This window comes from Engystomops pustulosus, chromosome 3, assembly GCF_040894005.1.
Source record: "Engystomops pustulosus chromosome 3, aEngPut4.maternal, whole genome shotgun sequence".
Classification (NCBI taxonomy): Eukaryota; Metazoa; Chordata; class Amphibia; order Anura; family Leptodactylidae; genus Engystomops; species Engystomops pustulosus.
Genome location: NC_092413.1, coordinates 87109546 through 87253724, shown reverse-complemented (window position 1 = coordinate 87253724; position 144179 = coordinate 87109546). Strand labels below are relative to the sequence as shown.

General features: G+C 41.7%; 3 protein-coding genes across 5 annotated transcripts; 1 reads left to right on the top strand and 2 right to left on the bottom strand.

The window, feature by feature from the left end:
- Positions 1-74335: 74335 nt before the first annotated feature.
- On the bottom strand, positions 74336-76144 carry LOC140122857 (tigger transposable element-derived protein 1-like). Its single transcript, XM_072144102.1, has one exon. The coding sequence runs from the start codon at positions 76142-76144 to the stop codon at positions 74336-74338; it is 1809 nt and encodes a 602-aa protein (XP_072000203.1).
- An 8146-nt stretch (positions 76145-84290) lies between these two features.
- PPIL4 (peptidylprolyl isomerase like 4) lies at positions 84291-96561 on the bottom strand. Of its 2 annotated transcripts, none has more exons than XM_072141322.1 (13): positions 96401-96561; positions 94859-94926; positions 93148-93212; positions 92945-93062; positions 92251-92393; positions 90710-90806; positions 90503-90619; positions 88789-88913; positions 88599-88665; positions 88388-88499; positions 87110-87206; positions 85906-86038; positions 84291-84573 (listed from the first exon to the last, which is right to left on the bottom strand). In XM_072141322.1, the coding sequence occupies exons 1-13, from the start codon at positions 96468-96470 to the stop codon at positions 84361-84363; spliced, it is 1425 nt and encodes a 474-aa protein (XP_071997423.1). In that variant the 5' UTR covers positions 96471-96561; the 3' UTR covers positions 84291-84360. The 2 variants fall into 2 exon arrangements, with proteins under 2 accessions (XP_071997423.1, XP_071997422.1); XM_072141321.1 differs by having other exon boundaries at positions 85906-86041; positions 96401-96556.
- Positions 96562-96573: 12 nt separating this feature from the next.
- GINM1 (glycosylated integral membrane protein 1) lies at positions 96574-132761 on the top strand. Of its 2 annotated transcripts, none has more exons than XM_072141324.1 (8): positions 96574-96752; positions 101256-101312; positions 102540-102636; positions 103999-104144; positions 114326-114485; positions 116097-116227; positions 117514-117677; positions 128567-132761. In XM_072141324.1, exons 1-8 carry the CDS (start codon positions 96624-96626, stop codon positions 128673-128675), a joined length of 993 nt encoding a protein of 330 aa, XP_071997425.1. In that variant the 5' UTR covers positions 96574-96623; the 3' UTR covers positions 128676-132761. The 2 variants fall into 2 exon arrangements, with proteins under 2 accessions (XP_071997425.1, XP_071997424.1); XM_072141323.1 differs by having other exon boundaries at positions 96576-96752; positions 116094-116227.
- Positions 132762-144179: the final 11418 nt, after the last annotated feature.

The window sequence follows — 144179 nt, the reverse complement described above, 5'->3', positions numbered from 1 at the left end:
ACCCGCTGGACTCCGGTCCTGAAAGGGTAGCTACGGATTGGGCCGTGCTGATAACTCAGTCACGATAATGTGACTGATGTCTGTGCATGGCACTCTGTGGACCCATTGAGACCCGGCACCCGTTTTTGAGACAATAATCTCGTATTTATTATACACTGCATGGTTCTCCCTTTCACAAGATGGCGTCACGTGATTGTGTCAGAGGCGGTGCTCCATGGGGGCACGCCACGATTCCACATCCTGCCAGCTACTGATCCTTAGGTAGGCGCTAGATCTTCATTTTATTATGCACATGACTGCACTAGGTCTCTAACTTAATGTTTATATGTAATTGTAAAGTCCTTTTTGTATTCAAATATGTGATTTAAACTTGGTATTGCTGTGATCACATGACCTGTAAGATGATGTCACTTCCTGTGTATTTTATATAAATTTTTCACTGTGTTACATGCACCTTTGCTTGAGAAAGGCTCCAGATGCAAGGAGCCGAAACGTAGCCTTGACACATGTGTGAATAAATGAGTATGTTTTTCTGATTTTCACAAATCTCGGAGTGCTGCCTTTTTTTGCTGTTCTATGGTTTGATGGACCTTGGTTCAGGTCCTGGGAATTGCACCCGAGTTCATAACTTTTCCCGAGTGCTGCCTCACCTCTTTGTATCTATATATATATATATATATATATATATATATATATATATATATATATATATATATATATCTATGTTGTGTATATTGGATGTGTGTGTATATATATTTTGTATATAGGTGTGTATGTTGTGTATATACTGGATGCGTGTGTATATATGCCGTATATCAGTGTGTATGTTGTGTATATATTGGATGTGTGTATATATGCTGTATATCAGTGTGTATGTTGTATATATACTGGATGTGTGTATATCTGATGTGTATCAGTGTGTATGTTGGGTATATACTGGATGCGTGTATATGCTGTATGTCAGTGTGTATGTTGTATATATACTGGATGTGTGTGTATATATGCTGTATATCAGTGTGTATGTTGTATATATGCTATATATCGGTGTGTATGAGTGTATAAATGATTGTTATGTGTAAACGTGTTTGTGTACAAATATGTATGTATTTTTAAGGTGAAGGGGGCCCCATTCAAAGGCCAGCTATGGGGCCCAGCCTCTGCCAGTTACGCCCCTGGTCACATGAGTCACAGGGACACAGGTGACACAGAGATACATACACACACACACACAAACACTCAGCTTTATATATTAGTTTTTCTCTGATTTCTGTCCTAGAGTAAATATCCTGAAAAGCAAAATGGAAAGCTAAAATTAACTATTGAGTGCATAACTATAGTGTCTTCTATTTAAAAAGAAATTCTATATTTACTTCTAGCAGATTGTACAAGGTTTTAATAGTGAAGGCCAGCTGACCTGATTTCTGTGGCTGAGAGGACTGCATCTATTTAAAACTTTGGGTTACATCAGATCAAATGACAAAGTTTATCTCTACCAAACACAAGATGCTTGTGGTGTTTTATTTTAAACCTGGACATCATGAATCAGCATTTCTGCTTTCTGCACATTGGTTTATTCAAAGCAGAATGATATAAGATGTGAGTTTCAGTACATTGACAGTAAACTATGAATGTTAAGAGTGATGTATGTGTGTCAGTGCCTTTCTGAAGAAATATGACACACTCAGGATCTGTTTCCAGGAATAATAAAGAACCAGCCTTCATAATTAGTAGCAGAGAGCCAGTTTACAATCTTGCCAGTATATTCTTTTTTTCAAATATTCAGCAAGGATAATAATTTTCAAAATGAAGCCACTCTATGCGCTATTTCTTAAATCTAAATCTAAATATGTGCACAATGTTAACTCTCGGTATCACCGTGGAAAAAACTAGCATTAAAGCAAAGAAATTCAAAATCATTGCGTTTTCAGGAAGATAGATTTACCACCTAAATAAATTGCTGAATATCATTTCCCATATGTCTACTTTATATTTTCATCATTTTTGAAATGTCTGGATAATTTATTTTGATGTCATGCGGATTACAAATAGAATATTGATTTTCCATATTTTCAGAATTTACTATTTTGGGGATAAATACTGTTTTGAATGAAATTTTAAATATTTAGCATTAAAACCCCTATATAACCAACCCATTTTCAAATCTGCCCCCCTGAAACTATCAGAAACAGCTTTTAGGAAGATTGTTAACCCCTTGAGATCTTCATAGTAATTGAATCAAAATGGAGGTGAAATTTAGAATGGTCAAATTTTGTTGGTTATACGTTCATTTAGCCCCAAAATTTACACATTTCCAAAAGATAAAAAGAGTAAACCCACCATATAATTTGTATGCAATTTCTCCCAAGTACAAAGACCCACGACATGTGGACGTTACTTGTTTTATGGGGGCACAGCAAGAAGGGAAGGAGGGACCTGCAGCTGCCAGGATCTTAGTTTTCTCATTGGCCCATTTTGCAGGCTATAAAATTTTAGCTTCGTTATTGGGGCCATGTGATGGCATTTTTTTTGCAGGACAAGATGCTTTTTCCAGTGTTACCATTTTGGGGTTGGTATACCCTATTGTTGAAAGTTTAGAAACTAGAAAAGCATTAATTCTGTACTGGATTTTTTAATTTTTTGTTTTTCGTGTTCACTGTATAGCCTAATAATCATGTTATCTTTATTCTATGGGTCAGTACGATAACGGGGATACCAGACTTGAATATTTTTTCTTATGTTTTTCTAAATTTGCCAAATAAAACCCTTATGTGGGGAAAAATCTATCATTTTTGCATCGCCGTTTCCAGCTACGGAGCTGGTTGATGGCTTGTTTTTTGCAGTATATGTTGTAGTTTGAAACAGTATCATTCTGGAATACATATGTTTTGTTGATCACTTTTTATTGCATATTTTGAGGGATTCAATGGGTAAAAATCATAATTTTTTGGTGGATTTTTAAAGGTTTTTTTTACGGCGTTCATTGTATGGGTTCAATAATTATTTAATTATATTCTACGGATTGTTATGGACGCGGTGATACTATATATGTGGGGTTTGTGTTATGCAGGGTATTAGCAGTGTCAGCCTAAATGCATGCATAGGCTGACATTGTGCCTTTAAGATGACGTCATAGACGCCATCTTTCAGGCAGTGCCAGCAGGCAGCTCTGGGGTCCTGATCAGTTAAACACTGCAGGACCCAGCGCAGTACAGCTACGGCGCGGATCGCTAAGGGGTTAAAAATCAATAAGTAAATAACATTCAGTGTGCTGATCCGATCCATAAAACAAATACTTGTTTTGACAGTCATTCATATATATGCAAGGGCCCTTTTAAAAAATCATCAGCTAGCATCATACACAAAGCCCTTGTGTATATATGAACTATTGTTAATACACATATCTGTTATAGGTCGGAACACCAGATGTTATTTACTTATTCATTTTAACCCCTTAAGGACTAAGCTCATTTTCACCCTTAGGACATAGCCCTATTTTTTAAATCTGTCACGATAAACAGTTATAACTTTATAATGCTTTATCTTGCCGAGTTTATTTTTTAGACTGTTTTTTCTTGACATGTTGTACTTCACATTAATGGTATATTTTAGTTGAAATATATTAATCCTTAATACTGAAAAACTAAGGAAATGATAATCGACCTACGAAGGTATAAAACAGCTCTGAGATCAATCACCATCAAAGACCAAGCCATTGAACGAGTTACAAATTACAAGTACCTAGGTGTCATAATCTATGACAAACTAGATTGGTCTGAAAACTGCAGCATAGCAACTAAAAAAGCAGCATCAAGATCTTATTTTCTCTTTCAATGAATGCAACAAGATTCTGAGAATGTTTTACGATTCTTCGATCACGAGTGTGCTATTTTTTGCTATCACCTGTTGGGGAGGGGGGGCACTGTCAAAAGAAGAGAGGAAAATAATAATAAAAAAATTATGAAGAGGGCACTGTTGGCCTTCAACTGGGTCAGTTTGAAGAGGTCCGGCAGGAAAGATGCATCAACAAATGTACCAATACATAGCAGATCAGCTTAGAACATTTAGTGAGTGCTACCGCCAAATTAATTGCCGTACCGAGAGGTTTCATAACGCTTTCATACCAAAATATACAACAAAACTACCAGCTCCCAAAGGACTATTGTTGCCACAAACAACCAATAACCCTCCTGCTCAACCTCCTACCATCCACATTAATGATTCTGTGTGTCTGAATTTTTTGTGTGTTTTCATGTATTTGTCTATATGTATTCCTGGCTTGAATGATGTGTGTACAAAGCAATTTCTCAAAAGGGATTAATTGAGTTGCATTGTATTGTATATTTCCCTTATTGGAAAAAAAAAAATGGAAATTGGTGAAAATTTTGCAAAAATGTCCTATGTCCAAAAATGTTATACTCATCACACCGTTAGTCTTACTGCCCAAATTGGTTCCTAACTAACATTAACCATATGTCTGTTCAATGCTCACATAATATTTTTATATGTTAATTTATTTTATTAGGACATTAGGAGGCTTACAGTTCAAACGGTGATTTTCCAATTTTGTAAGTAAATTTCAGATTCAATATTTTAGACAATTCATCTTCATAAGGGTTTTCAAAGTTTTATTTATGCGAAACTCCCCACAAATCACCCACATTTTTCAAACTGCATCCCTCAAACTATTCAGAAGAGCCTTTGTTAAGCTTGTTAACCCTTCAAGCATCTCCCAAGAATAAAAAGAAAATGGAGATTCTATTTGGAATTGGAATGAAATTTTGACAATAAAATGATTATTTAGTCCTAAAACTTACACATTCATGCAGGATAAAATGAGAAAACACATATCAGATTTTGTGTCAATGTAAACTACTTTAGGGGCCACAGCAGAGCAAAAGGAGGCATTGAGCTTTTAGAGGGCACATTTCGATGATGTTGTTTTCAGGTGCCATTATATATTTGAAAAGTTCATGAGCTAAGAGAACAGTGAAACCCCCCTTATAGAAAGTATTTTCATTGGCTCATGCAAGTGGAAAATCTTTTTACAAAAAACCTTCTTTGGCCTCTAAATGTTTATTTTTAGAAGGTGTTAAAGAAGTAAATGTACCCCATAGTTTGTTACCTAGTTTCTTCTGAATGCAGTAATATCCCACGCATGGTCTCAAAGTGTTGTATGGGTGCATTGCGGGGCTTGGAAGGGAAGGAGCATCTATTGGAGGATTTTGCTGGAACAGATTTTAGGTGCTTTGTCCCATTGGGTGAGCCCCTACTATACCTCCAAAGAGTGGACCTATTTTAAAAACTAGACCCCTGAAGGATTGCAGTAACACTATATTTGGGGCCTTTACTTCGAACTGTTACTGACTACTTGCCTTGCCTGACCCCTTACCAGTGTCTCTGTGCCCGCTGGGCCATCTGCTATCTATACTGGGACCACCACAAGAGGCAGCGTTCTTGCAATCTCTCTGCAGCAAAGTCCAGATCCCTGTATAGGGGTAAAAGTGTGAATATCGGAGAGGTCCAGGGATAAGGCCCTTAGTGTATGGCCCAAAGTCAAACCAATTAGATAGCAGAGTGGGTTTATGACCCGCAGCTTGTCACACCTTTGCTGTTGTTCTGGTCCTATATACATTTAGTAAGCTTGGTTCTGGTTCCTAAAGATGGCAATGCTGAAACCTGCATTGGGGTCAGCACTCATACGGTATAGTATAATACCTTTTTGATTTGGTTTATAGACCTTAAAGGGGTATTCCAGGAATCAGCATAATTCATATACAAATGGGTCCTTAAAATAGAAGCAAACATGTAATTAGTTGTTATTTAAAATTTTGCTCCCGTTAGCAGAAAAATGCTGATGACATAGACTGTAATGAAGAATTAAAATGCTACTGGCCCTTTAATCAGTCCGTTAACTTCCTCCGTGCGGTCGATTGCAGAGCATGCACAGGACAGAAGATGGCTGCTGGTCACATGTCCACATCGCATGTCCTGCACCTGCCTGGGCAGGTCATGTGATCACCACTATGTTTGGCTGTAGTCGGTTAGTTAAGTGCAGCCAGTATGGCCAGTGTTTTGGTGATGGCAGTTACACATCATTACTATGGTAACAGAGCAAGAAAACCTGTTAGATCATCACTGGGAGCAGAGCATAAGAGGTAGGAGGAGTTACTGAGAACTAAAGGATCTTGGGACTTGTAGTTTCCAGTGGCAGCCATCTTGGTGATAACTTTAGAGAGGCCATAAAATTTTGTGAATCATAAAATCAAACTATTTAAGCTCCCTTTTGTGACTAATGACATGAACCCCTTCCCGCCGCAGCCCTTTTTCGTTTTTGCGTTTTCATTTTTCACTCCCCACATTCAAAAATCTGTAACTTTTTTATTTTTCCATGTACAGAGCTGTGTGATGGCTTATTTTCTGCGTAAAAAATGATATTTCAAAATGGTGGGATTTAATATTCCATGCAGTGTACTGGGAAGCGGGAAAAAAATTCCAAATGCAGTGAAATTGATAAAAAAATGTGTTTATGCCATATTCTTGTCGGCTTGGATTTTACGGATTTCACTGTGCGCCCAAATTGACATGTCTTCTTTATTGTTTGGGTCGGTACGATTAACAAATTTATATAGGATTTTTGGGGATTTTGCCATCTTCTGGGGCTAATAACTTTTTTATACTTTGGTGTATGGAGCTGTGGGTGGTGCCCCCAGGGTACTTGAACCCTTGACTCATACTGGTCATCACAAGTGGATAATTGTTCTTGATGGTTATCTTTTATTTTTTTTACCATACATTTTTCTTCTATTGAAAAGATGACACTGAGCAGAAGGATACAAAACGATATGTATCACTGAGAACAAGGCTTCGTCTAATAGCCTAATGACAGTTATTAAAAGAAGCTAAGCAAAAATGGACTCTTGACTTCTTAATCCCAGTGGTCTTGGGCTTTCTTCACCTAATTTACTATTACTGGGCTATACATCTCTACAGATTCCCTGTTACATCTATTCTCCATGCTTACACCAAATGGATGCAAATAGAAAAGCTATGCCAAGCAACAGCTCATTGTGGGTTTTTGCTATTGTATGTTCTTTATCCCCTCCCTCTTATGACCTCCTCTGCTCTATGGACAAAACTAAATGAATATGGCCTGGCCTGCAATGACCACCTTTATGTTTCACAATAACTGACCGTGAACTTGAAAACAGCTGGTTCTGTCTTCTGGTACTATGCAGGGTTGTTTCTTATTGAAGATCTAATGGCACCACTGTCAAAAACTCTGCAGCCTTTCTCTGAACTCCAGAGTACCATAACCTGGTTTCCTATTGCTATTTTCAATACTTGCAATTAAAACATATCTATCCTCCTTCAAACTACAAAGCATCTACCCACCCTTCTTTTGAACTATTTTAGACTTTCTGGCTTTAGTTCCTCCATTTATAATATGCTTCTTGATCCTGACCTGGCACATCTTCCCAAACATCCATATATGACCAAATCTTAGGTGAATCTGGGTTAACCCCTCCTGATTTGGCAGCTACCAGCTATATCTCCATCATGCATAATCAACAGAACAAAACCAATATAAGATACTTATGCACTGGTACCACACATCCATTCTCTTACACTCTTTCAAACCTCCTTTCCTGGACATATGCTGGAGGTGTGAGGCATGTAATACATTGGTTTTTCATATATTTTGGGATAGGTCCATGCAACATTGTGGCGCACAGGATCTGATGTCAGACTTTTTTTACGTGTTGGACATACTGGGCTGGATATATACTGGGGAAGGCTGACTGCCTATAAACTGGGGCATGTGGCTTGCTATATACTGGGGGCAGGCTGGCTGGCTATATTCTGGGGCAGGGGGCTGGATATGTACTGAGGAAAGGCTGGCTGGCTATATACTGGGGGAAGGCTGGCTGGCTATATACTGGGGGCAGGCTGGCTGGTTATATACTGGGGCAGGGAGCTGGCTATCTTCTGGGGGAAGGCGACCTCCACCTGACCTCAAATTGGAGTTACATATGTTACAGATCTAGCTTGACTGAAATGTTGCAACTATTTCCATTGTAATCTGTTTTCTTCATATCGAAATATATTCACTCAATGGTGGAGATGTATTTTTTATATAATGATGCATTTTTATATAAAAACTTGAATTAAAAGAAAAGCAAAAGACTACAACGGATGAGTGCTATGTTTTTTCTTTCCTGATATTTGGGCTGAGAACCTGACAAGAGCACCATCCCATATTTGGAGTGTGGTACCCCTGTTTACCAAAGACTAAATACTGGGGGCTGGCAGGCTATATAATGGGGACAGCAGGCGATATAATGGGGGGCAGGCTGGCCGGGATCACGGGTGATCCCGCTACCCATATCACGGGTCGTGGACTCACCCGTGCGTCTGCCCCCTCGCTGGTACGACTCCCGTGCTACTTACGGTCCTGGCCCAACTTCCTGTGGCCGTGCGCGCGCATTCTCACTTCCTAGGCCGCATGTGCGTTGGCTTTTAAGGGATTTAAAGGGCCAGCTCCGCTCTTCCTGCAAGCCCTGTCGGATCTTTGTGCTTACACCATTGAGAAAGCTTCCTTGCAACTATTCCTGAGTATTCCTGCGTTCCATTGTGTTCCTGCTCCTGAGTCCTATGTTGCCATGTTCCTGTGTTACCAGAGTCCCTCCGTGTTCCTTTGTCACCAGAGTCCCTCCGTGTTGCTGTGTCACCAGAGTTCCTCCATGTTGCTGTGTCACCAGAGTCCCTCAGTGTTGCTGTGTTCCTGCGTTCCTGTCTCCCATGTGCCTGAGTTCCCGTTCCCATCTGCCTGGACCTCCCATTGCTGACCCCGGATTGGGCTTGACCTTGCATCTGTGCCGCCTGCCCCGATCCTGTGCCTGGACCCTACCACGAGATTGTCTTCCGTTAAGGTACCTCGACCTCGGCTGCCACTGTGGGCTAGTCGCACCGGTGGAACGACCTGCCTGGTGGTACCCTGCCGCAGCAAGACCATCCCGCTTTGCGGCGGGCTCTGGTAAAGACGAGGTGCCACTTAGACTCTGGTCCCGGGTGACGGCTAGTACCACCTCCCGCGGTGGTCCAGAGGATCCACTGTTTCCGAAACCTTGACACTGGCTATATAAATAAATGATAGGGTTATGTTAATGCCTGTATAACAAATAACATTGGTGTTATATTTTAAAGCTTCACTAATGTTGTATTTGAGATTATTGCATGCATTCTTTGATATTTTTTCACCCTCTTCACTAACATATCTTTAACTTTATTATTTTCATCACTGTGGTCTGCAGACATATAATTTACAGTTTTTCTGCTTAGTGGAAACACTTGAGATTTCATAGGAACGGAAAATATATGATGAAAAGCAAAATGGAAACATTTTATGTCTTTTACGTGAACAAGAAACTTTATATTATTTGGTTTTGCAACATTCCTTTTACCCCAATCTCTGGACATTTTTGGATAATGGTAAAATCATAACAGTCAATTCTGCAAAAACACAGACATATTGATAGTACGTGGAACATTTGAAATTTGATTTATCAATACCAAGGGCCTGATTTATCTATTCCAGATGAAGTTATAGTTGGAAATATTTGACATGTTCATGGCCCTGGCTCATCTTTTTACTTCCACCCTGATACTATCCCCATGGCATACTTTACTTTGTTGAGAATTAATACTTATACAGAGCCAGGAACAAGATCTATTGCCATGCCATACAAATTCTGTATATCTGATCCTGTCTGCGTACATTCCCTCTGTCCCTTGTCTGCCTACCCAATGTAGGTTTCACACAGACTTTTTTACAGTCAAAAGAGTTCTGAATTACTGTAAGTTCCTGTATAAAATGGGGGGATTCCGACCTGTCCTTACAACTCTTTGGCACGGATGTATGCCACTTTATGCTTATACAGTGGGATACTTCTCCCAGGGAACCCCCTCCCCCTGAATGCAGGGAGAGGAGTGCACAATGGCAACAGCCTCCAATTGGCTGCTGCCAATGTACAGGGTGTTTCACCAGTGATGTCACTGTCCTTATTTGACAGTGACATCTCCGGTTTTCCCCTCCTCTGAGCAACATATCCGCTCAATGAGCCTGGAGGAAGCAGTAAGGAGAGAAACTGCATTCGCTCCCCATAGGCTACTGTTGCCTGTGCTAAGCCCATATGTCGCTCAGTAGGAAGGAGCAAGATGGAAAATTATGTTTTCGTCTGCCAGTGCATGTCATTGTATACGCTCCGCATATACGTCAGGAGGTATGTCACAAGGTGTGAACCCAGCCTTAGAAACTAAATAGGCTCTGTAAGTTTGTTCTTAAAGGAAACTTGTCAGGCACATTTAGACACACCTAACCAAAGGTCCTACCTCAGTAAGTTGCTCTGTTTCATGATACTAAAATGGGTCTGTGGCCCCGGTAAATTATAAAATGACACCCCCCCCTGCATTTTAATCCTGTAAATTGAGTCAGCTGGGTGTTCCTGAGCTGAGCTGAGCCAGGCTGCATCACACCTTCCCTCCTATGTCCTCTTTTAAACATGCGCTTGATGTTGTGGCCTGACTCAGCTCAGCTCAGGAACACCCGGTTGACTCAATTCGCAGGATTACAATGCAGAGTGGTGGTGGTACAGTATCATCATGCTTAGCAACTCACTACAGTAAATGAGTAAGGACCTTCAGTTTTGGGGGGGCTAGATGTGCCCGATCAGTTCTCTCTAAGTTGAATTTGTATGTAAGCCATTGTGGAGTGAATTCCTCAAACAGGTATTTAAATGGAAGACTGCATGGAAAGAAATAAGAGGAGCCACACGGAGCATTAGTGATGGAAGGTGAGTATGTAATTTTTTATTTTTTTTTTAACTCGTGTATAAGCCAAGGAGAGATTTTTCAGCACATTTTTTGTGCTAAAAAACTCAGCTTATACACGTGTATATACAGATCATTTATGAACAACATAAAAGAGTAATAAAATAATCATCCATTAGAAAAGTATGAATCAGGCCCTGCTTACCGAAGCTTACAATAGATTTAAGGAGTTTGTGGCGCTGTCTATTGTTACAGAATTCAAGATGTATAGTGTTTTCTGAGATACAAACCATGAAAATGCTACAATTGCTTGCACACAGATGGATAGCCAAGCTTGGGAGAGCCCATGCAAAGAGCCGGCTCCCCCCTAGTTATGGCAATAGAGTCGAAATCTCTGCAGTTTGCCTGTGAAGTGTTAAAGGTGTTCCAGATTTATGAATTGTGGTGCATGTTCTTCATGAATCTTGTGCCCCATGCACTGCTCTGGAATTGTGCACAATTTTTTTGTGCACTTTGTTCATGCTGTAGAATCATCTGGTGCTTGTTCATGATAATACCCTGTAATACTGATGTATTGCAGGGTATTAGCTCAGTCAGACTATGCACAGATGGGATCTTACAGGCACTCACTGCAAACAGCCTTGGGGTCCTGATCGGATATTAGGGCTACCATAGAAATAATCAGTTCCCCTCCGAAGACAGCATAGTGGTGATCGCAGGGGAAAGACCCCCAGGAGGCACGTTAAATGCTGCGGTTAATTAACAGGTTAAACACTCATGAACGGAGCTCACTCCAACCGGGGGTGTTACACTCGAGTGTGAGCTGTTACAGCGGACAACCCTGTGTTTTTTATTTAATCATTTTATTCAAGCAGGTTTTTCGAAATAGTATACAACAGTAACAAGAAAAAATAAAGCTAAGGGGGATAACACAGAGAAGATAACATGAGCTTGTGTAGTCATTTCAATTGGAACATGTGGAGGAGTGTCCGTGTCCATCCCAGATGATAAGGAGGAGGCAATGGGATCATTCGGCAGTCCGCTAGGTTTATGACAGGTCGTATCAAACACAGATCAAAACTTATATAAACACAAAGCCTTACCACTAGTAGTACTTCTAACTCTAAGCCCCAACTGGAGTATAGATCTTGTCCTCAAGATATGGGGAATTTCAGAAACATGCAAGTTAGTTACTGTCAATTTGGGATGGAAGGTCTGAGACAGTTTTTATTCACGAGCAAGGGAGGAGAGAGTAGGAATATCATTCATACCAATAAAAGTGGAGATGCTAAGAAAGAGGGATGAGGAAGGAAAAAGGTGGGAAAATAGAAGGGGAAATGGGGCACAAAAGACACAGATTAATGGGGGTAGGTTGGGGGTGAGGAGTTGCATAAGATCCAGTGCAGAAAGGCAGGAACTCTGTACTATCTAGAAAGGATTTTGTAATTTTGTTCTTGAGAAGAGCATGCTATTGAGAGTTTGTGAGTAAACAAAAATGACTTATCCCAATCCTCTGGAGAAATAGAGACTCCCAGGTCCTTTTCCCAGCCAGCCAGGTAGGGCTAGGTTGAGGTGTCAGATTCTTTTACCAGGAGGCCATAGAGATGCAGTGTTCTGGAGGAGATGATGAGCGGAAGAGATTCTCGAAGGACCTAAGACGAGTATTGTAAACTGTGGCTGATCCTGGTTGTTTGAGGAACCCAGTTGAGCACCTTGTAGCCAGGAAAGATTGGCCAATGCAGAAAGATCCGCCAATTCATTAAGGGTCGGAATCGGGGCTGCGTCCACTATATCGTGTATGCGTAGATCTTCGTGAGCTGAGTGTGCTGGGAAGGTAATTCTGGAGAAATCCGGTAGGAAATCCAGGTGTGAGAGAGCTCAACGGCCTGGATAAGATCAAGCATTGAATAAGAGATCGCCAAAGTTTCAAGGTTTGAGCCAGGAATAAGGTCTGTGGTTTGATCTCAACGTTTTGGGGGGAAACCCATGGGAGTAGTTTAATGGGGATCGTGGAGTTGTATTGCTCCAAGCAGACCCACTGTTTAAAGGGCAGATGATAGTGCCAGTCCAGCAGGCGAGCTAGGATGGATGCCTGATGATACAGTTTAAAGTCAGGCAATCCCGCACCTCCTGAAGACTTAGGACGTATCAAGTACTTTCCCCTGAACCAAGGGCGAGTTGAGCCCCAGACAAAGCGCAACATCGCAGCCCTGATGGATTTAAAAAATGAGGATGGGGGATTAATGGGACTCCCTCAAACGTGTAAAGGAAGTGGGGCAATATATCCATCTTGATGACATTGATCCGGCTGAACTATGAGAGGCGCTTCTAGCCATACAAGTCTTTCATGGTACCTTCCAGCAGCGACATGTAGTTGAGGCTATTCAATTGATTAGATCAAGGGGAACCTGGATCCCCAAACATTTAATTGATGTTGGGCCCCAGGGAAAGGGAAAGTGTTCTTTAATAAATTGGACCTCCCCCGTAGGAAGAGAAACATTCAAAGCCTCGGATTTGTTAAAGTTAATTTTAAAGTTGCTCAGGTGACTGTAGGTGTCGAACTCCTTGAGAAGGGAGATTCTGGGCTGAGAGATATAGAGCAGCAAATCGTCTGCAAACAGAGCCTTTCTTGTAATGTCTTTGGCCTATCTGAATGCCATGTATTTTGGGGTTGTTTCTGATCGCGATTGCTAAGTGTTCGATTACAACCACATGTGGAAGGGGTGAAAGAGGGCACCCCTGACGCATTTCATTATTTATGTGAATGGGATTAGAGAAGAACCCATTAGCCCTGACTAGCCATCGGGTGATCATAAAGGGCCATGACCCTCCCGAGGAATTTAGGGCCAATCCCAAGATGAGTTAGAGCTGCTGACATAAAACCCCAATGGACCCTATCAAAGGCCTTCTCAGCATCAATTGACAGAAGGCTCAACGGACTAGACCTTTTCCGAGCATGAGCCATTAAGAGGAAGGTTTTGGTCAGGTTATCCTTAGCCTCCCTACCCCTGATGAAGCCCACTTGATCTGTATGGATTACTTTTGGGAGGTGAGGGGCTAAACAATCTGCTAGGATTTTGGAATATAACTTCAGATCAACATTTAATAGGGAGATAGGTCTGTAGCTCGCTGGTAGCAAAGGATCTTCATCTGGCTTTAAAAGATCGCTGATGTTTGCCTCCAAGGATTGGGGGTGAAAGGCTGGGAAACGGAATTGAACACTCTCGTCAGGAATAGGGATAAGGTATCTGGAAATGATTTCTAAAAGCAGGTGAGAAGCCATCGTGGCCCCTGCCTCGTTAACCTCGACTTCGCTGAAGTTGGAGTCCAGGGCCCCGACTACCTCCCTGTCAAATTGGAATAGGGCCATGTCGTTGACATAATTCTCGATTCGGCTTGTCAAGGATGTTGAGTCTAAGTCTGCAAACTGGCCCCTAATGTTGTAGAACTGTGAGTACTATAAGCCAAACTCTGCGCTAATATTGATTGGGTTAATTGTGACGTTGCCTTCGTGGATTTGATGCGCAGGATATGTGCCCGATCTGGGTTGTGCACGATCTGGGATGTAGGAGGCTTGCCAACGGGCATCCACATTTATTTGAGTGTTCGTATAAGCGACTTTTAAAATGCGTGCATTGATATGTCCATTTCTGGTCTCTCATCTCTGACCAGCAACAAATCCACCAAAACCTCAGGGGTCTGGGCCGATGTGTGGCGGGATTCAAGGCTATAGAGTTGCCGTAGCAAAGAATTGAGTTTGGCTGCATTCTCTTTCTTCAACCTAACCCCATGGTTGGAAAAAACAACTATGGAGCTCGCGCTTCCCATTTCAGAGGTAAAACCTTGGGGGTAAGGTTGGAGGAGCATAGAAAGGAGTCTAAGGTATGTTTAATTTTTTGTACACAAAGTCCAAGGCCTTTTAGAGATTATGGGGATGGTCAAACGTAGGTATATCGGGGCATGATCTGAAAGCATGATGTTGCCGATAGTAGCTACCGGTTCCCAGGTCAGAGCCCTATGTTGGATAAGGAAATAGTTAATGCGGCTGTAGGAGTTGTGTGCTGGGGAGTAGTATGTGTAATCCCTATCAGTGGGATTGAGTATCCTTCAGACATTAGCTAACTGAAAGCCATGTAGCTAATCTGCCTGTTGGGGAAGTGGCTCTTGCCTGAGGAAGTATCTTTTATAACATCTAGAGGAAAGTTAAAATCTCCACCTAGGATCAGCATCCCCTCCGCGAACCCCGACAGCTCAGATAGAACCTTCCGACAAATGGAGATAGGAGAGCGGTTGGGTAAGTATAAATTAGCAAAGGTAAACATTGGGTCAAAAATCAGCATTTTAACAAATACATACCTACTGTCTCCATCCATCTGCTCGCCCAGGACAATGTGTGGTAGAGATTTGTGAACTGCAATTGAGACGCCATTTGAGCGTGAAGCCAGATTAGAGCTATGGAACCAAGTCCCTGATCACCGGGAGGTGGCCTTTTTTAAAGTGAGTTTCTTGAAAAAAGAGAATCTTAACTCCCTGTCTGTGAATACCATAGAGAATGTGAGACCGTTTCTGGGGTGTTTAGGCCTGTAGCATTCAGTGAACCCAATTTCAAAGATTCCATAGTGAGTCTACAATCAAAATTTAACTCGGAGAGCTGGTCTGAGAGCGCTAGAGACAGTACAAAGACAGAACAAGAGGGAAAAATATGAGGAAGGGAAAGACAAGGACCTGGAGAAAGGGACTAGGGGAACCCACTCACACTGTCAGTAGAAAGAGCTAGGTGAGCAGAATGAAGAGAAAAAGAAAAATGGGAAAGAGAAGAGGAGAGAAGGGGGAATAGAAAGAAAATAACAAGGACGGATCAGGGGTCAAGCCCCACCACCAATGGTATTGTAGTAAATATGTACACAGGCTAGCTGTATACACGGTCCTAGGTGGAAAGTAGCCTTAACCAAGGAGGGGACCCTTACCTAAGGCCCCCACAAATACATAGCAACAACAGGTGAAACCCAGCACAGTGAAAAAGTTACATTGTGATGTGATTGTAAGCAACAGAAAAGAAAATAGTCCACACATGGAAAAGGATAGTCAATCTTCACAAATGGTTAACAGAGAACAGATGTAGCCTTGAACTCCATGATGAAGTATGTGTTGCCAGCTTGAAGGATTTGAAGACGGAAGAGGAATCCCCAGGTGTAGGGTATGTTTCGTTGGTAGAGCAAGTCCACGAAAGGGCGGAGGGGTTTCCGCTTAAAGTGTAACCATCATTCTGAACAAAAAAAAACTACAATACATAATTCTGCTCCAGGTGTCCCAGGGAATCATTCCTCAAAATATTTTGCCTCTCGGTCCTCATTTAGTATCTTTTTTGGCCCATAGCAACCAGGGTTTCCAGCTCTCCAAAAAACTACAATCAGCAAGATGGAGGAGCGGGACCTGCCTCCTTTCACCTCATCACAGGCGGCACTGCTGACCAATTACACCAGAGCTATCTATGTAATATCTATCTATTCCATATCTATCTAGTCATATCAATCTATCTATCTGTATATCTATCTATCTCTCATATCTATCTATCTAATATCTATCATCTATCTCTCATATATCTATCTATCTCATATATATCTTCTATTTATCTCTATCTATCTATCTATCTATCTATCTATGTACCTACCTATATATGTAATACTCCAGCACAGCACATGAGGGCACAGCTTGCAGACTTGTAGAGCCTCTCCTGCCACTTCCTTGTGGGAGGTGATGGGGGAGGGAGGGCTGCAGTTTTTGTCTGTGGGAATTATTTGTTTATACACAAGTGTAGGGGAAGCTGAGGGTGAGATAAGAGTTTAGGTGTTTGGTTACTACATTAGTTTAGGCTTCTCTCTGCACATGACTGCTGCAGCACTGAGCCATGAGGTGATCAGCTGTGAGCAGTGAGACATGAGGTAATCAGCTGTGAGCAGAGAGGGGGATGGGGGCGTGTCACTCCCTCCGTAGTCTCAGCTTCTTTCTGAAGACGGAATGTCTATAGTAACAGACATATGTGAGATTACTGACATCTAGGGGAAGTCTGCAGAATACAAGAGGAAGGAGCAAGATTCGAGTAACTAATCCAATTGCAAAACTGAACTCGACGTATGACGTCTCGAGGAGATCCATTTGCTTCAGGGCGGGCCAGAAGGGCTCTGTGTGCTTTATCTAGTTCCATCAGGGAATCTAGAGGGACTTCCAGAATGGGTTAAAGATTGTCTGAGGGACAACATGGCAGACTCGACAGATTTGGGGAGACCATGGATTCGGATATTATTTCTTCTGCCCTTATTTTCTGCATCGTTGAGTTGATCAGTTAGGTATTGGAGCTGAAAGGAATGAGTAGAAAGCATGGCAGAGTGGAAGTCCAGTTGATTTCGCACTATAATTTAGCAGTTATTTTGGCACTATAGGATTGGTCTAGATGTGATAGGTAACACTCCATGTCTTCCTTGGTGGGGATGGACCTCAGGTGAAATTTGAAGTTGCGTAGTTCAGCCAAGCTGTCAGGCTTGCAGGTGTGGATCCTCTGGACCACTGCAGACGATGACATAAGCCACTACCTGGGACCGGAGTCTAAGTGGTACCCGGTTTTCACCAGAACCCGCCACAAGGCGGGTTAGACAAGCTGCGGCGTGGTACCACCAGGTCGTTCCTCGGGCGTGACTTGTCTGCAGTGGCGGCCAAGGTAGAAGTACAGAGACGGCAGACAATCTCATGGTCGAAGCCCAGGCACAAGGTCAGGGCAGGCGGCAGAGGTGCAACGTCAGAGTCCGGTCCAGAATCAGCAACAGGAGGTCCAAGCAGAAGGGTACAGGAACACAGCACACAGGACAGCAGCACGGAGGAACACTGGTACACGGGAACACGGAGGAGCTCAGGTAACACAGGAACACAGAGGAGGTCAGGTAACACTGGAACACGGAGGAGGTCAGGTAACACTGGAACACGGAGGAGGTCAGGTACACAAGAGACACAGGAACGCAGAAGACACAGGAACGCAGGAATCGCAGGCAAATCACAGAATAGCTTTCTCTCAGGTTGTGAGGCACAAAGATCCGGCAAGAGATACAGGAAGAGGCAGGTCTAAATAGTTTTAGTGAAAATGGCCAGCGCCAATAAGTACCGCGCTGGCCCTTTAAATTTGCCGAAGGTGCCGTGCTCCCGGAGTCGGCGTGGGAATGGGATGGGGTAAGTAAGAAGCCGGGGGACCACGGCAGCCATGAAGCGCGGCATGGGTGCACCTGCGACCCGAGAGGGAGGTCGCAGAGGCACCCGTGACGGTACCCCCCCTTCAGCCTCCCCCTCTTCTTGGACTGAAGGAACCTGTGGAGAAGAGCACGATCCAGGATGTTCTCTTCGGGTTCCCATGATCTCTCAGATCGGGCTTGATAAAGGTCGATTTAGACCGAAACGTCGCTAAGGACAATTTATGATCTGTTGTTTCTCTATATGATTTTTTGCAAACTTTTTGGTGGAGCTGTAAATATTGACATTATGAATTAAAAGATGAAAACATAAAAATTAACATAGGATGTGTGCTACGTTCTTCTCCACTGTATATTGGGGCTGAGTACCCGACGCAAGCACCGTCCAAACTCTACTGGGAGTGCGGTACCCCTGTTTACAGGGAAGTCTTACAGTCCTACTCTACTGACAGAAAGGAGGGCCGGTTCTAGACAAAGTGGGGCAAAGTGGGGCAAATCGGGCGGCGTGACCGAACGAAAACCCGACGTATTCGGAAAAACCGCCGCATTTAATAACCGAAAATGTGTCGCTTGGGAAGCGCTTACCTTCACCTGGTCCAGCTCGGTGTATTCCGGTGCGTTCAGATGATTTTCAGCGCAGCAGCGCCACCTGGTGGACGGCGGAGGAACTACCTTCATAAATCCCATCCGGACCCGAATCCTGTTCAGAGAACGCGCCGCTGGATCGCGAATGGGCCGGGTAAGTAAATCTGCCCCAGTGTGAGCAGATTTATATATACCACAATACACAACATCAAGAATTTACACTGCCAAAAATGCTAAAACAAAAACCATGACATATTTGGTTGCTATCCTTCAAGCAACTTTGCAGCAAACAGTAATAAAATGCAAAAATTGTATGAAATCAAATCATGAATGTACAAATCGCCAGGATTTAAAAGGCTGGTGCACTGCTAATTGGTGCTGGAATTCCAGGAATTTAATAAAATCAGGCCTCTCCCAGCATTCCCCGCCGGATCTTTGTGCTATATGCCTCTGAAAAAGCTTGTTTTGTTGCCTAGTGCCTGCTGATTTCCTGTTGTGACCCCGGTTCTGTTCCGGACTTTGACTCCGTGCTGCCTGTCCTGACCTTCTGCTTTCTTCCTGACGTTGATCCCGGCTGCCTGTCTCAACCTCCTGCCCCGACCATGATTCTGCCTCACGACTTTGTACACCCACAAATAAAAATATGAAGCACCCGGACACACCCGGACCATCTCCTTGTCCGAATTGTAGTTAGAGTATCTATTCTGAGGCTCAACATCAGGAATTAAAACAAGAAAAAGCTATTTAAGGATAACTACATTGCAAATATACCACAAGATTGGTGAAAATGATTTTCAGATATTCATCTTGGAAGAGGATCAGACAGCACAGACTAGTCTACCACCATATTTCTTTCCCTCCCAATGTTGTTATATAGGAGATATATTTCAAATTCACAGTATAGAATGTAATAAGAAGTAATTTCTTTTCCATATACCGCATATACTGGAGGTCAAAATTAGAAAACCATTTATGATCACTTGATGATTTTTTCAGAAATAATGTAATCTATATTGATAAACATTTCAAGGATATTTTGTAAGGGGTACATCATGCCACTAGAACAGTGTTTTACAAAATAACCAAAGTATATCAAACTAACACATTTATTTGGCAAAAAAAAAACTGACAGCAATGACTGAAGAGAAAGATTATAACTAATTTTCTGAAGGTCACAACAGTCACGAATCAGTAGGAAGTCCACAGACCTTTGCTTTGAATAACTTCAGTACGTTTGTGACCACAGGACATCATTAGTCTCTCACAATGCACTGATGGGATTTTGGTCCATTCTTCTTCCAGTCTCTTCCACAGTTTTGTGAGGGGTTTTTGTCACGAAGAACTAAGTCACCAAGGATTTTCCAGAGTTTTTCTACTGGGTTTATATCATGATTTTGGGTTAGCTACTTCATTGGCTACTTCATTGTTTCAATGTTTTGAAAATTGCTTGCTCATTGAGTGAGCACAATGAAAGAACCACGTGTTGTTGAAGAAGATTCTGATGCACACTTGCATTCACTCTGCCATGTGTGTGACTTGTCTACATCTAGGTTATATGGAAATGAGAACGCTACAATGAGCACCACCCCACCACCCACTAGAATTCTGTAACTCTGTTTGCAAAATAGAATCCAACATAGTTGATGTCCCAGTACATACTTCCGGTTGAGAGGGACAGTGGGACAGAGATGGAAATCGAGAAATGTCTCGCTGGATCCAGGGGGGCACCAATAAGAAGCCAAGCTCCTCACGAAATGCAGCATTGGGGTATCTATTACACTCAGACAACAGTGCAATCTAATTTCCAGTTCAGGCAGGTGCAACACACCTCTGTGCCAGCAATTTCTGTCACAGCTGTCTGCACAGACGTGACTATACTCACATAGATAGGATAGTGTAGGTAACGTATCCAGGCTACTCCGCTCGCACAACTGACTGTGTCCTCGCCTGTACAATTGCACTTTGTGAGGTGAGGTGAGGTACATCTAGAGGAGGCCACCCCTTTGGTCCATCCATCGGCTTCTATACCCTCTATTGCCTGCCACTTTCACTGGTACTGTGTCCACAGACGAGCAGCTACCGTAGTGGAGATAGTGGAGAGTGCACAACTACAATTCTCAGCTTGATATCCTCAACATTGTAGCACATCCACCGCTGGTGACGAAGATTGTTCGGTGACTAACACTGTAAAACTGTGGAAAAGCATGATTACTGCATATTCCATCCAGAGGTCCAGAGGTTCCCCAATACAGATCCCTTTATATAAAAGAGTGAATATTTGTAGCTGGACACTGCATTCACTTAGAGCTGAATTATAAGTTAAGTTCCATCCTGCAGGACTCTCACAGTCAGGAGTTTATCAATAGATAGGTGTAGGGGACATGTTCCTGTTTAATGCCCACAACCTCTGAATTAGAGGTGGTCTGAGCCGACAGTAATTGTGCAGACAGCACTCGTGAATGTTACACAGTACCTACTCTAAACAAACTACTGATACTTATTTTTAATAGAAATTTTAAATTTATTTTTAAACTTTCTCCTTGATCCACTCCCCCTTTCCCATCATACGCAGGAACACCCTAATTACAGAAAACTCCCAGTTACAGACGCACCTCTGGATGTTGGACTGAACTTTACCCTCAGGCTGCAATGATCAACTGTAAGATTTATCAAAGATGTCTGCAATAACTTAGATTTTCTGGCATGCAGACTGAATCTTCTGGCGCAAGGGCTTTTCTGCCATAACCATGCCCTTTTTTGCAGTGGACATCCCCCTTTTCGTGTTTTCAAATATATGAAAACACAAATCAATTGGCTTAGCGACACCCCCCTGCTCCTCTACAGCCAATCCAGAGTGAGGGGAGTTATTCATATATTTGAAAAGGACACATGGAGGAGCAGTTTCCCAAGGGTGGGGGGGAAACTGCTACTTTCCAGCCACTCCCAGGGGACGAGTGCCTAGTCATACAGCAGATGCTAATGAAAGTTACAATATAACATATCTTTTTTTCTGTAAAACCTATTTTTTATACAAAAACACTTTGGCAGTGTATGAACTATGCTCTGTGGGGACTGGTGGAGTGCTAAAAATGGGTCTCCTGGTGACAGGTTCCCTTTAAGGCACCGTGATGTACTAGTATTTCACATGTCGTTCAAGTGTGTAGGCCTGAAATGAAAGATCCCAATGTGGCTATTTGAAGCACAAAGCTACTATAAACATGTGCTATAAAATTAGCAACATTTTAACAATGAATGCACTAAACCAGGAGAAAGTAAAAAGCTTCTGCTAGGCTTCTGTTCCACAGAAGCTCAAATAAAAACTTGTGGCCAAAAGCAAAACATCAGTAGTAGAAACAGAAGCTGATTCCAGTGTTCTCGGCTGTGCATTAAACAAGAGCTAAGACCACATCACCTCTGCTGCACAGCCGTGTTATATGAGAAGACACAGCATTCTTTCTTTTATTTATGGGGACACTCATTCCTGTTTATTATTCTCAAGTTACCATGATCAGTGCCAAGTAAAAGGCCTCCGCTTTATTGCCGCTGGATTTAAAAGAAAAAAAAGCCTGGGGAAAAATTGGCAACTCCAACACAGAAATAAAATCATGGCAAGCTGGGAATTGTTGAGAATAAGAGATCCAGGTCTTGTGTTTAAAGAGATTAGTCAGGTATAAAACAAAATGAAATTCCAGTGGCAAGGAACATTTCAGAGTAAGAATTTAGAACAGAGTATTCCATATTATGATCTTCACTAAACAACTTGGGTACACAATAACTGTTAGAACTCCTAAAAACTAAATTAGCTAAATGATGGTTTGACACCTTCAAGGCAATACAGGCAAAACTGCCTTCAGGAGCCCGATCGCAGCATCGGACCTTATTGTCTTAGTTCTGTATTAGTGCTGTTGTGGCCAGAACAGGCTGCTTGAATACTAATGTGCTGTTGCACCTATTTATATATTATTAAATTATGATGAATTATTTATATGTAATAATTTATTTCTGGTAATACATATAATAATTCATAATATATCATTAAATATTATAATGCCTCAAGTATTTTTGAAGTGTAAAGAAAATTATTTTCAACAGGAAATATAGTACAGGCAGTCCCCGGGTTACATACAAGATAGGTTCTGTAGGTTTGTTCTTAAGTTAAGTTTGTATGTAAGTCGGAACTGTATACTTTATAATTGTAACCCCAGACAAATTTTTTTTGGTCTCTGTGACAATTGGATTTTAAAAATGTTGGATTGTCATAAGAACCAGGATTAACATTAAATCTTAATTACAGGCACCATTGATAACTGTTAAAGCTGTTTATTGTAGCCTACGACTTAAGTACAGTAAATTACCAAAATCCAGTGGTCCGTTTGTATCTAGGGGTCGTATGTAAGTCAGGTGTTCTTAAGTAGGGGACCGCCTGTACATTTGTATGTCATTTATTCTCAGTATAATTGAAGCTATTTTGTGCAGGCTTCAGAGGTTTCATAAAGGGAACCTACCACCAAGATTCTACCTATAAAGGTAGATCAGGTGATAAATAGGCTACTTGGCATGGAGTTGCCGGTCATGAGGCAATACGTCGCGACTGCTCCACACTGCAGTAGCCTCTTTGTTCCTTCTACCTGACATATCCTTGTCCAAGAAGCCGGAGTTGTGCGCATGCACAGTAGCTCCTGCTTCGGCATGCGCAGAACGCTGGCTTCTTGGATGTCTCCTATTCCCCCTTTTATTCACATTGGTTGAACACCTAGATATGATACTCTGTTCAGATTTGATCAATAAAGGGATTAAGGACTCTGACCTCCTAATGTTTATGTCCTCTATACATGTCGCTCTATCAAAGGCCATTTCCCTTCCTCCTTTTTCTGATCCCTAGACTGTTTTTCTATGGGGTACATTGAGGTCTAAGTTACAGCTAGTGAAGGTCTAACAACCCAAGGAGCAGCCTAGATTGGCCATCCCAGACTGTATTCTATACTATTTGCATCAGTACTTGTGTGCATGGCTGAGGCCCTGTATGCCAGGGTACCCTAAAAATTGCATGGATTCTCACTTGGGTCTATACTGTGATGGGTTTGTGAGGGCTCTGGTCTCTATGGAGGCAGGAAGCTGCTTATTCACCAGACGGCTCAGAAGTTAAGCCCTCAACTACTGCAAAAGGAACCATTTTTAAGACCCCCATATGGCACTAAAAACCCTCCCTCACAGTTCTTACAGGTCAATCTTTGGGGTATGAGTACTGGGGTATCTATATGAAACTCTCCTACCCTTTAATTAACATCACAAGAAATATGACATTTCAATTCACCAGTTTGCTTTATATGTACTTCAACTCCAACATGTTTTCTCTGTGCAGTTCTCTGCCTCCCACCTTGCCATCTCATAATACCGTTGATAGGGGTTATCTGCTCACAAGGCTGGGGTAGTCTAATTTCTAATTTCTCTGATTCACCTCATCTCACCTCATTCATTCTAAGGCATTTTCTGCACCTCTACTGGCAGTGGAGAGATGGAAAGCATTGATCTGGATCAGTTGGTGTGACTCTCCCTATTTACCAGCCCCAAACACCTGAAGCCCTATATCTGAGATGTGTGAAATGATGCTCACATTATTCATACTTGGGTTCCGACTATTGCCTTGTTGTAGCCCATTCTTACTCTGTTTTCAACAGTTGCAGACTGTTTATCATTTGATGTTCTATATCAGTGATGGCGAACATTTTAGAGGTCAAGTGCCCAAACTGCAACCAAAAAACCTGCATATATTTTGCAAAGTGCCAACACAGCAATTCAAGCAGTTACTTATTACAATCTTCTTGCTCTGTGCTGTACCACAGCTTTCAATGGGCCTGAGGGCACCAATATCTTTGTCAGAAGGAGAGAAAATTTGGATTGTGATTAGAACCTCCCTTGATAGCACCCTGAACAGGAAGATTCAGTCGTCGCAAAGAAGGAGCTCCAATGATAACCTGACCCTGTCCACACCCCCTCTCTCTTCCTGCAGTCTCAGGCAGACCAGGATGCTTGACGTTAAAATAATGCTAAGCATGACAAGTCCTGAGTCTGAAGGAGATTCCCTGTCTTGCAAACTCTGCCATGGGGTCACAGCCTGAGTGCCCACTAAGAGGGCTCTGAGTGCCACCTTTGGCACCCGTGCCATAGGTTTGCCACCACTGTTCTATATGTTTTATTATTTGTCCTGCTTCTAGCACATGTAGCATGAATACAAGAACAAAAAGATACTGAAGCAGCACTCTGTAAATGTGATTTATTCCACCTTCATGATGCGACGTTTCGTCCATTCAATCAAGACATTTTCAAGCATAGTGAGGCATCCGCCTGCCGCCTTAAATAGTCGGGTGATTGCGAGCACATGTGTAAAGAGTTAACAACGTGAATACATAACATTATAATATAACATGTTCATAATGACAAGTAAATAAAGTGCACAGAATGTTCAACATCCTAGTTTAAAGTGAAAAAAAGTTAAAAGGTAACTCACGTGTCCCAGTGGTTGCCATAGTTACCAATGAAGCTTAATGCATGTTCTCAGACTAATCGTCTGAATATGTGAAAAGTGCTCGAGTGCAGTAAAGTGCAAATATGGAAATACGGGGTATACAAAGAATCTATGTATCTATTCCGCTATTCGGACATTACAAGTTGAAGCAGGTATCATACTCCGTGTCAATCCCCAATCAGGGGAGAAAGTCCGTGCATGCGTGAAGCGAACTAGTATGCCAGTAATGGCCATCTTGTGTGCTGGAAAAAGCTCCAATGTAAAGACCCGTGCAGATCGGACAGCTAGATGACCAGGGACGACCAGGACGGAAGATCGAGGGACGTCACGGGAAGGTGCTCGGTGGTCTAATGGTGAGCGAACATCCACAGGGTATGGACACCAACATGATGCCTGACAGCCAGAAGAAATCCTGCCTGCCATAGGACCCATCCGGGTACACTGCTCCCTTGTATGGTTCCATCTGTCCCAATATATCCCAATCGTCACATCGTCGCCATCCAGCATGGAAGTCCACAAGGGCCCAATGTTGTGTCCGTTAAATGCTACGGGATGGAAAGAAAAAAGAGGAGTATTAGCACATGCGTCTCCATTATGTATATAAAGTATGGAATATAGATTCATACAGCGTATCCCCAAATGTAGATATACCTTAGTAAGAAAATTAATTTGTTATCGAATGAAAAGGTAATCATACACTAAGAGGTTAGACAGATCCTGGTGCAGATTGTGGAGGCACGAGGTAATTTATAGAAATACATTTAAGGGGAAATCCTTATTAAGCCCATGGGGGCTAAGTGACCCCAATTTGTGGATCCATTGTACTTCCCTACATTTTAGTAGTAATTCCCTGTTGCCACCTCAGGTAGGTGGGGGAATTGTGTCAACAATCATAAACCTGAGTTCATCAAGTGAATGACCAGCTTCAAAGAAATGACATGGGACTGGTAAATCAAGCTTGTTGGTACGTATGCTAGACTTGTGATTGTTTAAACGTAGTCTGCACTCCGTTGTCGTTTCACCGACATATAACATATTACACGGGCACTGAAGAATGTATATCACATAATCACTTCTGCAGGTAAGTGCAAAATTTATCTTGAATCTTTTACCAGTAATTGGGTGGCAAAATGTGTCGCCTTTCAGTAGTAAAGAGCAATTATCACAGGCCATGCATGGGAAGCATCCCTTTCGGGATGTTTTGTCTTTTTTAGTGGCTACATCAGTCTTAACCAACATATCTCTTAAGTTTTTACTTCGTTTATAGGAGATTAGTGGGGGTGACTGGAAGTGTGGTGAATTTTTATAGAACGTTTTTAGAATACACCAGTTATTACGAATAATAGAGGCAATTTGTTGACTATGTTGGGTATAGGTAGTAATCAACGGTATACGGGTGTTCGTCTTAATTTCCCATTTATTTAAGAATAAAGACTGGCGGTCTAATTCCTGGACTTTTTTTTATGTGTTTACTCACAAGTGATTTAGGGTATCCCCTATCCAAAAAATTTTTACCCATCTTGAATAATTCAGATTGCTGTGTGTCAGCATCATCTACAATCCTTTTAACCCTCAACAACTGACTGTAAGGTAAGGAGCGTACCATGCTCCGAGGGTGCTGGCTCTCATACCCGAGGAGCGTATTACAATCTGTTTTCTTTACATAAAGGTTAGTTCTTAGGCGGTTGTCCACTATATAAACTTTAGTGTCAAGAAATTGTAAATTAGAATCGGACATAACCATGGTGAATTTTATGTGTGGGTCTACATTATTGAGAAATTCAAGAAATGTATTCAAGGAGGGGCGGTCTGCCACCCAAATGGAGAAGACGTCGTCGATGTATCGCCACCACAACAGTACTTGTCTGAAGTGGTGGGACACATAGACGCACGTCTCCTCTAGGTCGGCCATCTCTTCACTTCTAGTGTCCCACCAACTTAAGAGATATGTTGGTTAAGACTGATGTAGCCACTAAAAAAGACAAAACATCCCGAAAGGGATGCTTCCCATGCATGGCCTGTGATAATTGCTCTTTACTACTGAAAGGCGACACATTTTGCCACCCAATTACTGGTAAAAGATTCAAGATAAATTTTGCACTTACCTGCAGAAGTGATTAGGTGATATACATTCTTCAGTGCCCGTGTAATATGTTATATGTCGGTGAAACGACAACGGAGTGCAGACTACGGTTAAACAATCACAAGTCTAGCATACGTACCAACAAGCTTGATTTACAAGTCCCATGTCATTTCTTTGAAGCTAGTCGCTCACTTGATGAACTCAGGTTTATGATTGTTGACACAATTCCCCCACCTACCTGAGGTGGCAACAGGGAATTACTACTAAAACGTAGGGAAGTACAATGGATCCACAAATTGGGGTCACTTAGCCCCCGTGGCCTTAATAAGGATTTCCCCTTAAATGTATTTCTATAAATTACCTCGTGCCTCCACAATCTGCACCAGGATCTGTCTAACCTCTTAGTGGGACCTTGTGGACTTCCATGCTGGATGGCGACGATGTGACGATTGGGATATATTGGGGCAGGTGGAACCATACTAGGGAGCAGTGTACCCGGATGGGTCCTATGGCAGACAGGAAATCTTCTGGCCGTCAGGCATCATGTTGGTGTCCATGCCCTGTGGATGTTCGCTCACCATTGGACCACTGAGCTCCTTCCCGTGACGTCCATCGATTTTCCGTCCTGGTCGTCCCTGGTTACCTAGCTGTCCGATCTGCACAGGTCTTTACATTGGAGCTTTTTCCAGCACACAAGATGGCCATTACTGGCATACTATTTCGCTTCATGCATGCGCGGACTTTCTCCCCTGATTGGGGATTGACACGGAGTATGATACCTGCTTCAACTCGTAATGTCCGAATAGCGGAAGAGATACATAGATTCTTTGTAGACCCCGTATTTCCATATTTGCACTTTACTGCACTCGAGCACTTTTCACATATTCAGACGATTAGTCTGAGAACACGCATTAAGCTTCATTGGTAACTATGGCAACCACTGGGGAACGTGAGTTACCTTTTACCTTTTTTTCACTTTAAACTAGGATGTTGAACATCCTGTGCACTTTATTTACTTGTCATTATGAACATGTTATATTATAATGTTATGTATTCACGTTGTTAACTCTTTACACTCGTGCTGGCAATCACCTGACCGCTGTTTAAGGCGGCAGGCGGATGCCTCACTATGCTTGAAAATGTCTTGATTGAATGGACGAAACGTCGCATCATGAAGGTGGAATAAATCACATTTACAGAGTGCTGCTTCCGTATCTTTTTGTTCTTGGATGTATGGGCCATCACTGGACCCTATTGTGAAGACCTGCACCTGAGTTTTTCTCCTTTAAACGCGGTGCTGCTCCTTAATCTCCCTCTGACCCTGTAGCATGAATACAATGCTCAATTCTTGTACGGCAATGTATCTTGTAGTGTTGCTTGAATAGTGTTCTATTCTGTAATAAACTGAGTTAAAAAAAAACTATGAATGAGCTTGCACAATGCACAAATAACATATTGGCCAATTCAGGAGGGAGAGGAGAAAAAAAAAAAAGTTCAAAGGCCGGCACTGCTCACACCAAAATTAATAAACACCTTCTGTAGACCAAAGGCAGGAGACTGGGCATTAGGGAAAACAAAGCAGTCCAGGGTGCACGTCCAATATATGCAGACAGATGAGGCAAAGCAAAAGAGTGAAATGCGGCACTCACCGGAATGATGTGAAAAAGCTTCCTTTATTATTGTAGAGGTACAGAGCAGAATGAGGAGCTGCCTCGCCAAGGCGACGGGCCGTTTTGCGTGCAAGCACGCTTTCTCAAGCCATATTGGCCCATATTTACTAAGGTACGTGACAGTGCGACAGAAGTGTGTCGCATGCACCATGTTAAAGGTGCACCAAAAAAAAGTGGTGCACTCTGTTGGAGCAGTGCAGGTTGCACCAAATACATGAAGAACGTGAGGCAAAAAATTTTAATCTGTCACCACTGCACACTACACAGGCAAACTGCACGTTTTTAGTAAAATGTGGGCCACTGACTATTTTTCCTGCCAATATTGTGTCAATTGTTTTTAATTTAAAATCTTTTCATCTCATCACATGCCAGTATGGAAGAGGTATGGTATAGAACAACATGGTCATTAATAGAAATATACCGCATGAATTATAGCATGTCATAAATATGTTTTTCAAACATAAGACACTGTGTACTGAACATATTAATATGATTGCTCCGGTAACAGAGACATCTGTACATGATAATTAGAACGTGGAAATTTTTGTGTGACAAATTGTTCAAGCTAACAAGGCATGTAAATCAATCAATCAATGAAATATGATATTTCCGAAATGGGATACTTTTTGGTTTTTCAAAAGTTAAGGATTTTATTTCTACATTCCTAGCTCAGTAACATTGGATTTTAATGAATTTTGGTCTGATTGATTTCTACAGCTACTGAAATGAAGCAGAACATTATGTATCCAAATGCAGCTGTCTATATCAGCACTAAAGATTGCAAGGGCAATTCCAAGGAAAGAATGCAGTGGTTACGTTTACCACCCTGAGTGTTGGCAACATGAAGTATGGGCACACTGTCATTATCTGAAATTGAGATGGCAATAAAAGCAAGAATAAAATACAATCTTCAGCACCTCCCAACATAAGACCTTCATTAGTATTATCCATAAAATGAAAAACCAAATCCCTCCAAAAATAACCATTCTGATACGTTGCCAGTATTATAAACTTTTGATTCATCCAAACTCCTAATGGTACAGTGCATAAACTGTATTCCAGCAAAAACATATTCAACAGGGTAATATTACTTGTATTCATACATAAACAGGTTTCTTCAGAGCAAAGGAAAAAGCAATACAAACATATATTTTGACTTGTAATCATGGGGTAAAAGGTATAAAGAAAAAAGAAAACACTTTTGTTTTTGCATCAGCTGAGTAATGGCAGATCTTCATATAGATCCAACTGGCGGGTGACTGGGGCCTTTGGCTTCTGCCCCATACCTGGACCCTATATGAAGATCCGCCATCAGTCTTAAAAAAAAAATCTATACTCTCCTCCCGCTTCATCTCCCCGGCCACGCGGCTGCAACTTCTCCTTCCTGAGCACATACACTATGATGCGTCGGTGCTACAGCCGTGAAGCCGTGTGGCATCATAGTGTGCCGTGTAGGCAGGAAAAGGAGAAAACAGAGCTGTGAGGGGAAGAAGCCAAACATCAGTATAAATGTTTTTTTTTTTCAAGATTGCCCTGCTGTGGACATTTATGTAAAGATAGCATCTGCTGTGGAAATTTTATCAAAGGGGCATCAGCAGTAGACATTACATTATAGGGGCATCTGCTGTGGTCATTTCATTAAAGGGGGGCTCTGTATGGACATTTCTGTAAAGGGGCATTTGATATGGACATTTCATTAATGAGATGCAGATTCTGAGTACATTTTATGACAGTAGCAGCTGCATGTCCTATCCTAGGATTTATACTGAAGTCAATAACTTTTGCCAGCTTGTATGTGAGTATTTACCCTGTGAGGGGGAGTCCAGCTGCAGAGAGCACAGAGGCATGGCCAGGGGAAGCATCCGCAGCTCTTACGCTGTCTGGGAGATCTGGTCTGGACGGTAGTTGGGGTGGATGGTTTCATTCAGTTAGGGAATGTTTGACTTTCCTATTTAGATGGGTTATAAGAGCACAATTGAAGTTCATCATTAAATGTCTGGGGTATAATACCAATGTAGCATTGTTTTGATTGCAGCTTCCACTGTACATGAGAGCAACTGTTTATGGACGTATGAATAAGTGATATAGCTTGTAGCCATTCCTTCTAAGATATAGTGCTGTCCAGCATTCTCTCCCACAACCTCAAGGAGTGTGAACAGTTAAATGTCATATTATTAGTTATTAGGGAATATATAGAAGGTACTCCTTTTGTAGGGGAGAGAAGTAAATCTAGCATCTTTCTATTAAACCTTGGTCAATGTTGACTTAGAGATGCAAGATAAGCTTCCACTTTGGAATATTTGTGTGTGTCTAGGGATGGTATAGAATATTTAGAGGCTAGACGTTGAAAGGACAGTAATCTATCTTGTTCGTAAAAGTCAGCTAAGGATATTATACCTCTGAATATCCAATCACCTATTGGTAGGGTGGGTTGGACAAACATGATTAATGAGGTTGAAAGCTCCTCTAAGCAAAGACTATCAAGTCGATTGCTATTAAATAGATGATTGGTTGGACAACCAAAACACTTTTGCTTTTAGACACTTTTGATAAATCTCCCACTTAATTAAAAGTGGCTGCAGTATTTGATTAAAAATAGCTAAGTAAAGGAAAGCAACTTAATTGTAAGTGTAGTTATTTCTTAAGAAGTTGCTGAAAGATTATTGTATGCAGTTATAGAGGGAAGGTAATTAAATTAGATCTATGTGTATGTAGTTATATGCCCCTAAATCGTAATCTAGGCAATATCTATAAAAGGTACCTCAATTAGAACTATATGCAGGTAAAAAAAACATATAAAAAGAAAATCTACCATCAAAATCAAGCATGATAAATCAGGGACAATTACTCATAGATAAAGGCATATTTGTTTTACATGCCCTCCTTCCTTCAAAAATGTACTTTATGCTAATACGTCTGTGTGTGATTAGGCTGTGTCATCTAGCAGCAGCAAGTGCAAGGGGGGGGGGTATGCTCATTTTAATAGCCAGTGAAGCTACAGCACTGAGGGGCTCTGTAAACACAACACAAAGCCTTTCAGGGATGATTTTAGAAGGAAGAAATCCATGGATAATAAATATATGAATATCACCACAGTCAAGGTGCCTGGATCTATGAGTAAGTCCCAGGTTTATCGTGCTTAATTTTGATGGTATATGTCCCTTAAGTCAATAAGTTATAAGTTGTGTCAGCATCCAAGTAAAGTTTAAAGTAACTTAATTGTAAATGTTGTTATTTCATAAGATAAAGTAAAGAGAAGATAAAGTAAAGCAAGAGTAAAAAGTGAGCGCAATTACTATATGCAGGTAAATCAATTAGCTCTCTATTTAGGTAATTAATAAGTTACCTTAAAGGAGTTGTCCACTTTCTGAAAATAATTGATATGGTTTGTGTTCTGAACAGCTATACAATTTCACAGCTTCTTACAGAAATGAAGAAAAACAGATTCAAACCAGCGAAAAACATGGAAAACATCAGTGCGTTTTAAAACGCATGTGTTTACAGTGCATTTAAAAACGCACCAAGAACGGACTGTATGACCATACCCTAAGTTACATAGATCTAAGTGTAGCCATCTGATAAGATAATGTTAGTTGCTGAGTGATAAGTTTATCCAGTTATTAGATAAATGTAAGTTAATTAGATCTATGTGTATGTAGATGTAAGGTACACTTAGTTATATTCATAGATATTCACTAATAAACAGTAAGTCGGTTAGATTTATGGGGGATGTATCATACTCTGGCGCCCCTGCAGCTTAGGCCTCTGGATGTATCTGGTGGGTTGTTCAGCCGGCAAGCAATACTATGCCAAGTCGCTGGTTTTGCAAAAAAACGCATGCAACAGGGTGCGATGGGAACTAACATTCAGCCCCAACAAATAGACCTAACCAGCCTACAGAATGCACCTAACCTACAGAATGTATGTTCTACTTACACCTAGTTTTTATACACCTAGTAACACATTTTGCATAGGAGCTAGAGAGCCTCATTATCATAATTTTATAGTTGTTTTTTTCAGCAAAAACACTCGGGATAAAAACAAGATATGTTTCTGCATCAGTGTAGCTACAGCATTCTTAAGGTATGTTTGGTTCACAGTGCATAAAAACAAATGGTAGATTTTCTTTAAAAGTTTATTTATGGTTAAAATAACATCTGCTTAGACATCTCACCATATTTTATGACATTATTTTGTATCTTTTTTTCTGCCTTGTTCTTCTTTTGTTAATTTTGTTCTCCAATTTGATGCAGTTTTTTGGACTAAAGCCAAGAGTTAAGAAAATCTTCTCTTAACTATAACTTAAAAAAACCTAAGCAAATCATTCACAAAAAAACAACGAAAGCTTGATAAGGGAGATTTATCAGAAGTGTCTAAGAGCAGAACTGTTATAGGTAACCAATCAGAGCTCAACTTTAATTATAAAAACAGCTGTGATAAAATGAAAGCTGAAAGATGAGTAACTAGACCACTTCAGATCTCAGAAACTTCATCCATGTGTGTCTTATTAAGTACTTGCATCATACATCCATATAATGCAAGGAATCCTATCACTGGCAGTGTGATCAGCCCCTGACACAGGACTCTGCATGGTCTCGGATCGCGGGCTGATAACGGATAATGGGAAAGCAGTTAATGGGGTACATTTGCTTACAGGGTCACTGGAGTTAACAGAAAGTGCATTGTCCTACTATAATTCACCGTGCTGCAATTCACTAAGATTGTGCGCCTGAAGTCATGAATGTGTTGCTTTCCCACTCAGGTCCGACAGAGTTCACCAACTTTTTAGTGGTGCATGTTAGGGCATGGGACACAATTTGAAAGTTAAATCCCGCACTCAGTTCGAATAAGTTGGACTGTCCGACGGCACGCCCCCCCAATTGGTGGCGCATGGAAGCTAACGCAGCTGCTCCACATTCCCGGCACACACACTTATTAAATACCTGTGCAAGCTGTTTTATTGCTGAAAACTGGCACAGTCTGACTAAAGTGTGCGCGACCCTTACTAAATGAGCTCCAGTGTGTCACCTAAACATTGTTCAGGAAGTATTAATAAGAAGATAACAAACCTTTTGTGGAAAAAGGAAGGCATAAAATGCAACACCACCGCCTATTGGTATCCACTTTTGAAAGAGGAAATAAGTAATAAGCCGTTAACTATACACAACAGATACAGTTAATGCCCACTCAGTGGTGTAGTTATGTTACATAACGTAATTAGAAATATACTTCTACATTACCTCTTACAAATAAAATTTTCTTGCTAAGCTCCACAGTCGACCTAACATAACATAAATCACGCTAATGGTTTTGTAACAGTAAAACCTATGGATCCAAACCAAGTTCAGAGATCAGTATCATGATTTAATTTGAGTTTCAGTACCAGGCAAATGACACGAGCTGGAATCATTTCAACATGTGCATAATATTTCCCTCTGTATTTTCACAAAGCATGGTACAAAGAATCCTAGATATATATTTAGTAATTGAGAAGCCACCATAAAAGTTGACACATATGGAAATCTCATTGAAGTGTTTTTCAGTTTCCCTGTAGGAGTTGTGCAAAGTATTCGCTTGCTTTGTGCATTATTTTTTGAATGGCGTTGAAAGAAACACCTGTTAGTATTTGGTTGCTGCAGAAACTTAAATTTTCTGCCAGAATCACTGCTACACCTCTAAAGTGATACTAGATGCTAAAAAGCTAATTGGCTTGTAACATAACATTATTGGCTCATTATATTATTCAGGTTCAAGGTTGAACAACAACTGAAATTTTATTCAGAATGAGTTAATACTGTTCAGCTCTATAAATGGCAGTAATGACCGCACTCTTATATTTACAGGGCTTAGAACCATTTGTGACTCTACGGGGGATATTTATCATATGCTCATGCCCCGGCGTATGATAACCCCACCGCTGCATTTTCGCATGGCTTCAGCCTCTTGATGTATAGGGCAGGTTGCTGCGCAGCTTTTATTTGCAGCCAGTGACTTATCAGATGTGAAAAGTCGCCGACAGCAGCGATTCCGCAGGTGTGGGGACAGTAACGCTCCACGCTGGCCCACTCCCGGCCGACCGTGCCTTCCCACTGGGAAGAAGGTGGCTGATTGGGGCAAATAATCGCAAGTGCTGGCAGAGGCACTGATAAATATGCCCCTATGACCCTGTTTTTAATGTGTTTAACCCCTTAACGCTCTGCTCCGTAGCTCTACGGCGCAGAGGTATAAGGAGTGTATGAAGAGGGCTCACGACCGCGGCTATTAACCCTGTCATTGCCGCCGGAAAAGTCGCTGGCGGCGTTTAAAAGACGGGGGCGCGCGAGCGGCACCATCTTTTTTACGATCGCCGCGCCCGCAAACGTCATCGGGGGGCGGCGATCGGTTGCCATGGTAGCCTCGGGTCTTCTTTTGACACGAGGCTACATGGCTTCTGGAGATTCGTTATAATGAGCCAGTGGCTCATTGTAATGAATAGAAATTATGGAACTCCAGTCACACTGTTAAATAGCAATTTTGTGAATTTATTTTTACACAAACTCCAATTGTGACGTTTCGGTCTGTATTAGACCTTCATCAGACTCTGTGGGTACAATAAGTGCATATTATAATGTGTACAAAGTTTCGAAATATACAAAATATATACATATATACAAATTGTTCGGAAAACATTCTGATATTCACAGCACATATGTGTAATCATAATATTTATACTGTGGAGTATAACATCATCATAACAGTATCATGACAGAAAATACAGGATCACCAAAAAATTAAACACGGTTGTACGGTCGTGCGGAAGGTAGATAGGTCCCAGCTTGCCATGGGAGGGACTACTTTGTGAGAGGGGATCTCCAGTCACAGGGTACATATATGTACTAAATCTGGTCAGGATGACATAATCTGAAAAGAAAAGAAGGCAGCTTACCAGTTTGTATTATTGAGATGGGGATCAAGGTGGTAGCATATAGCCCTGGAGCACCGAGGAGCAGGAATGGCGGTCGTAGCCGCTCTAGGAAAGAGGTGCTGTCTGTCTCATGGTGCCGGCGTCTCTAAAAAGCCTCCGTGGAGGAGGTGGGAGGGAACTTCCGGTTTCGGGCCGGAGTACTTCCGGTTGCCGACCGGAAGTTGTGGTATATGCGTTCCATTGTTGGAACGCATGTGCGCGCATGCGCACAAGAAGTTCGAGCCGTGATGGGCGAGGACCGGGAGGAGGAGACATCGCGGTAGCGATTTGAAGAATGGGTAAGTATCTAGGGATGTAGGTACAGTATATGTTTTTTTGATGCAGGAAAGGGGCTGGTATATTAAAATACAGAGGAGGACAATATGATAACTGAGAGACTAATGACAGAGGGTTGTTGGCTGTCGGGGCAGACCAATATTAGGTAATTAGAGAGAAATAGAGTCAGATATATAGACAGAACATGGGGGTGAATGCAATGGGGGGAAGAAGAGGGGGGGGGGGGAATCAGGCAAGGGGAAAAAAAGAGGAAAGTAGCACACGGGGAGTAGGGTTGTTACCCATCCTCGGACGTGCTGCGCAGGTAGTCCCATCTTCCTTGTTTTATCGTCTCTGTGGGAAATAAGTTGGTACGATGTTATATCAATAGCATATGCATTCAACAATAACTCTGTATGTTATAGTCCCGGTTGAGTCCATCTGGTTGCAGAGTTTGTAGTGTATGAATCCAATAGGATTCACGCTTTTTTAAGAGGGCAACTCGATCCCCTCCTCTCCTTGGTGTCTCAATCTGTTCCATGATCTGAAATGTGAGTTGGTTAATTGAGTGTCTGGCTTCTGAGAAATGGGCTGGAATGGGGAGCAATATATTGTTCAAGCGGATAGTGGATTTGTGTTTGGACACCCTGTCGCGTATCTTTTGTGTTGTCTCTCCTATGTAGCCAAGGCCGCATGGGCACTTGATGAGGTAGATACAGTAGTCTGTGTCACAAGTATAATATCCTCTAATCGGGTATCGTTTGCCGGACAGTGGGTGTGTGAATGAATCACCTCTGTGTACGTTGGTACACTGGGCGCAATGTCGGCATGGAAAAGTGCCTTTTTTGGGGGTTTGTAGAAAAGTTTGTCGGGGTACTTTAGCTATTGTACCTAGGTCAGCTTTAACAAGTTTGTCTCTTAGATTGTGGGGTCTCTTAAAACATGGTAAGAATGGGTGTTGGAATTCAACTACGGATGGATGCCCCTTGTTGAGGATGGACCAGTGTTTTCTGATGGATTGGTGGATTTTATATGCAAAAGGGTGGTATGAATGCACAAAGGGAATACGTGGTGGTTTATTTTGTTGCGGGCGTGGTTGTCGGGTTCTATGAATGTCTAGGGTGTTTGTGGGATAGCCTCTGTTGGTAAACCTGGTTTCCATCTCTTTGAGGCGTGTATCAACTAGTTCTGGTTTGCTGACTATGCGTTCAACTCTACTGAATTGGGAAAAGGGTAATGAGGTTTTGGTGGATTTTGGGTGATAGCTGGTAAAATGCAGCAGGTTATTGCGATCAGTGGGTTTGGTGTATATGTCAGTCCAGATTGTGCCATCGCTGTTTTTATTGACCAATGTGTCCAGGAATTGTATTTTATTGGGATCGTGATGGATGGTGAATTGTAGTTCGGGTCGGATGGAGTTGAGGTAGTGAAGGAACTCTAGGAGTGAAATTTCAGTGCCCTCCCATACGCAGAATATGTCGTCTATATAACGTTTCCAAATGTGGCAATGTTCTGAAAATATGTGGTTGGGATAGATGTAGGATTCCTCGAAGTCTGACATATATGTGTTGGCGTAGGGGGGGGCTACGTTTGAGCCCATAGCGGTACCCTGTTTTTGTATATAAAAGGTGTCTTTAAACATAAAATAATTTTCGGTGAGTACTAATTGTAAAAGGTCCATGATGAAGTCTATTTCAGATTGTTGGTATTCATGTAAAATGAGTAATTTCTGTACAGCTGCTATGCCCAAGTCATGTCTGATGGATGTGTAAAGACTATTGACGTCAGTGCTCCAGGGCTATATGCTACCACCTTGATCCCCATCTCAATAATACAAACTGGTAAGCTGCCTTCTTTTCTTTTCAGATTATGTCATCCTGACCAGATTTAGTACATATATGTACCCTGTGACTGGAGATCCCCTCTCACAAAGTAGTCCCTCCCATGGCAAGCTGGGACCTATCTACCTTCCGAAACGTCACAATTGGAGTTTGTGTAAAAATAAATTCACAAAATTGCTATTTAACAGTGTGACTGGAGTTCCATAATTTCTATACGATACGGGGTTGGGACCCTCTCCAGAGCACCTGAAACAGGGTACCGCTATGGGCTCAAACGTAGCCCCCCCCTACGCCAACACATATATGTCAGACTTCGAGGAATCCTACATCTATCCCAACCACATATTTTCAGAACATTGCCACATTTGGAAACGTTATATAGAAGACATATTCTGCGTATGGGAGGGCACTGAAATTTCACTCCTAGAGTTCCTTCACTACCTCAACTCCATCCGACCCGAACTACAATTCACCATCCATCACGATCCCAATAAAATACAATTCCTGGACACATTGGTCAATAAAAACAGCGATGGCACAATCTGGACTGACATATACACCAAACCCACTGATCGCAATAACCTGCTGCATTTTACCAGCTATCACCCAAAATCCACCAAAACCTCATTACCCTTTTCCCAATTCAGTAGAGTTGAACGCATAGTCAGCAAACCAGAACTAGTTGATACACGCCTCAAAGAGATGGAAACCAGGTTTACCAACAGAGGCTATCCCACAAACACCCTAGACATTCATAGAACCCGACAACCACGCCCGCAACAAAATAAACCACCACGTATTCCCTTTGTGCATTCATACCACCCTTTTGCATATAAAATCCACCAATCCATCAGAAAACACTGGTCCATCCTCAACAAGGGGCATCCATCCGTAGTTGAATTCCAACACCCATTCTTACCATGTTTTAAGAGACCCCACAATCTAAGAGACAAACTTGTTAAAGCTGACCTAGGTACAATAGCTAAAGTACCCCGACAAACTTTTCTACAAACCCCCAAAAAAGGCACTTTTCCATGCCGACACTGCGCCCAGTGTACCAACGTACACAGAGGTGATTCATTCACACACCCACTGTCCGGCAAACGATACCCGATTAGAGGATATTATACTTGTGACACAGACTACTGTATCTACCTCATCAAGTGCCCATGCGGCCTTGGCTACATAGGAGAGACAACACAAAAGATACGCGACAGGGTGTCCAAACACAAATCCACTATCCGCTTGAACAATATATTGCTCCCCATTCCAGCCCATTTCTCAGAAGCCAGACACTCAATTAACCAACTCACATTTCAGATCATGGAACAGATTGAGACACCAAGGAGAGGAGGGGATCGAGTTGCCCTCTTAAAAAAGCGTGAATCCTATTGGATTCATACACTACAAACTCTGCAACCAGATGGACTCAACCGGGACTATAACATACAGAGTTATTGTTGAATGCATATGCTATTGATATAACATCGTACCAACTTATTTCCCACAGAGACGATAAAACAAGGAAGATGGGACTACCTGCGCAGCACGTCCGAGGATGGGTAACAACCCTACTCCCCGTGTGCTACTTTCCTCTTTTTTTCCCCTTGCCTGATTCCCCCCCCCCCTCTTCTTCCCCCCATTGCATTCACCCCCATGTTCTGTCTATATATCTGACTCTATTTCTCTCTAATTACCTAATATTGGTCTGCCCCGACAGCCAACAACCCTCTGTCATTAGTCTCTCAGTTATCATATTGTCCTCCTCTGTATTTTAATATACCAGCCCCTTTCCTGCATCAAAAAAACATATACTGTACCTACATCCCTAGATACTTACCCATTCTTCAAATCGCTACCGCGATGTCTCCTCCTCCCGGTCCTCGCCCATCACGGCTCGAACTTCTTGTGCGCATGCGCGCACATGCGTTCCAACAATGGAACGCATATACCACAACTTCCGGTCGGCAACCGGAAGTACTCCGGCCCGAAACCGGAAGTTCCCTCCCACCTCCTCCACGGAGGCTTTTTAGAGACGCCGGCACCATGAGACAGACAGCACCTCTTTCCTAGAGCGGCTACGACCGCCATTCCTGCTCCTCGGTGCTCCAGGGCTATATGCTACCACCTTGATCCCCATCTCAATAATACAAACTGGTAAGCTGCCTTCTTTTCTTTTCAGATTATGTCATCCTGACCAGATTTAGTACATATATGTACCCTGTGACTGGAGATCCCCTCTCACAAAGTAGTCCCTCCCATGGCAAGCTGGGACCTATCTACCTTCCGCACGAACGTACAACCGTGTTTAATTTTTTGGTGATCCTGTATTTTCAGTCATGATACTGTTATGATGATGTTATACTCCACAGTATAAATATTATGATTACACATATGTGCTGTGAATATCAGAATGTTTTCCGAACAATTTGTATATATGTATATATTTTGTATATTTCGAAACTTTGTACACATTATAATATGCACTTATTGTACCCACAGAGTCTGATGAAGGTCTAATACAGACCGAAACGTCACAATTGGAGTTTGTGTAAAAATAAATTCACAAAATTGCTATTTAACAGTGTGACTGGAGTTCCATAATTTCTATACGATACGGGGTTGGGACCCTCTCCAGAGCACCTGAACCCTCCATTCCAAAAACAGTGTGCAGCAGAAATCAGAATCTCATTGTAATGAATGACCTGCAAAAATTCCATATATTGCAATACAGTAGTATTGCAGTATATGGTAGGAGCGATCTGACCATGAAGATGGCAAAACATTTTTTTTCTTTTTTGTACACATTCGTTTAATTTTTGAAAATGTATTAAAACACAATAAAACCTATATAAATTTGGTATCACCGCGATCGCACCGAACCAAAGAATAAAGCTGAAGTGTTATTTTGAGTGCACAGGCAAAGTTGAAAAAACTGAGCCCACAAGAACGTGACACACGTGCGTTTTTTTTTTAAATTTTTCCACATTTGGAATTTTTTTTCAGCTTCGCAGTACACGGCATGTTAAAATAAATAACATTACGGGAAAGTAAAATTTGTTACGCACAAAATAAGCCCTCACACAGGTCTGTACACGGAAAAAAATGAAATATGAAAAAGTTATGGATTTTTGAAGTTGGAGAGCGAGAAATGAGCGGAAAAACCCTGCGTCCTTAAGGGGTTAATACAGTGTCACTGGTTTATATTTAACATACACTGGCTCTAAGTAGGTCAGAATAGCATGTTCCCCTAACTTTCGGATTAGTGGGCAACTGTGCAGTGATGACAGAGCAGTTCTCCGCCAAGCCTGAGCCTGAATAGGAACAGGGAACTTCCGGTCCACGATGTGGCCGGCTCCTCCCATCCATCCCTGTCTCTCAGCATTGTATGCACTGGTAGATGGTGTCGGATAGGAGCTTCCGGACGCCCGGAAGCTCCCTGTGCATCCCTGTAAACAAACCAGCGCACAGATGTGACGGACCGTGGCGCGGGACATCAGCGGCACCATAGGATGTAAGTACATGTTTGTTATTTTTAAATAGCCCTCCCCAGCCTGGCCCTAAGTAAATTTTTATACACGGATAACCCCTTTAAGGCTAAGTTCACACCTGCGTTCAGCAGGTTCCGTTACAAATTTCAAACCTTTTCGGGGAAACCAATTGTTGCTATGGCAACCATGTGGTCTGATCTAAGACCTAGGACTGTCCATAGTAAATGCCTGTTAAGAACATCAGCATAGACTGACAGTAATAGTACCCTACAATACTCGTGTTTTGCAGGGTACTATAATGAACAAGCAATTGAATGAAAATAAAAGGAAAACATTTTTTACTAAAAATAAAATAATAAATTAATTTAAAAAAGCCCCCCAAAGCCGCCGAAACAGATAACATTTACATATAACATAGTGAGAATTACTATCAAAAAACCCCAAATATAAGGTATTGCCGCATACGAAATGACCCATACAATAAAACAAAATTATTGTTGAACCCACAAGATAAACGGCATAAAAATATAATTAAAAACCACCAAAACATGTCCGAAAAATAACAAGCTCTCAGCCAGTTATAGAAATCAAAAATTAAAAGTGTTATGCTACTTGGATAATTATAGATTTTTTTCCCCACATTCTAGGTTTTATCCTAAAAAATGAGTAAAACTTAAGCAAAAATATAGAAATTTGTTATCGCAGTAATTGTACTGACTTTTGAAATAGATAATATGTTACTTAGTGTATACAGTGAACACCAAAATCAATTACAAAACTGATGTTTTTCTACAACCCCCACACAGAAAAAGCTAATACATTTTTATCAATAGGGTATAACCACCCCAAAGTAGTATCACTGAAAAATGAATATCAGCCAGCAAGAAATAAGCCCTTATATGGCAACATTATTGGAAAACAAATATGTTATAGTTTACAAAAGTGCACCATAAATCAACTAAAAAAACACTAAAATCTATAAGACAAAACTGGATAATGCATGACCCTCCTTCCTTTTTGCACATCACTGTGCACCCATACAACAACCCATACAACCCTACTCTGGAGAAATCGCATAACAAATTATAAGAGCGAGTTTTCTCTTTTGTGAATATGTAATTTTTAGGGCTAAATGAGTGTTTTACTCACAATATTGGACCATTCCAAATTTTACCTCCATTTTGTTTGAATTACCATGAAGATCTTAAAGGGTTAACAATCTTCCTTAACGCTGTTTCTTACAGTTTGAGGGGTGCAGATATGAAAATGGAGTCAAATACATAGGGGGGTTCTCATTTAATATATAATATATTTTAAAGCTCATCAAAACAAAAATGATCCCCCATAATAGGCGATTCTGAAATCTTCTTGAAAATATGGAAAACCAATGTTCGAAATAAAATATTCAGACATTTCAAAAATTAGGAAAGCATAAAGCAGACATATGTGAAATGTTAGTTAGTTTTACCACTCAAATTAGTTACTATCTGCCTGAAAATGAGCTAATTTCCAATTTTGAAAATGGTGATTTTTTTAAAAAAGTGCAACAATTTAAAAAATTTTTATAAATAAACGCAAAACTTATCAACCAAAATTTACTACTAAGGTGAAGTACAACATATCCCGAAAAAACAATCTCAAAATCACTTTGGTAAGTTAAAGTGATAACCATAAAAAGCGACGCATGTCAAATTACAAAAAAGGGGGCTGAGCCTAAAAGTGGTTGTCTGAGAGTTGAAAAAATTAGGAGCTAGGCTGGGACAGGCTTTTTAAAAAAATAAACTTTGTTTGTCTACAGAGGCACGGAAGCTGTGCTCGGGGAGCTACCGTCTGGCCGAGGTGGCCGGTCACTCCCATCTTTCACCATATCCCAGCGCCTGACACAGTGCTGAGAGATAGGGACGTATGGGAGTGTCCGGGAGTTGAATTTGTATGTCAGTCAAAACAGGTATCTGCAGACAAAAAAATTATTCTGTCCCTGTGACAATTGAATTTTTCAAAATTCTGTGCTGTCGTGGGAACAAAGATTATCAATAAAGCTTCATTACACACCTTATAGCCTGGGACTGAATTAAAGCATCCAAAAAGCTTCACCAGAGGTCACATTGCACAAAGAGGTCCTTCTATAACTAGGGGCAGTCTGTAAGTCAGGTGTCCTTAAGTTAAGGGCCACCTGTACTATGGATTTAGTAAACTTACCACCTGTAAGTTGGTTTAACTATATAACTGCTTTTAATCGGACATTGCAGGACTTTATTATAAATCTGGTAATGCCAAAGCAATTGTGGGAAATCTCTAATAAAATATTTTACTGCTATTTTACTGTCCCAATTTTGTTAATGACTTTTTAAAGACAAAACCAGATGTGGATCAAAATGGGAAAGGATGCATAAATATCTGGTTCTAGGAATACAATGAAAATGAGTCATGTGTCCCTTTAGGCCCTGCACCATGCATTCAATGTATTAGCTTTGACTGAAGTGTTCCTTTAAGATTAGGGCCTTGGGCTTTGAGAAACCTTTCCCATTATTTTAGTTTTTCATTAACCTGTGTATATGGACTCTAAGGCATGTTTCACTTAATATTTTTCATGGTGCTAATGTATACATTGTTTTATACAAGTTGCAAAAAGACTACTGTAAACTCATCCTTTCATTTGTCCCCTACTTCCTATTGATGCACATTTAGTAAGCAACAATCGATATGACTTTGGGGTCAGAGTAAACTGGGTTTGTTTGAGGTCAACTGCAATATAAACAAAACTATTGGCAAAGATGCTTCATTTTTTTAAACTGTATACCTTACTTTTTACACGTTATCAACCAAGGCCACATTCAGTGCAACATTTCCTTCTACACAGTCGTGGAACATTTTCTGCATGTGGGATGGCTATATATAGTGACCAGTTGTTTTACAGTGATATATGATTCTATTCTATTTACATTCTGTATGTGCATGCAGTAAATGTTGTTAGAAGAAAGCTCTGTAAGTTCTGTAGCTTTTGTCACTATTAATACTTGCTTGATATTAATGAACTACTTCATGAAAAAACACTTTCTATAGGAAGTACAGTACTTCTCCTAAATGTATAAAAAAGTATCTTGGGTAAAGACTTTTTATATTCTGTTCTAAAATTTTAGATTTAGGCTACACGTATGCAACCTTATTTTTTTTTGGTCAGTGATCCGCAAAAAAAAGTACATGCGCTACTTTTTGCAATTCGCACATACAGACCTGTTTTCACTGACCAATTCATCCATGGAGGAAAATAAGTCACTTAGAACAACAAAGCACATATAGTTTGGATGCACGTAGACTTAAAGGTTAACCATCATTCTGAGATAAAAAACAAAAACCCATAATTCTGCTCCAGGTGTCCCTGGGAGTCATTCCTCAAATTATTTTGCCCGAGTATTATAACTTTTGCAACTAGAGAAGAGTGAATACTGATCCAAGTTATAGGGGGGCAAGGACACAATGTACCCCCTCTAGATTAGATAAATTGTTCCTAAAAATCACCACAAAAAAAGAAACAAAAATGTAGTAAGCGTAAAATAACACAAACTTATACAACAACCCATGGGTTAACAGAAAGAAGCCTATATAACACACGAACCAATTAAGAATGAAGAACATAAAAAATTATCTTTTCGAAATAGCGAGGGTAGTTTTCGGCTAGATAGGGGGTACACAAAATGTATCTGCTCCAACCCAGGTGAATGAGTGCATTTAGGAGGATTCACTTTAGGGGGGAAATATGTACCAAGATACTGTAGTGATACAGAGAGATAGGAAAAATAGGTCAAGTCTAGTGGGGAGGAAAATATTGTCACGAATATTGGAGATGCATACCTAGATGCATAGCCACGGTACACAGTTCCACCCTTTTTAACCAGGTGTAGGAGTGTCAAGGAGACATATAAGATACCTAGAATATTGTTAGAACATTTGCTTATAGACAGTAATTACAACTCTTAAAGAATCCAGGTGAAAAGGAAATCCTACAAAATATTGCTCATGATACATATCGACCAGATGGGGCTCTGCGTTCTGGATCAGGGGTTCTCCGGGGCTTCTTTGAAGAGGGGATGGCTGCCACGTGGGTCCATGTATGATGGCAACTTTGACTGTTGTGATAGATCTGGTGGTTCCAGCTGAACGAGTCACATAAATTCTGGATCTCTTCTGGAAAATGCAGAGTAGCTGCACAGTCTTCTTTTCTGGTTGTTATTCTGAAGGGAAACCCCCAGCAATTTGTATACTCTGCGCTTTCAGTAAGTCCAAGAGTGATTTTGAAGCTCAACATTACTGGAGTGTGATCCACAAGAGGTCTTGAAACAACTGAATTTGTAAACCCACGAAGGTGATCGATTTGAGCAGCCAGGACCACTTCATAATCTCTTCCTTGATTCCTTCCCTCCATTCCCCTGCCCATGATGAAATTCAGCCTCTGACTGTAATGTAGGTGAGGAGGAGACTTAAGTGTTCACAGAACATTATGTTCAGGTGGAGGGGGAAGGCATTCCTCCTCCATTGGCAGGAAAACAGGGCCAGGCATTGGAGGGACAGTAAGTCAGTGGGGAACCCACTTAGCTGCCCCTCCGATAACCGGCCTGTGTCCACAGCTGCTTGTTGCCTCCTGGTCAGTGACGCCGCCACTGTCTGGCTGAAGGAGAGGGGCTCTCCAGGATATTCCCCTGGGGTTTTCTGTCCCAGAGTCAGCCCTTCTAAGTTATTGGGGTACCTCGGGTAGTTGCTCTCTTCTGTGGGCAGTTGCTGCAGTGCTGCGCTATATGTGGAGAGTGGGCCACATTGGCGGCTGAGACAAGATGGAGGGCAGCTACTCACCGTGCCAGGGCACGGGCGCCATCTTGCTTCATTCTGTCTGTGCCTCCGATCCTTTCTTTTTAAAGAAATCCACTGCTGCTTGAGTCAGCAGTGGTCTCTCCTGACTCCTTCATGCCAGGGCGGAGGGTCCTTTCTGATTTTCCAAAGACAGGAGAGTGGGATTTGCTGTTTTTAAAGCTTATGGGCTTAGGGAATGCATCGCTCACCGTCTCTGTCTCTGCACTCTTCAGCATCCAGCCACGGCCCCCCGTGTCTGCGTTTTTCTAACATTTTGTCTCCAAGATGCATGCATTTTGTCTCTGTGTTCCTGAAAAAAAACTGAAGGTTAAGCATTGCTTTGAAAACATCACACCTGTTTTTTTAGCCAAAACTGTGAAAAAAAGGAATGTTTCATCAGTTTATTTTGCAGACCCATATACTTCTATTGCCTTCCTTGATCCACATCCAAGAAAAAATTGGACATGTTTCATACTTTTTTCACGAACAACGGTTCAGTGAAAATACAAGCCGATGGGAAAACACCCATAGAAAACTATGCCTTTGAGAGTCATCCGTGGAAAAACGTGAAAAACAAAGCCAATGTGAAAGAGCTCTAAGTATAAGATGCCCATAGTGATTGTCATTTACTTTAAAATAGCATCTTCTATATTGGCAATAACTGAATACTACGTCTAGTGAATGGTCATTTGAGCCTTTCTTAAGTTATATGCTGAGTGGCCAGAATTAATTTCTTTTTCTTAATGCTCATAGGTTACATTTAACTATAGGAGTCTGAATTTACCTTTGCAAGCCTGTAAAATAGTTACTCATGTTGAACAGTAAAGTAATGTAAGGGAACACAATGCTAAATATGGCACAAGTGTCCCCAAGACATCTTGATCTTCCAGACAGATTAGATGCCACCCAAAATATAGGACCTGTCACTCAAAATCTTTGAAAGTCCAATAGAATAGTTAGACCTAGTATTTCACACAGATTTTCACTTTTGTGTAACATACCCTTAAATTATACACTATTTTGTATATTGTCACAATTGAAACTGAGTTGAAAATCTGTATTATGTCTGCTGTCTGCTATTCATCCATCTTGCCATATTTATAGGAAGTTCCATGAGGTCGATTTAGCATGGGCATACCAATTCTTACTGTTCATACTCTTCTTGGTGAGAGCAGCAGATATCAAGGTACGGAAGTACCATATGAATTGCCAATAGAAATTGGTAGTACTTTAGCTACCAAGAATACTTTATCTGTATTACAGATGTAAATTTACTACCGATCTATAACAGTCTGCCTCTGACAGATTTTTTGAGATCAAGCTTCATGACATGAATAGAACTCTTTATAACCCCTATTTAAAGGGGTATTCTTGTCTGGGCATTCACATCCAGATTCATTAATCTCCCATATATAAACATTTCTTCAATTAGATTTCATTAAAAAAATGTTCCTGTGTGAAGATAATTTCTCATAAATGTAGTCTTATGGTCCCTTAGAAACAAGACTGTGTCCTTGGATACGGCCACCTCTGCTGGAGGGATTGCACAAATAAACAAAAGTTTTTTTTATATGAAATGTCCGGGAGTTACTGCATGTCCCACACCCATCCTGTGGTAATGATCACTGAAGCCAGGGTGTCAGGCAGGACTTAATAGCGCATGTCTGGCCATTGCTGCCAAAATGTGATGTGGTCGTATCCGAGGAAGCTATCTCGTTTCTAAGGGACAACATGGCTACATTTATGAGAAATTATCTTCACACAGGAACATTTTTTTTAATAACATCCAATTGAAGAAATGTTTACATATGGCAAATGAATTTAATTAAATGTGAATGCCCAGATGGGAATACCCCTTTAACCCCTTACCGGTAACACCCACAACCCGTGCAAGCACCGATCGTTGGTGTCAACGCGTCCATTGCCTCTTCATAAAGATGCCGAAGCATGGGTACCGCCATCCTGGTGAATATTGTCGCTCCATGTGACGTCATCAGGGGGAGGCGATCGGTTGCCATGACCTGAAGACCAGAGGCTGTCTGGATTGAATCTATTCATTACAATATGCGATTCACACATTGTATTGAATGAGGAGGAAAATTCTCATATATTGCCATAGTGTAGTATGGCAGTATATGGTAGGATTAATCAGACAACCTAGGGTTAAAGTACCTTAGGGGTCTGAAAAGGAGTAAAAATAAAAATAAATAAATAAAGGTAAAATTTTTTTTAAAAAAACTAAAAATTCAAATCGCCCCCCTTTCCATAGAAATTATAGAAATATAAATCAACAATAAAAATCAGAAACACACTAGATATTGCAGCATCCCAAAATGCCCTATCTATTAAAATGTAATTACCGTTTTTCACATTGTTTAACCCCCGTAACGGAAAATAGCGCCTAAGGTCAGAAATGGCACTTTTTTGCCATTTTGAAAAACATAAAAAATGCAATAAAAAGTGTTCAAAAGGCCGTACAGTCCTAAAAATAGAAGCATTGAAAACACCATCAAAAGTTGCAAAAAATGTCACTTCCCACAGCTCTGTACACCGAAGTATGAAAGTAGCGCTAGAAGATGGCAAAATTGAAAAAAACATTTGTACAGGAGGTTTTAATTTTTGTAAATGTCTGAAAACATTATAAAACCTATACATATTTGTAACCCCCGTGATCACGCCAATCCAAAGAATAAAGTAGACATGTAATTTGTGTCGCACAGTGAAAGCCATAAAATCCAAGCGCACAAGAAAAATGTCGCAAATGCATTTTTGCACCAATTTCACTGCATTTGGAATTTTTTTCCCGCATGTAATATTCAATACAGTCACTATGAAGTGCAATTTGTTGTGCAGAAAACAAGCGCACACTCAGCTCTGTACATGGAAAAATAAAAAAGTTATAGATTTTTGAAGGTGGGGAGTGAAAAATGGAAATGAAAAAAAACTAAAAAGGGCTGTGGCGTTAAGGTAGGCTGGAAATCCATTTTCCATTAATTGTTTTTGTTACACATAGAGTGATGGTAATTGTATCTTCAAAGCCAGTGGAGTTTTTCTTGCAGAGTGAGCAGATTAAAGGTTGCTCATACAGATGACTCTGCGTCTAAATATTACTCAGTGGAGCCACAATCAGTATTTCCTTTTGGCAGAGTAACACAAACCCGGAACACTGTTGCTTCATAAACCTGCCAAGTTATCTCTGGTCACTGTTGGCAGCAGCTTAACTAATTGAAATTCCTCTGGTTGATTCATAATTGATTTCATGACAGATATAATTAATATACGTTTGTGATCCAAAGGGAAACCCTATGGCTCTCACCTTCTTTTTTAATGTCTTTTTCATGCATTTTGTACAAGGTTTTATATACCTTCTATAAATAAATGCTTATTATAAGTAAAATATACAAATTAAAAGTCTAAGCTAACTTAGGTTCATGTAATTTTATTTATAAATACAATTGGCTAACACCATAAATAAGGAGGCTAGGCACTCTGCTTTACGATTTTCACCTATTTTGGGTCCGTCTCCATTAAATGAATCCTGTTCTGTCAGCTCATAATGTTAGCATTGTAGCTGATGGGAGTGCTCTGGGTGGTAACAGTGGAGCATATTAACTTTTTCACTTTATACATTTTACTTATTTTTTATCTCAAGGGACAGATGCGAGTAATTTTATTTTCTAAATTGTTCATTTAATTTTGTTACAAATCACAAAATTGTTCATTTTATCATTTTACATATTGGGTTTTTTACATACATAATAATACCAATTATGAATACTTTTTTCTTATATAATAAAGCAACTTTGAAAGCAGGGCTTTTTGTGTCTTTAAAGGTTTTTTGCTGTTATCTTTTTAACTTTTTATTTATTACCATTAATGACTTTTTATGTTTTATCAATCATATAACACACTGACATACACTGTTTATCAAAACTCCAAGGATATGCTTTTTTTTTAAATTAAAAGGGATAATGATATATTTAAATACTACAGCAAGTAATTAGAGATGAGCAACACACTCGTCCGAGCTTGATGCTCGTTCAAGCATTAGGGTACTCGAAACTGCTCGTTGCTCGGATGAATATTTCGCCAGCTTGAGAAAATGGCATCTCCCGCTGTTTTGATTTTTGGCGGCTAGAAACAGAGCCAATCACAAGCCAGGAGACTCTGCACTCCACCCAGCATGACGTGGTACACTTACACGTCGATAGCAGTGGTTGGCTGGCCTGATCAGGTGACCCTGGAATAGAATAGTCCCTGCCCGCGCTGCTCGCATCATTCTCTGTCTGGATGCCGTTAGGGAGGGAGCTGCTGCTGGTCAGGGATAGCGTTAGGGTGTTCTATTAGATTAGTGTTAGGCAGGAGTGATTCTACAAGAACCCAACAGCCCTTGTTAGGGCTACAATACCGTTATATATATATTTTTTTTTATTTGCTTGTGGCTGGGCTTGCTGGCACTAGTAGTGCAGCTAGTACCATATTGAGATAAATTTGCAGGGAGACTTGCGAACGTTCTATTTAGCTCTTAGTGACACACATATCCATCTCAAACACCTAAGTGGGACAATTTATTAGGGGTTTGATTGAATTAGGCACAGTCTGCTTTTTAATTTTTTTTCTTTTTTTTTATAACTCAAAGTCATCAGGCACAGCACAAAATCCAGTTGTGTACTATCAGTGTAGGCTAGAAACTAGCCATACGAGAACCCAACCAGCTTTCTTAGGGCTACAATAGCGTTATATATATATATATTTTTTTTATTTGCTTGTGGCCGGCCTTGCTGGCACTAGTAGTGCAGCTAGTACCATATTGTGACGAATTTGCAGGGAGACTTGCGAACGTTCTGTTTAGTTCTTAGTGACACACATATCCATCTCAAACACCTAAGTGGGACAATTTATTAGGGGTTTGATTGAATTAGGCACAGTCTGTTTTTTCTTTTTTTTTTATAACTCAAAGTCATCAGGCACAGCACAAAATCCTGTTGTGTGCTATCAGTGTAGGCTAGAAACTAGCCATAGAAATTGGATAGCATCGTTTTGTTAAAAAAACAAAAACACAAACAACACAAAAAACACAAAAAAACCCACAAAAAAATTTACAGTTTACACTTTAATTTTGAAAATGTTGAACCCGAGGGCTAGAGGACGAGGGCGTGGGCGTGGGCGTCCAACTACTGCAGGGGTCAGAGGCCATGGTCCTCGGCGGGGTGAGACACCACCTGCTGATGAGTGAGCAGGGGAACGCCGCAGAGCTACACTCCCTAGGTTCATGTCTCAAGTTACTGGGACTCATGGTAGAGCACTGTTGAGGCCAGAACAGTGCGAACAGGTGATGTTGTGGATTGCGGACAATGCTTCTAGCTATGTGTCCACCAGTCAGTCTTCCACGCAGTCCACCCATGTCACTGAAATCAGCACTCCTCCAGCTCCTCCACCTCAGCCTCCTTCCCCCCAGTCTGCCCCCTCCCAGGAAAATTTGGCATTTGAACCGGCATACTCTGAGGAACTGTTTTCTGGACCCTTACCAGAGTCACAAACCACTTGACCGGTTGCTGCTGAGCTCTTTTCCGATGCCCAGGTTTTCCACCGGTCGCAGTCTGTGGGTGATGATGACATTGTTGACGTAGTGGAAGAAGTGTGTAAAGAGGTGTCGGACGATGAGGAGACACGGTTGTCAGACAGTGGTAAAGTTGTTGTCAGGGCAGAAAGTCTGAGGGGGGAACAGACGGAGGGATCGGAGGATGATGAGGTGACAGACCCAAGCTGGGTTGATAGGCCGGGTGAACACAGTGCTTCTGAGACAGAGGTGAGTCCTCGATCAGAACAGGTTGGAAGAGGCAGTGGTGGGGCCAGACGGAGAGGCAGGGCCAGAGCTGGTGCATCAGCGCCAAATGCTTCACGTAGTGAAGCTCCCGTGGCGAGGGCTAGATTTTCGGAAGTCTGGAGGTTCTTTAAAGGAACACCGGATGACCGACGGACTGTGGTGTGCCACCTGTGCCACACCAGGATCAGCAGGGGTTCCACCACTACCAGCTTAACCACCACCAGTATGCGCAGGCATATGAATGCTAAACACCCCACTCAATGGAACCAAGGCCGTTCACCTCCGGCCGGACACGCCTCTACTACTTCCCCTGTGTCATCTGCTGCCTCTGCTAGGACCCCATGACCCCGGCCCAAACACCTCCCGTGCAAAAACCACACCTTCGCCTCCACGATCCTCCACCGCATCCACCAATGTCTCCATGTGCAGCGTTCAGCTCTCCATACCCCAGACGCTGGAGCGCAAGAGGAAGTACAGTGCAACCCACCCACACGCCCAAGCCCTCAACGTCCACATCTCCAAATTACTTAGCCTGGAGATGCTGCCCTATAGGCTGGTAGAGACCAAGGCATTTCGCAACCTCATGGCGGCGGCCGCCCCTCGGTATTCGGTCCCCAGCCGCCACTAATTTTCCCGATGTGCCGCCCCAGCCCTGCACCAGCACGTGTCAGACAACATCATCTGTGCCCTGACCAACGCCGTTTCTGACAAGGTCTACCTGACCATGGACACGTGGACGAGTGCTGCCGGGCAGGGCCACTGTATATCGCTGACCCTGGGGCTGGTCATATACTGCCGACGCCGAGGATTGCGGGGCGTACCTCGGTCCAGGTCTCTCAGGCCTACTATGCCTCCTCTTCCTCCCACCCCTCCTCCACCTCCTCCTCCGAATTACCATCTGTGGACATGGCGCCATCAGTCGGTAGCTCTAGGCACAGCAGCAGTGCCGTCACTAAGCGACAGCAGGCGGTGCTCAAACTGCTGAGCCTAGGCGATAAAAGGCACACCGCCCAAGAGCTATTACAGGGCATCACAGCGTAGACTGATCTGTGGCTGGCACCACTGAACCTGAAGCCAGGCATGGTTGTGTGTGACAACGGCCGTAACCTGGTGGTGGCTCTGAAACTCGGCAGACTGACACATGTGCCATGCCTGGCCCATGTGTTAAATCTCATAGTTCAGCGGTTCCTCAAGACATACCCCAATCTGTCTGATTTGCTCACAAAGGTGCACCGCATCTGTGCGCAATTCAGGAAGTCCAGCACAGATGCTGCCACTCTCAGGGCAGCGCAGCGTCGCCTCCAACTGCCCGCTCACCGACTGTTGTGCAACGTGCCCATGAGGTGGAATTCAACATTAACCATGTTATCCAGTTTACCAGCAGCGCAGAGCGATTGTAGTCTGCCAGATGTCAACTTCCACCAGAACTGGTAGTCAGGTCAGTCAGCTTCCTCAAGTCTACAATGAGGAGTGGACGTGGATGTCTGATATCTGTCAGGTGCTGAGTAACTTTGAGGAGTCAACACAGATGGTCAGTGGCGATGCCGCCATCATCAGCCCCACCATCCCGCTGCTTGGCCTGTTGAAAAACTCTCTGGTCAGCATGAAGTCAGAAGCTTTGCGCTCGTCACAAGAGACGGGGAAAGAAGATTCTCTTGTTGATAGCCAAAGCCCCCTCCGGTTTGTTTCTCAGTGCATATCGGAGGAGGTGGAGGAGGATGAGGAGGAAGAGGAGGAGAATGTTGGCGAGACAGAAGAGGGGACCATTGCTCAGTCCTTCACTGTTCAGCGTGTATGGGCAGAAGAAGAGGAGTTGGAGGAGTTGGAGGAGGAGGAAATGGACAGTCAGGCCAGTGAGGGGAGTGAATTCTTGCGTGGTGGGACTCTGGTGCATATGGCAGATTTCATGCTAGGCTGCCTATCCTGTGACCCTCGCGTTCAAAGAATCTATTCCAGCACCGATTACTGGGTATTCACTTTCCTGGACCCACGGTACAAGCAAAATCTTTACACTCTCATCCCTGGAGAGGAAAGGAGTGTGAGAATGCATGAATACCAGCAGGCCCTGGTGCACAAGCTGAAACAGTATTTCCCTTCTGACAGCGCTAGCAGCAGAGGGTACACTTCTGCGGGACAAGTAGCGAGGGAGAGTAGGCGAGCAGGCAGCTTGTCCAGCACTGGCAGGGGTACGCTTTACAAGGCCTTTGCCAGTTTTATGTCACCCAAGCAAGACACTGTCACCTGTCCCCAGTCTCGGCAGAGTAGGGCTGATCTTTACAGAAAGATGGTGAGGGAGTACGTAGCTGACCATACCATCGTCCTAAATGATCACACAGCTCCCTACAACTACTGGGTTTCAAAGCTGGACATGTGGCGCGAACTGGCGCTGTACGCCTTGGAGGTTCTTGCCTGCCCTGCCGCTAGCGTGTTGTCTGAGCGGGTTTTCAGAGCAGCTGGTGGCATCATTACCGATAAGCGTACACGCCTGTCGACTGACAGCGCTGACAAGCTAAAGCTTGTCAAGATGAATAAAGCCTGGATTTCTCAGGATTTCCATTCTGAACCAGGTGAAAGAAGCTCAACCTGAATAATGTATGCACTCCTCCTCCTCATTGTCCTCCTTCTCCTCCTCTTTGTACACTAAAGCAGAGGAAACTGGTTATTTTTTGCCAGGGCCAACTGGCTCTAGCTATAGTACTCTATGTATTTAATTTTTCTGGAGGGCCACCTACCCGGTCCTCTGTTTTAAACAATTTTTGGGAGTGCCACATACAGGCACTCAATCTATTTAATTTTTCTGAAGGACCACCTACCTGCTCCTCTGGTTAGAAAACTTTTTTGGACTACCACAAACAGGCACTATCCAAATTTAATTGTCTCCATAGCAGCCTCCACACGTCGTCTTTATAGCTGCCTCTACACGTTGTTTCCATTGCTACCTCCACATATCATCTCCATAGCTGCCTCCCAAAGTCATCCATATAGCTGCCTCCATACATTGTCCCCTTAGCAAACGAGCTGTGTCAGGCAGAATTTTGGGTTGTTTTCATGGCTTCCACATCAAACTTGTTAACTTTGTCGCCACCCTGCTGTGTTATCCACAAAATATACTGGCAAACTTTTATCATTTACCGATATTATTTAAGCACTTCTTGCGCATCTGTTTACATTCCCCTCACCCTCCATATCCAAGCCAATTACTTATAAGAACAGTACTACACTTCCTCTCATACAAAAGGTTCTTAGAAGTGCTGTTTGTAGCCCCCGCCTGCTTTGAAAATTATAATTTTTTCAAAGTAAAAGCTTCTGGTCCCCAGGCCCATTTTGGGTGGGGAGGAGCCAAGAGACAGGGGCTTGGACAGGCGAAAGCTCAGAGGCATCCATGCATACTGCCCCTGCTGTTTCCTGTCCATTTCGCCTCCACAATCCTCCACAGCGGCCACCAATGTCTCCATGCGCAACTTTCAACTCTCTATACCCCAGACGCTGGAGCGTGAGAGGATATACAGCACATCATCCCCTTATCAAACGAGCTGTGTCAGGCAGAATTTTCAGGATGTTTCACCAGATACATAATGGAACTCGGCGCATCTGTCGCCGTCATGCTGGAGATCTGAAGTTTCAATCATAGCAGCGCAATATGGATGCCCCATACTGTCACTCTTAATGATGGAAGACGTCTCCATGGCTGCCTCCACATGTCGTCCCCTTATCAAACGAGCTGTGTCAGGCTAATTTTTCGGGTGTTTCATGCATGCTGCCCCTGCTGTTTCCTGTCCATTTCCGTGGTGTTTCAATCATTTTCTGAGGTTTCCAGGTGTTTGGCCAAGCTTCCCTGTGCAGACCCTTGGTCCCCTTGAAAAATGCTCGAGTCTCCCACTGACTTCAATGGGGTTCGTTATTCAAGACGAGCACTCGAGCACCGGGAAAAGTTTGTCTCGAATAACGAGTATCCGAGCATTTTAGTGCTCGCTCATCTCTACAAGTAATGTTCATCAATATCAGTTTTCATTACAAGGTCTTGTTTTTGACATAACATTTCAATGATACAGTAAAAGTAAACTAGGGCCTGTCACATGTAATGTTGATACTACATAGTGACATCAGCACTTATAGGGCACATATATCATACATACACTGACGCCACATGCCATGATAAATCTGACCCTCTGATAAATCAGTATTATGGGGTTGATGCTGCTATGTCACCATTGTGTCTTTTTATTACTGAAAGGAATTCTGTTTCTATCTGTCTATCTATCCATTTGTTCATCTATCTTCTGTCCAGATCATGGCCACCATATTTGATCAAGGGCAGATATTTCCAATGTAAATGTGGTCATGTAGCATATCAAAGAAGTCCAGAATAGTATGAGAAACTGATTTACAATATTTCTTGTGGCTAAAAATGTATCAATACTGATGTGCCACACAGGGCCAGTTTTAGACAAAATGGGGCCCCGGGTAAAACTAAAAGTGGGACCCCAAAATAAAACTATTTTATGAACAGTCAAACTAACTTATCTCTGCACATTAATAACACTTTCTGGTTTACAAACAGTAGTATGGTAAGGCAATCTGTAATATGGGACTGTAGGAGAATTTTATAGGAGATAGACAGATGATGGATAGGTTGATGATAGATGATAAATAAGAAAGATGATATAGATCTATAGCTAGATAATAGATAGCTTTATATGTGCATAAATATAAAGTAGATTGTATATAGATAGCTAGATAGATGATAGATATGAGAGATAGATGCAGTAGAAGAGAGATAGAAGAGTGATTGATTGATAGATGGATAAGTAATGGATAGGAGATAGATATATATGTAGATAGAAGATATATAGATAAATAGATAGACAAAATGCTAGATAGAAGGCTAGATGGACAGATAAATGGGTATGAAAAAAGCAATACATCCTCTTCCCACAAACGTCCACATGCAAAAGCCCACTTTTCCGACCACTTATGCTGGCCCTGGTGCTACAAGAAGTTAGAATGTTCCCTGTGGCCATCATTTTCTGAGAAAATCCTAGTCTTCTTCGATATATCACATGTCCACTTTTCCAACGAGAAAACTTGTCCTTGATCCATACCTCCCAACCATCCCGGATCCAGCAGGACAGTGACAGGTTTCTGGCGCTGTCCCTCTGTCCCAGCTTGTGAGAGGTAAGTCCCAGGAAATCAACTCCATTGGTCTCCTCAGGATGCTGTGATATGACGTCAATCTGTCTTTCGGCTTCAGTGCTACATACAGCAGAAGATGAGGAAAGCTGCTGCAGGGGAATGGGAAGAGGTAAGTGTTTATTATTGTTTTTACTAAGCAGTAACAAGAAGAGAGGGCCACCATATGAAGTGGATCTGCTGGAATGGCATAATATGAAGAGAAGCTTTTGAGGGGGGCAGAGTATGAAGGGGAGCTGCTGGAGTGAGCAACAGTATGGAGAGGAGCTGCTGGAGGGTACAATATGAAGGGGGGCAGTTGAAATATGAGGGAGAATTGGGGGAAATTATATTGTGTTGGGGTAAAATAAAGGGCAGGGAAAAAGGTGTGGCTGAGGGCAAAAAAATGTCCCTCTTTCATCGCTACAAAAATTGAGAGGTATGCTTGACCCACAATGGTGGCTTTCAAGAGGGCAGCCATGTTACAGACATTAACCTGTTACCTCTATTACTTGCATAGGTATTCAGATATGTTATTCTCCCTTTATCTAAAATTAAAGGGTATCCTGGGACTTTTTGAATAAAGGGTGTTTGTGTCCAGTAAGTAATGGACCAAAACTTACTCCAACAGATGCATGACTGATCAAGAAAACGTTGACAAAAATGAATACATACTGCAACATAGGGTCACCCACATACACCAACTATTCCACACATAATAGACACTGGCCAAAATTCCACTATATTTTATAGAGTCATTTGAGATCATTTTTAATATTGTGTGTGGAGGGATATCGTGAACATGTTTCTCATATATTTAATTAACAAATTCAGCTTAGTTTGTAAAACAAATAAAGCTAATTCTTCCATAGAGATTCAAGCTTCTACAATAAGGCCAGTATAGCCACGTTCTCCCTCGTCGCACCACATACATAAAGAGGCTCAGGTCTCAGGCGCAGCCGGCAAGCAAAGCTACTCCAGGTCGGAAGCATGCGGAATTTGCAATTATTCCACTGCTTCTACAGAAAACTGGCGTAGAATCAGTGGTAAATCTCCCCCTATGTGTCTATGGAGACTGCATGAGCTCACATCTAATCTCCCTGTGTGTGTTTAAACAGCTTTGGCAGTGAGGGTTAACCTTTTTACTTTCAGCTTGATGTTCAAATATAGAACTCATAGCATACTACAGTCAGGGAGAGGGCAGGATGGGTTAACATTCACTCACAGCAGTGTGGAGAGAGACCCCTCTTCAATCCTGTAGACAGATTTGACATAGCAACATAGGAGTAACATTGTAACTAAGGGGCACTTAGCAATCTGTTTCTTTACAAAGGAAAAATTGTTAATGAAGTACATAAGAAAATTATTCACAACTCCCCTCCCACAATATCAAAAATAATCTGAAATAATGGTACTTTTAAGGTCTACTCTACTAATCTACAGATGCTTGGCAATTATATATTATAGTCCAGAATATGTGGAAACTTTACATTTTACCAACACAAAAATATTATATTATTATTCTTCAAGAGAACTATGCTACTCCTGTGACACATTAAAGCAAAAACATCAAAAAAGTCTTATTTGATGGTACGTTTGTGATTTTAGACAAGAATACAAAGCAGCAACAACTGTGTGTTTCGTAGGTAGGGAACTAAAGGGATGTCCCTATACCTAAAAATAGCCCTGAACAGAATCCATGTTCCAAAATGCAGAGGGAAAAGGAGGCTGCGGTTAAAGAGAGATTAAGTTACATGATAACTTGTTCATGAAGAACCAGACACATATCTCCAAGAGATTTGTTGGACAGAGTAGGCAGTTGTAGTGGCACCTGTTGGACTTGTGTAAAGAAATCGATGACATTAACTGAGAAATCCATGCATCCTGGCACACAGTCTCATCCAAGACACTGGAAATTGTGTTGGCAGATCAAACTAAGTAAGCATATTAATCTGAAATAAACACCACTGGGTCTACTATGCAGACTGTGCTGGCGCCATGTAGGACAGCAACTGACTAATATGATATCCGTCCCTGCCAAACTCAAACAATACCATTAAAAGTGCAAGCTGAGTGATAGTAAAATAGGATTGCACAATCTTCTATGTCTATATTCAAAAGGACTGCAGCTTTTATAGAAACACCTGTATTTACAAAGGTATAGTACTAAAAAAAAAATAGTTCTATACAGATTGCAGTGAATATGATTTGATAATTACAGTATGTTTCCCAACTTGTAAGCAGCATTGGAAGAGCAACTTATTGAAACTTACTGAGATACTCTGGGATGCATTTCCCATTTTTGTGCATACACACTCACATACGAAGAAGGATGCTATTTAAATTTGCATGTCAGCATCTAAGAGGTATTAGTTTTGTTTGCTCATCTTTCTTTTAGGTCAATTGTACTTTGACATGTTTGTTCCGCCAAACTAGCTCCATGTTTTTGCGGCTCATCAGTTCTAGATTGGGCCAGTAAATAGACACAGTGCGAGCTTGATAAAAAAAACATATGTCAGGCACACTGGAGAAGAGAGTTGATCGCTGCTCACCCCTCCCCTCTCCATAGAAAATAATGCTACATGGCTGCTCATTACACCGAGCCCTATGGGGGGGGGGGGGGTTATATCTGCAATTTGTGGCAAGATATACAGTACCTTGCAAAAGTATTCGCCCCACCCCGCTAAAGAACATCTACCACCAAGTTGAGGGATTGTAAACCAAGCACACTTACATGCAGGTGTGTGCACCGTCTTGCAGGATCTGCTCTTCTTTAGCTTCTTAAGCCCTTTTTTTTCTTACAAAAAAAAGGTTTAAAAGTAATGGAAATGAACCTGAGGGGCTCCAGGCTCCATTGGCATCTATAGAGTCTGGAGCCTCTCAGGCTCATTTGCACAATATCTAGAACCTTTATTTTGTAAAAACAATGGCATAGGAAGCTAAAATTAGAGAGGATCCTGCGCTTGGTTTACAATCCTTCATCCTGGTAGTAGATGTCCTTTAAACTTGTAACATTTCAGGATTCAAACTTAAAAATATAATATTGTATTTTTTTGGTGAAAAATCAACAACAAGTTGGACACAATTGTGACGTGTAATGAAATTTATGGAATATTTTAAACTTTTTAAGAAAAAAAAATAAACTGAAAAGTGGGGTGTGCAATATTATTTGGCCCAAACTCACTCCAGAAGTTCAGTGAGGATCTCTGAATGATCCAATTTCAAATATAATCTACCTGTGTGTAATCAATTCTCCATATAAATACACCTGCTCTGTGATAGTCTGAGGGTTCTGTTTAAAGTGCAGAGAGTATCATGAAGACCAAGGAACACACCAGGCATGTCCGTGATATTGTTGTGGAGAAGTATAAAGTCGGAATTGGATACAAAAATCCCAAGGAGCGCTGTGCTAGTGATCATATTGAAATGGAAGGAATATCAGACCACTGCAAATCTACCAAGACCCGGCCGTCCCTCTAAACTTTCATCTCAAACAAGGAGAAGACTGATTAGAGATGGAGCCAAGAGGCCCATGATCACTCTGGATGAACTGCAGAGATCTACAGCTGAGGTGGGAGAGTCTGTCCATAGGACAACAAACAGTGGTATACTGCACTAATCTGGCCTTGTGGAAGAGTGGAAAGAAGAAAGACATTCCTCAAATATATCCATAAAAAGTCTTGTTTAAAGTTTGGGAGACACAACAAACATGTGGAAAAAGGTGCTCTGGTCAGATGAAACCAAAATCCAACTTTTTGGCTACAATGCCAGGCAATGGGACTTATTTACTAAGAGTCCCAAGGCCACATTTCCGTCAGAGTTTCCGACGTTTTCGGGGATTGTCCCGCTGGGACAGGGATTTAGGAGGAGTTGTGTCACGGACGATCGGATTTTTTTGCATCAGCGCCAGCTTTCATGCAACAGAAATCGGGGTACAGGCCGTCGGACAATCCGACTGATTCAGACAGAGTGTGGGATTTAACTTTTAAATTGTGTTGCAAGCCATGCACTTACATGCACCAGGTAGAAGACGGTGAACTCTGAGCGGGGAAGTGACACATGCAGGATATCGGGCGCACAATTAAGTGCAGGATCGTCGGGCACTCCAGATTGAGGAACGCAGAGGACCAGGTAAGTAAACTTGCCCCAATAAGTTTGTTGTTAAAGCAACACAGCTCATCACCCTGAACAACAAGACAAACATAAATCAAAATCTACAATGGAATGGCAAAGTCATAGTCTAGGCCTCAATCCAATTGAAATCTGTGGAAAGAGTTGAAAAGTGCTGTTTACAAACGTTCTCCATCCAACCTCACTGAGTTAAAGTTTTTTTCAGAGGAAGAATGGTATATAATTTCAGTCTTTTGATATAAAAAACTGATAGAGACATACCCCAAGCGACTTTTACCTTTAATCACAGCAAAAGGTGGTGTTACTATTGCATGTCCTACTTTTAATTATTTAATTATTTTTAACTAAAAAGTGAACCTACCTATCTATTCACAGGGGGCATATTCTTGGGCTACCTACCTATAAATCGGGGCATGTGCTGGGGCTACCTATCTATATACTGGGGGCGTTTGCTGAGACTACCTATATATTTAGAGGGGGCATGTGCTGAGTCTACCTGTGCATATACTGGGGGCGGGTGTTTGGGCTACCTATCTATATAATGGGGACATGTGCTGGGGCTGCCTTTCTATATAACGGCGGTATTTGCTGGGTTTTCCTATCTATGTACTGGGAGCGTTTGCTGGGGCTACCTATCTGTATACTGGGGACATGTGCTGGGGCTACCTGTCTATATACTGGGGCTGAGGCTCTAAGCCTCATAATATCCTAGCAAAATGAGTGGATGCTTAAAAACCATTCCAACATAAAGCAAGCATTGATAAAATGTTAGTTATGAAGTTAATTGGGGTGGTATGGATATCTGCCTGAAGAGTAGAGAATTGAAAACGTTGAAAATCTCGAATTTTAAAAATTTTGCCACATTTCTGTTTTTTTTCATAACAAAACGCAAAAGATATACTCCAAATTTATAAACTAATTGAAGCACTATGTGCTATGAGAAAAATCTCTAAATACGCTGGACATGTTAAAGCATTCCAAAGTTATAACCACTTATAGTGACATATGGCAGATTTGAAAAATAGGCCTGCGAACTTGAGGCCAAAGTAGTCTCAGTTCTGTAGGGGTTAACACAATAATTCTGAACATTCACAAAGAGGGCCCCATATATTGTATTAAGACGAGAACAAATGGAAGTATAAAAACCCAAAACCCAAAACAATAAACTGGACCAAGTAGAAGGAGGACTCCATAAACTTCTCCTGCCTTTGCATCCGTGAAAAAATAAATAGGATAGGTTTCAACATTTTTTCCATGGACAACAGATCAGGGAAAAAAGCCATTGTGAAAATATCCATAGAAAACAATGGCTCTGTAAAGCATCCATGAAAATCACTGAAGCACAGATGTGAAAAGCACTAGTCTGAGGGTGCACAGCGTTTTGGATGCATCAAAACACGTGTGTCAGGACTCGTGTGTCAGAACGCATGCATTTCTAAATGTTACAATGTGTTTTGCTACTCTAGAAGCGTTTTTCCTCATTGCTGTGCAACATCCCCCACCGGGGCCTAGCCCTTGAGGTGAGGCCTGGAGACAGCCGGGGCCCGCGGTACCGGAGTGGCTGGCGGTTGCGGCCTAAGCACGCTATTGTCACGGTGCTTGGTACGGGGGGAACCGGAGGGCTGTCCTACAGCCTGGCAGGTCTCCAGCAGGGTGGTGTTGGCAAGAAATGATGAGGGAGAGGCTGCTATAGCGGATCTCCCTGGGGCAACCCCTTAATGTCCCGAGTGTGAGTCTCTGGGTGATGGACAGGGTGCCGGTGATGAAGGCAGCCGTATTAGCAGGGACCAGACGGAGACAGAAGTTGAAGAAAACAACTTACAGTTCTTTATTTGAACCGGCAGGAACCGCAGCAACGTGCCTTTAACAGGTAGATGGAGTGCTGAGATGTAAGTTGGAGGGAGCCTCAGGAGATAGTTCACCAGCCTGGATGTAGAGGGCAGGCTGGGAGGCAGCTGTGTCCTGGTAGGAAGCTTCAGCTTGTCCTGTAGGGCTTCAGGTATCACCTTTAAAGGTAAGATGATACCCCTTTTCCTCACTACACTAACTCTAGTCTTAGACTCCAATCTTCAGAGGCAGGGGCTAGGCTCTTCCTGCTCTGGTATGGGCTAGACAGAGATTTCTCACTCACTCACTGATCTCTAGGATTCTCCTACACTGGAATCTCTCTGAGTGTTCTGAGACCTGAGACTTCTCTAGGATTCCTCCAGAACATTCCTGGCCAGGGGGTTTTATTACCTCCCTTTGGTCAGGTGGTGGCTGCTCCTCCAATCACACCTCAGCTTACAAAGGACAGGATGTAACACAGATCATTGGACAATAGCATCTTGCATCATACAAAATACTTAACTCCTGCCTTGCCAGGCAGGATTCACCACTGCAATATCCCCTATGTCCTATAAGGACCATGTAGTGTGATGTGATTACATGCAGGTGGGACGTATTCGCAAACACTCCCTCGCCATTGCATCGGCGAGGGTGTTGCAGCTGTAAGCAGATGTGCCACAGCTTCTAATATTTATAGCAATTCCGGAGTAGCTAAACACATTGTTACATTGAAAAACGCATGCGTTTTGACACACAAGTCCTGACGCACGTGTTTCAATGCACCCAAAACGCCACATGTGAATGCACCCTGAAAAAGCCCTTAAATGGAGGTTAAGGCGCTTACATACGTTATACCTTCTACATTGACATCACAATGCCTTCTATTCAGTATCTATGCATAGTCAACTGCAGTGTCTAGCTAGCTCCATCAATCCTGCAGACTCCAAATACACTGACAGCATTGGTGTGCAACCACTGCTTCCTTCAACTAGGAAACTTACTTTCTACTTCAATACAATCTATTAGTATTTTCTAGTTAAAGATAGAAACAAGACAACATTTCTTGACGTAAGAAAAGAACATCGGGAGCTAGATTCATTCCCAAATCTCTCTATGTATGACTAAAACAGCCATATTCTCATGATAAGTGAGAATCCCAATGGTGAGATCACAAAAGATCAGATACTTGTCACCTAATCTGCAATAAATAAAATCTCTATTAATTACTAAACTCTGGAAAATTGTAGCAATATGCCAACATTTCTAGTAGCTGGTAAACGCCTCTAACATTTTTTTTAGAGTATAAATATGAAATATCGGGTTAAATTTATAATCTAGGGTTCATAACAATGCATACCCAGTCTCCAAAGAGCAGTCATGACTCACAGTTATGTGCACTGCACAGAAGCTCTATTCATTGAATACAGCTGACTGCATTGAACACTGCATTGACTGCATATTTTCTTTCTAAAATTTCCTACATACCAGAGCACAATTTAAGAAATATAACACGAATCATATTTTGTTCCTTGTTTCTTCCACCTGAATTGTGCTACTGTCTGGTCTGTTTTTTGTTTGCATGGGGTAGACAGGTGATACATATTGAAACCATATTGAAACGTGTGTCTTGTTTTGGGGATTTTTTTAAAGGTTTTGCCTGATTTATCTTAGTTGATACATGAAGTACATGAGTTGGGTTTTTGAGACTTTTTTTCTGAAAAGTTGAACAAAAGTCTCAAATGTTTAAAGGGTACCTGTTACTACGGTTTCACAAATACAGCTAGTGACAGCTTACCACGGAGCCTTTTTAACTAACTTCTTATAGATAAAAATTGTTTCCCCCCTACATCCCCATAAATCAATTTTATGTCATATTCCATGGCATCAGAGGGGACGTGTCCTGCTCAGCTCACCTCCCATCTACTCCTCCCCATGTCCCATGCCTTTTCTCAGCATGTCATGTGACCAGAGTGATGGTCCTGTTATATCTGCAAAGTCTACCGCATCTAAGTATCAGAGCACATGAAATCACAGCATGCCTCCATGGAGTAGTGATGGAAATTACATCTCTTCTTAGTTAGATGGATCATTAGGCTCAGCTCAATAGGAAGGGCCGGCTCTTCTGGCTCCTGAACGGCTCCCTATTAAATATATATAGAGAGCCGCAGGCCAGTCAGTCACCCCACACCACTGCACTTTTAACCCGATTGTATCGGGTTAAAGCGGGCATGATGAGCGGGTTAGGGGCGGGGTTAAGCGAGCCATCGGAATGTTATGATGAGATACATACATGCGGTAGATGTAAAAAGACCTTCGATGACATCACCCTGGCAACATGACTTTAAGTGCCCAATTGTGTAACAGACCTCTCTCTCAATGTTCCATACAGAAAAATCTGATGTAAATACTTTTGTGTAAAAACTACAAAAGTGCTTAAAAAATGATACCTTTATTGGCTAACCAGAAAAATTATATTTGTTGCAAGCCTTCAGGTGTTCCATACAGCAGCATATCATAGCACTGAGACCTGTCAATCAGAAACAAGGAGGCATGGCAATGCAGTTACCATTGAATATGCAGGGTCTCATTGGACTCACTTAGTGCCGTTGGACTTACCTCAGGTGATTTTCATATAAGTTTGCAAACTGATTTTTTTTAACATTGCAACCATGGAAAGGAACCACTTATGGATATGGGGAACATGTATCAAACTTTTTTCTTGCATTTTTCTTTATTTTTTTTTCAGTGACTTTTCTTGGGGCATGTGCTCATTGAAGACCTCTTTTGCGTCTAAGAAAGTCTCCCTTAAAGTTTTGCCATTGTCTACTTTTCTGCAGTGTTCCCTGAGTTAGCACTTGAATCCAGATGTGGAAGTTGTGACTTTTTAAATAAGAAAAATAGAAGAAAAGTCTGCCCCTAACCAGGCATAGAAATTAGCTTAGAGCTGATTGGCCACAGCCTCAAATATATAACTAGTCAGCCCCCAGTTTGCAGCCAGCCCCCTGTCCCCAGTATATAGCCAGACAATTCCCTGTGTATTGCCAGTCAGCTTCAGTATATAGAAAGCCAGTCCCTGTATAGAGCCAGCCAATCCTCTGTATAGAGCCAGCCAGGCCCCAGTATATAGCCAGCCAGTCCCCTGTACATAGCCAGCCAGTCCCCTGTACATAGCCAGCCAGCCCCAGTATATAGCCATCCGGCCCCCAGTATACAGTCTGCCAGCCCCCAGTATACAGCTAGCCAGCCAGCTGCAGTATATAGCCTGCCAGCCCCCAGAACACAGCCTGCCAGACCCAATATATAGCCAGACCCAATATACAGCCTGCCAGCCCGAGTATGTAGCCAGTCAGCCCCCAGTATACAGCCTGACATCCCCAGTATGTAGCCAGTCAGCCTCCAGTATACAGCCTGTCAGCTCCCAGTATACAGCCTGCCAGACCTCGCCCAGCATATAAAAATAATAAACTCTGTACTGACGCTGACCACCTGCCCCCACAGGTCCTTTTCCTTATCAAGTACTGCTGGCAGTTACAAGTCTATGCGTGCTGGCGGCGCACTGATTATGACATCAGCTGCTTGCAAAGCATAGGACCTGGCACTGCTGGCGAGCTGTTAGTTACAGTTGACACACCATGCTTCCTGATGCCAGCTCAGCTCCGGTGACAAGCTGTACCAGCATCAGCTCTGCAACGGATATATCCGTGTAGCTGTCACAGTGAAAATCGGCAGACATGTAGTCGTTGCATCTTATTTCTGAATGATTAAAGGGAATCTCATCCACTGCACCGTGTTCAGTGCGTGGGATCTGACGGCACACGGGTCCATTTCCGTGGGCTGAACATATTTGTGTGCAGTCTGCCTTAGGTAAATTCATTGCAGTGGAATGCATTTCTGTCTATTACTGCATGTTTGGTGGCCTGTGGCCAATATGTTTTTTTTTACAACACCCCTAATATGGTATACTAGTGCCATCTGCTGGCACAAAATTAAATCTTTTAAATGTTTATAAAAGTGGAATCGTAACATCTACGTGAAACCTCTTTAAGCCAACTATAGAAATTCACACCGAAGAATTTGGGGTGGTACTCTCAGAGATAAATGCATACAGAAAACTAAAAAAAAAAAAAAAATCCTACACAGGCCACCACAGACAAAACTTGTTCTCAGCATGTCATCTCTGGAAATGTAGGTTTTCTACATTGTTTTACTCTTGTACCTAGTTGCCAGCAATACCTCATGCTACTGGTCTTCAAAATGGTATCTCTCCATATATTAGATCAAAAAACGTCACGTTTCAACACTATTAGCTATTTGCCACCATCTGAAAATGGTGAGGAATTAAATCATAAAAAATATCAGTCATTTTGCTGTTAATGCTGTCTTTTTTATGATAATCAAAAAAGTATCTGTAAAACACTTTGCATATGGATGTCTATGCCCAGTCCTAGAGAAGCACAAAAAACTGACTTAGAGAAAGTAGCACTGCAATTCAAAAACGTATTAAAAAATCTAAATGCTGTGCAATTAGACTTCACAATATTTCACTATAAACATTATAGTCACATCTTGCAGCAGCATTTTAGAACAACAAAATGAACACCACTGGAAACACATCAAATCCATGTGGTTTTCAGATGCAGTATGTCAATGAGTATTATAAAATCTCACTTCCCTTCCATTTGAAGTCAGCAAACAGGTCTTAATAAGCAACGATCAGAGAGCAGTACATCTAAGAATAGGCCCAAATTTCTTTTGCCAGAGAATCAGAACATGTGTTTTTGAAAGTGGTGTAGCTATAGTAGTTGCAGAGATAGAAGTTACAAATGGGCCGCTAAGCCAAACTCCCTGCACCACATTTTCATGCTGGTGATGGGTTCCGTTCCTGGAAGCAACCCCTGCTGCAAGGTAACTGCAAGCCCTTGCTCCATGCTCCCATCCTCTCCTCTGTGTTGGCAGTCGGCTCTCTGTTCCTTTCTTCTCCAACTCCTATAGAATGCGGGTGTTGGCTCTTCCAGTTTCTTAAAGGACATGGGCGAAGATGTGCTCTCCCTTAGTTCCCCGGCTTGAGGCAGAAGGGGCTTGCATAAATTGAGGTCTGGGGAAGCACTTTTACAAAGTTCATATTCCGTTAAATTTTGGTACCCTAGGCAGACAAGAAAAATTTCAGTAGCCAGCCTGCTCCCCTGTAGTATACAGGCGTTCCCCTATTTAAGAACACTCAACTTACATATCTGGCTGTTGGTAATTTACTGTACTTTAGCCCTAGGCTACAATAAACATCTATAACAGATATCAAAGGTGTCCGTAATTTATTGTTAATCCTGATTATTATGACAACCCAAAAGTTTTAAAATCCATTTGTCACAGAGACCAAAAGATTTTGGCTGGGGTTACAATTATAAAATATACAGTTCCGACTTACATACAAATTTAACTTAAGAACAAATCTAAAGAACCTATCTTGTATGTAACCCACGGACTGCCTGTATAGGCAGCCCCCTGTAGTACATAGGCATCCCCCCTTTAGTATATAGCCAACCCTCCCTGTAATGTATAGCCAACCTGCCCCACCAGTAGTATATAGCCAGCCTGCTCCCCGGTAGTATATAGCCAGTTTGCCCCCCTGTAGTATATAGCCAGCCTGCCCCCTGTATTATATAGCCAACCAGCCCTCTCTGTAGTATATAGTCTGCCTGCCACCCCTGTAGTATATAGCCTGTTCTCTGTAGTATACAGCCAGACTGTCCATAGTATAGATCAAACCCCTGCAAAAAAAAATAATACTTGCCTACCCGTGCTCCCTGCAACTGCATGCTCCGTCCTCTATGACCCAGGTGGAGTCAGCACCTGAGCAATGATGTTGCCAGCCATGCGCCTAAGTCATAGAGGGCACTGGTTGCATACAGCAACCAGCAATATGTGTATCCTAAAGATACACATATCGCTGATTGCTACTGGGGGCCACGACGGCATCCCAGGATGAGAGACGACGAGGGTAAAAACAGGTTTCATGAAATTACTTGTATGTTGCCTACAATGACTTTGGATTAACCCTTTGCTTGCCAATTCCTTCATTATTATGCAGTGGGGTAGCAGCCATTGAGTTTTTATCACATGTGTTGTCGGCTTGTGGAAAACGCATGGAAAATGCACTGAAAACACAAATAAAAAACGCATGTGAAAAACTGAGACACTGACCAAACCCTGACTGCACTCTGATCAGACTCTGATGCGATCTGTAACGCAAGTGTAAAAGAGGCCTAACAGAAAAGAAAGTGAAAGTTACATGCAATTAGGGAATGTGATAGGATTGTCTGAAAATATGGCTTTTTAGAGGACATTTGAAAGTTTGGTAAATAGGCATTAGCCTGATAGTTTGAGGAAGTGCATTCCAGAGAATAGGTGCAGCTTGGAATAAGCCCTGGAGACGTGAGGAAGAAAGAAAGTAAGGAAGAAAGTTAATGTAGATCATTTAATAGTTTAAATAAATGAAAAGGGTCACTTTATCTATAGGAGTTAATATACTAAACATTTTTTAAGGGGGCTTTATTTTGTATTAAAGGTATTGATTGAGGTCACTTTATGTAATGAATTAGAAGGTTTACCCTGCATGCATTGCATACACAGATCTGTGATAATGTCATCAAGGTTCACAAGTCCTGTCCTTACTACAGCAACGAGTAAAGGTTGAGGACAGCTCACATTTTTTTATTTTAATAGCCACAATGGAAAATGGATGGGGGACACATGAAAAATAGAATAGAAAATTCAGGGGACACAGTGTGGAAAATGGAGCGTGACAGTATGGATTAGACAGAGGGAGTACCAGTATAGAAGATTCAGCAGGCACAGTATGAAAAAAGGAGGAGTTTACAATTTAATGAGAAACTTGTGTGATGGCTATCATATTTCTCTCCAGGCGCCATTTTGTTCACTGTTATCCATTTCATGTTCAGCCACCATATTGTGGTAGACGCAGTATGGAAAATGGTGGAGGAGCCAGTATTGAAAATGGAGGGACCACATTATGGAAAATGGATGGAGGGCATAATAGGTAAATTGGATGGGGGCAAAGTGTGGAAAATAAATGGGACACAGTATAGATTACGGTGGGTGACACAGTATGAATTAGAGGGCAACATAGTGGGGAAAATGGAGGGGAGAGACACAGTATGGAAAATTTAGAGGTATCCAGTATGTAAAATGGATGGGGGCACAGTGTGTGAAATGGAGGGGTTAAAGTATATAAAATAGTCGGGGAGGCACAGTATATGAATTGGAGGGGGCACAGTATGGAAATATGAATTAAATTTATAATTAATGGGCTATTATATGTAAATGATTAATTAGGAGAGGATTATATATATAATCATTAAATAGCATTACGCATAGAATATTTGACTGTGGATTATATGTATACAATAATTGATACAAGTGAACTATATATAAAAAGAAAATAAAGGAGAGCATTACAGTATATAAAACATATTTCATATGTAGGGACACTATATAAAAATTATAAGGGGTTTACTGAAGAGGCAATAAATAATATAATTCATAGGGGAACATTTATCATGTATTTAATTTATGAGCACAACATGCAATTTAATTTATTAAGGGTACAGTATTTATTCAGGGACTATATTTTGTAATATATTGAGGGGTTGCTCTGCAATCCTTGATATATGCAGGGGGAACAGTGTGGTTCTGTTATGGGGTAGTATGTTTGTATGTGCTGTCAGTTATCCAGATGGCATTTTACCAAATGTGACTGTGATATCTTTAGAGGCGCAGTATGAAGATGTGCTGCAATAAGCTATTCTGGAACTGTACCTGTGAGGTACAAGAAGCTAATTCTGCTTATAAGTACTGTATTCTTACCTTCTGACTTACCTTTTAGTGTGACAGCTCTCATCATATATAGTGTTATTTCCACTGTCAATGAGACAAGTCTGGTGATGCGCATATGCAGCCATGTTCCTAATAATGCATGAATTTCAGTGCAGTAGCACGGCTGTATACGAGCAACACCGCCGGGCTCTGCTTGTAGACACGTGTTGCTGCTGGCATCCGTACATAAACAGTAGATGGCAGTGACGGCACTCCGGCGGGAGAACAGGTGTAAGTGAGAGAACTATCTTTTTCCTCCTGAAGAATATATACATACATAGAAAAGTGTCCATGCTTTAATCCATGATGTGAGAATAAAAAGAAGTGGTCTTGTCAAGAACAGTAACACAGATTTGGGATGTCATTTCCTCCTAGACTACCATATGATGGCATCAAAACATATAGGATTAAGAGGCGGTGATGTTCTCTTAATTTTTACAGGTGCAACACTTCCAACAACAGAAAAATATCTTCACGGTCTTCTTTTGAAAGCATTGGAACTGGTTCATTTTGGAAACTTGGATATTATTTTCTGGCATACTGAATCATTTCTGGCCACTTGGAAAGCAATAAACTAAACTGTAAGAAGCTTGACCTTTTATTCAGCAGCTCATTATCTTTCCCTGATTTCATAAAAACAGGCTTCGTGTTGACCCACAGTTCATCAACGACTGGCAGCTGCTGTTGACTCACTTTCTGGGTGGTCACACAACTTATCAAATACAATTATTATTCAATGTTATATAATTATTATTCAATATAATATATAATAATATAATAAATATATATATATATATATATATATATATATATATATATAATATAATATAATAATAATATAATAATAATTATATATATATATATATATATATATATATATATATATATATAAAATATAATATAATTATTATTCAATGTTCATTTCCTAGACTGTCATATTTAGTATTGACTTTAGTTTTGCATATTAGATATGTCGTCATCAGTGGCATGTAGAAATTTATTTATATTACTGTAGTCCATGCTGGAGTTTGCAACATAATCTGAGATGCCGTACATAGAATACTGTCTTGATTTTATGGAGAAAATTTTCATTTTTAATGCCAGAATTCTAGCAAACAGCATCCACCAATGTCTGATACTCCACTCATTTTCTGAATTCCCAGTCGGTGTTTATGATCTCCAAATGTTAAACAATGGGGCTCATTTACTAAAAGTCACACTGCTCACTTTTGTTGGACTGTGCACCTTTTTTAAGAAGTGTCTGCACTGGGATTGTGCCGCACGCAATCCTTTTGTGGCGCAGCTGTCCTGGCTTCTATGCGACGCAATTTAGGGGGTGTGCCATTGGGCGGTCCGACTGATTCGGACTGAGCGCGGGATTTAACTTTTAAATTATGTCACACTGCCCTATGTTTAAGGTGCACCACAAAAAAGATGGTGAACTCTGTCGGACTTGAGCGGTGAAGCGTCACATTCATTTAATTGGGTGCACAATCTTAGTGAATCGCGGGACAGTTTTGGTGAACTCCAACGGGTATGTAAATGTGCCCAATTTAAGTAGAAAACCTTCCCCCATCTCTACATATTTTACAAGCTTGAAAACTAGTATAAACAAATATTAAAGCCTTGTAAATAAGATATAGCCTTTTAATTTTTGTTTTGCAAGACCTTTTTAAATAAATATTTGTGAGCCCTCTGCATTTTTAAAATCTTCAGCCCCTTTTGCTTTTTTCACATATTATAGTGCGTTCTTAACCCCATTTCCTCAATCAACATGCAGTAAATATCCAATGACAAAATCTAGGCAGAATGATAAAAATCATTATTTCATCAACTGTTATTAAAATTGACAGCTAAATTTTGCATTGATAAGCATTTAGACCATTCCAGTAATTTTAGGTATGCCACAAGGTTTACACCCCTGGATTTTGTGATTGTCTGCCAATTTTCTCTAAAGATCCCATCAAGCTTTGCAAGTTGGATGGAGACTGTACAAGCCATGAAAAGGGTCACATTTCCTAGTGCAAGGATAGGGAAACTAACAATTCTTATGCACCTGAGTAGTATCCACTCCTATACATAACCCCCACTAACATGGTTCATTTCCACACATGCATCTTCACTTTCCCATCTGACCCCACATCTTGGTACCCTATAGTGTTATCCATCTACTAACCCTAACACTCCCTCCCAAATACTGCAATAATGCTAAAATGAAGTTCTCCTGAAAATACTAGCACTACATATGTAATGCTTCCTAGAATAAGAGGTTTTAAAACCCCCCATTTTGTAGGCCCACATTGTAAATTGCCCCCTAATGCATGCCCCACGCTTCATAATGTCTTCCAATGTGACCCCCACACTTTATAATGCACCTGTCAATTACACTTCCCATTGCCTCATACTTTACATGACAACCTTATAATAATGCCCCCTAAATACGCTCAATTGTAGCCTGTTTACTAATAGCCCCCCCTCCCCCTCTCCTGCACTCCCATTCTCCATGTAGCTGCAGGGCACAGACAGCTCACTATGTGTAGTGAACTTTCTCTGCTTCGGTTCATGTGACTTTAAAATCACATGACCCAATTACATCATCAAAGGTCCTTCAGTGTTAGAGTCAGTGGCCAGGAGACAGATAATGCAGTGCAAAGCCTCAGAGATGGAGAGAAGCAGTCTGAGTGCTTCCCCTCTCCAATACAGCGGTCAGGGGGTCTGCCAGGGCTGGATTCTCACAACCTTTGGACTATATGACGCACTTTCCTGACGCACGATTTTCAAAAAATACAGTACTGTAATTGATTTTTTACTTTTTTTTTTGGTGGTCACCATATACAGTGATACCTCGGTTCTCGAACATAATTCGTTCCGGGAGGTCGGTTGAGAACCAAATTGTTCGAGAACCGAAACAAAAAAACCCATAGGAAATAATGGAAACTGGATTAATTCGTTCCAAGCCCCAGAAAATGCCTATTCACTGGCCTAATTTGTATATAATATGTAGAAAAACATGAGTCTCAACAAGAAATAAGAAAGAAAAGTGTATTTATTAAAACAAAAAAAATTAAATGTACTGTACAGTACAGTAAATTGTGTTTCATTTACTGTACCTGTACCAACCTTTATGGCAGGAGGGAATGAATGTGGAGGGTGGAGGGAAGGGGGATGGTTATTGTTCTGATGGGAAGTCCTCTTCAATAACAACAGAGGGTAACTGCTCTTCGGGTGTTTCTGTTCTCGGTGTCTTTTGCTGAGGAGAATCAGAATCTTGCTCTGCAGTTGCTTGTCTGATTTCTTTACGGAAGAATTTGTCAATGGTTTGCTGTTTTTTTCGGCTTTGCAAAATTTTGCGGAAAGTGGACATAACATTGTCATTAAAAATGTTAACTGCTCTATTTGCTACCACTTTATCAGGGTGATGTTGTTCAACAAAATTGGCGATTTCTGCCCATTTAGCACACATTTCATGAATAAGGCCACTAGAAATATCCTCCACTCTCTCCTCTTCTTCAGAAGAAATGTCTTCAACCATATCCTTCTGCTGCTGTTGTTGTAGGTGCATTAGTTCCTCGGTGGTTAACTCAGCAGCGTGACCTTCCACAAGTTCGTTGATGTCATCTTGTTGAATGTCAAGGCCCATGGTCTTTCCTATGGCCACAATATCATCAACCACAGCAACATCTTCATCAACAACAGGAGCTGACTCAGGTTCTAAAGGCTCACTGTCCCTTTCGGGCCAAAGTTTTCGCCATGCAGCATACAATGTGCGATGAGTGACATTACTCCAAGCAGTGTCAATCAAGTTTACACAATTCAGGATGTTGAAGTGTTGTATCCAAAATTCCCTCAGAGTTAACTGTGTGTCATTTGTCACTTCAAAGCACTTCCGGAAGAGGGCCTTTGTGTACAATTTCTTAAAATTGGATATGACCTGTTGGTCCATGGGTTGCAGAATAGGGGTTGTATTGGGGGGTAAGAATTTTACTTTTATGAAGCTATAGTCATCAACTAGATCTTCTTCTAAAGCTGGGGGGTGAGCAGGAGCATTGTCCATCACTAATAGACATTTTAATGGCAAATTTTTTTCTGTCAGGTATTCCTTCACTCGAGGTGCAAAAACTTCACGCACCCACTCTGTAAAGAATTGTCGGGTAACCCAAGCTTTGGTGTTAGACCGCCACATCACAGCCAATTTACTCTTCATGACATTGTGCCTTTTGAATGGCCGGGGATTGTCAGAATGATAGACAAGCAAGGGTTTTACCTTGCAATCACCACTTGCATTTGCACAAAACAAAAGAGTAAGCCTATCTTTCATAGGCTTGTGCCCTGGTAGTGCTTTTTCCTCTTTGGTTATGTAGGTGTTGGCTGTCATTTTTTTCCAGAATAATCCGGTCTCATCGCAGTTGAAGACCTGCTCAGGAACAAACCCTTCTGCCTTGACATAGTCACTAAATTCTTTTATGAAGCTATTAGCAGCCTCCTGGTTTGCACTAGTTGCCTCCCCATGCCTAGTGACGCGATGTATGCCACTTCTATGTCTGAAATTCTCAAACCAACCTCTGCTGGCTTTAAACGTGAAAGCACCTTCACCACTTGTACCAGGTGTTTCTGTGTTCAGGTCACTAAATATTTGGAGTGCTTTCTCACAAATAACGACCTCATTGATGCTGTCACCTGCTAACTCTTTTTCTTTAATGAAAATAAGGAGCAGCTTCTCCATTTCCTCCATTATCTGAGGCCTTTGCTTAGTTAACAGTGTAACACCTTTGGCAACACTGGCAGCCTTTATAACATCTTTATTCTTAAGGAAGGTAGAGATGGTTGATTTTGGCATGCCATACTCTGCAGACAGATCCGACACACGTGTGCCCTGTTCATATTTGCCAATGATTTCTTTCTTGAGTTCAATCGTTGTTCTCACAACTTTCCGCTTACCTTTGTCTGCATTACCACTTCTGGCTTTCTTTGGACCCATGTCTAAGGGTTAAATTCAGTGTACAGTACAGTACAGTAATTTGCAGTGACTCTCTCCACAAAGCGACTCTCTCTCTCACTAACTCACAATGATGACGCAGGCAAGGCGCTGGGCCGAATGAACGCCATTCGGCTCAACTCGGCTAATCTCGGACGTTCGGCTGTTCGAGTTCCAAATATTTGTTCGGAGTCCAAGACAAAATTTTCTGGAACTTCCTGTTCGAATACCGATTTGGTCGAAAGTCAAGGCGTTTGAGAACCGAGGTATCACTGTACCAGCGTTGGTGAACCTTTTCGAGACAGAGTGCCCAAGCTACAACCAAAACCCACTTATATGTTGCAAAGTGACAATTTAATCAGTAACTTATTGATCCCTGCTGTATCACAGGTTTTAACCCCTTAAGGACGCAGCCTGTTTGCAGGTTAAGGCTCGCAACTTTTTTTTGAAATTTGACCAGTGTCTCTTCCTGTGGTAATAACTTTTGAACACTGTTACTTATCAAAGCGATTCTGAGATTGTTTTTTCCCCACATGTTGTACTTCCTTTTAGTGGTAAATTTTGGCTGATAAGTTTTGCGTTTATTTACAAAAAAAAGAAAAAAATGGTGAATTTTTTGAAAAATTTGCCATTTTCGAAATTCAAAATCACCGCGTTTTCAGGTAGATAGATTTACCACCTAAATAACTTGCAGAATAACATTTCCCATTTGTCTACTTTACATTTTCATAATTTTTGAAATGTTTGGATAATTTATTTTGACGTCACGCGGCCTACAAATCGAATAGCGATTTTCCGTATTTTCGGAATTTACTATTTTGGGGATAAATACTGTTTGAAATCAAATTTTACATATTTAGCAACAAAACCCCCTATATAACCAACTCATTTTCAAATCTGCACCCCTCAAACTATCAGAAACAGCATTTACAAAGATTGTTAACCCCTTGAGATCTTCATAGTAATTGAATCAAAATGGCGGTGAAATTTAGAATGGTCAAATTTTGTCGGTTATACGTTCATTTAGCCCTAAAATTTACACATTTCCAAAAGATAAAAAGAGAATTGTTCTACAATTTCTCCTGAGTGCAGCGACCCCCCACATGTGGACATTACTTGTGTTATGGGGGCACAGCGAGGCGCAGAAGGGAAGGAGCACCCTGCAGCTGCCAGGATTTTAGTTTTCTGGTTGCCCCCTTTTGAAGGCTATAAAATTTTCGCTTTTCCGTTATTTGGGCCATGTGATGGCATTTTTTTTGCGGGACGAGATGTGCAACATCCCCCACCGGGGCCTAGCCCTTGAGGTGCGGCCTGGAGACAGCCGGGGCCCGCGGTACCGGAGTGGCTGGCGGTTGCGGCCTAAGCACGCTATGGTCACGGTGCTTGGTACGGGGGAACCGGAGGGCTGTCCTACCGCCTGGCAGGTCTCCAGCAGGGTGGTGTTGGCAAGAAAAGATGAGGGAGCGGCTGCTATAGCGGATCTCCCTGGGGCAACCCCTTAATGTCCCGAGTGTGAGTCTCTGGGTGATGGACAGGGTGCCGGTGATGAAGGCAGCCGTATTAGCAGGGACCAGACGGAGACAGAAGTTGAAGAAAACAACTTACAGTTCTTTATTCGAACCGGCAGGAACCGCAGCAACGTGCCTTTAACAGGTAGATGGAGTGCTGAGATGTGAGTTGGAGGGAGCCTCAGGAGATAGTTCACCAACCTGGATGTAGGGGGCAGGCTGGGAAGGCAGCTGTGTCCTGGTAGGAAGCTTCAGCTCGTCCTGTAGGGCTTCAGGTATCACCTTTAAAGGTAAGATGATACCCCTTTTCCTCACTACACTAACTCTAGTCTGATGCTCCACTCTTCAGAGGCAGGGGCTAAGCTCTTCCTGCTCTGGTATGGGCTAGACAGAGATTACTCACTCACTCTAGGATTCTGTTACTCTGGAATCTCTCTCTCAACTAGAATCCCCTGAGATCTGAGACCTAGAACATTCCTGGCCAGGGGGTTTTGTTACCTTCCTTTGGTCAGGTGGTGGCTGCTCCTCCAATCACATCTCAGCTTACAAAGGACAGGATGTAACACAAATCATTGGACAACAGCATCTTGCATCATACAAAATACTTAACCTCTGCCTTGCCAGGCAGGATTCACCACTGCAATACCCCTATGTCCTATCAGGACCATGTAGTGTAATGTGGGTACATGCAGGTGGGACGTATTCGCAAACACTACGTCGCCATTGCATCGGCGAGGGTGTTGCATACCCCGGGGGCAATTGAAAGAGCCGCCCTCGGCTCGACTATAGATGTTTTGGGGCACAGAGGGGGCTAAGGGCACTTCTAGGAAGTGCAGGCTATGTGAGGTGCAGGGACAAACCGCCCATGGTCCTGGAGACAGGCACCTGGGTTGGTGTCGGACTAAGACAACAATATGTAGCTGTATGACAGTTGGTCGCTGACGCCATTAAACCGAACTGTACAGTAGGAAAGGTGTGGTGTCATGTCCTGTAATCCACTCCTTGCACCAAGGCCTGTATATTTGTTTTATCAACGCTTCTTCCCTGGCGGCAATTATATAAGGTGTCTATATGCATTACATTAGCATATGCGACACGAGTACCTCCTGACTGGTATCCTTACCCATGTATGGGTGGCATCCAGGTGCTAACTGTGTAACACCCCCGGTCCCCTTAGGACCCGCAGTTTACGGACTACCCCCACGTGCAAACCTCAGTTTGAGGGATCAGGTAGCGGTCAGTGTTTTACATAGAAAGACGGTCCGACACAGCCACACTACAACCTGAAAAGCCTATGAAAGGGTTAATGCAGACTACTGGCATATATGACAGTGTGCAAACAGGTGGTAAATTCACATTGGCTTAGGAGCCCAATGGGTACACATCTTGAACGTTACAAACGTTACAGAAGTAGATAGGCTACTCAGGGTAGCAGAATAGCAAATGTCTCTTTTCCTGCAAAGAAAAGGCATGGAAGTGCAAACATAATGTCCGTACCTAAAAAGGAAGGCATTAAGTGCAAAATGATAATAAATTACATGGCAACTTTTCCTGGTAGTATCTGGCAAAAGTCTCTCAGAAGGTCTCTAGTGACAAAGTCCATCTTCTGGGTACAGCCCTTGATGTGGGGAAAAGTGCACTGACAAGCAAAGGGTCTCCTCTATTTGGAGAGGGACAGAGTCCTTTGAAGAAATCTCTGCTGTGGCAGAGGAAGGGGTGCTATCATAGCACAAGACAATGTATAATCTCTGGACTGAGATAAATAAGGGTGAGAGTCTCAGGACAGTTTCTGGCTCTTTAGGGAAAATGGAGATAAATACACAATATGTACACAGCATTCACAGTACCTGAAATAGGCTACAGCCCTTCAGGGGTTAATCTTGCTGCTCAAGAGCAATGGCTGCAGGCATGGGAGCAGGAACTGCAGCAGGGACATCATCAGCCTGGGTGAAGAAAGCAGTGTTGAAATCCGTCACCTGAAGACATCTGGTGGTAGACACTGGAACTGCTGACATGGAACACCCAGAAGCTGGAACAGCAGGGAGGTCATCTGCGGCGGCAGGCATCTCAGCAAAGGAAGGAGACAGGCACTTCTCTGGCTGACCTTCCGTAGCTGGGGGCGCTGTGGAGCGCATGATGATGACCGAAGGAGCTGTAACTTCTCCATTGCTGACAGCTGAAGGATTGTTGTTCCTGGGCTGACCTGTAGCTCTTGGGGGCGCTGTTGCGCTGGCGGTGGTAACCTCTGTAGCTGGCAGGGCGTTCTCACCGGACAGCCTGGGCCTCTTAGCAGGTGGTCCTGGATACTCCGCAGGACGATCAGCAGCATTAGATAAGGGGTCAGGCCCCTTTAAGAGAGTCCCTTTTGTAGCCGGGCCTCCTATGGGGAGATGTTGACCCTCTGCAGGGAGGCCGGACTGTACCCCAGCCGGGGCTAAGGGAGATATAGTCACAGTCACTGTGATATAGGCCCTGGGGGCCATGGTACTCACATCCGCGGTGGTCCTCAGGAGGTCCAGAATCGGAGGAGGCAGCCGCTGTGGAGAATCCACCATTGAAGACTGCGTACGGGAGACAGCAGTAAGCGGTGCAGCAGAGGAAGGTGCCCGAGGCTCGTGGGCAAGCCATACGACACTTGGTTCTTCATCTCGAAGGCTGTGCGGCATGTCGGCAGGACAGAAGACAGCACGTGGAGAAATCCAAGATGGCGGCTGCGCTGACTCTGAGGTACCTCGTGGGCTCTCACTGGCGTTGCAGCGCGGTAGAGTTTCGCGCCAGAGGGCGGAGCTTGAGTCTTTCCCGCCAGGAGTTGTGGCGGGCTGGATTTTCTGCTGCGCCACAGCGCGCTGAGGCAGGATTCGCGCCATACGCGCAGGGGGCGGAGCTTAGCGAGGTCTCTGGGTTTCCCGCCAGTGAAAGTTTTGGCGGGCTGGAATTACTTGCTGCGCCACACGCCTCTGAGGTGAATGCTTCAGGCGCAGCAGCGCCGGATGTAGCAGAGCTGAAACAGTTCTTGCAGGAATTAACCTCTTGAGTGCTGGAGCGGTGCTCGACAGCACGTGGCAGCAGTATAAAACCCGGATGGCAGCAGGGTTAGGCAGCACAGTCTTTTTAATAAAGGAAAGTCTTTAATGCCGTAATAAGGCACAGAAGTATCAATCCTGTTCGTGACGCCACTTGCAACATCCCCCACCGGGGCCTAGCCCTTGAGGTGCGGCCTGGAGACAGCCGGGGCCCGCGGTACCGGAGTGGCTGGCGGTTGCGGCCTAAGCACGCTATGGTCACGGTGCTTGGTACGGGGGAACCGGAGGGCTGTCCTACCGCCTGGCAGGTCTCCAGCAGGGTGGTGTTGGCAAGAAAAGATGAGGGAGCGGCTGCTATAGCGGATCTCCCTGGGGCAACCCCTTAATGTCCCGAGTGTGAGTCTCTGGGTGATGGACAGGGTGCCGGTGATGAAGGCAGCCGTATTAGCAGGGACCAGACGGAGACAGAAGTTGAAGAAAACAACTTACAGTTCTTTATTCGAACCGGCAGGAACCGCAGCAACGTGCCTTTAACAGGTAGATGGAGTGCTGAGATGTGAGTTGGAGGGAGCCTCAGGAGATAGTTCCCCAACCTGGATGTAGGGGGCAGGCTGGGAAGGCAGCTGTGTCCTGGTAGGAAGCTTCAGCTCGTCCTGTAGGGCTTCAGGTATCACCTTTAAAGGTAAGATGATACCCCTTTTCCTCACTACACTAACTCTAGTCTGATGCTCCACTCTTCAGAGGCAGGGGCTAAGCTCTTCCTGCTCTGGTATGGGCTAGACAGAGATTACTCACTCACTCTAGGATTCTGTTACTCTGGAATCTCTCTCTCAACTAGAATCCCCTGAGATCTGAGACCTAGAACATTCCTGGCCAGGGGGTTTTGTTACCTTCCTTTGGTCAGGTGGTGGCTGCTCCTCCAATCACATCTCAGCTTACAAAGGACAGGATGTAACACAAATCATTGGACAACAGCATCTTGCATCATACAAAATACTTAACCTCTGCCTTGCCAGGCAGGATTCACCACTGCAATACCCCTATGTCCTATCAGGACCATGTAGTGTAATGTGGGTACATGCAGGAGGGACGTATTCGCAAACACTACCTCGCCATTGCATCGGCGAGGGTGTTGCAGATGCTTTTTCCAGTGTTACCATTTTGGGGTTGGTATCACCTATTGTTGAAAATTTGGGAACTTTTTTTGAGGTCATGAGTAGAAAAGCATCAATTCTGTACTGGATTTTTTACTTTTTTTTTTTTTCGTGTTCACCATATAGCCTAATAATCCTGTTGTCTTTATTCTATGGGTCAATACGATTACGGGGATACCAGACATGAATATTTTTTCTTATGTTTTACTAAATTTGCCAAATAAAACCCTAATGTGGGGAAAAATCTATCATTTTTGCATCGCCGTCTTCCAAGTGGCATAACATTGTTACGTTTTTGGCTACAGAGCTGGTTGATGGCTTGTTTTTTGCGGGACATGTTGTTCTTTGCAACAGTACATATGTTTTGCTGATCACTTTTTATTGCATTTTTAGTGGGATATAATAGGTAAAAATCATAATTTTTGGCGGGTTTTTGGCGTTTTTTTTTTACGGCGTTCATCATATGGGTTCAATAGTTATTTAGTTTTATTCTATGCATTGTTACGGACGCGGTGATACTATATATGTGGGGTTTGTGTTATGATTTAGACTTTTTTGAGCGTTATATGTCTCTTTATATGTTTTGGGGCTTATGGGCATTTTTAGTGATTTATAAAGTAATTTTTTATTGAAAAACATTATTTTGTACATTTTTTTACATGATCCACCATGGGATATGAACAAGCAATCATCTGATTGCTTGTTCTTGATAATACTCTGCAATACTAACGTATTGCAGGGTATTATCAGTGCCAGCTTATGCAGATGCATAGGCTGACACTTTGCCTTTAAGATGACGTCACAGACGCCATCTTAAAGGTAAACCCTCCAGGCTTCTCTGGGGTCCCGATCGGACCCCAGAGGAGCCAAAACAGCGATCGCCCCCCGCCCCCGGAAAACGGTGCGGGGTGGCCGATCGTGGGGTAAAGACCCCCAGAAGGCATGTTAAATGCCGCGGTCGCATTGACCGCGGCATTTAACGGGTTAAACACCCGCGATCGGAGCCCACTCCGACTGCGGGTGTTAGCCGGGGATGTCAGCGGTAAATTACCGCTGAAATCCCGCGGCTAACTATGCCGGTTCGGCTGCTATACAGCGCTGAACCGGCATCGGCTCTGCGCAGTAGCTGTACTGCGCTGAGCGCTAATCGCGGGACTCAGCGCAGTACAGCTACGGTGCAGAGCGCTAAGGGGTTAATTGTATTGGTATCCTGAGTTCAACAACAAAAAAATAGAAAAATGGAGAAATTTGGATTGTAGCTTCCCTCCAGGTCCCCTGAAGAAGAAGGATCAGGGAACCCAGAGCAGGAGTTCCAATGACAATCCATTTCTATCCAGCCCTTCCTGCTCCTCCTGTAGTCCTGGCAGCCAAGGATGTTGCTGAGGATAGCAAGGATAGCGCTGAGCTTGGCACATCCTGGGCTGTATAGGCCCTGAGTCTTATGTGGCAAACTCTATGTTGGGGTGAAGGCCTGGGTGCCACCTCTGGCACACGTGCAATAGGGGATATAATAACAGTGGCGAACCTAAATAACATGTTAAAATTATTCAAGGTGTCAGTACCATTACTGTGATACCAAAATGTCAGTATTTTTACTTACGTTTTACTAATTTTGTACAATAAAACCTCACGTTGGGGGGAAAAAAAATCTATACATTTACATCACCATATTCCAAGTAGCATAACACTTTAAATTTTTGATGTATATAGCTGGATGAGATCCTGTTTTTTGCTGAACATGTTGTGTTTTACAACACTTTATTGCATTTTGTGTGGGCAATGCAACATAAGGGACTGCCTTTGTCAAGCAACAGGTTGGATGGACTATTTACATTTCAGAGACTATTACATGAAAAGAATTTTTGCAGATTTTGTGTCTGTTGCACTACTATGTATGCTGCTTCATGAGAAAATAAAATAATTTTAAATGCATTGTGAGCATAATTCATGAGTTTTTTCACAAGTGTTTCTCAGATGTGTCTTATGAGCTTCTGCACAAAACTGAGGCATTATCACACATCCAAACCGATTACATGAACCAATTCAGTCAATAACATAAATGATGCATGAAAAAAACTGAACTGATTGATAATCAAAATCAGCCATGTTTGTAGCCATGTGGACCTACACATGCATGTAATGCATATCAGTGTACACGTATAGCCATAAACAAGTTTATGTTCGGAACGGAGTTCTAATTCCTTGACAAAATTTTGATAGGCACATTTTGGGAATGGATCGTTCCCACGCTCAGGCCCATAAATGATTTACACAGTGTAAGGGTCCTGACTCCACTGCCATCACTGTGAACCATAGTGAGTATTACAATCATGCCCCAGGGGCGAAAGCCTTCAAATGCATAATAGGCACAACCCTATTGTAAGCGAACATATCAGGTGAGCAGTAAGTTGAACCATTTGCCTTTAAAGCATCACCACAAAAAAACTGTATAGCGACAAAAAAAAAAAAAAAAATTTAAGATATTTATTAAGAAAAATGTAAACTGAGTATTTCAACAATTGGGCATTATTCTTTTAGTCTCTTTCTCGATACTTGGATTTGTCTTTATAATGCTTTGGACTTCTATCTCTCCGTCGGTCCCTGTCTTTTTCCCTTGTTTCTTTAGACTTGGAGCTATAGTAGCTACTGCGTTCCCGAGATCGACTGCGACTTCTTCTGTGGTCTTTCTTCTCACCTCTCCTCTTCTCTCTACAGTAGTCATCATCATGTTTCCTATAGTGAGCCTCCTTTCCAAAATCACAAGAATAATAAGGATCAGAATTACAGAAAGATATGCTACTTGCATGTGTTATATAAATGTCTTGCTTTCCCCAAAAACCCTGCCACGCCAGTCTGAAAGAGTTGTGTATGTGGTATTCCAGCAGGAGGAGGTTTCCCTTGATAGATTATGCCCATCTGCAGATGTAGAGTCACCACTAGATAATCGTTATACCATGCATCACCACTCTTCATCCTTAGTGCTTGCAATTATCTAACTAGATAATGGTCTGTTAAAGGAAACCTACCATTTAGAATGGCAGGGGTAAGCTGTAAGTACCGAGCACCAGCTCAGGGTGAGCTGGTGCCGGTACTTACTTTCATTAGTGTTATAAACCGCGGTATCGCCGTTTTAACACTTTTTAAACTTTAGAGCAGAAGTGGCTTCGGCGCTGCGCGCAACATCTCCGCTATTTCCTATGTAGGCGCGCGCCGAAGCCTCTTCTGCTCTAAAGTTTAAAAAGTGTTAAAACCGCGATACCAAAAGTAAGTACCGGCACCAGCTCACCCTGAGCTGGTGCTCGGTACTTACAGCTTACCCCTGCCATTCTAAATGGCAGGTTTCCTTTAACTCCCCCCTCCAACCCTCCATTATTGTGTTTTACATGCTTCGAGAGTCTATTTCAGTCTCTCATTTTGTGCATTAACCAACATAAATGTAATAAAATATTTTGTTAACACATGTGCAGGACGTGTGTGGATTTCTGGTCACAGTGAAATCAGTTTCTCGCCTGTTAGCAATTCTGTTACCATGTAGCCCGGAGGTATATGTCTTTGGGTTGTAATCACAGGACGATTGGGATCACTATATGCAATGATCTCTGCTGGAATCACCGTTTATGGCACAAAAACACCTTGCATTACGCTGGTATGACCCTACGTCCCCCATGTGAAATTGCAGATGTCTTTTTGTTATATTTATTCCTGTAATGCAGCGTTTTCCGAATTTATTTTACAAGGAAAAATAAAATAAATAGTTCAGGCTTCATATTTTTACACTTTCATTTCTCTGGCCTGGCACTACAGGCATCTGTACATGGCAGGTCTGGAGGCCATGTTAGGTTTCTCGCTTCTATGCTAATCTCTCAGCACCACACTATTGCACCAATGGAAAATTGGGAGCCAGTGCCAAAATAGGTCTGGGCATTGTAGCGCAGGAATAGCTTGTCTGACTGACTATTCTATTGCAATGTTTGTAGAGCAGCACTACTGACCACTTGATTTGTAGCAAAATAGCTCCATTCTACTAAATATAAGTAAAGCTTAAATACTATACTAAACTGGGAAACATGCAGTAATACCTTGGATTTCTTCATTCTTCTGTCATCTTCATCATCAGAGAAGTGATGTTTCTTTTCCTTCTTATGCTTAGAAGAATGACGCTGATCACTGCTGGAGTCATCTTCATCATCATCCAATACCAGCTCATATTTGCTGCTAAGATAGTTAAGAAAAGTTTTGGCAAAAGAAATGCAAAGTAAAAAAAATGCTATTTTAGCCTTCCGTGGACAGGAACATTTACCATCACTAGTGGTAATAGTGCCAAATACAGTTTCTTATAAACTACAAGGTGGACCTAAAACTAGAAGAAAGCATAAGACACATCTTTATTTTACCACTTAACGACTTGACCCTTTTTTGTTTGTGTTTCAATTTACCACTCCCCACCTTCAAAAATATTATAAAGGCCTTGTTTTCTATGCAAATTTTACTGTTTATTTTTTCATTTTTAAACTTTTTAAAATTCTTTTTACTATTTTTTAGGGAGTCCGATTGCTCCTACCATATACTGCAATGCTACTTAATATTGCAGTACATGGAAAATTCTGGATAGATTTTTAAAAGTGTGTGATAGACTTGTGACGTACTAATACACCACAAGTCATCAAGGGGTTAAAACTTAAGGTACAACTAAAATGCTTGTAAACAGATGAAGAATATCTTGTTTTTAAAGAACTATTGGAAATATGTCTCATATGCGAAATAAGCTGATGAAGGAGTTTATCATATACCGTATATACTCGAGTACAAGTCGACCCGAGTATAAGCCGAGACCCCTAATATTGAAACAAAAATAACTGGAAAAAACGATGGACTCGAGTCAGAAGGGTTGCTGACCTCGGAGCTGCCGCACACATGAAGATAGAAGAAGGGGAGCTGCCCGGGCCGTTTGAATGGTGAGTACTGAGTTTATTTACTTTTTTTTTTTTTATATATATCCGAGGATAAGCCGAGTGGGGAATTTTCAGCACAAAAAACTTGTGCTAAAACACTCGGCTTATAGAGTATATACGGTACATCCATTGATAAACAACATAATGAGAAGTTTATGTAAGAGAAATATTTAGAGAGACATGTTGATACTCAACACCTTGGCATTTGAGCCACTAAATCCATGCAAATCTATGCACTAAACCCACAAAAGACATTTATGGCCTATCCACTGTACATGTTACAATCTAGATATTTATGGCCCATCTGGCCCAAAACATTGCCAAAAGATACTCTTGTTTAGGTTTAGCTTTATCTTTCAGGGCAAGCTTGGAAGATTTTGCTGCATCCTTCTCATACTCTTTAAAGTCTTCCTTGGTATATTTTCCACCTGAGAATGAAAAAAATAGAATTAATTTTTTTGTCCTTATTGATCAGACACTCGGTAGTCAACAGGCATTTAGTAAGTTTTTTTTTTAAAGGACATTTACCACCAGATTACTTATGGTAGTGTTAGGCTGCTCGTTCCATCTAAGGGATGATTTTTTACAAGTTTAGTTTTCTGGCATCTTTAATAACGAAATATTAACTTTGTAAAAAGGCAGAGGCCTCTCGGCTTCCCCCACTTTAAATTTATGCACACCCCCCCACTGCAAGCCTCCTTTTGTTCCCGGCCAGTGAACTAGGAGAGAGCACATGCCCTGCTTTCTCCGCAACCCGCATCTGAAGTCACCAGCCGAATCCTAAGGAGAAGGGAAGCCAAGAGGTGTTTGGGCGCAGTCAATCTGAGCAGCTCCGGCTGTTTTACTTTTAAAAGTTAATATTTCATTATTAAAGATGCCAGAAAATTTGTTAAAAAACATCCCCTATACAGAACTAGCAGCTTAATTAGGACACTCTACCACCAGTAATCTGGAGGTAGAGATCCTTTACGAAAAAAAAAAAAAAAGCTTTATGCTGCGAGGCCCATGCGATCGGCTGGAGAAAATGTGGAGAAAACCAGGCAGTAGGAGAAGCCGTGCTAATACAGGGGATGTTATATATTCCATTGCCCATATTCTTATTCTTGCTGAAAAATATGTAAAATGAGCTAGAAGTGTGTCGGGGGAGTCCCCAGAGCCCCTCTAATACACTCCCACTTGTAACATCCCCACTGCTCCATGTGCACTGCCTCTTCAGGCCGAAGTCACCCCTTGGCTTCATCCAAATGGCCGCCAGAGAGAGATTTCCTGCGCAAACGCAGGATGAAGTGGAGGAGTGGTGTCGGCATAGTTAGACAGTGGGATGGCGTGGGTGAGCTTATAGTAGCCTGTAAAGCCAGAGCCTGGAAATGCTCTGAGGACAATCCCCCAAAGCACTTCTGGTTCCTTCACATATTTTGAAGTTGACAAATCCAAATTCTGGTGAACCAATAGAAAAGCATCACTCATAGGCCTGAGTCAAAATTTGATAATAGAGTTCCTTAAAAGGGAAATCAAATCAAACAATATGTAATATAAACTTTTAGACAAGTACATTTTGTCTGTGGGTCTAGTTTTAATATAGGCACACATTCAGTCATTTTACTTATACCTTTTCCTTTCCACTTTACTTTAGCGACAGACTGACTGAAGTCCACGTGAATGCGCCGGTCATCAATGAGGACGTTATCCATCTTGAAATAGGCTTTTTCACAATCTTCCTCCTAACAAGAAAAAAAAAAAAAAAACACCAAAGAATCAGTTAACATTCCAATTTTATTTTGCTATTACCAAGGATCTCTATGTTATATCATGTGTTTTACCTTTTCAAACTCAATGAATGCGTAACACAGCGATTCTCCGGTCTTCCAGTCCCGTATTATTTCACAGCTAAGTTAAATGAAGAAAAAACAGAAATGTTATTCACACTTTCATACATAAAAACTGAAAAAAATGTGTTTACATTCAAAGGGGTTGTGAACGCTTTAAAACATTTTTTTTTTTAGAAAATACCTCTTAATTGTTCCAAATCTTGAAAAGATGATCTCCAAATCTTCATCGGTTGTTACTGGATTCAGTTTACATACAAATAGGACATTTTCAGGAGGTTTTATATCTGCATCTGGTATATCACCCACCTTAAAGAAATTACATTTATTATGTTGATTCAACAAAACATTCAGAATACAGATGTTATTGTTACACAGTGTAAAGTCTCATGCGCATAAATGTGCACATTGTCTGAACTAGCTTCACAAACTGCGGTTATCTCACGGCCCTATTAGCCTTATGTTGGGCACGTTCCACGCCTGGAAGGTGCCAACTGTCCACACCACAAAACATAGGGTAAGTCCTATTATTGCCTTTGAGTCCTCTCCATACACCTTGATGGCCTGTGGACAGCATATTATGTTGTGAATGGGCTAATCTCGTGAAAGAGAGAAAAATGTATATAATTTTATTTGTAGAAAAACCCGAATGGAGGCAGGAGTGTTGGCGCTTAGAAAATCCTCGATAGGTAAGTATAAATGGCTCAAAAAGAGTACTTTTTTATTTTACAAAATAAAAGATATTTCTTTTAAAAGATTGTTAAAACAATAAAATGCTACGAGTTTCTACTCCGTACCGGAGCCTTCGTCAGGCATTTACACAATTTTACAGTGACACTCTGGCATCTGTTCATTCTTGTATACAGCAGCGGTTACAGGCTGCAGCAGGCGCGCACTGCCAATGTGATATCACTTCCAAATAAAATGATATTGCTTGAGACTGGGATTTCTATATACACCTCGTCAGAAGATATCCAATCGGTGTGTAATAGAGGAGAGAAGAAAAAGAGAAAGCGCAACCTCGTGAAGACAGTAATGCACAAGGGGAAGGATGGATGGGTAAATTGGTCACTCACCTATTTACATAGGCATAATGCTATGTAAAGTGTAATACCAGCAGCCGGTGGTCTCCTGTAGATCAGCAGCACTCGGACCAGGCTCCGAGGCTGAAGAGGATCACTGTAGAAATTCATAGATTTTCTAAGCGCCAACACTCCTGCCTCCATTCGGGTTTTTCTACAATGATCCTCTTCAGCCTCGGAGCCTGGTCCGAGTGCTGCTGATCTACAGGAGACCACCGGCTGCTGGTATTACACTTTAAATATGCATTATGCCTATGTAAATAGGTGAGTGACCAATTTACCCATCCATCCTTCCCCTTGTGCATTACTGTCTTCACGAGGTTGCGCTTTCTCTTCTCTCCTCTATTACACACCGATTGGATATCTTCTGACGAGGTGTATATAGAAATCCCAGTCTTAAGCAATATCATTTTATTTGGAAGTGATATCACATTGGCAGTGCGCGCCTGCTGCAGCCTGTAACCGCTGCTGTATACAAGAATGAACAGATGCCAGAGTGTCACTGTAAAATTGTGTAAATGAATAGTAACTGATGCAATTGAAACCTACAGTCCTTTACATCTTTACAGCCAAACCCATTGCCATTTATTACACAGTTAAACCCATCTATTTTAATGAACCTGGTAGAAGCACATTGTTGGATATCATCCTCACTGTCAGAATTGGTTTCGCACATGGGTTATTGCTTGCCCCAAAAGGGGTGACAAGACAGGCTGCTTAGAGATACAAATTTGAAAGCGCATTTATGATTTTGGTCGCCATAAACATTCATGTACTAATTATGTAATAACCATTTTAAGATGACGTGCCCTTTACCATTTCCAAAAGGACAGCTCTGGTCTTAGCTTCTTTATCAGCAAATTGTTCTTCAATTTCTTCAATGGATTTTCCTTTGTTGTCATCAATCTCTTCATCAGCACCTATCCGGCCACTCTTGGATTAGAAGAAAGTAATGGGTCACACGTTTATTATAGGACAATTAACAAGGTATACAAGAAAGGAATCACTCACTGCTGTACTTACATCTAACTGCTCCTTTGTAGGTTCTGGAGATCGATCAGGAATAGGGAGACCAGGCGGGTCATCAAAGGGGTCATCCAGAATTACAGTATGGTTTATTCTAAGAAACATAAATACACAGTCTATAAACAATGTGTAGATAAATTGTGCACTTCACAAAACCCCTCTGAAGACATTCAGTGGTAACCGGCAGAAAACCTTTACCAGAATATCATTTCTGATGTAAGGTGGGCCATGGGTCACACTTGTATTTTACCTCCACATATTACTGATCCAGGACTTGAACGGTTTGTGGTAACAACGTTGTCCAAGAAACATGACAAAGCCAGGTAAAGTAGTTGGACTACAACAATGTTTAGGTAGGGGCTATGCAACCCCATATGTGACAAGCAGTGATACACACGTATCACAGCCTGCATTATTCTCAGCATTTGTGTGACATAGCTCTTCTGTAGGATCACATCAGACAGGCTCAACTAGGGTAACTGCGTATTTAGTGTATTACCTGTGGATTTGTAGTGTAGTGTATGTGATTGCCACAGCAAAACCAATAATAAAAAGTTTGCGGAATGGCTGCAGAATTACCACTAGGGTAAATATTGGAGCCATTCCATTATGTGTGAGGTTATCCTTATGCTCCCTAGTGCATCAGCAAACCCTGGGCACCCATGTTCAGTCATATGTTTGCTGTAATCCTTGCCTAGACTGCATCACAATTTGATTTGCTGAGCGACCACACATCAACGTATTTGGGTGCTGTAGAACTAGAGTGGAGTATCAGTATAGTGAATAAAGTTCATCTTGTAATGCTAATAAGGCATTTTTTATAGAAAGATGACAAATATCCAATTATGTGTGAAGTTTCAGTATAGCCTTCAACAAACTTAGAAGCTGTATAGGTAAAAGTAAAAATGGAAAGCACAGGAGAAGCAGTACAGGATAGGGTAACATCTGTATTAACGAATTATTTAAAGGACATCTATCACCAGATCTAGGATTGTAAACCTTGACTTGACATACTGGTGTGTGCCCCCTCTGGCAGGATCTGCTGTTCTTTTAACTTTAGTTTTTTTTTTAAAGGGCTTTTAAAATTATGCAAATCTGCTTGAGGGGCTCCAGGCTCCATGGGAGTTAATGGAGCCTGGAACCCCTCAGACTCATTTGCATAATTTTTAAAGCCTTTTTTCCCCGTAAAAACAAGCGCACAAGAACTGCAGCTCCTGCCAGAGGGGGCACACACCAGTATGTCAGATTGTTTGGTTTACAAAATGTACGTTCCTCTGCCAGCCAAATAGCTGCGCCAGCACTGTAATAGTTAATACAGTTTCAGCAAGACTGTTGAGCCATGAGAGAAAGTCATTGCATTATATTTCTATATAATAGAGGGACTCCCATCCACTGCAAGCCCTTACTTGTTGGGCCTGTAATTTGCAAACCGTCTCTATATAAGGAGGAGCCTGTCCATTGCATTTCCTTTAACAATCTTTTCAAAACCTCCATTAACATAATATTGGATATAACAACAAATCAATTTGTTCACATACCGGATATCTTGAAAAGGAACAAAGTCTTTATCCACAAATGTCTCATTGATCTTCTTTAACACATCCATTCCCTCTGTTACTTCCCCGAACACTGTATGTACCCCATCCAGATAATCCAAATTTACTCCTGTAGTAATAAGGAACTACAAAGAAAGCCTGTGTTAGGTTATCATTTATTAGTCACTGGTCTCAAAGAGATGACACTTAAGATGTACTACACCTGTCTTCATTAAACTTTCTGCAGCAATACTGATCATGAGACCTGTGCAGCCTGTGATTGCTTAAGCATGTGACATCTGTGACACAAAACCCATCACTAGTGACTGGTTACACAGGGAGGTCAACACTACAGCAGAACACCCAAGCAGACAACCTGGAACACCCAAGCAGGGCGAGACTCACTAGGTTCTGATATTTTATGCCATTTCTTTGCCATGAATCTCAGAAACCCCCTTATTTCATCAATAAAATGTGGAACAAACCAGAATAATTGCATCTATGGACATGATCAGGTAAACCACTAAAACAGAGCCTCAGAAAATTGGTCAAAACCCTATTGTCTTCTTAGTTGGATTTATTATAACAGAAGAGGGGAAAAAAATATAAAACCAACTAAACCCAGTTTTCTATCTTGAGAAAGTAGCACATTTTTGGTATATCATTGGGATATATTACACAGGGTCTGCCTCCTCACCTGGGATCCATGCTGGTCATTGCCGTTGTTCACCATAGAAACAGTTCCCATCTTCTTGTGTTTTATTCTCGGCACTTTCTCAGGTTCAAAGTAACTTGCCTGATCTCCATACAACTTACTGAAATAACAGGTTACAAATATTTAAATCCATAATCTGCTTGACAAACTTCATACAATTGTGTCAGAAAGACTAATTGACATACCTAAAGACAGACACGCCTCCTCTGCCAGTTCCTGTAGGATCACCCGTTTGGAAAATAAAATCTCTCTGTGGAGTTAAAGATAAACTGAAAACCATAGAATTTGCATCAGGCAACCATTGTTCACAGTGCCTCAAACTATAGCCTATGAGTGATCTGTAAAATGGTTCTAACTAGGACTATTCCTTTTAACGGATCGGTCGCACTGTCTGTTGAAACAACTGCCGTTGTTACCGATTGACATATTGGATTTAGTGCAGCCATCCGGTTAAAAAAATAACATACTGCACATGGCTAATAGTCGTACAATTCTGCCCTTAGAGTTTCAGACAGAAAATTTCTTCCTTGATTGTCTGTTCAAGTACATGTTCTGCAGTTGCGAGAAAGAGCACATTGGCCCAGAAAAATTAAGCACTCCCTTGGGTTCAATGCTCATTAGGAATTTTTGTTACATTTGGTATAGCAATCCATAACAGTTAGAAACGTTTTGGTCCATCTAGGGCTCTTTCACGGACATGGACTACGTGGTAGTGCAGATAAAAAGAAGAAAGGGGGAAACAGACACTATGGAGAGCAACAAGCAAAGAAAGCAGCGGAGAATCCAGCTGAAATGAAAGGCCCAATTCTCTGCTGCGTCCTTTGCAAGTTGCCCTATAGCAGCTGTTGTCGCTGTTCTTTTTATCCACACTGCCTCGCAATCTGTTCCTGAGCAGTGGGGGTCTCAGTGCCGCCGGACCCCTCGCCGCTCCAACCCTAAGGGAGCAGACGGCCGCAATTGACCGTTCTGCTCCATTAATCTCTATGGAGCAATCGGAGATGGATGAGCACAGCGTTCGCCAATTTTCATCAGCTATAGAGATTGGAGCAGAACGGTCATGCCTAGCCATCTTCTCCATTTATCTGACGGAGCGGTGGACCCCTCGTTTTCGCGATCTGCGGGGGTCTCGGCACTGAGACCCCCACTTATCAATAAGTTAGGCCCTATCCTATGCATAAGGCTTAACATTGCTTCGAGGGAAAACCCCTTTAACTATATAAGACAGAGTGGTCCGGGTGTGCTCCACATTTCTGTCGAGTCACTGTAATAAATGTGACGCACAGTCCAAATATGCACCGGAATGCCCCTTTAGGTGCAGAATTTTGAGGCGAGGTGGACAAAATGGGCCACATTAATTAACATGGTTGCACCGATTTTCTGTAGCACTAAAAAGAATTTACAAAGTGCTTGCACATGTATTTATGAAATGTCTTGCCAGTTTGTAGTCCACAAAACTGGCGTAGACACTTGATAAATACATGTGCAAGCAGTTTGTACATTCTTTTTGGGACGAGGTACGGCAGAAAACTGGTGCAGCCAGTTTAATAAATGTGGCCTATTATTCCAGATTCCCAAGGGGAAACAGACTCTGTTCTGTGACTCTTTCAAGATACATTGGTCTCTTGGGACAGAGCCTCTAGGTTGGCAAGTACTCATGGGACTCACAAATGATGGAGCAATGAATTGGCATCCATTTCCTATTATTGAAAATACAGATTGGAGAATTATGGCACCGATGGCAGCTGTTAAAAGCAAGTAATGCTGATGTCAGCCAACCAAATGTAACACATGCAATGACAGACAGTGTTTTATAGGCAATAATAGAGTCTAAGATTTATGCGGAATATGGCACATAATATGTGCCATTGTTAGTGCTCCAATGAGGAGAATACTGACCTGTACATTGTGGATAAGGCAGTAGTTGTAGTACTTTATCTTGCAGAGCTTTAGGAAATTTAAGCATGCTAAAATATGATCAAACACAAAAGTTGTACATGTCAATTTATAAGTAGAAATTCATCCTGTAGTAAGCATCAGCACATATGACGCGAAGGTGGGACTTGGCAATGAAACTGTTATCTAATGAAGTGCAATACTTCACTCGACAGTCAAAAAGATTCTGCATATCTTGCAGTTTGACTCTAGGTAGAGCTGTACATGTTACACGTAGCCCCAGGGCAGTGGTTCTTGCACTATGGGTCCCGGCCCCTTTAACCGCTCCACAGGGGTCACCTAAGAACATCAGATATATTTCTTATGATGGTCTTAGGGACAGAGACACCACTCACCTTTAATTGTATAATCAAATGTACATGCGTCTTTAAAGGGCACCTACCACCCCGATTCTACCTATAAAAGGTAGAAGGGGTGGTAGGTGGATGGATGGGACGTGAGGATAGCCCTTTTTTGGGCTAATCCTCACGTCCCGGGTGTCTTTTACAAAACTTTATTACATGTATATGCAAATTTTTTTATGCGGTTACTGGGGCGTGGAGTAGCCGGACATGAGGCTACTAGTCGCGGCTACTCCACGCCCCAGTAGCCACGTTACTCCGCCTACCAGGTAATCTTCGGCGCGCAGCTCCTGGAACTACTGCGCATGCGCAGTAGCCGGGGGACTCGGACGAGGGCGCGCAGCTACCAGGAGCTGCGTGCTGAAGATTACCTGGTGGGCGGAGTAACGTAGCTACTGGGGCGTCGAGTAGCCGCGACTAGTAGCCTCATGTCCGGCTACTCCACGCCTCAGTAGCCGCATAAAAAAAATTAGCATATACATGTAATAAAGTTTTGTAAAAGACACCCGGGACGTGAGGATTAGCCCAAAAAAGGGCTAATCCTCACGTCCCATCCACCTACCACCCCTTCTACCTTTATAGGTAGAATCGGGGTGGTAGGTTCCCTTTAAGACACACACACACACATTTGTTCAAGAAGGCAGCGCTGCACAGTTAAACCCGCACGCTGCCAGCATCCCTACACAGGAGTGCTGCAAAAGACTGGAGACACTATGGGAGCAAGGGCAGCTAATTACTTTTGACTGCATCTATGGCTACTCTGGGGGGCATCCCAGTGACCCAAATTTAATTCAAAGTAGTATCAAAATAATTTTTTGGTTGGGGGTCATGACAACATGAAGAACTGTATTAAAGAGTTGCAGAATCAGGAAGGCTGAGAACCACTGCTCTATGGAGTAAACCAGGGTCTAGCATCTACACATGGCACAACCCTGTGGGGCAGAGAGGAAGCGTTGGCCACTATGATGCCGGGAGCCTAGAGGACAGTAAATTCCCGTCCACTGACTGGAGCAGGGACATGGACAGCGCCCCCGTGCACACTGCTGTCTACTCTCTCTATACGTATGTATGTATGTATGTATGTAATATGTATGTATGTATGTATGTACGTGTCTCTCATGTCTGGTGCACCTTAGACGTCTACCTCGCGGCCTCTCCTCTGTGTAGAGATCTATGACAATGTCCCCCAGTGTAGTCTCCAGGAGCACCGCCATGACACCAGCCTCAGAATGCGTCACCAGTGAGCTGCAATACTGGAAAGGACCTTCGCTGACGTCGGTGTCACGTGAGCGCTTCTGTAGCAATGTCAGAGGAGGTGGGCGGGGTTCCTGTGATTGGCACTTCCTGCCACCAGACCCAACTCCTGGATGTTTTGGAAGATGATGGGGATCGCGCCGTGCTCTGGGCCCGGGCGCCGCTTCCTGCTTGCGGCTTCTCTTGTGCTCCTGGTCCTGATGGTCAGCGCCCAGGACAACGGCATCAGGACGCGTATGCAGGTAAAGGGGCACCGCACTGTGCCTGTTGTCACCCTGTCATCAGATCCATCTGCTCTATAGATCGCCCAGTAGCCATAGGTATTGGTCAGTATTCAGACTCGTCCTGTGCGGGAGGTAAATACCTGACAGCACCTTGCATGATGATTGCAGTAGTCGGGACTCACTGACTCCTCCTGTGCTGCTCCAGGTTGTATCCCGGGAGGTGGGAAACTCCATGTGTGAGCGATCACGTGGAGCTGTCACTGTCCTCCGCTGTCATGTCTGTCTGTCTGTCTGGAGCAGAGAGAGGAGACCACAAGTGCCTTTTTGCATTGTGAAGTGGAGACCATCCCTGGGTTAGGTACCGGATAGCTTCTATAGCTTTGTTCTTAAGCCAATTTGTATGTAAGTCCAAACTGGAGAAATGGTTGTAACTCTACAGAAATATATTTTGGTCCCTGTGACAACTTTGGGGTTGACAAGGAAATAAGAATTGGTGTGGGAGCATCGTTGTAAAGACCCTACAGGTGATCTTTGCAGCCTGGGACTAAAGTAAATTACTAATATGTAGAGACCAGAGTGGGCAGGTGGGCAGAGCGATCAGTAGGTAACTAGGGGTCATCTTCAATCCGCATTCTCAGGTTATCCAAGATCAGACAGATCCATTCAGTACAGAAGAGTGTGAGGCAAATTCTAGACATGGGGACTTTCTAATGAAGCCAGTGTATTTTTCTGTACTGTACTACGCACCAACTTAGCTATGTGACAAGTGCAGCATGTGGTCCATATATTATACAAACAGGTTTGTCTGGTCAGTGTACATTGCAACCCAGGAAAAAGAGAATGATAAAAAGCATTTTCCCACAGCTTTTTCCTGAAAAAAAATCCAGTATACATTCAGCGGAGGCGAATGTACAGCATCCATCCCTTGCTCCCACTGAACGTAGACCTTGGGTGCTCCCTCAGTGATGTCATTTTCCTTACATGTACAGTTAGATCACTACAGAGACATAAACATTGGAAGTAGCAATCACATACCTCATTTTTGCTCTTCTTTGTAAAGATATGTTGGGAGGATTCCAGGTTGTTTCCCAAGTGACGTAATATTCCTTATATGGACAGTTACATCACTAGGGCATGCCCACAATGTACGTTCAGCGGGGTCAGAGGATAGATTCCCTATAGTGGAATCCACCAACAATAGCCTCTAGTGACCTCCCCTGACAGTTTACTTAGTTTTTTTGAGGAGGAACAAAGATGATAAAAGGTCAGTCTGCTGTACTTTTTCATCCTGTGTTTCCTGCTTTATGTAACTTAGACAGGGCAGACAGAAATCAAAAGGATGCCTCCACCTACTTGTCTTTGTATCTTTCTCAGTATCCTCCCCCCCCCCCCCACCCATGACCAGCAAACCTGTGTCTCTGTCCAGTATTATTTCTAAAAAACTATTCAGTATTCCTAATGTACAGCATAATATGTATATATCAAAGCCTGAAAAGAAGGTGGGCTGTGTTGAGACAGTGGGGCAGATTTACTTACCCGGTCCATTCACGATCCAGTGGCGCGTTCTCTGCGGTGGATACGGGTCTTCTGACGATTCACTAAGGCAGTTCCTTCGACGCCCACTAGCTGTCGCTGCTGCGCTGAGGTCCGCCGGAGTTCACGATTCGTTGTTGGGTGCAGGTAAGCGCGTGTCCAGTGACACTTTTTTTTTTAAATGCGGCGGTTTCTCCGAATCCGTCAGGTTTTCGTCGGCCACGCGCTCCCTGACTCTCAACCCCCCCCCCCCATTTCCGTTGCGTGCATGCCGGCACCGATGTGCCACAATCCGATTTTTTATGCCTTTGGTTAGGTTGCGGAAGGGGGGTGGTTGTTTGGCTATCAAGGCTAAAATTTGGCGGGAGCTGGAATCCGAGATTATAATCTCTAATGTACCCACAATAAACTAATGAGCAGATTAGTTATCAAACAAGGACTCAGTTTTCTACACCCCAACAAAAATAATTGACTACTCACCATTCCGACGGCCCGGGTATCTCCTCTTCATCTTCATGCCGCAGGTCCACGACAGCTTCGTGTGCATGGCCCAGCCGGTGCACAACTGTGATGTCAGCCACTGTTGACATCACAGAGTGCGCCGGTCTGGCCATGCGAACAGAGCTGTCGCGGACCTGGTGCCAGTGCACGTGAAGACAGAAGAGACGCTGCCCACGGAGCTATCGCGGACCTACGGCATGAAGATGAAGAGGAGCCGCCCGGGCCTTAGGAATGGTGAGTAGTCAATTTTTTTAAAATTTTTTTTTACCGGCAAACTATACCCTACAGGGGGCTGGCAGGCAATATATACTACAGGGGGCTGGCAGGCAATATATACTACACGGGGCGGGCAAGCAATATATACTACAGAGGGCTGGCAGGTAATATATACTACAGAGGGCTGGCAGGCAATATATACTACAGAGGGCTGGCAGGCAATATATACTACAGGGTGGCTGGCAGGCAATATATACTACAGGGTGGCTGGCAGGCAATATATACTACAGGGTGGCTGGCAGGCAATATATCCTACAGGGTGGCTGGCAGGCAATATATCCTACAGGGTGGCTGGCAGGCAATATATCCTACAGGGTGGCTGGCAGGCAATATACTACAGGGTGGCTGGCAGGCAATATACTACAGGGGGCTGACAGGTTATACTGGGAGGCTGTGACCAATGCATTTCCCACTCTTGATTTACTAAAGTCAATAGGTTTTCCCAGTTTTTTGTGGTAAAACTAGGTTACTCGGGCCGGCGTATACTCGAGTATATACGGTAAATGCAACTCCTAATTTTGTTGCTTATTTTTTTGTCCAACTTTTATTTGTGCTAAAAGTGAAGTTGAATATTGTTTGACTAAAAACCTGCTTAACAACTGCATCTGCAGGCCCTGTTTACCTTTTTATAGTAATAGCCTGGGACACTCCTGAAGAAAGTCAGAACCTTTCCTAAATAATACATAAAATAATGTGTAGAAAAAACTTTATTACCCAATGGAGCATTGCATGACTTTTCACCATATTCCTACCCAGCCCTGCACTTTCAGGCAACCACCTAGAAGATTTCTGAATTGTTGTGCTTTTTTGGGAATTTAGCTTCCTTGCGTTGTTCTAGGTATAAAATACTGCTGGTGAAAAAAACTGTTCCAACAGCAACTGTCTGCTCCAGCAAAACCTGAGGCAAGTGCTAGGTCCTCCTGAACTTGGCCGGCCTATGACAATATACATGCTGTATACTAGTCAAATCAAGGCTGGCACATGTAGAAGAGGTGGCTTGTGCCAAGTCTGGCCTGTTTATAATGTTGGTAACCTCTAAGAACAGATAAAAATTACCAGAGATAAAAACAAAAAAACCTTTCAGTTTACAGTATCTTCTAAGATGAGGTACCATTTAATTATTGCAGATTTTCTAATCTGTTTATGACAGAATTTTGTTGTAATTTACCGCTTGCTCTATGGGGGGTGCATACATTTATATACTAGGCCAGTGATGGCGAACCTATGGCACGGGTGCCAGAGGCGGCACTCAGAGCCCTTTCTGTGGGCACCCGGGCCATTACCCCAGCACACCAGATAAGAATCTTCCTGCAGTTCCAAGCAACTTAAAATATGCTGCTTTCAGTCATATTTTAATACTTACTTCGCTACTTGGGACTGTAGGAAGAGGGAGAATTAGACAGGGTCGAATTATTTTAGGACCTCCTGGTGGCCCCACGATGCTGTGTACGGAGGGACACTGGAAAGAAGCTAAAATGATGAAAATTTTCCATCTTTCTACTGTGTTGCTGTCCTCAGGAGGCCAATTTGATTAAAAGTTGTTGAACAGGGAGCAATAAGTTACTGCTTTAATTTTTGGTTGGCACCTCCCGATAAATAAGGAGGGTTTTGGGTTGCAGTTTGGGCACTCGGCCGCTAAAAGGTTCGCCATCACTGTACTAGGCTATCTGAGGCGCTGGAGTGATGAAGTCTGCGGGATATAGAGTTATTTTTTATTATATCTTACTAGGACACATCTACCATCACTAAGCTGATGGTAGATGTCCTTTAATGGGGAGATTTATCAGACATGTATGAGAGCAGAATTATTCTAGTTGCAGAAGCTTTTAATTTTTAATTTTGCACCACTGATTATAAAATTAGCTGAGTTCTGATTGGTTTCATTGGCAACTAGAACAGTTTGACCACAGACATTTCTGATAAATCTCCTCCTAAGGCTAGATGCAGATGGCCGTGTGCTTTCCTGGACTGGATTCCAGGCACAGAGTCAGGAGGAGGAGGTGAGAGGGATGAGCGCTCCTCACCCTTACTCCCTCCATATGCAGAGGAGCAGCCACTGACCGTGTGCTCACCACATCGTAACCGGGAGCCATAGACTTCTATTGCACAATTCCGACAATCTGAATTTACCCTGGGGCTGAGAGTTTGTGGATATAATACCTCTTCCCACTATATGGTACATACTGATTATGTGAATACTTTTATCTTTAGGAGACTGTAACCTTGAATGTGACAGCCTTCCATGGATCAGAAATGGTGACACAACAGGTAAGCCGTTACGCAGCCAGCTGTAGGAATATATATATATTTCCTGTATATATTTACATATATACAGGAAAATGCACAATACTAAATACCACATGTGCAGAACAACACATGGGGCTTTGTAATTGTAGCTTTATCACAACCACTTCTGGGAATGTGCTGTACAATGTATTCTAACATCTGTTGGCTCTGCACAACCAGAATCCTAACACTTTGCAGATTTTAGAGATGTTGATAAGGATTATACGTTTTATTCTTTACTCCACGCTGATCCAGTCCTGTTAAAACTTGAGGATTATGATTGGGCCTTATGATTATTAATCTTGAATAGAGATGAGCGAGCACTAAAATGCTCGGGTGCTCGTTACTCGAGCCGAACATTTCCCGATGCTTGAGTGCTCGTTTCGAGTAACGAGCCCCATTGAAATCAATGGGAGACCCGAGCATTTTTCAGTAAAATTATAAACTGAACGAGCACAGTGAAAGAACACAGTGCAGAACAGATTGCAGATGTTCGGGAACATCTGCGATCTGTTCCGGAGACACGCGTGCAGAACGGTGTTATCCGCAATAGTATTTGAAGAACAATATGTGTGAAGACCAACTTGCAGATGTTTGGAAACATCTGCAAGTTGTTCTTCACACATGTTGTTCTTCAAATACTATTGCGGAGAACACCGTTCTGCACACGTGTCTCCGGGACATCTGCGATCTGCTCCGGAGACACCCGTGCAGAATGGTGGTCTCCGCAATAGTATTTGAAGAACAATATGTGTAGAGAACAACTTGCAGATGTTCACAAACATCTGCAAGTTGTTCTTCACACATATTGTTCTTCAAATACTATTGCGGAGAAAACAGTTCTGCACGCGTGTCTCCGGAACAGATCGCAGATGTTCCCGAACATCTGCAATCTGTTCTGCACTGTGTTCTTTCACTGTTTTCTTCAATTAAACAATTAAATTAAATGTTTTAATTGTATCTTTTTACTGTTCTTCACTTTTTTTTTTAAAATTAAATGCTCGTTATCGAGCATGGCAACGAGCCGGTCCGAGTATGCTAATACTCGACCGAGCATCAAGCTCGGACGAGTATACTCGCTCATCACTAATCTTGAATTATCCTCTAGTACTGCCTTTTAGATTATTCCAGAAAAATAATTATTTTAACAATGGCATAAACATGGATGATATGAAATGTTTTTAGGCAGTAATGATTCCTTTCTTCCAGGTGACTTCTAATATCAGCTATATAAGAAGACAAATACACCTAAATGGATTTCCTGTAAACAGAGGAGTTTCTCGAATTACCTGCAAAATGGATATACGTAAGTTACCAGTAGTTAAAGGGGTTTTCCAATCTGGACATTTACATTTAATTAAATTAATTTGCCATATGTAAACATTTCTTCAATTGAATGTTATTAAAAAAAATGTTCCTGTGTGAAGATAATTTTTCATAATTGTAGTAATGTTATTTCTTAGAAACGAGATGGCTTCCTTTGATACGACCACCTCGCACTCCGGCAGTGGTGGCCAGACATGCGCTATGCAGTCCTGTCTGACCTCCTTCAGCAATCATTACCACAGGACAGCTGTGCGACATGTAGCAACTCCTGGACATTTCATATATAGAAAACTTTTGTTTCTTTGTGCAATCCCTCCAGCAGAGGTGGCCGTATCCAAGGACACAGTCTTGTTTCTAAGAGACTGTATGATTACATTTATGAGAAATTATCTTCACACAGGTAATTTTTTTAAAATAACATCTAATTGAAGAAATGTTTATATATGGCAGATTAATGAATGTGAATGCCCAGACGAGAATACCCCTTTAAGGACATATAGACAGGCCAGCTGCTGATAAAAATGCTATTTTAACTGCTTGTATCTCAGGTTCTGTTATTGGCATAACCACAAGCCTGATGTGATCTGAAAGATGATATTTTTTATCTTTAATAAGACACCAAAAATATGTTGGTAGATTTAGTGATCTATGATGCAAGGTGGTTCTGCCTCCCCAATAAACAGCAGTGCTGTATGTAGTGTGATGAATTAAAGTGTTGGCACTACTGTTTACTGGGGAAGAAATATTTCCTTGTATCATAGATGGATATGATGCAAGGAATCTCATCCCCACTTGTGCTTAGCCTATGACACAGGACTCTGCATGGTCTGTGATCATGGAGCTGCCCTTATATAGAGATGACAATAATAGACTGGGATCTTTCATGTGCAACTTTGTGTCCTGCAACTAAAAATTTGGAAGCTAAGATTCTTCAATTTAATTTGGTAGCAAGATTTGTAACCCTTATAGTCTATACCGCAAACACAGAAGTATGAAAACCCATTCGGGTTTGGCCGAATCTGAACATGAAACTTCAGTTCAGATTCGGGAACCCAAACCCAAATGCTCGCCCCCACCAGTGACACCTGTTATCTGTCTTAACCTTTGAATGGCGGTGACACATGCATGCATTTACATCCATTTACTTGGTTCGCACACATAGAAATTTGGGGAAACACTTGTATCACTGGCATTTTATAGCTCTGTAAAGAAAAATAGCGGGTAAATACCCAAAACACAAAAATGTAAAAGGACCTGGGCCCCAAAGAGTTTATTCAGGGATTTGTTGTCTTCTGTTTTTACCATTTTCTGTATTAAGAATGCACATTTCTTTATGTTGTAGGAAATTACACCTCATCTGGTGAGCTACAGAAAAAACCACACAATGCGTTAGTCAGTGTACGACTACTTGTTTTACACAACCTTCTTAATTACAGTAGAACAAGTATAGTTGTTCAGCAGGAGGTGATCGGAGTTGGTGGTAATAAGGTTAGTACAACTTTAAAACTTGCTGTTTAAATACAGTTTTATTTTTAGATTCGAAAAAGTTGGATATCTGACAGCACACTTTGTTGTTCCACTGAACCAATCTTGTTGTTGAACAAAAAAAAGCACAGGGCTTAAACTATATTTCCACTGACCATTGGAAAAAAACTGGTGTGAAAAAGCCTGTTGCAAAGAACGGTTCAGTAAGGCATTGGTGAAAAATCACTGAAGCCAGGAAGAAAAAACCAATCTGTATGTGTGCCTGAGCCAAAATGGCTTCAGTGAAGGATCACTGGTGTGAAAAAAAGACGCCAATGTGAGTCTGCCTTAAACTGATGGGGAACAGGGGAGATCTTGTACAGGCGGTCCCCTACTTAAGGACACCCGACTTACATACAACCCATAGTTACAGACGGACCCCTCTGACCTCTGGTGAAGCTTTCTGAATGCTTTACTATAGTCCCAGACGGCAATAATCAGCTGTAAAGTGTCTGTAATGCAGCTTTATTGATAATCCTTGGTTCCATTACAGCAAAAAATGTTTAAACTCCAATTGTCACTGGGGCCAAAAATTTTTTTGTCTGGATCTACAATGATAAAATATACAGTTTCGACTTACATACAAATTCAACTTAAGAACAAACCTCCGGACCCTATCTTGTACGTAACCCGGGGACTGCCTGTACCTCACTATTTTGTGCAGGAGACCTCTGTAGCCACAGTCTTGAACAGATCCAGCTCTGCTACATACACAGAGCTCTGTCACATGACCTTCTCCTCTGTGAGCAGGATGTAAACGTCAGCTCGTCCTGCCAAAACTGACACCTTATACAGGTCATATACCAAAGTATGAAAATGTTATTTGCATCAGAATATGGCGAAACGAAGAATTTTTTTCCATACAAAAGGTTTTCATTTATTCCAGTCTACAAAAATTTGGTATCCTTGTGATAATACCGACTCAAAGGGTAAAGGAGATCAGTGTAATTTGGAGCACACAGTAAAAGCTGTAAAAACTAATATGGCAAGTTGCATTTGAAATGTATTTTTCCAGTTTCCTAGTGCACAGCATAGAAAATAAAATACCATTAATAGGAAGTACAATTTGTTACATATAAAAAAAGCCCTCATATAGCTCTGAACATGGATAAATAAAAAAAGTTATTGATTTAAAGGTAGGGAGCCAAAAACGTAAAATAGAAAAAGATAATTGACAGCAAGGGGGTTAAACAAATGTATTCCTGTGTTCTTTTTCCTCTGCCTTTCTTCCTTATTTAAGAAGTTTGTTTAACCCCTTCGTGACCAATGGTCATAGGTGCCTTATTGTCCAGGTCAATTTTTGACATTCTGCTATGCGCTTCATTAAATGACGATCTCCCTGGAAAAGCTTTACATATAACAATTTTCACTTTGTGTTTTTTTCATGACATGTGAGACTTTAACTTGAAAGGATAGTTTTATTAATTACATATTTTTTTTTCTTTATAAAATTTGTCAATAATTGACTACAAAAGTGAAAAGTCATTTTTTTTCAATTAAAGTGTTTTTTTAATAGGTAATAACGTTTAACAAACTATGTTATAAATATGTACATCATTATTCCATCACCATTTCCCAGGTTCAGCTACAGATGCACAGGGTGCATGTACTTCTGCAATAAAGAAAAGGGAAAGTATTTCCTGCAGCTTCTTGTACATTCTGTCTTCAGCTGACCGGCTGGAGGGTGGCACAGTTCAAATGCTTATATCTTCTAAACTCTTACAACTGGAAACACAATTCTGTTGTCATATTAAACAAAAGAGTTTCCCCTTTAATATGATATGTAGACTGTGTATGGATGTTTAACAGAACGGGAGATAGAAAGCTGTACATAAAAATCTATTTTTTATGTACAACTTTAAGGGTGGATATCTATGATTCTGTTAAGCATTCATACACAAAAGGGGAGATTCTTCTGTTTAAAATGACACAAAAAGTGTGTTTGTAGGTGTTCGGGTAAAGGAGATATTATTCAGAAGACAACAAATCCCTGAATAAACGCTTTGTGGCCCAGGTCCTTTTACATTTTTGTGTTTTGGGTATTTACCCGCTATTTTTCTTTACAGAGCTATAAAATGCCAGTGATACAAGTGTTTCCCCAAATTTCTATGTGTGCGAACCAAGTAAATGGATGTAAATGCATGCATGTGTCACCGCCATTCAAAGGTTAAGACAGATAACAGGTGTCACTGGTGGGGGCGAGCATTTGGGTTTGGGTTCCCCCAAGACTTTGTACATTTGTACACTTCGTCAAACCGCACCTTGGTTTTGGGACATAGCAAGGTTTTTTCCAACTGATTCATCATCGTACATTGCCTTATACTTGTGCAGAGGAAGGGGTTCTCTGCAGGTAGGGGGAGCTGGTGGTGTGCAGAGCAACCAGCACTATCATATGCTGGGTTGCTCTGCCTGTTGAATTTGTGTGCTTTGCACACTTTTTAATGGTTTTTATTGTTGTTTGTTCTTGCTGTGCTCTTTTTGCATTATTGATAAAATTGTATATCTTTGGTCATATAGCGTACATCTGTGTTCATTTATAATTTTAGTAGTTTTTAGTACAGCTTTGGCCGCCATTGTATGCTTTTTACTTTAGTGGTGCCGATCCCAGTCTCTAATCCTGCAGGGTAAAGGAGATATAGCCATTTGAAATTGATTACTGTCATGGGGTTCATAAACGTCCTTTCTGCACAGGGGATGCAAATAGGACATATGTAGCCGTATGAAGGGTTTAATAAGCTATCGGTCCTGTTCTTCACTGACCAACAGTGGAGCTGGAGAGGGACTTTGACAACAATTCCAACTTTATCATACTGCTGGCTTCTTCCTAGCCTGTGATCCAGCATAGTATCACTATCAGCCCTCCTCTCCAGTAGGAGGGCACTTTATGGTTGTGACATCGGCTAAGAGGTCAGAGCAGCTCTTCTCACTTGCCATAATATGATCACTTTTATATGCACTAGCAGCCTGGCCATTTCGGACACAGAATCTCAGTGTTACTGCTCTATAACACAGATCCTTACCTGACAGATAAATATCTGTCATCCATACATTACAGTTACAGTAACCTATACACCTATGGACTGTTACTCAGATAGAATCTGTGCTCACTACCTGCTATGATTTATGTGACAGCCAGGCCGTTCTGTAGAAACTATCACTTTCCCCTCTCCCTAGGACAATGGAGAATGGGGAGTAGAGAGAATGATAAGAATGCAGCTGCTAACATGCAGGAGAGTGGAGGAGGTACACACTTGGAAGTCATCCTTCACATCAGACATTTGTGCTGACCACCCTTCCCTCATTGACCTGACTGTAGCCTTGGGAGAAGGGGTGGTGTGCAGAGCAGGTTTGTGAATGATACTCAGCATACTAGATTCTTCTTTATTAAACCGAGCAGCTGCAGGGGAGAAGACTGGAGACAGGGCAGAGCAGACATGAACCTCAGCTCTTGGCTTCTTATTACTACAGGGAAGAGGCTCCTGGAGACCATCCTGTTATCTCCTGTTGCCTATAAAGATTGTTGTTGGTAACCAGAATGCTGGGAAGGGAGAGGGGCTGAGGTTTGCAGAAAGGTTTGCAAGCAAAAAACTGCAATGAGGTAAAAAAATGTATGGTGGAAAAATGTTTGAAAATTTTTCAGCTATTGTAGGTATAAAAAAAAATTTACACTTTACCTATTTACATATATTCTCTGAATAAGTAAATTACAAGGTTGAAATTAAAAAATATTTGCATTAAAGATTAAAGGGGTGTTCCCATTGCAGCAAATAAATGTTATTGTTTTTATTATACAAAGTTATACAACTTTCCAATATACTTTCTGTATCAATTACTCATGGTTTTATAAAGCTCTGTTTAAATCCTCATATAGAAAGTTTCTATGTCTACGTCCAGTGGACAGAAATTTGACCACGGTCTCACAGGTGCACTGCTCGTTATAACAAACACATCTGATTACACTCTGTGACATAACTATCTGTGCACCTGTGTGACCATGGTCAGATTTCTGTCCACTAGATGTAGACGCAGAAGCTTCCCATAGAACAATAGCAGGAAAACCACAAGGAATTGAATACAGAAAGTTGTATAATTTTTTTTATCATAAAAACAATAACATTATTTTTCACAGATATAAGTCCAACCTGTCTCTATCAGTCCTGGTGTACATTTAAGATGCCCCTAAACACGACCCTGTAACTTCTGACTTGGGGTCGGGTGGCCGCCATCTTGGATTTGTGTGTGCTGATTCGTTTCTGTGTCTTTCTTCTCTGACCCTGTAGCCATGCCCCCGGCATGGAGCTCACACTGATCACTTCCTTCCAGGACATCGCGAGCAGAGAGGAGCTACAAACTACAAGGAGCTTAGTGATCCGGGGGAAGGAGGAGGCATTACATGTCTGTGAGATGTAGCAGAGCTAAAAGTGTAACTGGAAAAGTCTATCAGCCTCTGTCTGTCAGCCTTTGTGTAATAGGCATCAAGCATCTCTCATCTGTCTCATCTCTCTTTCTATGTGTCAGTGAGTTAGTGTCAGAAGCCAGATGAAAGTGTATATACACCTGTACCCTGATAATCTAACCATATTGTACACCCTGGGATTTTGCACTGAGCAGCCTATGGAGCGATAGAAGCTAAAACAGCAATAAAACTCAGCAACGTTGTAAAGTAAGGGGTTAAAACGATCACCGAGTGATGTTAACACAATCAAAGTGTGAGATTGTTCCTTCGTGGGAATACCCCTTAAGTTACTTTTAAGGCTTGTAATATGTCTAGTTCAGGATAAAATTTTATAACACAAGGATTTAAAGAAAGTAGAAAAACCAAGACTACATCCATTGCATTGCTCCCTCAGTCCCTGCATATTTTCCTATGTTATACTATGGTATACAGAAGCGTGTATGGTGTCATTTTGTTTTTTCTGGTGCCAGCTGACATTTTCATTTGTGCCATTTTGGAAACACCCACCTTTTTGATTTTTTTTCATGTAGTTAACCCCTTTACTACTGCCATATGGCTATATACGTCTTATTTGCACATGCCTCATGCAGAAAGGACTATATAAACATCATGACATTGGCCAACTTCAAACGGCGATATGGATATTGTATTCAGAGGGCTACAACATCGGCTCTGTGGCACCTACAAATTGTGTTTCTAGGTGCCGGGGGAAGCAGAGATATTCTCATCTAAAGGAAATCTACCATTTGATTTCATGCATTATGAACCAAACATATCTTGAGAATGCTGTAGCTACACTGATGCAGCAGCATATCTTGTTTAATCCCTGAGTTGAGTGGTTTTTGCTGAAAAAACAATTATGAAATTCAGGACCTTGGGGAAGCTGGGTTGAATGCTTCTTGCAGTACATAAACACATTAAACAGAGCTTCCTGAACTTTCCAGACAGGACTAATCAACCTGAGCTGGATCACTTATACACAGTAGCTGGGGGATGGTGCAGTGATTGATTACTTCTGCCTGTCGGTGATTACATCACTTTCCTGAGCAGGGTAAGAAGAGAAAGCGCTGAGCCAGGCAAAGGAGTAACAAAGACTCATTATCCTGAATTTTATAATTGTTTTTTTCAGCAAAACCAAGATATGATTCTGCATCAGTGTAGCTAAAGCATTCTCAAGGCATGTTTTGTTCATAATGCAAATCAAATCAAATGGTAGATTTTCTTAAAAGTGAGAATTTTGGGTGCAAATTTTATATATAAACAGTTAATATTTTCGGTTTCCTGACACCTAGAAATACAAATTTAGATTTATATGAAAGAATAGATTCTCCTCTTTCGTAGGAAAAGAAGTGTGTTTCTAGGTGCCACAGAGATATAGCCCACTGAAGTGTACCACCCCCCTCCAGATTCTTAGCCATCAGGCTGCAGGGAGAATTTGGAGGATGCTGTACACAGGAGCTGCTTCACCTTACAGATCATTGTAAATATTGACTTTATATGTTACTTAACCCCGAGGAGCACCTGGACGTCGTACTACATCCCTGCGGCTAGATACTTAGCGCAGCGGGACGCAGCGGCGTGTAAGGGTATCCCTGCAATGGATCGGATCCCCTGTGCCGCTTACCGGGGGATCCGATCCACTTCTGGGCAGCCCTGAAGTCTGCCGAGTGCTCCGGGGCTGCCCGTTCTCCTTGGCAGTCAGACCCCTTCCTTGGTGTCTGCATGCTCAGACAGTTTACACTGCTCTACAATGAAAAAGTATTGTAGAGCAGTGTATTGGACTTGAACCAGCGATCAGAGCAAGTATGTATAACACTTAATAAAGTATAAAAAACACAAACACACAAAAAACCGCCACATATTTGGCGTCCGTAACAATCTGTATAATAAAACAGAATCGTTACTGCCGGGGGAGGGGGGGGGACGCAAAAAAAGTTCCGAAAAAAGATAATTTTTAATTAATACCCTTTCAAATGCTCTAAAAAGTTATTTTATAAAGTTATGCACTCTAGTATAAGACCACTAAAAAGAACGATCCTTCTCCCAAAAAATAAGCCCTTAACCAGATATGTCAGCCGAAAAATAAAAAAGTTCTGCATATGAAAAGATGGTGATGCTAAAATGAACAAAATTGTCTCCAAATTAGGTTTTGTTCAGTAAAATTAAATAAAATACACACAACCCTCACATATTTGGTATCGCTACGTCCGTGACAATCTGCATAATAAAACAGAATCGTTATTGGACCTGCAAAATGAACCCCGTAAAAAAACAACCTCAAAAACGCTTAAAAAAAGATGATTTTTAATTAATACCCTTTAAAAAATGCTCTAAAAAGTTATTTTAAAAAGTTACGCACTCTAAAATATGACCACTAACAAGAACAATCCTTCTCGCAAAAAATAAGCCCTTAACCAGATTTGTAAGCCAAAAAATTATGCATATGAAAGTCGATGATGCTAAAATTAACATTTTCACCAAATTACATTTTATTCAGTAAAAATGGGGAAAAAAATTTAAAAAGCTATATAAATGAGGTATTTTCGTAATCATGGAGACCCATAGAATAAAAATAATATACTATTTTTACGGTATGGTAAACGGCAAAAAAAAAACCCGCAAAAAAAGGTTCCTAAAAATCGATGATTTTCATTTCCTCCACCAACAAAGAGTTAATAAAATCTCACCAATTAGCTATAGATTCCCCAAAATTATGTACCAGAAAAGTGCATCTCATGTGGAAAAGAAATAAGCCCCTGTAGGTCCACAAAAAAACAAAACAAAAATTATAGCCTGTACAATGTGACATAGCAAATCTGATCTGCATGGTGCCTCCTTCCCCTCTATGCCCGGCCGTGTGCCCATTACCAGGTTACCGCCACATATAGGGTATCGGTGTACTCGGATTAAATGAAAAAAGGCTCCACAAAGTTTGATACCCAATTTCTCCCATTACAAATGCTTAATGTTCCACCCAAAATGAATGTATTGTCAAAAAATATTACAATTTGTAGACCATACCTCCATTTTATTTTAACCCCTATAAAACACCTAAAGGGTTAACAAATTTCATAAAAGTGGTTTTTCATACGTTGAGGTGTAGTTTCCATAATGGGGTCATTAACAATTCTAGCTATTATTTAGGCCTCTCACAGTCAATTAAAAGTTGAGCAGGTCCATCTAAATATTAGTTTTGGTGATTTTCCCAAAGATTTGAAAAATGGCACCCAAATTCTGAGCCTCATAACATTCTAGTAAAATATGTGGAATTTTTTAAAAAAACATGCCAACATAAAGCAGACATTTCAGAAAGTATGTATTTAGTTATGAATTTATTTGGGTGCTATGACTGCATCAAAAGTAGAGAATTTAGAACTTTGAAAATAAAGAATTTTTCCAAATTTAGGTTTTTTCATAACTAAACACAAAAGATATCCTAATTTGAAGTACAATGTTTCACGATAAAACAATCTCAAAATCCCCTGGATATGTTATATCGTTCCAAAGCTATAACAACTTATACTGACACAGGGCAAATTTGAAAAATGGGAACGCGTCCTAAAGGCCAAAAGAGGCTGAGTCCCATAGGGGTTAATTTTGATTAGAGATAATATCAACTAATGTTCATGTTTTTAACCCTCTCCTATCCAGAACAATCTGAGAATACACTTGCTCTCTGATGGTCTTATATGTTTGTAATTGTTTTATTTTTTTCTATGAAAATTGAGCGAAACAGTGAACATTTGATCCTCTTCGCCTAATGTGGCTACATGTTAACACCGCAACCCAGAACATGTCTATACAGTTATATGTAACACGAAAAACACAGTGATTGACTTTTGTTATCTTATAACCTTGGAAAACCTCCGCTTTGATGTGAGTTTTATGTAAAAACTTATGTTTTCACAGCATTTGAAAAGCATTTTTGTTTAATAATTTGTGTTTATCACAAAGTTAGTCAAGGCAAATGCAATCGCCTGGTTGTCTGTTTTCACAAAATATATAGGTTTCGGGGTATTTTTTAATCTGTTTTATTGCTATATTTTGCAGGTTGTCTTAAAATTTGTAGCTCAAAAGCAGATATTTAGTTCTTTCAGTTATAGTGGTGATATTATGATAATTTATTCATATGAACTCTACACATGTTCAACTATTACATTTAGGAAATGAGTAAGTAAATATTTTCTGTATGGAGTGCATTTTTGCCATTAAAGTCAATTTTATGTATTTTTGTTATAAAATGTTACACTTTGAATCAAAATTCCAGGAAGGTGCCTCCGTCTATAAACTCTTTAATGCAATTTGCTTTCTGCTGTCAGAAAATAAATGGTTGTTTGGGGTTAGTGTCTTTTTTTTTTCCTGTAATTTAGGTTTTACAGGCGGTCCCCTACTTAAGAACACTCGACTTACATACGACCCATAGTTACAAACGGACCACTGGATATTGGTAATTTAGTGTACTTTAGTCCTAGGCTACAATGATCAGCTGTAACAGTTATCACAGGTGTCTGTAATGAAGCTTTATTATTAATCCTGATTCTTATGACAACCCAACATTTTTAAAATCCAATTGTCACAGAGACCAAAAAAGTTCTGGCTGGGATTACAATGATAAAATATACAGTTCCGACTTACATACAAATTCAACTTAAGAACAAACCTACAGACCCTATCTTGTATGTAACCCGGGGACTGCCTGTATATGTAAACGTCAAAATTGTAAAAATTGCTCTGGCCAATAATGTGACAATTTCCAGAAATGCCTGGCAGTGAAAAGGTTAAAGCTGTACTAAAAAGAAAATTAGCTTTTTATGTACAATGCAGAAAACATCCACCTTGTATGGAAAGGTCCTTTTTGGTAATGGGTTAAAGAAGCGCATAGCAGAACTGAGAAACCTTTGAAACGGCTTTACTTATAACATTTTATTGACACGTGTGACTTTAATACCTTCCCATTGATGGCCTTTTTAGTTTACATTTTTTGCTCCCCTTCATTAAAAAATAACTTTTTTTATTTTTCCTTGTACGGATCTTTAAAGGGCTTATTTTCTGTGTAACAGATTGTACTTCCTTAACTAGGATTTAAAACATTTATAACCTTTTTGTTTTAAAATTTTTTCTTCATTTTGCCATATTCTGATGCTTATAACTTTTTCATACTTTGGCATATACAGTTGTGTAAGGGGTCACTCTTTGATGTTATGAAATTTACATTGATACCATCTGTGGGACTGTACAACCTTTTTATTTAAATTTTTGAAAAATTACAAAAAAGTTATGGACATTTGGGCTCTATTTTCCGTTATGCGGTTCACCGCCAGTGAACCCCATAACGGTTCATATAATGATATATCAGGACTTTTAGGACGCGGAAATACCTAACCTGTTTAAGTCCGCCATAACAACCTCCTGCGGCAGAGAGTTATATAGTCTCACTGCTATGTAAAGGGTTAATAGGTGCAGGCACACTTCAGCTGAACTGTGGCACCTAGAAACACAGATATAACCGTTTGAAGTGTGTCACTGTCATGACATCTATACACTTGCTGTATGAGCAAGTAGCAGGTATATAGCCATATGTCGTCAAGGATTTATGGAAAAGGGGGGAAGGGGTTGTGACAGTTCTATTTTGCTGGTTGTCCCTCCATCATATACTAGTTGAGATCCTAAAAAAATTTTTTATTAATAGGTGAATCGAAGTGAAATTGTGGAAGTGAAATTGACAGTTAATAAACATATGGAAATACTTCAAGTTTCAAGTTTAAAAATGAGTCTTGAAGATTCATACCTGTACTCCATTCCTTGGGACAATGATGTATTGTTTACCTTTCCAAACATACCAGAATCAGGTAGGAAAATTATTTTTTCTGATTATTCGTTTTTTTATGTATACTGTGGATTGGACTCCTGGGTCATGTATAGTTGCATTGAGGGATATCCTTAAAGGGGTAATCTCATTTTGGTAAATTAATTTATTTAATTAATTTTATTTAATTTAATTAACTAGATCTCTGCTTGCTGTCATTCTATAAAAAGCTTCATTGTTTACCTCCAGTGGACAAAAATCTGACCATGGTCACACAGGTGCACGGCTCGTTAGCATTATAGAGAGTAATCACAGCTGTGTGTTATAACGAGCTGCGCACCTGTGTGACCATGGTCTGATTTCTGTCCACTGGAAGCCAACAAAGAATATATAATTCTATAGAGAGCACCAGAGATCTAGAAAACTGTGAGGAATTGATACAGAAAGTATATTGGAAAATCATATACCTTTTCATTGTACAAACAATAACATTTATTTGCAGAAATGGGAATACCCCTTTAAACACATACATTGTCATAGGTTATTTTAATAATTTCACAGTACAATAATATGTAATGTCCTTCAGAGCATCCTGGATGTACAAGCTTCTCCTCAACGGTTGAAAGCCAGAGCCGGTAAAGATGTCTTTAGTCCGAGTTTAGACCCAAAACTTACTAGTCCTAGTTTAGACCCAGTAACTTACATTTGTTCTAGATATGCTCCAAAACTACCCTTTTCCCCACTAGTTAACTAGATCCGTAATAATAAACCCTAACACTTTATTGCAATGATGTTCTGACTCTGGGTCACATGGTGTATCCCTTCTTGAGAGTAAACATTTCACCTGACTGAGGGCTGGATTGATAAAGCTGTACTACAGACACTCAGCCCCCACAGTAGCTGGAAACATATCACACACAGTTGAAAAAAGTTAAAAACACTCATAAAATATATACTGCTGAGCAAATAGCTTTCACCAAATGCTTTAATCATTGTACATTGGCAAGAGACAAACGCTTATCCATACCAATGATTACTGATGCAAGAAAATATGTGGGTTTTTTGTAATTATTTAACATTTTCACATTGCCATATTTGTAGCAACCCATACTACAAAACAAACAAATAACTTATCCAACATGTTGAATGTCGTAAAAAGATCAAAAAAGAGAATTTTTATGAGAGGTACCAATGAAAAGTACTGCTCACCCCACAGAGAAACAAAACCTCAAATGAAAAAAAATACCTTTTAAAAGATGTTTAAATTTAAGTTTGTTGTACAAAATTAGAAAAACCTGAAAAAAAATATAGTTAGCGTTACTATAATTGTACTAAAGGTAACATGTTACATATGTTGTACAGGTAATGCCATAAAATTCAAAATTCAAGAAAGTGTGTTATTTTTTCTCCACTTCCCCCAAACCAACAACTGGCCTCCTCGTTTGGCATACCACCATGAGCTTTGATTATATGTTTCTTATCGCTACTTTGGCCATTTTGCTTTTGTCCAACTGTGTGCACAATCAATACTAGGATAGCCTATTAATAGAAAAGTCATTGCACTAGTGCTAAATTGTAGTGTCTGATCAGGTGTGAATGTACATGGATCTTGAAGTGGATAACTAAACATGCCTGGTGTCCTTTGATACAGCAGGAGATAACCTTCCACAGCAGACTACCAGAGAATACAGTATTGGGCTGAACACCACAGTGGATGAGGAGCCATTTCCTGGCAAACTCCCAGAAACTCCCATCAGAGCCGTCATTCCTGCCTCTTCTTATAAGGTGACATGATATGTGCCCGAGTGTAGATGTGGATTTGTGCACGGAAAGTCCACTGCTTTGTGAAACATAGTTATACTCTTATGGGACTTGAACATGAACTCGTAGTGCATGTGATACATGTCATTCCACTTGGGTTTACGGCGCTCTGGTAGGGTACCAACCCAATCTTAGCAAAACAGTAACTTGGCACTCCAAAGTATGTCGAGATAGATGAGCGTATACTCCATACGCTTTATCCAGGGACCGTTCTCTTATTCCTTACTCTTCATCGCCCTACAGCAATCCGGTATGTGTATGTTAAACTTAGCTTTGAGCTTTGTGTTTCACCTAGTATATAGGGTTTATGAACCATAACATCATGATATTTAAACTGTGAGATCATGCAGAATGGATAATGCAGGAATGACTCCTTCTATCTTTGTTATATGCTCTTATCATTCTATTACTTGTTAATCGATTGTATCTTGCCCTTTGGGGAACGTTGTAATACTCTGTATACCAATTTAATCCATATCTTTGGGACTTTCTTTTACTTTAACATCCGTGGTTGATCCAGCTCACAGAGGGTGAGGATACCTGGTGCACAGGAAAAGCCTGAGGCTACTACAGGCTGCTACAGGAACTTCAAATGGAAAGAGGATCTGGCACTCACAATTTAGGTGAAGAAATCCTTTTCTTTATTGGTTAAAATCCGACATAGCGATCACAAATACAGGAACATCGTAATATTAGCGATCAACGTTTCGGGGTATAGCCTCAGTCGTGATCTCGTAATATTAGCGATCGACGCGTTTCGGCGTATAGCCTTAGTCATCATCATGACTAAGGCTATACGCCGAAAAGCGTTGATCGCTAATATTACGATGTACCTGTATTTGTGATCGCTATGTCGGATTTTAACCAATAAAGAAAAGGATTTCTTCACCTAAATTGTGAGTGCCGGATCCTCTTTCCATTTGAAGCTTCTTTTACTTTTTTTCTGTATTTACCTTTCGTGTTTGACCAAAACGTCAATATTGTTTGTGGATTACTATATATCTCAATAAATTGGAATATGTATCTCTACATACTTTGGAGTGCCAGGTTATTGTTTTGCTTGAACATGAACTCTTCGTACCCATTATACTGTATACTGAACTGGTATACTTGTCCTAGAAGCATTAAAAAGAGAATGGTGACGAACCAATGGGGAGGGAAGCGATCAGGGTATCATATTATGTCACAGCTGCCACAAATGACAACTTACACCTATGTGACAGCTGTTTTTTTCTGTGTTTGTTTTTCAGGTAATGTGCGAATTTGCAGATGAACTGAGAGAGAAGTTGTGCCTTATCTGGTCCTGGCTATATCCCATCTTGGTTGACATTGCGCAGGTTCTTATTGCTGGGGTAATAGGAGCTGCTGTTGTGCTTGAAGTTCTCAAGATATTCTACCCATTGAAAGAACCTAAGTAAGCGAATCAATTTTTTTTATAAGATTTTCCATTTACCTTAGTTCAGATACTTTACTGTCGTGTGGAATGTATCACCAATATTGGCAGTTAATGGATATGTGGTGTTGAATATTCAAGGGAGATTTAGTAAAGTGTCGGTCATTAGACCAGCGCAGAGTAGGACTAGACAGTTCTCTGCTGCTCCAGATTAATCATTGTGTCTGATGCTGGATGATTAATCTGGTGCAGTATAAGACTGCTGAGTGGTACTTAAACTTCCTGCTGCCCGGACTGAATTTTCTGACGGTGGATATAGGCTGTGTATGCAACCGGAATATAATCGGGGGGGGGGGGGGGGGGCTTTATGAAATGAAACTGGGGTGAGCTGTATAAAATGAAATGGGGGAAACGGTATATAAGGAAGTGGGCGGAAACTGTATGTTGGGGCTGAATATAATATGGCGGTAATGATGTATAGAAATTTTTCACTCTTTGTTTCATTGCAGCCAATAAGTAAGATCAAAAAAGTTATTTTTTTACTGATTGGCTGCAGAGTGTACATTAATCTTGACAGAGAAAAACCCTGAAAGTTAGATATTTTTGCTAATTTATTAAATAAGAAAAACTGGTATCACATATATCACATGGTTATAAGTATTCAGCCCCTTTTCTCAGTATTAAGTAGAAGCACCTTTTGAGCTAGTACAGCCATGAGTCTAATTGGGAATGATGCAATAAGTTTTCACACCTGGATTTGGGGTTCCACTGCCATTCTTCCTTGAAGATCCTCTCCAGTTCCCTCAGGTTGGATGGTGAATGTTGGTGGACAGACATTTTCAAGTCTCTCCAGAGGTGCTGATTTGGGTATAGATCAGGGCTCTGGTTGGGCCAGTCAAGAATGATCACAGAGTTGTTCTGAAGCCACTACTTTGTTATTTTAGCTGTGTGCTCATGGTCATTGTCTTGGCGGAAGGTGAACCTTCAACCCAATCTGAGGTCCAAAGCACTCTGAAAGAGGTTTCATTTAGTGTATCTCTGTACTTGGCCACATTTATTTTTCCTTCAAATACAACTAGTCATACTGTGTCTGTAGCTGAAACACCCCCATAGCATGATGCTGCCACCATCATGTGTCACTGTTGGGATTGTATTTGGCAGGTGATGAGCAGTGCCTGGTCCTCTCCACACATACGCTTAGAAATAACAACAAAAAGTTCAATCTTCTTCTCATCAGACCAGTTAATCTCATTTCTCATAGACTGGAAGTCCTTCATGGGTTTTTTTGCAAACTGTATACAGATTTCATGTGTGTTGTTGGAGGAGAGGTTTCTGTTGGCACACTCTGCCATAAAGCCCAACTGGTGGAGGGCTACGGTAACTTTGTGGAACTTTCTCCAATTTTCCTACTGCATCTCTGGAGCTCAGCCACAGTGATCTTGTGGTTTTTTTCTTTACTTCTCTCACCTAGGCTCTTTTCCCACGACTGCTTTGTTTGGCTGGATGACCAGTTCCAGGAAGAGTTGTGGTTGTTCCAAACTTCTTCCATTTAAGGATTATAGAGGCCACCGTGCTCTTAGGAACCTTGAGTGATGCAGAAATTCTTTTGCAATTTTGGCCTTGCTACAATTTTAGCCTTGCTACAATTCTGTCTCTGAGCTCTTTGGGCAGTTCCTTAGCCCTCATGATTCTCGTGTGCTCTGACATGCACTTTGAGCAGTGAGGTCTTATATAGACAGGTGTGCGCCTTTCATAATCAAGTCTAATCACTATAATGAAACACAGCTGGGCTCCAATAAAGGAGTAGAACCATCTCAAGAAGGATCAGAAGGAAATATACAGCATGCAAGGTAAATACAAGTGTCACAGCAAAGGTCTAAATTGTGCTTCTACTCAATCTTGAGCAAAGGGTCTGAATACCATGTCTGAATAACCATGTGATATGTGATACCAGTTTTTCCCCTTCATCACGACGGCACCACCAGAGAGATAGGGATCCGCCCTCCAAGGACAGGAAACCTGAGCATAAAAAGAGACTCCTCCTACTCCACCTCAGTTTGGTTTCCTGTCCTTGGAAGGAGACCTGAGCACGCCGTGATGAAGGCCCTGCGGTGTCTCACTTACCCTTCTCCATGAAAGGAGTGTGGGACGCCGGCAGTTCTATCCTCCGGTGTGGGGATGAGGTTGTGGCGTTGTCCTCCCTCCGGCCGTGCAGGACCGCGGTCGGAACGAAGCTGGTAGGAACCTGCGGCTGCCGGCTACGGGGGTGAGTGATTAGCGCGCACCGGAAGTGACGCGTAGTCACTTCCGGTTTCGACTATGAGCGCTCGAAGTGGCGCTCGGAACAGCAATGGAGCGGACCGCATGTCTCCAAGAGCGGTGAGGCGCACTTTTTTACTTATTCAAAAGGAAAGTGTGTTTCTTTCTGTTTTTGATCACTTTTTGGTATTTTTTCTCGCCACTGGCAGCCTGACCGGAAGTAAGGTCAGGGGCCACGCCCACCTGGCGGGAAGTTTAAATGGGAAAAGGTGGGACTGCTGAGTGCTGGTTACAAGTCAGCAGTGCAGCATGGCAGACAAACGTTATCTTGCAGATACACCCAGGACTCCAGCCCCGGTAACTATACTGCAGGGCGGTGAGTGTTTTTTTCTTCTTTGTATTGATCTTATAACGGGTGTTATTGTTTGTCTATCTTAGGGAGAAGAGGGGCCTAAAAAGGCTACCCGTAAGACGCACCATAGAGAGTGTAAAATTTGCGCCCATAAACTCCCTTCCGGTTATGAAAAAGCCACCTGTAACACCTGTATTGGCAAAATCTTAACTGAGGAATCTGCCGTTTGGATGGAATCATTAAGGAGCGTGGTTAGAGAGGAAGTCCAAAGGGCCAGAGAGTTGTCAAATCCTATCCCACCCCCACTCACTCAGGATCAGCCAGGCACCTCCGCGGCGGTATACGTTGCAGAGGGGTCAGGATCAGAGGAAGAAGGTGTAGCATCAGTTAGTGATTCAGGTTCCCTGGCCTCTGAAGCAGAACATGCAGGGCGTCCTCTGTTTAATATTGACGACTCAGATCATCTTCTTAAATTAGTCAGGATGACTATGGACATTGAGGACAAGAAGCAACCTAAGTCCGTTCAGGATATTATGTTCGAAGGCCTTAAAGAAAGACATAAATTGTCTTTTCCCCTTCATGAGACAGTGTCTTCCCTGATACAGAAGGAATGGGAGAAGCCAGATAGGAAATCGTATATTCCCAGATCAGTGAAGAGGAAGTACCCCTTTGACTCAGAGGTATCCAATACATGGGGCTCTGCTCCTAAAGTGGATGCGTCTGTAGCAAAGGTCAGTCGCAGGTCTTCTCTCCCGTTTGAAGATTTAGGTTCCCTAAGAGATCCTATGGATAAGAAAATTGAAAGTTTTCTTAAAAGGTCTTGGGATTCGGCTACCTCGGCCTTTAAGCCTAATATTGCAGCCGCTTGTGTTTCCCGTTCTATGTTGTTTTGGGTAAATCAGCTAGAAACAGATATTCAAAATAAGGTGCCAAGGGATGCCTTAGCCTTGTCAGTTTCTAATGTACAGAAGGGAGCCGCCTTTTTAGCAGACGCCTCTGTCGATGCCCTTAGACTTACTGCTCGGTCATCAGCATTGTCCAATTCAGCTAGAAGAGCCCTCTGGCTAAAAAATTGGCCAGGGGATATAGGGTCAAGGAACAGACTATGTGGAATCCCTTGTGACGGAAGATTGTTATTCGGAAAGGTGTTAGAAGAATTATTGGAGAATGCAGGGAGTAGGGTAAAATCTTTTCCTTCTACCCAAGGTAGTTCCTTTCGCACCTTTCGGAGGCCGAGATCTCAAAGAAGGGGGGCAGAAAGGAATCAGAATTTCAGACCCTTTCAAAGAAACAGAGGACTCCTGTTCAATCAGTCCAGAGACCCAAAGCGTCAGAGACCAAATGCTTTATGACGCCAGGCTCCCCGTAGGGGGAAGACTAGCCCACTTTTTCAAAGCCTGGTCGGAGATATCAGGGAGCAAGTGGGTGCTACAGACAGTTCAAAAGGGCGTCTCGATGGATTTTCTATCTCCTCCTCCCTCTCGATTAGCCATCACGTATCCCGCTTCCAGAGAAAACAGAGAAGCGATGTTTACAGAAGTCCGGACCCTGGTCCAGAAAAAGGTACTGTGTCAAGTTCCTCTTGCCGAACAGGGCCAGGGATTTTATTCAAATCTGTTTCTGGTAAAAAAACCGGGGGGTTCATTAAGAGTCATTTTAAATCTGAAGCCCCTAAACAAATTCCTGATTGTTCCAAAATTCAAGATGGAAACCCTGAAATCAGCGGTAAACCTGTTGTTCCCCGATTGTTTCATGGCCTCGATAGACTTAGCCGATGCGTATTACCACATCCCCATACATCAGGACTTTCAGAGATACTTAAGGGTGGCCATTCAGGTAGACTCGGAGGTTCATCATTATCAATACAGAGCACTACCATTCGGGATTGCTATTGCCCCAAGAATCTTTAAAAAGATAGTGTCAGAAATGGCAGCCCACATACGAGAAACACAGGGGTTGTTCATTCCATATCTGGACGATTTCCTACTAGTAGGGTCATCGAGTCAGGAAGTACAAACTCAACTGTCCAGGGTTCTTCAGATATTAAAGAAATTAGGGTGGCTGATAAACAAAGAAAAATCATCTATGGTTCCCACAACAAGAAAGTTTTTTTTAGGGACATGGTTAGATTCCCAGAGACAGAGGACCTTTCTTCCAGTAGAAAAAGTAGAGAAAATAAGATCTCTAGTGCTAGAGGTAAAACAAAATCCCCTAATTTCCTTAAGAAAGGGTATGTCTCTTCTGGGTCTTTTTTCAGCCGCCATCCCTGCTGTTCCTTGGGCTCAGTTCCACTCAAGGAGTCTACAAAATTTTCTTTTAGAAAAGTGGGACAGGGATCAGACCTCCTTAGAAGTAAAAGTTCTCCTCCCCAAAAAAATCTTAAACTCCCTAGATTGGTGGTTAAACGTAAAAAATCTAGAGGTTGGTCTTCCCTGGAACCCCAGTCAGGACAGGTTAATCACTACGGATGCCAGTCCGTGGGGGTGGGGGGCCCACATGGAGAATCAATATTTTCAGGGCACTTGGGAGGTGACAGAAAGGGTTTTGTCTTCAAACAAAAAAAGAACTATTAGCGGTCTTAAAAGCCCTGACGCAAGCACTTCCTCTGTTACAGGGACATGGGGTGGCCGTGATGTCAGACAACACTACTACCATTGCCTATATCAACAGACAGGGCGGCACAAGAAGTTCAGGCCTCATGCTCATAGCCACTCAGATCCTAACCTTGGCAGAGACCTTTTTTACATCTCTAAAAGGGATTCACATAAGAGGTGTAGAAAATGTTTCGGCAGATTTTTTAAGTCGAGAGACCCTATATCAAGGGGAATGGGAACTGAATCAGTCAGTATTTCAGAAGATAGTCAGACTCTGGGGGATGCCACTAATAGATCTTTTCGCCACAAGAAAAAATCGCAAGGTAGAAAGATTTTTTTCCCTCAGCAGGGCAGACCTTCCCTTAGCTGTGGACGCCTTTTCTCAAAAGTGGGACAGTCCTCTTCTTTATGCCTTCCCCCCCATGATCCTCCTGCCCAGGACTATCAGGAAGATAAGACAGGACAGGGCAAAAGTAATTGTGATAGCTCCCTTTTGGCCTCGTCGGGCATGGTTTTCAAGTCTAAGGGAGCTGTCAGTAGCCGATCCCTGGGTGCTTCCGGAATCCAGGAAATTACTGTCGCAGGGCCCGATCCTCCATCCAGAGATAAAAGCCCTGCATCTGACGGCATGGCTATTGAGAGGATGATTCTCCAAAAGCAAGGTTTGTCTCGTGAGGTGATTTCCACTCTACAGAAGAGTAGGAAACCAGTTACATATAGGATCTATCATAGGATTTGGAAGGCTTACTTTTCCTTCTCTGGTCAGGTCCCAGAGCGGTTGGCTCAGCCTAATGTTAGTAAGATTCTTGAGTTCCTACAAAAAGGTCTAGAGAAGGGTCTCAAGCCGGCTACTCTTAAGGTTCAGGTGTCAGCTCTAGGAGCCTTATTTGATCAAGAGTTAGCCAAACATCCCTGGATTTCCAGATTTATTAGGGCAGCAGGTAGAATTCGGCCCACAATTAGGAGTAAGTTGCCTCCCTGGGATTTGTCTATGGTCCTCAAGATTTTGTCAGGTCCTCCCTTTGAGCCATTAGATAGTATTTCTATAAAGCTCCTCACTTTCAAGACGGTTTTTCTTACAGCCATTACCTCAGCCAGAAGGGTAGGCGAGATGGCAGCTCTGTCCTGTAAACAGCCATATTGTAGAGTCTTGGATGACAGGGTTATCCTTAGACCAGACCCAGGGTTCCTGCCTAAGGTAGTTTCTGATTTCCATAGATCTCAAGACATCATCCTTCCATCATTCTGTAGTAACCCTAAGACAGAGAAAGAGAGGGTTTTTCATTGTCTTGATGTTAGACGGAGTATTGTTCAGTATTTGGATTCCACTTCTAGTTGGAGGAAATCAGATAGCTTGTTCATTTTCTTTTCAGGAAAGAATAAGGGGAACAAAGCATCTTCCACAGCCATCGCTAGATGGATTAAAGTGACTATTCAGATGGCCTATGAGATTGCGGAAATTCCTGTTCCGGTCGGCATCCGGGCCCATTCGACTAGATCATTAGCTACATCATGGGCCGAGTGTAGGGATGCTACGCTGGAACAGATTTGCCAGGCGGCCACCTGGTCTACCCCGCACACTTTCCTAAAACACTATAGGGTGGATGTGATGGGTTCTTCTTCTCTTTCATTTGGAAGGAAAGTCTTATCCTCTATTATCCCCCCCTAATTGTTTGTATTTTCTCTGCAATTCTCTCTGGTGGTGCCGTCGTGATGAAGGGGAAAACAATGAATTACTCTTACCGGTAATGTTGTTTCCTCAAGTCACGACGGCACCTGGTATTCCCACCAGGGTGTTACTTTTTTGTGTGGTTTGGTTCACGGGTGTCGCAAAAAAAAAAAAAAAAAAAGGCATGAAGAAGATATATATATATGCCGAATGAATATGTGTATAGGTTTTGTCTACTAACTAAACGACTCTTCCAAGAAAATCTCTGTAACCTGAGGTGGAGTAGGAGGAGTCTCTTTTTATGCTCAGGTTTCCTGTCCTTGGAGGGCGGATCCCTATCTCTCTGGTGGTGCCGTCGTGACTTGAGGAAACAACATTACCGGTAAGAGTAATTCATTGTTTTCTTATTTAATAAATTAGCAAAAATATCTAAATTTCAGGTTTTTTTCTGTCAAGATGGTGCATAGTGTCCATTAATGAGCAAAAAAAAGAACTTTTTTGATCTTACCAATTGGCTGCAATTAAACAAAGAGTGAAATATTAAAAGAGTCTGAATATTTTCCATACACGCTGAATAATGAAACAGGAGCTGTATATAATAAAAAATATCAGCGGAAACTGTATATGGGGTGGGGGAGTGGCTGTAAACTGTAAGTGCAGAATTGTATATAAGGAAACTGGGTAAACTTTACATAAGGTTGTATATAATGAAATGAGCAGGCTGTATATAGTGAAGCAGGAGATTCTATACTCATTATTCAGAGTGGCACTGTTAATAAAATCCTAGGGGGTGCTAAATATAAATTAGGAGGGTGCTATAAATTAATAATAACAGTGTGGTGTATAATAATTAGTGGACACAAACACATCACTAAACACTTGTGATTTGTAAGTAGCAGCGTGTGTTACATTGTTAGGGTACATGCAGACGGCCGATGTATGTGCGGCCCAGCAGTGGTACTGTGCCACATATGTGTGGCATCGTTCCACGCCGTACACGGGGAAAAGATGGAGCATTCAGCCCTTTTTTCTATTGAGGGGTCACCTCCTCCTCCTCTCCAGCGCACAGCGGTACGCCCACCTGGCTGCGGCTGGTTGGGCATATGGCTGTGTGAATGTGCCCTAAGTCATAATTACTAATGTTAAAAGAAAACAAACAAATCACATCTTGTTGCTTTTACATATGTGTTTGGTGATGGTGATTTTTTTTTTTTTTTTTGCAATATGCTGCACAAGATTTAAAAAACAATACAAATGCAATATATTTGAGGGTTATTATACAATAATTGATTCATGGGGAATATTGCATATAGTATAATACATTATGAGGGCTGCAATGTGGATATTTTAATTATGGGGCCAGTCACCGTGGACAGTTTTGTTGTAAAGAATATATATTTTTATCCAGGTGACATTATACTTTAGTGACTATGGCATTTTTAGGGGTGCATTGTAGGATGTTGTTACCAGGAGACCCATTTTTAGCACTCTCCCAGTCCCCACAGAGCACAGTACATACACTGCCAAAGAGGTTTGTGTAAAAAAATAGGTTTTATAGAAGAAAAAAGATATATTATATTGTACCTTTCAATACCATGTGCTGGGTGACTAGGCAGTCGTCATCTGGGAGTGGCTGGAAAGGAGCAGTTTCCCCAGTGGCTTAACTAGAAGCTGATGGGCCCCAGTGCAAAGTCTGTGACAGGCCCCCGACTATAATGTATGGTTTATAGTAATAGTCTTCTCATATGGGAAAGAGGTACGGCGCCGCCTCGCAACCACTAAGATAGTTAAATCACCGGGGCCAGATGGCATACACCCCCGGGTTCTGCATGAATTATGTACGGTGATAGACAGACCGTTATTTTTAATATTTGAAGATTCACTGAGGACTGGTTATGTTCCACAGGAATGGCGCATAGCAAATGTGGTACCAATATACAAAAAAGGATCAAATAGCGATCCTGGAAACTACAGACCCGTAAGTCTAACTGCTGTGGTGGGGAAAATATTTGAGGGGTTTATTAGAGATGCTATCCTGGAGTATCTCACTGTGCACAACCTTATAACCCAGCGTCAGCATGGGTTTATGAGAGATCGGTCCTGTCAGACTAATCTGATTGGTTTCTACGAGGAGGTAAGTTCAAGACTGGATCTGGGGGACGCTGTGGATGTTGTATATCTGGACTTCTCAAAGGCATTTGACACCGTGCCACATAAAAGGTTGGTATATAAAATGAGACTGCTGGGAATAGGAGAAAATCTGTGTATCTGGGTAAGTAATTGGCTTAGTGATAGAAAACAGAGGGTGGTCATTAATGGCACATTCTCAGATTGGGTTGATGTTACCAGTGGAGTGCCACAGGGGTCAGTATTGGGGCCACTTCTTTTTAATATTTTTATTAATGACCTTGTAGTGGGTTTACACAGTCAAGTTTCAATATTTGCAGATGATACTAAGCTGTGTAAAGTAATAAATACTGAGGTCGATAGTTTAGCATTACAGAGGGATTTGTGGAAGCTTGAGGGATGGGCAGAGAAATGGTTGATGAGGTTTAATGTAGATAAATGTAAAGTTATGCACTTGGGCCATGGAAACAAAAAGTATAATTATGTTCTAAACGGTCAATTACTTAGTAAAACTGAAGCTGAAAAGGACTTGGGCGTATTGGTGGATGGTAAACTTAATTTTAGTGACCAGAGCCAGGCGGCTGCTGCTAAAGCAAATAAAATAATGGGATGTATCAAGAGAGGAATAGATTCTCATGATAAAGACATAGTTTTGCCCTTATACAAATCCCTGGTCAGACCACACATGGAATATTGTGTACAGTTTTGGGCACCAGTGTATAAAAAGGATATAATAGAGCTGGAACGGGTGCAGAGGAGAGCAACCAGGATTATTAGGGGAATGGGGGGATTAGAATACACTGACAGATTACAAAATTTGGGATTATTCAGTTTAGAAAAAAGACGACTGAGGGGAGACCTCATTACAATGTACAAATACCTGAACGGACAGTACAAGGATCTCTCCAAAGATCTTTTTATACCTAGGCCTGTGACCAGGACAAGGGGGCATCCTCTACGCCTAGAGGAGAGGCGATTTTACCATCACCATAGACAAAGGTTCTTTACTGTAAGAGCAGTGAGACTGTGGAACTCTCTGCCGCAGGAGGTTGTTATGGCCGACTCTATGTACATGTTCAAGAGAGGCCTGGATGACTTTCTGGAGAGAAAAAATATCACGGGTTATGGGGATAAAACATTTATTTAATTCTTGAAGGTTGGACTTGATGGACTTGCGTCTCCTTCCAGCCTTATATACTATGACACCATAAGGGCCCCCTATACCTCTTGGGCCCAGGTGCGATCGCAACCTCTGCACCCCCTAAAGTTACGCCCCTGAGTTCCCAACCCCCACTCCCACCCTTGGGAAACTGCTCCTCCATGTGTCCTTTTCAAATAAATGAATAACTCCCAATGCTCGGGATTGACTGTAGAGGAGCACGGGGCGTCGGTAAGCCAAGTGATGGGTGTTTTCATATATTTGCAAAGAACACATGGAGGAGCAGTTTCCCAAGGGTGGGGGGGCTGCTTCTTTCCAGCCACTCCCAGGTGATGACTGCCTAGTCACACAGCACATGGTATTGAAAGGTACAATATAACATTTTATTTCTGTAAAACCTTTTTATACAAAAACACTTTGGCAGTGAATGTACTATGTTCTGTGGGGACTGGGGGACTGCTAAAAATGGGATGCATTCCCACAGTTGTCATTAGGATAACTGAGTATCTGGAGGACTCTAATAGACTGTAATATAGCTGTAAATAGAAAAGCAGCAAGCAGAGATCTAGAAACATTATGGAATTGATACAGACAGTATTTTGAAAATTGTGCAACTTTTCATCATTCAAACAATAACATTTATTTGTGTAAACTGGACAACCCCTTTGGTCGGCCAAGAAAACAATAACAATAATGAGGGAATTACTAAAGGGTAACATGTTGTAATCTTTATAACTTCTCTCTTTAAAGGTGGATTCTGCAATCCAGTACTTTGAAGGATTCACCCATGTTTGTTCCATTAATACTTGGCAGCAGTGATACAAAGGAGGAAGCCCAAGAAACCGGAAGTATCTCATGAATGAGGATCCTGCAGTCTTTGTCTCGGTTCAGTGTTTATGATTGAATTTCCTGCAACTGTGATTTTTTTAGGCTACCGGCTTAAAAGCCTCTGCAGTCATTGTGGGAGCTTCTTGCAGGAGACTGACAAACTGTATGGGAGTCGAACACACGAGAACTGGGTGCTCTTCTAGGGACCTTGCTTCAAAGAAGCCTCTAAACACTACAACACGGTATACACCGTATTTGTGATCCTCTACAGTACACTTGCCTGTGTGAAATGTAAAGTGTTATTATGGGATTTATTTATTGATTACTTAGAATTAGGACACCCCCTTACCAGCTGGTTGTAGTGTTTGGGACACAGTGAAAAAATGTGCATTCATCACATGGTCTGCTAAGTGAATGGCGCCGAGCTGCAATACTAAGCCCAGGAGCTATACTGTTATATGCTGTATGGTAATGTTCCTGGTAAACTGTCATAGGACTGACCCCACGCCCTGATATTGTTTACCAGCACTAAGGAAGGGTGATCAATAAAGAAATCCTAGAAACACCCCCTGCCCCCCTCCCAGAAAGGGTAACTGTTTCACAACGACTAAGTTGTGCTAATTTGTGCTTTCTATCCTTAAAGGGATCCTGTCAGGGTGATTTAGTACACTAAACCACCCACCGGTCCTTATGGAACAAAATGTTATGTGCACCTCGTTCCTTCGCCACCTGCGTGTTCCGGCAAATGAAGCCAGGGGAGTGCAAACCGGCTTTATTGCTCAAGCTCCGTATGTACAGAGCATCGCAATACGGCCAAGCCTTTAACCCCTCGCTTCATTGCTCAAGCTCCATATGTACAGAGCATCGCAATAAGGCCGGGGCTTTAACCCCTTATCACGAGAGGAGGCGCTGGTGTGGGATCGTGAGATTTGGACTCACGTCTAGATAAGTGTTAAAGTTTTTTTTTTTTTTTACTCCATGTACAGCCCTCGTACAGATCCATTTGGGACCCTAAACAACAGGTTCATAAGGACCTATAGGTGGTTTAGGGTCCCAAACCGACCTGACAGGTCTTCTTTAAGTATCATTTTTTTAAATCCTCTATATGAAGAAATGTTTGATTTATATCCATGATAAAACAGCTCATTTATAAATATGTCTAAATGTCTAAAAAATATATATTTTAGTTTAGTTATAAATATGTCTAAATGTCTAAAAAATATATATTTTAGTTCATGTTTCTTGAGCAATTTAAGGCTATTTTATTTAAAAGCTTAGATTGAAATATATGCACCTCAAAAATCTACCATCAATATAAATCATGATAAAGCAGGAACACTCATAGATCCAGACACAGTGACTGTGGTAATCTTATATTTGTTATCTTTGGCCTCCTTCCTTATAAAATCAACTTTTAACATTATGCAAATGACCCACAGGAGCTCTAGGAGCATTGTACCAGAAGTCCTCCATCCTATAGCTACACACAATGTTTCAATGTTGATTTTAGAAGGCCATGGGTAACAAATGTAAGAAGATTGCCACAGCCATGGTGCCTGGATCAGTAAGTGTCCCTGGTTTATGATGCTTGGTTTTGATGGTAGGTTTCCATTTAACTGGAAAACATTATTGATTTGAAGTATAAAATATCTTTGATTTAATCTGTAGTCTTTTAGAACCCACAGACACACAGCAGTTGAAATAAGTATTTTACACATCACCATTCTTTGTGGCAATTGAGTTTATAAGTGCAAAAACTATTAGCACATTGTTTACATTAGTTATTAGCTGCTACACCAGTTTGCTAAGTATATGCTATTGACATGAAATTCTCACAAGAGGTCTGTAACATTCAATCCTCACAGGCAAAAAATATCAAACAATAGATGTCTATGAATAAAGTTATGTGTTACAATGAGGAGTGACACAGAAAGAGTATTTAACATATGACAAAAATAGGTCTAAGAAGCCATAGAAAGTCATGACATGGCTTCTTAGTCATGACTGCTGTACTGTATGTATAGTACAGCAGTCCTACCATTTGGTGAAAAATAATAACGGATGGTTCAACTGATGGCATTTAAAAAGGTATTCTATTAACAAGGTTACACACAAGAAGCATCTCAAGCCCGATGGCATGGGTTACAGAGAGTTTCTGCAATACTGAAGGTGCCTATGAGCACTATTGGGGCCATAATCTGGAAGCGAAAAGAACATTTTACCATAAACTGTACAAACTGCAAAATTCATAAAATTGAAGGAAGGATGAATGGATTAATATAGGTTTTCCTAGATGGGATAAGGAAAACCATGCCTCTTATTCTAGCTTGTAAGGCAGCACCCTTACCATCAAGCTAAAGCTAAACCAGTACAGCAGTCCCCGGGTTACATACAAGATGTTCTTAAGTTGAATTTGTATGTAAGTCGAAACTGTATATTTTATAATGGAAGTTTTAGACAATTTTTTTTCTTTTGCCCCAGTGACAATTGGAGTTTCAAAATTTTTGGTGTAATTGGACCAAGAATTATCAATAAAGCTTCATTACAGACATCTTACAGCTGATCATTGCAGTCTGGGACTATAGTAAAGCATCCAGAGAGCTTCACCAGAGGTCACATGGGGCAGAGGGGTCCGTCTGTAACTATGGGTTGTCTGTAAGTCGGGTGTCCTTAAGTAGGGGACCGCCTGTATAACTATTCCAGAAGGAACAGATTCCCAACTGTAGACAGAGCTGTTTCAATTTGGTTGCGTCTCTTCAGTACAGTGTAGGGAACGGGTTTAGTTGAGTGAGAGACTTTTTAACTGGTTTCAGAGAAGGAAAAATATAGTTCTAGAATGGTCCAACCAATTGCCTGACATGAAACCAATAGAAAATCTATGGAAGGAACTAAAGCTCAGAGTTAATAGGAGGTCACGGAAGCTTCAGCATTTGAAGATTGTTAGTGTAGGCCAAAATTTCACCTGAGCACTGCATGCAGCTAGTTTCTAAATACAGGAGGGCGTCATCTCAAACAAAGGTGTTTGTACTAGGTATTAAATACATTTCCTTAAGCATGTTCAATACTGTGTAATTTCTCATTATTACAAATAAATGCTAATTAAGCAACCTAAAAATATTATTTTATTAAACTTAAAATAAAAAAAATAATAAAGATTCCTGTCAAGATGGGGTGCAGAGTGTACATTAATAAGCAAAAATAAGACCTTTTTTGATCATACCAATTGGCTGCAATGAAACAAAGTGAAAAATTTAAATGGGTCTGAATACTTTCCCCATACAGGCAATCCCAGGGTTACATACAAGAGCTTAATTACAGACTCCTTTGATAACTGTTACAGCTGTTTATTGTGGCCTAAGGATAAAGTTAATTACCAATTACCAGAGTTCCGTTTGTAACTAGGGGTCGTCTGTAAGTCGGGTGTTCTTAAATAGGGGTCCGCCTGTGCATGTAACCATGTTGTCCTTTAGAAACAAGATAGTTGTCTTTAAGTACAACAACCCCTGTTTCTAAAGGACAACATGGCTACATTTATAAGAAATTATCTTCACACAAGTTAATTTTTTTTAAGAACCCCCAATTAATGAAATGATTATATATGCCAGATTACTTCAATGTGAATGTCCAAATGGGAATACCCATTTAATACATGGACATCTGTGTTTCTATGATAGTGTAGATTGGATGTTTCTGGTAAGAATTTCATGTCAATACCAATTTGTCAAATTAGTCAGTGTTCAGTCCATATTTCACCTGCTGTATTTTGTTTTTCAAAATAGATTGTATTGCTATTTTGGGGAGTGTACTGTTGTGTGACTTGTAGGGAGCATCTTTATAATCTCCTATGTCAAGAGAATTCAGCCTTGTAAATATATAAAATAATAGGGCGAACTCTACATATAGCTGTGCCCATAAGTCAGGAATATATAATGATGGGATGAATTCCAGTGTAAATTATTCTTAATAGATTGAATATTGTCAGCCATGAAAATGTTTTATCTGAAATCGTTTGAAAATTAAGTAACCAAATTGTTTTATTTTTGCTTTTACAATGCACTTAATTGTTTTATGGTGTTAAGACAAATCATACAGTAAATAAAACATTTTGTATTTACAAGGGTATTCTTCCAGTTACTTTGTCACTTCTGTAAAATGTATGTGCTTGTCTTTTGTATTAGAAGACCCATTTTCAAATACCTAAGGGGTATGGAATGCCAATGGACATGAGATCACAATACATAACTCTTACCAGTAATGTTTTTTTTTCCCTCAAACCATGACCACAGCACCTGAGAAAACCTCAGGAAACCTGAATATAAAAAGGAACTCCTTCTCCACTACCTCAGAGTCCTCTGTTAACACGTATACACGAGATTATACATAGAGTATATACATGCACACACATATACAAATACTTTTTTGTGACACCTGTGATAATACCATCACCATGCAAGAAGAAATACACCAGGTCCAAGCATAACCCAGTGCTGTTGTGTTTTGAGGAAACTATATTACCGCTAAGAGCAATTTATTGTTTTCCTCTTCAACAGCATTTAAGAGAAAATAAATTAGGATAGGATAATGGAAGAGAGGACCCTTCTACTGATATATATATATATATATATATATATATATATATATATATATATATATATATATATATATATATATACTATGAGAACCCAAAAAATCCAGACAATAGAGCTTAAAGGGGTATTCTCATCTGGCCATTCACATTCAGATTCATTAATCTGCCATATATAAACATTTCTTCAATTAGATGTTATTAAAAAAATTTACCTGTGTGAAGATAATTTCTCATAAATGTAGTCATATGGTCCCTTAGAAACGAGATAACTTCCTTGGATACAGCCACCTCTGCTGGAGGGATTGCCCAAAGAAACAAAAAGGTTTTTTGTACATGAAATGTCTGGGAGTTACTGCATGTCCCACAGCCGTCCTGTGGTAATGATTGCTGAATCCAGGTGGTCCGGCAGGACTCAATAGCTCATGTCTGGCCACTGCTGCCAGAGTGTGAGGTGGTCGTAACCGAGGAAGCTATCTGGTTTCTAAGGGACAACATGGCTACATTTATGAGAAATTATCTTCACACAGGAACATTTTTTTTATAACATCCAATTAAAGAAATGTTTACATATGGCAAATGAATTAAATTAAATGTAAATGCCAAGATGGGAAAACCCCTTTAATTAGAAAACAGTGTGAGGTGAAAACCAAGCAGTAGCTTCTCAGATGTGTTCCAAGGAGTTTTCCCCAACTCTGCTCAATAAGTAGCTGGATCCCTAAAAGACAGAGCTCAAAAATCTTCGGGCGCTGCCTAGTCTGAGATTATATTTACCAAAAAGTTGGCATATCATCTATCTGGAAGTAGAGAAATCTCTTATTCCTTCCTGAAAATCAGATTTTCTCCATAATAATGACCTAACCAGGTACTGGATAATACAATCCAAAGGCAAAAAACAATTCAATCCGGCACTGGATGTCTTGCGTTTTAAATCTTTATATTCATATAGTCAAAATATAGTAAGAATAAAAGCAGAAAACACCGTCCGGATCAGCAGGACCAATCCTACATGTTTCATGTGCTCATGGCACTCTTAATCATGGCATAAAATTCAAGTGCGGTTTCAGACTTAAAATGCTAAAGCAACAAATCCAGCACACATGTATACTCAATATTATGTATGCAAAATGAACAAGCAACAAATCCAAACCTGAAGTATTTGTTGGAAAGGAAACATGTTCTTCTAAACCCTTATTATTTTCAGTCATTCCAACAATTACTTCAGGTTTGGATTTGTTGCTTTAGCATTTTAAGTCTGAAACCAAACTTGATTTTTATGCCATGATTAAGAGTGCCATGAGAACTTGAAACATGTTTTTGATTTGAAACGGAAGACAATCAGTGCTGGAGTGAATAGTTTTTTTCTTTGGATTATACAATGATTGTCGGGGTCTGGACACACTCCAGAGCATGGTGCTCCGTAGGATGATGGTGAGCCATTGAACACTTTTACTTCATACTGGATAATACAGACAGTCCGTACAGGATAGGTTAGAGAAGTGAGTCGGAACTGTATATGTTGAAATTGTAGCTCCGGACAATTTTATTTTTTGTGCCAGTGACAATTGGATTTTCAAATTTTTTTGCTGTAATGGAACCAAGAATTATTAATAAAGCTTCATTACAGACATTTTACAACTTTACAACCGCCGCCTGGGATTAAAAGTAAAGCATCCAGAGCTGACACATCACAGAGTTTACAGATATAAATGGCAGACTTTATAGATTTCATTATGAACCTTCTATATATAACCCAATTGTTCAAAAACTTCAGGTTTATAGTTAAATGTTAGTTAATGTTTATAGTTATAGTTAAAATAAGAAATAGGGGAGAATTTTGACTCATTAAACAAAAAAAGGTGAACATCCATCCTTGTCAAAACAGCTTGCTCCATTTGTAATAACACATGTTTATTATTGAACGGTCATCAATATACAAAATATAAGTTTAGTGGTCATACAATTTTTACAATTAATTTGATGAATATAGCAGTACTTATACTATCATCAAGATTACCTAAACATGTAAATGTCAACAAAATGTATTAGGAGAGAAAAGTCTCCCCTTAGGGTACTTCCCCAAGTACTCCAGATAATATGGCACTATTAAATAGATAAATAATAAGAAGGGAAAGAAGAAAAAAAAAAAAGCGGGTAGAGAAAAAAAGAGAACGAACAGTAAAGGTAAGTCAGAAAATAAATCTAATATTCTAGAGAGAGACTGTTATATGGACAGAGTCCTACAGCCGGCAGAAGGAGGCTTCTTCAATTCCCGTATTTATGTGGTTGGTTTCAGCAGGTAAGTGGACTCCTCATAATTGTGGCAAGAGGTATGATTAGTGATCCATACTTAGCCATGTCTCCCAGTTTCCCTTAAACTTATTGTTTCTTATTAGGCCTTGTTCCCACATATGTCTTTCATAATTGTAGCATTCGTTCAGATTTCCTATTATTGAACCTGGGTCAACATGGCTTAGAGATTTCCATTATTTAGCAATCATGACTCTTACCACTGCACATAGTCTACTGATTATCCATTTCTCTTTCTCAGAAAACACCTTCATGTATATATCTAACAGGGCACGGTGGAGTATGGATATTCCGCATTTCTGAGATAAGATCAAAGGTAAAGTTCCATATATGTACCACTCGGTCACAGCTCCACCACAATATTCATTGGAATTTTTATTGAGTTTTGCGTGTTTTTGGGGAGTTAAATACCATCTATTTCTGATATTAAACAAATTATCTATATGGTTTGTACATAGCAGATTTCTGTTTGAGTCACCTATTGCCTTACTCCACTGTTCTTTTGAAATAGACAATCCCAATTCTTTCTCCCAGCTCAACATGTATGGGAGCTTACTCCTATTATATCGATAGGTAAGGTCCCTGTATGCTGCCGAAGTGTCTCCTTTTGAACTGGAAGCCTTCATATATGTGATGAATCCAATCCTGTTATGTACTGGATCCTCTGGGAGGTCTTTTACTAACTGCAATAGGGATCTCAATCTAGCGTATTTAAACCAGTCTGCTGCCGGTAAGCTATATTCCCGTTTCAGTTCGATGTAGGGGATATAACTTCCATTTTTCTTTAAGACCCTAAGGTTTTTGACTCCAGTTTGTATCCATACAAGACCTAGTAGACAATCTTGATCTGTCAGTATGGATATTAAGTCTATTTCGAGTAGGGAGAATTTTATTCTATCTTTTAAGAGTATAAAGTATTTATTCCATATATGTAGCGTTGCGCGTGTTGTTTCTAAGATATCCCTGTCTATGGTTCCTAATGTTTTTTTCCCCTTTTTTTTTAGCCTTTAATGAGCAAATATTTGCTACTTCTAATTCTATCGTCATCCACCTATCCTGTACTTCCCCCGCTGTCCACCATTTTCTAATAGGTTCCAGTAGTGCCGCCTCTTGATAATGTGTTATACTAGGAAATCCTGCTCCACCCAGACTTTTTGGGCAGTAGAGCATCCTCCTTGCTATTCTTGATTTTTTTATAAGCCCAGATCCAAAGAGTTAGATATTTCTCTATTTCCTTGATAACTTGTTTGGTTAGGGGGACAGGAATACATCTAAGGCTGGATTCAGACGACCCCAAGGGGGATGTACACTCACTGGCCACTTTATTAGGTACACCAAGCTAGTAACAGGTGGTCATAAAGGGATGGACATGGTCAGCAACAATACTCAGGTAGGCTGTGGCGTTGCAACGATGCTCAATTGGTACCAAGGGGCCCAAAGAGTGCCAAGAAAATATTCCCCACACCATGACACCACCACCACCAGCCTGAACCGTTGATACAAGGCAGGATGGATCCATGCTTTCATGTTGGTGACGCCAAATTCTGACCCTACCATCCGAATGTCGCAGCAGAAATCAAGACTCATCAGACCAGGCAACGTTTTTCCAATCTTCTACTGTCCAATTTTGATGAGCTTGTGCAAATTGTAGCCTCAGTTTCCTGTTCTTAGCTGAAAGGAGTGGCACCCGCTTTGGTCTTCTGCTGCTGTAGCCCATCTGCTTCAAAGTTCGATGTACTGTGTGTTCAGAGATGCTCTTCTGCCTACCTTGGTTGTAACGGGTGGCGATTTGAGTCACTGTTGCCTTTCTATCAGCTCGAACCAGACTGCCCATTCTCCTCTGACCTCTGGCATCAACAAGGCATTTCTGCCCACAGAACTGCCGCTCACTGGATGTTTTTTCTTTTTCGGACCATTCTCTGTAAACCCTAGAGATGGTTGTGCGTGAAAATCCCAGTAGATCAGCAGTTTCTGAAATACTCAGACCAGCCCTTCTGGCACCAACAACCATGCCATGTTCAAAGGCACTCAAATCACCTTTCTTCCCCATACTGATGCTCGGTTTGAACTGCAGGAGATTGTCTTGACCATGTCTACATGCCTAAATGCACTGAGTTGCCGCCATGTGATTGGCTGATTAGAAATTAAGTGTTAACGAGCAGTTGGACAGGTGTACCTAATAAAGGGGCCCGGTGAGTGTATATACGGGCGAAGTATATACGGCCGATATACGTCCCCCATAGACGGCAATGGGCGCACGGCGCCCTACGGGAGCGGTACGGTGCCCCATACCCCGTGAAAAAATAGGACATGTCCTATTTTTTCAGGGCATACGACACCGTGCACCATGTATCCCTATGGAGAGGGCCGGGGGTGAACAGCGCTCTCCTCTTCCCGCGCGCAGCCGTGTGCCTGCCGTGCTACAGTACGGTGGGCACCGGTCGTGTGAATCCAGCCTAAGGTTGTACAGGATTACCGGTAGGATATTTTGCTTTACATAGAAAATTCTGTCTAATAGAGATGTCACTATCGGTGAACCATTTCTGCACAGCAGTTTTACCCTGTCCAACAAAAGCTGACTATTGACTCTTTTTGTATATTCTATAGTCGTTCCTATTTTTATGCCCAGGTATGTAAAAGTTTCCTTTGACACGATATATTTAAATCTATCAGTAATTTCTTGCTCTAATCTGGGACTCCCATTAAGGCCCAGAATATGACTTTTATTCACATTTACTTTGTACTACGAAACTTTGGAAAACTCTGGAGGGGAAGTACCTAAAGCCTTAAGTGAGTCTAGTGGGTCAGAGCATGATATCACGATGTCATCAGCGTACAAGCTAATTTTATACTCTGATAGACTGGTTTTAATACCGCTTATCTCATTATTATGCCGAATTGAGCATGCCAGCGGCTCAATAAACAGGTTAAAGAGCAGGGGTGACAATGGGCACCCCTTTCTTGTACCATTGCTCAGCTCAAATTTCTTACTAGTAAATCCCATACCAGAAACAAAAGCAGAGGGCCCACTATATAGGCTCATGACCAGCAGAATGAAGGTTTCCGGTAGGCCAACCTTTACCATAACAGCCCTCATAAAATCCCAGTGTACTCTGTCAAATGCTTTTTCAGCATCAATTGACAGTAGTACACTGGGAGCCCCTGATCTATTTGCAATCTGCATTAAATTAATAATGCGTCTGATGGAGTCTCTTGTTTGCTTACCTGGCATAAAGCCTACCTGATCGGGATGGATTATGGATTCAATTACCGTTTTTAGTCTTGACGCTAAGACAAGATAGGGCGATAGTTTTCGCATACTGTTTTGTCCTTTCCTTCTTTAGGGATTGTAATTAGTGACGCTTCTAGCATTTCTTTCAAACATATTTCTCAGTGAATTTGTTGAAAAGATTGGTCAGGGGACTAACAAGGATATCTGTGAATTCTGAATATGCTCCATTTGTAAATACAATGTGAAAGCTAACGCATTTCCAATGTACTAGTCACCCTTACTAACCCCGGCTAATCGGTTAAACCGCTTTAAACTAATGATACCTATGGTATTCCATGGCGGGGAAATTTAGAGCCAAGAAACAATTATACCAGAATTCATATAATGAACAATCTTTATTTTTATTTACACTTAATACATAAAATCATAAAACAGCTGATGATCTAATACAGACGTAAGTTGCCCCCAATATAATATATTTCTTATAAACACCATACATTTATATATACATGTCTGTTACAACCCTTATCTGTTACACTGTAAGACTGAGAAAAATGCAAATAAGTTTTCCAAGGTGTTAAATGGAAAACAATACCTCCTTTTGCTACCTTGAAAGGCAGCCCCCTTAACATCAAGTATGACCTACAAGAAGTCTAAAAACATGATGTGGGATAAAATAAGTTTATTGGAAAGTTTATTGGAAAACTTATTTGCATTTTTCCCAGAATTCCCTGGTGGAGCATTCATGGCTTTAAGTCTCCACATGCCTTTAAGGTGGCCTTAATTGGCATTGTCTCCTTAAGGAGAACACCTACTGTCTGACTGTAAGACTGAATGATCTACATCATGAATGGGAATATATTAAGATACACGTGTATATGAAAAGGAAGAGATAATGCTCTTCAATATAGTCATGCTCCTATGTTGAATAAGTAATTTAGTAAATACCCTTGGGCCTATGAAATTCCAAAAGGAAGGCACGTGAACTGAAAATGGTGTAATTCCACTACTCTTAGGTATTTCTGATGCTGTGAATGGATTGGTACATGATGGTTCTTAAGGACCTATTGGGCTTTTGAACAATAGGCCCCTTTCTCTTGCTCATCTAGTGGGACTCGCCACATTAACTCTTGTGTAATGAGCGACAATATTCTGGAGTATATAGCCTCTATATTCTGCGTAAACCTTTGCAATCCGGAACCATGTTGGGGAACGGTTTGAATAATGTTCAAAAATCAGTTTGTTCTTGAGATCCTTTTCCAGGCTGGGAAGGAATGCAACAGTCCACCCTGGCATCATTGAGGATTTGAATTGGGAAGTCCAATATGTTCAAAAGGGGTTGGCTGAAAAAGAAAACTTTATTTTCCCCAGGGGTTTTGCTGGTCTGGTCTCTTGACGCTGAAACCCCTGATGACGCTGCGTTAGGCAGTGAAACATGTGGGGGGGCCACTTTAGATTTTAATACAGCTGTGGAAATGTGTGTGCACTGTACTGTTAGTTAGCTAAAGGACAGAACATACATAGGAAGACAAGTAGCTCCTCGTAACCCAAAATAAACAGGTGAGGGTTCCCCTGGGATTTGAGAGAAAATAGTGAATTAGTTACTCGCTGGTTTCCATTAGTCCAAATGAAGACGTTAAATGGACCCCTCCCGCATCCTTCCGTCAGCGACTTCAAAATAGCCACACTGAGGAAGATGCAACAAGCTTTATTTACTGTAGTAGGTTTTGATCACACACAATTATTTTTGACCCTATGAAGTCAAAGCAAATTAAAAAAAAATTGGGGGGAGGGAATATATAGGCTCATGGTGGACTAATGGAAACAAAATTACCGGTGAGTAACTAATTCACTATTTCCACTTCGTCCCCCATGAAGGCCCATCTGGAGACTTACGAGGTGAATAGTCCCCATTTTTAGGGAGGGATTACAGCCTGTAAAGTAATGCTTTTCGGCCATAGGATAAGTACTTTGAGAGAGGCAATTCTAGACAATAATGTTTTGCGAAGGTAGATGAGGAAGCCCAGGTTGCAGCCTTGCAGATATGTTCCAATGAAGCATCTCTTTTTTTTGCCCATAACGTAGACATGGTTTGAGTTAAATATGCTCTCAATCCTGAAGGTACTGGAGTCATCTGAATATCGTAGCAAGAAGATATTGCCATGTTCAGTCATCTGGCTATAGTTGCCTTAGACGCCTTCCTCCCCTTCTTCTTTCCCTGGAATTGAATAAGGAGGTTAGAGTCAATATGCCAAGTCTCAGTCACCTGTAGGTATCTTATAACTGTGCGCCTTACATCCAATGTATGCCATTCTTGTTGTTTTCCAGAGGATGGATTCTCACAGAAGGATGGTAGTGTAATTTCCCAGTTCTCGTGGAAATCTGAGACCACCTTTGGAACAAAATTCGGGTCTAACATAAGAATAATTCAGTCATCAAGAATGCACATGTAAGGTTCTTTTATAGATATAGCTTATAGCTCGCCCAACCTCCTAGCTGAAGTAAAAGCAATCAGAATGGTAATCTTTAAGGTTAAGGATTAGAGATGAGCGAGCACTAAAATGCTCGAGTGCTCGTCTCATTGAAGTCAAATGGAGACTCGAGCATTTTTCAAGGGGACCAAGGCTCTGCACAGGGAACCTTGGCCAAACACCTGGGAACCTCAGAAAAGGATGGAAACACCACGGAAATGGACAGGAAACAGCAGGGGCAGCATGCATGGATGCCTCTGAGGCTGCTTAATCGCACCATTATGCTAAAATTATGGGCAACAGCATGGCCCTGGCAACATAATTGACCCTGACACTATAGGGGACGGCATGCAGAGGCAGCAGCAGCAGTGGCAGGCTAGAGAGTGTCATGGCAACAAACCCTAAATGGACTCAGGCTTCACCAAAGGAGGTGAGCAAGAAGCGCTGAAATGATTTCCTATGTGAACAAAAGGTTGACGGTATATTTAGTCGATAACACAGCATGGTGGCGACATAGTGACCAAGTTCCATAACGTATCTGGTGAAACACCCGAAAAATGAGCCTGACACAGCTCTTTTGAAAAGGGGACGACATGTGGAGGCAGCCATGGAGACGACTTCCATGATTAAGAGCGACAGTATGGGGCATCCATATTGCACTGCTATGATTGCAACTTCAGGTCTCCAGCATGGCGGCGACAGATGGGCCGAGTTCCACTATGTATCTGGTGAAACACCTGAAAATTCTGCCTGACACAGCTCGTTTGATAAGGGGACGATGTATGGAGGCAGTGAAGTAGCAGTAGATTAAAGGTGCTGCAGTTAAAACTATGTTAGTTGGATCTTGAGATGGAGCTGGCGCTCCGCTGCCAGGCGAGCTTTCGCCAATCCAAGCCCCTGTCTCTCGGCTACTCCCCAAACAGCACCTTTTGTATAAGATCAAGTGTAGTAGTGTTCTTATAAGTTTGGGTTATGGCGGGATGAGGGGAATGTAAGCAGATGTGCAAGAAGCGCTGAAATAATATCGGTAAATTATAAAAGTTTGCCAGTATATTTTGTGGATTACACAGCAGGGTGGCGACAAAGTTAACAAGTTTGATGTGGAAGCCATGAAAACAACCCAAAATTCTGCCTGACACAGCTCGTTTGATAAGGGGACCATGTATGGAGGCAGCTATATGGACGACTTTTGGAGGCAGCTATGGCGATGACGTGTGGAGGTAGCAATGGAGACAACGTGTGGAGGCAGCTAAAAAGACGACGTGTGGAGGCTGCTATGGAGACAATTTAATTTGGATAGTGCCTGTATGTGGCAGTCCAAAAAAGTTTTCAAACCAGAGGAGCATGTAGGTGGTCCTCCAGAAAAATTAAATAGATTGAGTGCCTGTATGTGGCAGTCCAAAAAAGTTTTCAAACCAGAGGAGCAGGTAGGTGGTCCTCCAGGAAAATTAAATAAATTGAGTGCCTGAATGTGGCAGTCCAAAAAAGTTTTCAAACCAGAGCAGGTAGGTGGTCCTCCAGAAAAATTAAATAGATTGAGTGCCTGTATGTGGCACTCCCAAAAAATGTTTAAAACAGAGGACCGGGTAGGTGGCCCTCCAGAAAAATTAAATACATAGAGTACTATAGCTAGAGCCAGTTGGCCCTGGCAAAAAATAGCCAGTTTCCTCTGCTTTAGTGTACAAAGAGGAGGAGAAGGAGGACAATGAGGAGGAGGAGTGCATACATTATTCAGCTTGAGCTTCTTTCACCTGGTGGAGAATAGAAATCCAGAGAAATCCAGGCTTTATTCATCTTGATAAGCGTCAGCCTGTCAGCGCTGTCAGTCGACAGGCGTGTACGCTTATCGGCGATGATGCCACCAGCTGCACTGAAAACCCGCTCGGACAACACGCTAGCGGCAGGGCAGGCAAGAACCACCAAGGCGTACAGCGCCAGTTCGTGCCACATGTCCAGCTTTGAAACCCAGTAGTTGTAGGGAGCTGTGTGATCATTTAGGACGATGGTATGGTCAGCTACATACTCCCTCACCATCTTTCTGTAAAGATCAGCCCTACTCTGCCGAGACTGGGGACAGGTGACAGTGTCTTGCTGGGGTGACATAAAACTGGCAAAGGCCTTGTAAAGCATACCCCTGCCAGTGCTGGACAAGCTGCCTGCTCGCCTACTCTCCCTCACTACTTGTCCCGCAGAAGTACGCCCTCTGCCGCTAGCGCTGTCAGAAGGGAAATACTGTTTCAGCTTGTGTACCAGGGCCTGCTGGTATTCATGCATTCTCACACTCCTTTCCTCTCCAGGGATGAGAGTGGAAAGATTTTGCTTGTACCGTGGGTCCAGGAGAGTGAATACCCAGTAATCGGTGCTGGAATAAATTCTTTGAACGCAAGGGTCACGGGATAGGCAGCCTAGCATGAAATCTGCCATATGCACCAGAGTCCCAACGCGCAAGAATTCACTCCCCTCACTGGCCTGACTCTCCATTTCCTCCTCCTCCAATTCTTCCAACTCCTCTTCTTCTGCCCATACACGCTGAACAGTGAAGGACTGAACAATGGTCCCCTCTTCTGTCTCGCCAACATTCTCCTCCTCTTCCTCCTCATCCTTCTCCACCTCCTCCGATATACACTGAGAAACAGACCTGAGGGTGCTTTGGCTATCAACAAGGGAATCTTTTTCCCCCGTCTCTTGTGACGAGCGCAAAGCTTCTGACTTCATGCTGACCAGAGAGTTTTTCAACAGGCAAAGCAGCGGGATGGTGAGGCTGATGATGGCGGCATCGCCACTGACCATCTGTGTTGACTCCTCAAAGTTACTCAGCACCTGACAGATATCAGACATCCACGTCCACTCCTCATTGTAGACTTGAGGAAGCTGACTGACCTAACTACCAGTTCTGGTGGAAGTTGACATCTGGCAGTCTACAATCGCTCTGCACTG

Bases quoted from the DNA above. Each gene is read 5' to 3' on its own strand.
- LOC140122857 (XM_072144102.1), bottom strand. From the start codon at position 76,144: ATGGGTCCAAAGAAAGCCAGAAGTGGTAATGCAGACAAAGGTAAGCGG.
- PPIL4 (XM_072141321.1), bottom strand. From the start codon at position 96,470: ATGGCGGTGCTCCTGGAGACTACACTGGGGGACATTGTCATAGATCTC. The intron at 93,063-93,147 runs GTATGTCAATTA...CTGTTATTTCAG, and splicing joins GGAGGCGTGTCTGTCTTTAG to TAAGTTGTATGGAGATCAGG. The intron at 88,666-88,788 runs GTATTTTCTAAA...CATTTAACTTAG, and splicing joins AGATTTGGAACAATTAAGAG to CTGTGAAATAATACGGGACT.
- GINM1 (XM_072141323.1), top strand. From the start codon at position 96,624: ATGTTTTGGAAGATGATGGGGATCGCGCCGTGCTCTGGGCCCGGGCGC. The intron at 114,486-116,093 runs GTAGGAAAATTA...CCTTTGATACAG, and splicing joins TCCAAACATACCAGAATCAG to CAGGAGATAACCTTCCACAG. The intron at 116,228-117,513 runs GTGACATGATAT...TTTGTTTTTCAG, and splicing joins TTCCTGCCTCTTCTTATAAG to GTAATGTGCGAATTTGCAGA.